Source organism: Podarcis pityusensis (genome assembly GCF_964106645.2).
Source record: "Podarcis pityusensis genome assembly, chromosome: 15".
NCBI lineage: Eukaryota > Metazoa > Chordata > Lepidosauria > Squamata > Lacertidae > Podarcis > Podarcis pityusensis.
In genome coordinates, this window is record NC_138040.1 from 657,323 (window position 1) to 779,218 (window position 121,896).

The window sequence follows — 121,896 nt, forward strand, 5'->3', positions numbered from 1 at the left end:
ACCTCTCCTCCTCAAAGATGCCCCTCGGATGCTGCTCTGCACTTGGCCAGGGCAGAGACACAACGGGGAACCTCCCCGGAGGACAGGCCTGCCCTGTGGTGCCAGCATCAAGAGCAGGCAGCCTAATGGCGCCCAATACTTAGAGGCAACCCTCTGCCTGTTGGTGGAAGACAGCCACCAGGACAGAACTGTGCATCACACAGGGGTACAGTGGGCAGCCTCCTCTGCCTCCGCATCTCCTCTTGCTGCTGCTGGAGTCCCAGCCTGCCCTGACTCACGAGGCAATCTAGTCGCTGGTCCCCATCGGGAGCAGCAGAGTTCAGCTTTCAGGGGGCTGGACTAGAGGACCTTGGGGGGTCCCTTCCAATCCCACAATTCTGTAAGTCTCTGAACTCCTAGGAAGGCGGCCCCAACCTGGCTGTGCTTGTGAACAGGACTATCCCAGACGTATCCAGCTCCCCTGGGAGGAGGGGAAACTGGGGAAGGTTGGCCACGGTGGCGGCAAAAAACCCTCCATCATTTTGGTTGGGGGGCTGGCCAGAAAAGCTCCCCCCCTCCCTGCCCCCCCTCTCCTCCCAGAGTGGGGGGGGGGGCGTTATTTATTTCCCTCTGTCTCCCTGCTGCGCCGTTCACAGCGCATTAAGCATTTCCATTACCTCTCATAATTAGGTGTGCGGGAGGCAGGGGCCGGCTAATTCGCTGTCCTTAAAGAAAATTAATGGGGTTGCCGCATCAGGCCCAGAGTCGTCTGTCTTCCCCCAAAGTGCCAAGTTCTCCCCCCCCCCACACACACTCTATCTCTCTCTGGCCCCACTTCTGGGGGGCAAAGTCCCACCCAGGCCTCCCACAAACAGGAGTTGATCCAGGACCAAAAGGTGCATGGCAGAAGCAGCCAGAACTTCTCAAAAACTTCCGTCAAGATTTCCAGAGGTCACACGGGGGTTCTGTGGGGTTCTGCAGGCCGAGAGGCACCACAGTCCTCTGGGCATGGGGCTTGCAAATATGCCCCCCTCCACCCCACTGATACCTGGCCCCTGGGACCTTCCCCGGCCCCCACCCATAGGACATTACCGCCACCAGCCAAGCTTTGTGAAGCGGCATTCCTGAAGCTCCCAACCCAAAGGGCAAGGGCAAGGCACTCTGCGTCTGCTCAGAGGGCCCCTTTTCTTTTGTCCCTTCAGCTCGGAGTTGAGTCAGGGCAGGAAACCTGAGCCCCCGATCCCATTACGGATGCTGCGGGAGGTTAACCCAGATCAATTCCCCCAGATGAACTATCCCACATGATTTCTGGGTCCTGCGAGAAACTCCATAGCATAAAAACGGAAGAACCCGCAAGACTGATCTCTTGAATTACGGCACGGAAACTGCGTGGAACTTGGCCATTGTCCAGAAAATAGCCTGTAACGTCCGAGTCACAAAAGGAAAAGAACCCGTGCGAGGTTTTTGGTCAGCAGACAACCGGCAAAACTCACTTGCCTACACAGTCATACCTTGGTTTTTGAACAGCTTAGTTCTCAAACGTTTTGGCTCCCAAACGCCGCAAACTCGGAAGTGACTGTTCCAGTTTGCAAACTATTTTTGGAAGCCGAACGTCCGATGGGGCTTCCGATTGGGTGCAGGGCTTCCTGAATCCAATCAGAACCCGCGCTTTGGTTTCCAAATGTTTTGGAAGTGGAACGGACTTTCGGAACGGATTCCATTCGACTTCCAAGGTACGACTGACCGGAAAAGGGACGGAGGAATAGGACCCTTTGAGGACCCAGATACGGCTAGGCTCACCTGCATAACGGAGACACAGCTCAAGGCTGACTTTTTGCATTTATGTGTGACTTTTTGCTGAGCATTATTGCAGTCTGTAAAACGTGGTCCGTGATACCGTTGATCTTGCCAAACCATAGATACATGCATCTTCCTCTGGCCCAGATGCAACGAAACATGTCTCTCCTGCATCGGCCTCTAGAGCCGCAGCAGGCACTGCAACCCTCCAGTGATTTTACTTCAGCCCCGCAGGCACCCATGTCCACTGTGTCCCAACACATCTATCTAGCCAAGAGCCCCGATCCCAAGCAGTGCCCACGCGAGGGGTCCTACTCACACGATGGCGTCCGTGGCCTGGGCCAGGCGGGGGGCTGTGCACCCCAGCAGCTCCCCGGGCGAGAGAGGCTTGCACTGCGGGGTGCAGATGGAGTAGTTGGCTTGGAGCACCTGCCGGGCAGCCTGTCAAGGGGGAGGGAGGAAGGAGGACACAGAAACACAGGGGCTGAGATTAATAACGGTTGTTCTCACCGGTGTCATTACATCTACACCCCAACTTAAGGAGTTTCAAAATATAAAATCAACACACCAAACCACCTATCAATGCAGAGATATTGTCAAAGAAAGAAACCTTAAATTATTATCTTGGCAGCTCAAATAGTTGCTTGTGACTCAACAGAAAACAGCCCAAAATCTGACACTGGGAGCTTGGTACCACCAGTTTTGGAACAGAGCAATAATGGAGGACATAATGGATTTTGACGAGGACTAGAGCTTCCTGGCACCTTTTATATGATCCTTTTGAAGGCGGCCCTCATTCCAAGGCTGCCAAATCTGGAACCAAACTGGATCATCAGATAAATGCTGGCATTCTTTACTTGGACTTACTCATTTTAACCCACCTGCAACTGTACACATGTTTTATTTTCCATTATTCCAATTTTGTCCGTTGCCCTAACTGTTCTCTCCGTTTTATATACATTATAAAAATCAAAAGAAAAGGGACTTGACCAGGAGCACACACACACCCCAAAGACGTGAAAAATCCTAAAATTACTTTGGAGAGCTCCAGTTCCCCAAAGCTGGATCCACGGCCATCTTCCTGACCGAGAAAGAGAGGTGCTCTGGAGGCTCAGCACCACCCTGGATGGGAGCTGGGCATACGACTGTCACGTTGTGTGACGAGGGCTCCCCCCCCAAAAAAATAAAACCCAAAACGTCACCCCTGGGAACCGGGCTGGGCCACGTGGGGTTTGGCAGAGCATCAATTAAAAGGGCAGGCGCTGCGTCTGCCTCCTTAACGCTCCAATGCTGCCATGTTCAGACGGCTCCGGCACCCGGCGCCCATCCATCTCTGCCCACCCAGGCGCTCTGCAGGCCCTGCTGGGACCCCTCCCCGCCTGCCACCCGCTTTGTGACGCTCGCTCGGGCTGTCTTGGGTGACAGTAACAGAGTGGCTGCCAAACAGGGATGTGGTGAGACAAGCGGCAGACAGGAGCTCAGACAGTCATCCCGGGATGTTAGAGAGCTCGCTGATCCAGCCAGTTAAAAAACGGGTTTCAGAGAAAGCAGGGAGGAGAATCATATGAATGTAGTTGGATGGGACCCCCCGTGGTCATCCAGTCCAGCCCCCTGCAATGAAGGAATCGCAGCTGAAGCATCCCTGGCAGGTGGCCGTCCAGCTTCTGGTTAAAAACCTCCAAGGGGGGTATTACGGAAATTACAGGGGGGGCCCCCCACATCTTTAAAGTTGTTCAATGTTACAAATATTATGCATAAATGTATCCTTTTGACTTGACAGCTCAGGGAAGTTACCTAGCTTTAACAATCATATAAAATCAACTCCTTTGCCAGTTCCCTCCATTTCAACACTATTTTGCCCTTTTTAAAAAGGGCTCTTTTCCCTTCCACCTCCCCAAGAGAGGACATGTATACACACCTCCTATGTGTATAGAAGGTGGGAAAGTTTTAAAAGTCTTTGTCACCCCATCCTCGGGGTTCAAATTTCCTCTTTGAACCTATTGCACAATAAACTTTGGTCTACAGCTATTGGCTCCGGTTGGCTGGACTCCTTCCTTTATTCCGCAGGGACCTGCGGGCTCTGCCCGACCAGCTGGGGGACTGAGCAGCCTCGCACCTAGTTTTTTCCGTAACACTGGGGAAAAGGCTTCCCTGGTGTGGCTCTTCAGGGTCTCCACAAAGCATAAGCGGCCCCTCTGTACCCTGAAATTCCAGCACCATGCAAGGCAGGTGAGACACAGAGCCATCTTCAAATATCGGAAGGGAGATGGAGCAAGGCTGGTTCCTGCCGCTCTATGAGGGAGGACCTGAGCCAATGGATTCAAATCACAAGAAAGGAGATTCCGACTCAACATCAGGAAGAACTTTCTGGCAGTCAGAGCCGCTCACGAGTGGGACGGTCTCCCTCGGGAGATGGTGGCCTCTGCTTCCTTGAAGGTTTTAAAGAAGAGATTGGATGGCCATCTGTCAGGGATGCTTTAGCAAAGATTCCTGCATTGCAGCGGGTTGGACTAGATGACTTTTGGGTACCATTCTATGATTCTACGATCTAGTCCAGGGATCAGGAAACTTTTTCTGCATTGGGCCGGTCCACTGTCCCTCAGACCTTGTGGGGGGGGGGGGAATGAAAGAATTCCTATGCCCTACAAATAACCCAGAGATGCATTTTAAATAAAAGCACACATTCTACTCATGTTAAAACACGCTGATTCCCGGACCGTCCGCGGGCCAGATTTAGAAGGCGATTGGGCCGGATCCAGCCCCCGGGCCTTAGTTTGCCTACCCATGATCTAGTCTGTCTTCCTTTCCTCAATGGGAAGCCCCCAAGCAGCAACCCTCTTGCCCTAGTGATTCCCAGTACAGTGGTACCTCAGGTTAAGTACTTAATTCGTTCCGGAGGTCCGTTCTTAAGCTGCAACTGTTCTTAACCTGAAGCACCACTTTAGCTAATGGGACCTCCTCCTGCTGCTGCGCCGCAGCCACATGATTTCTGTTCTCATCCTGAAGCAAAGTTCTTAACCTGAAGCACAATTTCTGGGTTAGCGGAGTCTGTAACCCAAGGTACCACTGTATCTGGTGTTTGGGGACATCCTCCCTCCCACAGCGCTGACACAGCCTAGCCCTGGTGGCTAGAAGCCACGGACATCCTCACTCTCCTCCATGAATAAAGAGCAGCCCACCTTTAAAGCCACCAGTGGCTCCTGCAGAGGAGAGTTCCACAGTTTAACAATACGCTGTCTGAAGAAGGATATGCACACAAGACTCCCAGTGCACACAATATTGTGATTTCTTTCCCTATTCTTACCTGCAGCGCCGAGACGAACTGGACGGTGCTGACGAGGGCCAGCGCGGCCCCCGCGGGGAAGTTGAAGCGCAGGGTCTCCACAAAGTGTGCCGTGTCAATCTTGATGTCCACAAAGACATAGAGCATCTTCACTCCCTGCGTGGAGTCGATGGGAACTGGAGGGAGAGGGTAGAGAAAATGACAGGGCATGTTTTTTTGGGGGGGGGGCACCAGGGAGAGAAGCACGCTGATCCTCCATCCAATAGATTTCAGGTCTCACCCCATTAAGATAAATGTTCTTACTCAGCAGCAAACCCCGCCAACCCAAGGTGGGGAGATCCCACACTGCCACAATCGCAACATGCTCAAACGCTGGATGAAGAAAGTGGGAAAGTGTGGCTTCCCTTCTGTCCCAGCAAAATGAAAAAGACAACAACCTCCATCAGGTTTCTAGCCCATGTAGAAGGAGCGTCTCCACCCCCATCATTCTGCCCGGATGCTGAGGTCCAGCGCCGAGGGCCTTCTGGCGGTTCCCTCATTGTGAGAAGCAAAGCTACAGGGAACCAGGCAGAGGGCCTTCTCGGTGGTGGCGCCCGCCCTGTGGAACTTCCTCCCACCAGATATCAAAGAGAACAACAACTACCTGACATTCAGAAGACATCTTAAGGCAGCCCTGTTCAGGGAAGTTTTTAATGTGTGACATTTTAGTGTATTTTTGGTCTCTATGGAAGCTGCCCAGAGTGGCTAGGGAAACCCAGCCAGATGAGCGGGGTACAAATAATAAATTATTATTATTATTATTATTATTATTATTATTATTATTATTATTATTACGTGGGGTGCAGGGAGAGCCAAGCAGAGCAGGAAAGTAGCTCTGGCTACCCAGCCACCGCTGCAAAGAGCACATCCACACAGACGCTGACTCTGGCCCCTTTGCAGGTCGAAACACAAAGCAGAAAAGCATAATAATAAAGAATGAATTGCTGGCTGCGATTCCTGTGTTGCAGGGGGCCGGACCCTTGGGATCCCTTCAATCTCTACAATTCTATGATTCCGTGAGTCCTTAATGCATTTAATGGATGCCAGGGAAACGCTGGCATAAAGACACCAGATTGCCAAGAGAAGGGACTCCCCACGACTCAAGGAACTGGGTGTTCCACACCTTCCAAGAAGAGACGGATTCTCCTCCCCAAACTGCGCACCGCACAAAGGGATTTCATTCCAGAAGGAGCACCTCCCATCGCACCTCTGCATGAGTGGCTGTTCTGCGACGGAAAGCCATTTCCACCCCTGTCCTTGCAGCGGGTGCGACTTCAGCATCCCTCCCAACATGACAGAATTGCCTGCCCTCTGAGGAGGCTGAGAAACCACCACCTCCTGAGGGAGTCCGCTCCACTGTCTCCACGTGCAAAATCCACTAGAACCTTTTTTTTGGGGGGGTTGTCCCTCCTGGCCCCCTGTCTTAGCCAAAGGAATGGAAGCTCACTCAAAAATTTAAGCACAGAGACGCAAGCCATGCCAAAGCTGCGCCTCCACCTGCCATGTATTCTTTATCTGCACTTCCTGCATTGCAGGGGGTTGGGCTAGATGACCTCTGGGGGGTCCCTTCCAACTCTGCAATTCGCCAAGGAGGCTTTTCCGAGCAGCGGTTTGGGTGCTTCGCTTTGGATGGCTTTTCAATCTCACTGGCAGAGAGAGAGAGAGGGAAGGAGAGATGGACGGCATGTGGCGTCAATTAAACCTCTCCTAAACAGAACTCGGAACTTGGCTGCCGCACGTCTGCCTGCCCGCAACACCCCTGCGGTGCTGGCGCTCTAGGGCCACTAGCTCAGGGAAGGGGGAGGGGCTGCATTGCCAGCCCCCCCAATCCCACTACCCTGCCTGCTAACTGTGAGAAGCCCCCAAGGGACTCAGGCTGCCCTTTAGGTGTACCACCTGGCAAGGGTGGGGTGTCCCTGCATAATGCAACCCCCCCCCCCACCAGCTTGCCCTGGTCCTCTTGGCGCACTGAAAATCGTGGGGGGGGGGAGGACAGAGAGGGAGGTGTGTGTGTGTGCAGAATACAGACTGCTCCTCCTTCTGCGAAGGCCGTCCCTGACCTGGAAAGGTGGCAGAGGGCTGCGATGGGGGGGGAGAGAAGCCAGGAAAAGCGGGAATAAAATAGGTAAGAGAGATTCCTCCCCACTTCCAATCCGCCTGTGCCAGGGGGGTCTTACAGCCTCCTCCTCATCCACCCGCTTCTCCCCACCCCTCCAATGATCTCCCACCCCCCACTCCATCACTGTGACCCCACACGCACACACCCAGCAACAGCCCTAGCAACATGCCAAAAAAAATCAGAGAGCTGGGCCAGAGGGAGGAGAGAGGATGAAGGCTCAGGGAAGCTCCACCCCCTCCCTCCGGGGCGATAATTCTGCAGATCCACCTTAAAAGCTAACATGGCCCCTTTTTTCCTTTTCTATCTCTCTCTCCCTCCCCCTTTCCTTTCCTTTCCCTGTTATTTTGAGCCGGATTCCATCCTGGGCGGACTTCAAAGTTAGCAGCATCTGGGACAGCAGCGCTGCAGTTGCCATAGCAACAGCATCCAGAGAACCGTTTCCGCCTAGGGAGATGCAAGGCAGCGGCAGCAGCCAGCCCTCTTTTCGGGTTTCCTGGCCTCCCCTCCCCCACCCAGCCAAGCCTTCCTCCTCTTCCTCCTCCAGTGCAGCAAAGCCCCCCGCCCAACCCCAAAATACTCTCCATGGGGCAAAGCGGGGCCACAGCCCGTCCCCAGAAGCTCCCGAAATCAAGGACGCTGTGAAACAAAAGGAAAAACAGGAGAGGAAAGGATGCAGACAGGGCAGAAATAATTCTGCCCCAGACTCCAGAGTTCCCTTTATGTTCAAAGGCTGCCTTTCCTCCAAGGAGCTCAAGGGGGCGCCCAAGGACCTCCTGCCCACCACTCCTGGGTTTGTCCTCACTGCAACCCTGCGAGGAAGGCCAGGCGGGAAGGAAGGAAGGAAAGAAGGAAGGAAGGAAGGAAGGAAGGGAGGGAGGGAGGAAGGGAGGGAGGGAGGGAGGGAGGGAGGGAGGGAGGGAGGAAGGAAGGGAGGGAGGGAGGGAGGGAGGGAGGAACCTACCCTGCAAACTACAGTCATGCCTCGGGTTACGAACATTGCAGGTTGCACATTTTCGGGTTGCGGACCACGCAAACCCGGAAGTACCGGAACAGGTTTCTTCCGGGTTTTGGCGCTCGCACATGCGCAGGAACACAAAATGTCACGCGCATGCGCAGAAACGCCAAATCGCGTCACGCACGTGCGCCGTGGGTTGTGAACGCTGCGGGCTGCAAACATGCCTCCCGCTCGGATCACGTTCGCAACCCAAGGTAAGACTGTACAAGGCCAAGTGGAGATGTGAACCCCCAGTTTCCCCAGTCTGCCACTCTTCAACTGCCACACCAAGACTAGACCTCTAATTCCCGGGCGGAGAGACTGGCCCAGGCCCGGCCCTTGCCTCCTTCGTACCCAGGCAGCTGTGGCCGTAGTGGACCAGGAAGTCGGCTCCCAGCGCCCGGGCGGTGAAGTCGTCCACGCAGCAGGCCCCGTAGGTCACATCGCCCATCACCACGGCCTCGGCCTCTGTGAACCTGCAAGAGAGGAGAGGAGGTGGCTGAGGAAAGAGGGAAGTGCTCTGCCCCACTTCCCAGCTTTGGGGCCCAGCCAGGTGCTACTGGGGAACAGCGGCAGGTGCACCGCTGGACCGGAGAAGACCCGGATGAATCAAGCCAGTCGCCATCTTCTAGCCTCAGTTTTCCCAGACGGGAAATGGGAACAGGCACATCTTAACACCACCAGAAGAGTCCATGGCCCATCCGGCCCAGTATTCTGACAGTGGCCAATCAGATGCCCCAAATGCAAAACACAAGCTCCTTCTCCTCCTGCGGTTTCGGCATTAATGGTTTCCGGCCACACAGGCAGAGCGTCGCCATCCTGGCTAGTCGCCCATCGATAGGCATCTCCTCCTTCATGAGTTTGCCCAATCCCCTTTCACAGCCATCCAGCTTGGCAGCCATCATTGTGTCTCCTGTGGGAGTGAGTTCCACAGGTTAACTCTGTGCTGCGTGAAGAAGCCTTTTGATCTATCCCGAATCTTCCAACGGTCAGCTTCGCCGGATGCCCACGAGTCCCAACTTCCTTTCTAGGGGCTTCTTGCAAGGGCAGCAAAGATCCGGATGTATTGTGACTCCTCCATTGCAGGGGGTCAGACTACATGACCTTTGGGGGTCCTGTCCAACTCGACGATTCTAGGATTTTTTAAGGAAGAGGCCACTGGAGCTGCAAGTTGGGAGGAGGAGAAGCTGGACCCGTGGCAGGATGATCAAAGGCACCTCCGCAGCCACCCCACACCACCCCTGTAGGGGAGGCAACCCCACCCTCTCCCTCCGCCAGCCTGGAAGACCCCTGGCAGGCTGCCCCCCTCCCTCCGCTGCCCCAGCAGCCAGGCCACTCCGGAGATGTCAACATGATTAAACTGGAGTGTGCTAATCCACCTCCTCAATTGGGGAAAGCTGTTTGCAATTCAGGGGATTAGGCGCTCATCAAAAAATGAGGCTGCGCTTCTCCGAGGCAGAAGATGCAGGAGGGAGAGAGAAGCAGGGGAGGCAGGCAGAACACCCACACCCACAGCCAGCCCCACAGCACCAGAAAGGGGGCAGCCCCACCCAGGACGGTAAAGCGCATCCTTGCAGGAACTGCGGCCTGCAGGAGATCTCGCTCCCCTGGACGGAGTAGGACAATCATACTGCTCACTGGCAGCAGGAGCCGACCAGTTGGAGGGGCTGACGCTGTGGGGCAGGAGGTTCCCCACCTCTGCACTCTCCTGCATGACGACTGGTCTTCCCATTCCACAGACGGGGAAAACCGAGGCTGAGGAAACGTGGCAACAAGGCAGCGGCAGAGATGGGGCGTGAAGTCGCAGGGAGAGTTTTAAGGGACTAAAATGGTCATTGGAGGCAATCCCACACTGCTTGTGGGAACACTGGGGGCCGAGGGGGACCGGCAGAGCTTTTAGTCGCTAAGGATTCCTAAACGGAACCTCCATGGCCAGAGCCAGTCTACCTTAGCATGCGGGAGAACAAGAGTGGGAGGAGGCTGCTGCTCTCAGGTCCTGCTTGCCATGGGTTCCCTTTGGGGTCATCTGGTCGGCCACAGAGGGGCTTCTTCACGCAGCACACGGATAACTTGTGGAACTCCCTCCCACCGGATGTCCACCCACCTAGATGGCTCGAAAAGCTAATTAGAAAAATCCATGGAGAAGGAGGAAGGAGGAGAGGGCTCCCAGGTCCTGCTGATGGCTTCCCACTGGGGCATCTGGCTGGCCAGGGTGGGATCTGGTGGGCCCCACCTTGGCCCAATCCAGCTGCGGCCAGCTGCTCTGCTGATGCCCCTCTCCCCCTTCACCCAGCACAAAATCTGTGATTATCTGGGCGCTGCAGGGGAAGGAAGCCAGCTGGATGCACCAAGGCTGCACACGAGGGCGCGGAGGCCCTGATCCTCCTGCCCCTGCAAGAACCTGGCTGCCACCCCCCTGCACCCGCCAGGGCAGGCAGCACCCGGCAGGCCAGGGACTCCCCCGTTGGCAGCGGCTGCAGCTGCCAGTGCTCCCGCCGCCCCTACGGAGCGGACGCCTCGCAGTTCAGCTCCACCGGTTCTTCTCCCGTCAAAATGTCACACGATAAACAGATCATTAACTCTGATTGGAGAAGGCCGCAGGGCACTATTCTGCTAACAGCCTCCCTCCTTCCTTTCTGCCTTCCTTCCCAGGGCGAAAGGCAGGCAGCGGCGGCAGCAAAGGGGGGGGGGCGGGAGAAGGGGCTGCGATGGGGGGGGGGGCAGAAGTGCCGCGTTTGGGGCTGTGGTGGGGATCCGATGAGGACTAGCCCCTGGGAGGCGTCAAATCCCCCCTGCTCAGCCTTCGTGAAGCTCACCTGGCCCCGCTCAGCCTGACCTACCTGGCAGGATTGTTGTGGAGACCAGGTTTGCTGGGAAGAACCCTGCCTGCCACGTTGGGGAAAACGGCGGGATATAAATGCAACTGATGATGATAATCAATTGCAGGGAGAGGTGTGTGATCTGCTGGGGGCGGGGCAAGGAGAGGTCTTTCAGCTCAGGCAGCAACTGGGGGGGTGTCATGTGTTGGGGGGGGCTGATAGACAAAGCGGGAGAGAGATTTGGCGGCTCGGCCATGCAGGTGCCAGACTCCACCTGCAAGAAGGCTGTGAATTTGGAAAGCCGAAAATAGCAGCCGCCTTCAAGACGCAGCAGCAGCAGCAGCAGCGCCCTGGCTGGGCCGCCTGGGAAGCCAAACTCTGCAGCCCCGCCTGAGATCCATGCAAATCCAGCAGGACGGCATTTGCATGCGCTTCTCCCTGCCCCTTTGTTTCCTCGTGAGGAGGGGGGGCGAAGGAAGGGAGAAGCACGGCTGCTGTGCCATCAGCCCCGGGGAGGTGGCCAAACCCGCCTCCGATCCCACAGCTTTGGCCAGCAGTTGCCCTTCTGCGACCGCCTAGAGGGCGAGTCCCTTGCTGCTTCTTGGAATCGCAGAATTCTGCAGTTGGAAGGGACCCCCAGGGCTCATCCAGTCCAGCTCAGGAAGCCTCCGAAGAGCTCAGTTCCTGCCAGAGAGTTGCTCACTGTGAAGACAGGAGACTCTTCTGATTATGAAACCTCCCAGTTCGGGGGCAGTCTATCTCAATTCCTGTTCTCCGAGGGGTATTTGGCCCCTGTGAGATCAAGACGGCTGGACTCAATGGGCCGCTGGCCTGATCCAGCACACGTCTTACGGAGGGACGGAGAGGTGAGAACGGCTCCCAGCCCCCCCCCATGCCAACTCCGTGGGCACCTTGGCATGCGAGATGCGCGTCTCGGCCTCCTTTGATCCTCCTTATCTCCCCGTCCTGGCTTGTTCTGCGAGTGGGGAGAGAGGGCTTTAAAGTTTCTGCCAGAGAGGCTCCTTTCATGCCCAAGATCTCTGCCAAGTCCGGAGACTTGCGCACGCTGCGCCGTTCCTGGCGAGTTGGCCTGGCGCACTCTGCTTAACTCTCGCCCGCCCTCCCCAGCAGACAAGCAGTCGGTTCCAAGGGCAACATACCCGGGAAAGAGACATCGAGTACCCGCCCCAAAGGAAGCACCACGTTCGAATCCTGTGTTGGATTTGGGCTGTGTCAGGTTGACGGGCTGGGAGGAATCGCCCCCCAGCCTCCGCCGGCACTCACTCAGCAAGGTGGGCGGCTCTGCCGAGCTGAGAAGATCTGAGTGGGCAGCACCCACCTCACCATGATCACCCCCCTCCTTCCACGCACCCACACGTCCTCCCCCCCTTTATGGCCTCCTGAATATTTCACTCAGAGTAATCTCTGGAAGAGAGGTTTCATATGAAAGGCAGGAGCGGCACAAGAGCCCAGGAGGGGATTTGGGGAGGGGGGGTGAGAGATACAGTAGAGAGAAAATGCGGCCGCCAGGATGCTCCCTCGCATGGCAATCACCGCAGGAAGCCAGGCGGATCCGAGGCCGGGTCTGGACGCTGCTTTGGCAGAACGGCTACGCCCGTCCGCTCCCAGCCCCACGGATGGACGTTCTCCCCACGCCACTCCCAGAAAGGCTTTTCAGGGCAGGCTTGCCTTGGAAAGCAGGCTGGAGGAGGGAGCTAAGAATGGCTACTAGCCGGGAAGATGGCTCTGCTCTGCCAGGGATGCTTTGGGGAGGGGAGGGGGCTCTGGTGCCCCTGCTTGTGGGCATCTGGTTGGCCACGGGGAGGGGGGACAGGAGGCTGGACTCGATGGGGCCCCATCTGGGGCCTGATCCTGCTGCCAGGTTCTTCCGATGGTCTCAAGAGGGAGGCGGGGAAGAGAACAGAGGTTTGTGTCTTGCCGGTTTGGATTTTCCCCTCATTTAAGAGCAGCAATGAGAGGCGTTTAAAAGGACCATTTGCAATCTCTGGGAAACAGAAAGGTTGGGTCAAGGGAAACATGCGGGCAAAACCTGGCAGGCGCCCTGTGGTTTCTGCATCCAGACCAACGGAAGCCACGCAGAGCAACCAGGTTGTCCCATCCAGATGTTCCAAACTGCAACTCCCATCAGCCCCCAGCGCTCCTGCAACCATGATGGAGGGAACTGCAGTCCAGAACGCCCAAGGGGCACCAGGGCAACAAAGGCTCCTTTGCAAGGCTGGCTGAGAGCAAGAGGCTTGGCCACCACAAGAAGGGGATCCTGGGGGTGGATGTGCCCGTCTCCCCTTCCTGGTCCCCGGCGCCTGGGTGGTAGAGTGCCTTTAAAGCTGGAGGTTCCACCAAGGGACTCGGCCGCAGATAAGGCCTCACTTCTAGGAGAAGGGAAAGAACAGCACCAGTGGCATTTGCAAGAGAGGAGCCCCCTGGTTGGGGCAATTTGGCCCTGCAATGTGGACCCCCAGCTCCCTCCTCCTCCTTTTCCCCCTCCTCCTCCTCCTCCTCTGCCTGCAGCACCAAGTATCAGAGGCAGCTGCTGCCAGGGAAAGTCATGCTTCAGGTTTCATTCAGATAAAAGGATCGCCATAATCAGCTGCCTTTGAAGTCGGAGACATGAAAGCGGCCCCATGCTGGGAGGGAGGCCAGCTCCCTTAAAGGGCCAGCAGCACACCAGCCGGGAACTGGCTACAGCTACGGCAGGAAAGGAAAAGGGACCTGCCCCCCTCCTTAAAACAAGACCAGCCACTGCATTGGGCCAAAGGGGGACCATCTAGTCTACCCTCCTGTCCTCACAGGGCCCCTAAGGGACCCCCCTGAGCAGGTCATGGAGGCAACAGCGACTCTCCCGCCCCCCAAACCCCAAAGAGCTGCTGCCAGCCAGTGCAGACAGCACTGAGCAAGATGGGACAATGACCACCTCAGCCTCCTCCATTCCTGGCCAAGCCAGCCCCTCGCTTCGAATAAGGAGGACTAGAGTACTGATAGGGTGGTCCAGTGGCAGAGCCCCAGCCTTGCAAGCCAAGCTCCTGAAGGTTCAACCCTGGAGAGCCGTGGCTGCCGGTCCGTGTGGACAATACTGCGCTAGATGGGCAAACGGCCTGACTCAGCAGAAGGCAGTTTTCACTACGTTCCTTTTTAACTGGACACTTTATTCAAGCCAGGTTTGCTCTGGGGGTAAGACAAGGTACCTGCGCCACGACAGAAAGTTACCACATCAGTCCCGAAAAGGGAGTCGCAGGCCACACCTTGTGGCACCTTGGAAGGGGGTGGCAGCCTGGCCACAGTCCCGCTCCCTGGTCTGGACGTGGGGGCCCCTCCAGACAACCCCCTCCAGCTCACAAGGCCACCCAATAAAGGAAGAAGGGCTGCATTTTCAAATGAAATTTTTAAAAAATTGGCTGCCCTGCAAATGAGTCTAGGATGCCCTGAGGCTCTGCAAACAGGTGCGGATCCTGTCAGCTCCCCGTTTGACCCTCAAACCAGCCAGGCCAGGCGCAGAAGTGGCCACCCGTAGGAAGGGACCTGACACCTGCAGTCGGGCCACTGGCTCATCTAGCTCAGTACGGCCTGCACTGGCTGGCAGGAGCTTTCCGGGGCCTTCCCCTAAAAAGGACGTTTCTAGTCCCTCGCGGCTCTGCAGAAAGGGCTGGTCTAAGCAGCAGCAGAGGAAGACGCTTTCTACTCAACTAGATTGAGGCTCAGTGCTGTCTGCACTGACTGGCAGCCCCGGCTCTCTGCGGTTTCAGCCCTCCTTACTCTGAGCAAGCCATTTATACCAGGATGCATTATTCTTGCCCCCTCCCACTCACGCCAAGCGCACCCTCTCAGGGCCCAGCCCACCCATTCGCCCTCCGCCCTGCTCTCAATCCCTGCCAGGGGCCAGTCCACGTTTGACCTCTTTTTCCCCTACTCACCTCTCAATGATGTCTGCCAGGGTGCAGGCGAACATGAGGAGGCCTTCGGGCATCTGCAGCGCCACTGAGAGAAAGAAGGAAGGGACACATGTCACAGAAAGCTCATTTCCTCCTCCCTCCTCCTCCATTTTCCTTTTGTGCTGCGTCTTCTCATATTGCAACCCCGAAGGGACAGCGGCTATCTTTTGCATGTGCGATTTCAAAGCAGTTCCGTGGGCCTTTTTCTGACAGAACAGCAGGATAAAAATATTCTCAAGCTGGGGGCCTTGGACCTCCACATTTCCAAATTCTCACCTCACACCCCTGCGCAGAAGACTGGAAGGGGGCTTCTGAGCAACCAGAGAGGAGGCAGTGCCCCTTCTCCCCCAGACCCATCACGGCACACCGGGGTGAGGTGGAACAACCTCTGGGCATGCCTTGAGCCCAACCCAGGAACACTCCCTTTGCAGGGTCCTTGCACGAAACATTATGGGATGGCTGCATCTGGAATGCCGGTGGCTGAAACTGGCCCAGCTGCTGCTAAGGTGGGAAGAGGACCCAGGAAGTCAAGGGGCTACTCCAGCTGGACAAGACCTTTCAACCCAAGGCAGTGTGGCCAAGTGGTTAGAGTACTGGGCTAGAACCCAGAAAAGACCAGGGTTCAAATACCCTCTTGGCCATGAAGCTCACTGCCTCTCAACCGGGTTGCTGTGAGGATGAAACGGGCAGAAGTACGTAGGCCACCTTGAGCTCCATGGGAGAAAAAGTTGGGATACAAATGCAATAGAATTAATAAACTTCATCTGGATTTTCCATTCATTCACAGGCAGCTGGATCAGGCCCAAGAGGGGCCATCTCGTCCGGCATCCTCTTCTCACAGTGGTCAAGCAGCTGGCCCAAAGGGAAGCCCACAAAGAAGACCTGAGCGGAGCCTCTGTTATTCAGAGGTAGACTGTCCCTGGGCATGGAGGTTCTGCCACCACAACAGACCTCTCCTCCTCCATGAATCTGCCCAATCCTCTTTCAAGTTGGTGGCCCTTGCTGCCTCCTGCGGGGGCGAGTTCCACAGATTAACCGTGCGCTGCGGGAAGAAGCCCTTCCTTTTGTCTGCCCTTAACCTCCCATCCCCGCTCCCCATATCTCCCAACGTGGGGTGCGCCTGGCTAGCTGCCCTCCAGAGGCCCCTCCCCACTCCGCCCCCCCCCAGCCGCGCAAGCAGAGGCCTGGCTCCGCCTGGGAAAGCTCCCAGGCCCCTCGGCAGCTGACGCTGCCTTGTCCGATCCCATTATCACCCTGACGCGGAGGCTGATCATCGAGCCGACGTGACTCTTGCTCGGGCAACAGCTGCAAGCAGCCGGCTCGTCTTGGCACGGATGGCACCAGTCAGCAGCCGCTGTGCCAGCCCCTCTCCCCGGGCAGCCACCGCACACACAAGCCAAGGTCTGCCACCCTGGTCCCCCCCCCCCTCAGAAACAGGGCTTCCCCACGAGGATGCAGGCTGCACAGCTGTGGGAATGTGAGAGCATCAAGAGCCTGGCTGCAGGATCAGGCCAGGGGGGTCCCATCCAGTCCGACCTTCCCCCTTCGCATACTGAATCCGGCTCCCAGCTCTCCTCTCCGTCTCCTTGTGTGCCCCTCCCAGAGCTCCTACGCCCAGAGTGGTTCAACAGGGAACCCTGGGATCCGTAGTTCTGAGCAAGGTCTCTGAACAACACGGCACCCTGAGCAAACTACAGCTCCCAGAACTCCCTGGGGGAAGCCGTGGCTGCCTTAAAAGCAACATCAGAATTTTCTGGTGTCCATGTGGCCTGGGGGGCGGAGTAGAAAGCCCCGGTTTCCTCCAAAGAATCCTGGGAGCTGTAGTTTGTCAAGGGTGCCGCGAGTTGTTAGGAGACGCCCCCAGAGAGCTGCAATTCCCGAGTTCCTTGTGAAGGGGGATGTGGGAATTGTAGCTCTGATAGGACAGAGGGGTCTTCCAACACCTCTCAGCACCCTGAACTAAACTACAGCTCCCAGAAGCCTCTGGGGGGAGCCACAAGTGTTTAAAGCAGCATCGTGGTGCTTTAACTGCCTGAGTTGGCTCCGCCCATCATTGACTCTGGCTCCGCCCACCCCAGGCTCCCTGCCTCCTGCTTCACCAGCCGCCATGGGCTCAGAGGGTGGGGGTCTCCTGGGCCCAAACCTCTCCAGCGGCCCAAATCAGACGGGAGCCCTGAGCTCAGCCAAGGAAGGAGAGCAGGAGACAACTGCAGGGGGTTGTTCTAGATGACCCTTGGGGGTCCCCTTCCAACTCCATAGTCTTGCCATCTCCCCCCCCCCCCCCGGCCAAGACACTCACCCCGCTTTGCCCCGGCCTGCCGGATCCGCCACACCGTCTTGTGGACCTCAAAGTTGTAGTTGCTGGGGAGGGATGCCATGGCTGCCTGGAGCTCAGGGTCTGAGAGGATCTCCTGGGGGATCTGGTGAGCCACCCGGCGGGGGCCTCGGCGGGCTGCAGGAGGAGGAGGGGAGAATCAGCAGCTGGGTCGGGATTGAGGAACCACCACGGCTTCTTTGCCTCCTCCCCTCAGGCTGGGTGGAAGTGAGGGAAAGGCACTCTGCACATGGTTAGAGGTCTCCTGCCCGCTTCATGCGTTCCAGGGTTGAGAGCAAGAGCCCAGGTGGGCAGCCAGAGGGCCAGAGCAGCTCTTCTCGATCAGGTCAAGGGGACATCAGGCAGGGCAGAGAGGCAGCAATCTCCTCAACCCCAGCCATTATTCGTGGGTTTTTATTTAGTTCATCTAAGAAAAATTGTACAGTGGTACTTCGGGTTAAATACGCTTGAGGTTACATACGCTTCAGGTTACAGACTCTGCTAACCCAGAAATAGTACCTCAGGTTAAGAACCTTGCTTCAGGATGAGAACAGAAATCGTGTGGCGGCGGCGCAGCAGCAGCGGGAGGCCCCATTAGCTAAAGTGGTGCTTCAGGTTAAGAACAGTTTCAGGTTAATAATAGACCTCTGGAACGAATAAAGTACATAGCCAGATGTACCACTGTATTCTGCTTGACTGTAATAAATCCTTTACACAGTTGTTCCTTCTATGCTGGTATTCAGAGGCTGACAGGCCCTGAAGCAGCACTAGAAACCCAAATATATACAGTGGTACCTTGGTTTACGAACTTAATCCGTTCTGGAAGTCCGTTCTTAAACTGAAACCGTTCTTAAACCGAGGCGCACTTTCCCTAATGAGGTCTCCCGTCACCGGTGCCCTTCCACCGTTTGGCTTCTGTTCTTAGACTGAGGTAAAGTTCGCAAACCAGGACACTATTTCCGGTTTTGCGGAGTTCGTATACCAAATAGTTCGTAAACAGGGCTGTTCTTAAACCAAGGTACCACTGTAATCTAGTCGCCAAAGGGAACCTTAAACCTAGGCTGCAGTCGCCACAATAGAATTTCTAGGCACCATTTTTTCCTTTTCTTTTTTGCGATGGAGTTTCTATGATTATCATTATCATCATTATTATTTTCATTTCTATACAGTTTAAAGAACAAATCTCAGAGGGGTTTATGACACATTAAAACATGAAATAAAACAAATCCAAGCTTCAAGGAAAATCTTCCAGATCCTTCTCTCAGTCGCCAACCGAAAAATCCAGAGATCTCCACGTGGGCACAACTGGACCTGCGCCAGCCTCAAAATGCGCCTGGCTCTGGGCTGATTTCTAGCACTGCCCTGAACCTGTAGGTTCCTTTAACCCACCAGGCCAGAGAGCCATTATATTCCATCACAAAAGAGAACTGTAAAGTTGTAAGGGACACCTGAGAGTCATATAGTCCCACCCCCTGCAATGCAGGAATCACAGCGAAAGAATCCTTGACAGGTGCCAATCCAACCTCTGTTGAAGAAGAAGAAGAAGAAGAAGAAGAAGAAGAAGAGGAGTTTGGATTTGATATCCCGCCTTTCACTCCCTTTAAGGAGTCTCAAAGCGGCTAACATTCTCCTTTCCCTTCCTCCGCCACAACAAACACTCTGTGAGGTGAGTGGGGCTGAGAGACTTCAGAGAAGTGAGACTAGCCCAAGGTCACCCAGCAGCTGCATGTGGAGGAGCGGAGACGCGAACCCGGTTCCCCAGATTACGAGACTACCGCTCTTAACCACTACACCACACTGGCCACAAAAAACCACACCACGCGAAAAACCTCCAAGGAAGGAGAACCCGCCACTTTCCACCTTCCAAGGTAAAGGTTAAGGGACCCCTGACCATTAGGTCCAGTCGTGGACGACTCTGGGGTTGTGGCGCTCATCTCGCTTTACTGGCCGAGGGAGCCGGCGTACAGCTTCTGGGTCATGTGGCCAGCATGATGAAGCCGCTTCTGGCGAACCAAAGCAGCGCACAGAAACACCGTTTACCTTCCCGCCAGAGCGGTCCCTATTTATCTACTTGCACTTTGACGTGCTTTCGAACTGCTAGGTTGGCAGGAGCAGGGACCAAGCAACGGGAGCTCACCCTGTTGCGGGGATTCAAACCACCGACCTTCTGATCGGCAAAACCTAGGCTCTGTGGTTTAACCCACAGCGCCACCCACGTCCCCTCCACCTTTCAAGGGAAGGGGCAAATTTAGTCAATAAGATCCAGGAGGGAGAAACTCTGGCAAGTTTAGGGGGAAATGAAAGATTAAGAGAAAGCACGGGTGGGGGGGCATCCTCACTTTCCCTCTCAAGGTGGGGGCTCCCCTAGGACAGGGAGCAGAGATCTTCCCTCCTGAACACACACACACACACACACCATGCCAGTATTTTGGGCAGATGAGGCAAGTGTGCCAGTTGGGGACGTAGGGTGAAATCTGAGTCACCTTTTAGCAGGGTGCTTGGCACCCTCCCACGGTGGCAGGGTGTGTGTAGATGGAGCTGCCCAGAAAGGGCTGGTGGGCATTGATTGCTTCAGCTGAATGCCAACGTCAGAAAGGGCGATCTGCTATTCTTCTATTCTTCCCCCCCAAAAGACGCCCCCTCTTTTTAATACAAACGCCATCCTGTGAATCCGCAAAGCGACAAGAGTTCTCAGAGAACACAACTTGGCAAAGAGTTATTTGGGATGGGGGGGTGGAGAGGTGACAGAAAGTAGTTTGAGGGGGGCTATTTATGCTCCTGCGTGAATGTGCCTCCCTGCTCCCCCCAAAAACAACCCCAATAGGCGGTGGCTACTGTAGGAAGGAGCAGAGCGAAAATGAATCACCGGAGGTCTTGCCTACTCACCAGGGAGAGGCAAGAGAACCAGAAGAGGAGCACACATTGCGGGGGCCGAGGCAGAAGGGCGTGGTTCTCCGGAAGAGCAGCTGCTTGGCATGCAGAAGGTTCAATCCCCAATAGCATCTCAAGGCTCTTGGAGAGTCACTGCCAATCAACATACGATGCTGAACTCGAGGGGCCAATGGCCTGACTCAGGAGAAGGCAGCTTCTGACCTTCCTTTTTTCAATCAGAACAATGAGGACTGGAACCTTGCTTTATTTTTAGGGGACTAGCTGCAGCTCACTGCGGATGTGTGTGCTTTGCATGCAGAAGGTCCCAGGCTCAGTCCACAACAACAGGGTGTAAGAAGAGCCCTGGTGGATCAGGCCCAAGGGGGCCCACCTAGTCCAGCCTCCTGTCTCCCAGCGGCCAATGGGAAACCTGCAAGCAGGACTTGAGCGCCAGAGCCCTTCTCCTTCCAGTGGTTTCCAGCAACTGGGATTCAAAAGCATTGCATCTGGGAGCAGGATGCCGCAAGGAGATTTCGAGGGCCTCACCCTGCAAGGCAATTGGAGACCAGCAATGCTTTTAATTTGAGAAGCAGGAAGTAGCATGCACAAGGGTAATCTCCCTCTCTCTTTTTCTTGTCTCTCACAGCAAGCCTGCAAGGAAGGTCAGCCTGAGAGAACCCTCAGGAAGCACCACAGCCAAGCTGGTTCCTCTCAGCTGTGAGAGTCCAGCCTTCTAGAGCAGTGATGGCCAAACTTGGCCCCTCCAGCTCTTTTGGGACTACAATTCCCATCACTCCTGACCACTGGTCCTGTTAGCTAGGGATGATGGGAGCTGTAGTTCCAAAACAGCTAGAGGGCCAAGTTTGGCCATCCCTGCTCTAAAGTGTTCCTTCCAGCTTTACAATTTAAATTAGATGAAATCTGCAGCGAGGCTGAGACGGATCTCAGCACCCTGCTGGATCAGGTCAGAGGCCTATCAAAGTCAGCATCCACCTCCTCCCCACAGCGGCCGATCACAAAGGTCTCACGGGGAGGGGTGCCCACGGCCCTGTCCCTCTTCCTTCCGCTCAACAGCTGATATTCAGGGGTAGACAACCTCGGGCCAAGGGGGGTCTACAGGTTTCTCCTCCCCCACGGCAGAACCCGAATCCCTCCTGCAAGGACCACGCAGGGAAAAAAGCCCCACATATTGCCACCTCCAGATTTTTGTGAAGGGGGAGGCAGATAGAACATAACAGCAACAGAAAATAAGAACAATAAATAACGGCAGAGCCCCCTCTCCACGCCTCCTGCGCGTGCCCGCTCCGGAGCGACTCCGAATTCACCTGGCGCCGGAACCGGAGTGGGACCTTTCGCCTCCCTCGCTCCTCCTGGATCCGCCATGGCTGCAAAACCCACGTGGAGCCCAGAAAGGCAGCGCCAGTGGAGCGCCGGTCGCGCGAGCCAGGCAGGAGCGAGCCGCCCCCGAGCGCATCGATGGGCAGCGAAGAAAGGCAGCGCCCAGCCCGAAGCCCAGTTTGCGGGGCTGCAGGGAGCCCTTTCGTGTGGGTGCCGGGGCTCAGCCGGCCCCAGCACCTGTTTCCCGTGGCTCCTCATTATTACTATTAGCATTTATGACATCGTAGATCAGAAGGCAGCGAGAAAAGGCGACGAGGGTGCCCTTGAGCGCGTGCAGAGTGCACAGAAACAGCAGGCGCAGAGTCTTCACGCTTCGCGGGTGAGCGGAGCTGCGAAATCAGAGGGCGAAATTTCGAAATAGGCCGTCTTAAGCTCCGGAACCTTTTTCAGGAAATCGAGGGTGTTTTGCCACAAAAATACCATTCGCTGGCCTCAGTTGCAAAGAGTCATGGGAGACGACCCCGCCACACTTCTGCCGGCCCCTGTCAAGGCTGTGTGTGCCACTGATGTGAAAGGCACTCTGTACATGCCCCAAAGCACTGCCTCCACTTTTCAGGGCCAGTACTATATGCATCAGTATAGAATGCCACAGGGCTGGCCTGAAACCAAATGCCTCCCTGCTCCATTTAACTGCATTTGTAGCCCATTTCACGACTTTGATGCACGATTCGAAATGCATGATTTATTTCCCTGTCCCGTAAGATGATAAATTTGCACGCACAGACCTGCAAATCTGTATTTATCCATGCCATATACGAGCTGTGTGCATTTCATCTGGGGGTAAACAGGTAGCTGGACAGATCAGTGCAGTGTTTTGGGGGTGCTGGACCTTGGGGGTGTTACCGGAAAATCCGAGGGCTCCCTTGGACAAATGAAGACACCGACCAAGGCAAGACAGAGCAAAACAGCAGCCAGTAGGCTTGGTCTTTATTGAAGAAAGACTGTCGCGACAGGGCTCCCACCGCCCACGAGGTGAAGCAAGATGGAAGCCCCGAACAATGGGAGACCCCAACTTTTATTAACCACTAATCCCCTTGACTACACCCCCAGAATTACGTCATATATACATCATGATTTTATTAAAGAACAGGAGGAGTCGAGGAGGAGCTACCCAGGTAATCCGAGTATCCTGACACCCGGCAGGGACCACCTCTCCCCCTCCCCATATGAGTCATTTCCATAAACAAAGGAATGAGCGAAGTTTTCCTGCCCCCTGAGGGGAATCCGGTCAGGGTCCTTTGTCGGAGTCTGTATTGAATACACTACCGTATGCAGTTTATTGTGTTCCTGATAGCATTTCGTCTGAGCCCTTCCCGATGGTTATCAAGGTTGCCCCGCCATCCGGAGAAGGGCCGTTGTGTACGTGACTGCGCGGTTCAAGGCTTATGGCCGATCAGTCCCAGCTTACCCCCCTTTGATAGTCCTTGTAGTATGCAGTGAAATAAAAGTGGTCCGGTGAAAATCCATGGTACGGCTGATTTTTGGTGAATTTGTAAGGAATATAGTCACTGAAGTTCAAAGTACTTTCCTCTTTCGGAAACAACTTGCAACATTTTGATTAGATCAGTCATGGTCCATTGAACTCGGAAACAATGAATTGGGAGCTGTCAAAAGGTGAGGGAACAGACGCTCGCAGCCTGCAGTACCAGCGTGGCCGCCACAAGGGGCGCTGTTCGATAATGCTGATTGGTTGAGGCGGCCGCTGTTTAGCCTAGAGTTCGGTCGCCCGGTCTACTCTCAATAAAGATAGGGCGGCGCGGAGTGCTAAATAGAATGTTGTCAATGCAGCGCTTCCTTATTTACGGAAGGCTTTTAAGAGATGGCCCTCTAAAGAGACATCTCTAGGGTCAGGGAGGGGAGATGCGTGTGTGTGTGAATGTGGTGCTTGTGTGATACAAGTGTTAATGGAAGGGGGGGGGTAGTTTCCGGCGACAGTTCCCCCCTTCGGAGATAAGATTGCGAAGGCAGGGGAGCCGCGCAATCCTTTTCTCCGCACAAATCAATAAAAGTTTGACATGCCATACCTAGAATCCAGATTCTGGAAGTCCTTTAAGGGCCCCATTTCGATGGGGTTCGTCCGGGTTCCTGATGCCGGTGGTCTGTAGGTGATAGTCGATCGCGAGCGAGGGGTTGGAAGGCAAGAGTCGCAAGCTTGACAGCACATCGGGAAGCAGTGGATCGCGCAGCAGAAAACAGCAATACAGATTGTCAGAGTAATGAGGACCAAAAGTCCGTTCCCTAGGAGTTGTTTTATCCAGCCAGACCCAGGTAGCCAGCTCCACAACTGGATATCGGAGAGTCCTTCATGTTGGATGTCTTTAAGTCCGTCCGTTAGTTTATGGATGTTGTTAAGATGCCCGGTAATATTAAGGGTTTGATCAGATACGTGAGTGCAGCATTCAGTCCCGACAAGGGCACAAACGCCTCCAGTCGAGGCGAGAACGTAGTCCAAAGCAAGGCGGTTCTGTATCGAAGTCTGCCTGACTTCCGTTAACTCTGTCAGGATAGCTTGGGTAGCCGCATTGGACTCTTCCATGAAATTTAACAGGATGTCCGTTAACTTAAGGATATCGACGTGGTTGGAGCCGGCCCCATATGCGGGAAAGAGAGCCCGACCATAAGTTTCACTATTGGCTGCTACGTCGGAGAGTTGTGACAAGTCTTTTGCCCTCTTATTGCGCCTCCTTCCGGAGGGTAGATCTTGGGTGACCCGGACTCCAGGCAAGATTAGACCGAGATAACAGGTGCCGCGGGAGTGGGGGCTGGCCCATACATAGCCGCGGTGGCCGCAAACCCAGAACAACCCCTGTAGGCACGAGTCTATACGCCCGGTGAGGAAGGTACGGAAGAAACACTGGGAGACCGGGGAGGGGCTCCAGGAGTCGGGTAAGGTCATAACGCGTTTCCATGCGGACATCAAGCTGGGTTGGATAGAGGGGTTACCTTGGTGCCACAGGGTGATCCTCCCGTTTAGAGTAACGTCAATGGTGTACTTACAGGTGCTCTCGCCGATGACCTTGTCGTTCCCGCTGAATTTCCGGCAAAGGTCGCCTGTTGTGGGTCCGGTTAGGTAGATGTACTGGTGTGTCAGATTCACCGCAGTCAGGTTCCAGGATTGCACATTAGCAGAGAGATGTTGTTGTAGGGTGAGAGGCACTCCAAGAAATGGTATGCCACTGTAGAGGTGTGAGGGGGCATTGGCGCAGATCCAGCACTCTTTGGTTGCTGTCTGTTTTGCAATTTGAGAGATCAGTTTTACGTAGGTGTTGGAATGCCAAGTGGACAGAAAGTCATTATTTTGAGGGTTTTCGGATATTGACAGTTCCCCCCTTTGTCGAGGTGCAGTACCGGGGGGGTGAAGGGGGTCTTGACGGAGTAGGTAGGTGAGGTTTGTGGTGAGGCCCCCGCACCTTTGGGGTCCGGTAGTGTCCCATTCTGCCGGAGGCATAACGGAGTAATGCCAGCCCTCGAGGTACGCTTTCCCGTCCCAAGTGGAGGCGAGTCCGATGTCCCAGACGCAGCAGTACCTCCGGAGGCAAACTCCTTGTAGGATGGTTTGGCGGGGAGCGGAGTCTACTCGTTGGCAGTAGAATCCATGAATTAGGTGGTCTGTGGGGTGATTCCGGTCAGTATAAACTGAGTCACCACCCCCGTTGTCTATAAGTGTCCAGTTCAGAGTTTGTTCGAGTGTGCCATCAGAAAAGAGTACGTAAGATCCATTGAGGCAGTGGGCTCTGTACCAAGGGCCATCTGTGGTGAGGGTGAGTCTGCCAAGTGGAGTGTAGGAGGGCGAGCGAATAAAAAGTTCCCAGTTTTGGTGAGTAGCGAGGGTCGGTAGTATGGAATGTCGAAGGAGAACGCGGGTTTCGGGTAGGCAGAAGTCAAAATCTCCTAGGCGGTCTGGTGTCCCTCTTTTCACCATATCAACAATTCCAAAGTCGAGATATTTGTATTCAGTTTGTAATCCAGGGCATGAGATGTGAGTGGTTATGGTGTGTTGAGAAAGGGCAGATGTGATAGAGAGGATGAGGAAGGTGGTTAAAGTTGTTGTCATTGTGAATAGCGGTGTGAAGTGGAGCTGTCAAACAGTGGAGCTGTCAAACGTGGAGCTGTCAAACTGCCGAGCTGTCAGACCGTGGAGCTGTCAAACGTGGAGCTGTCAAACTGCCGAGCTGTCAAACTGTGGAGCTGTCAAACTGCGTGTGTTTTACGGAGTTTGAGACGAATTGGGGGTTGCTCGTCCTGATTGGCTGACGGGATGATTTCGGAGGTCCAAGTGGTTGACGAATGTGGTCGGTCCGGTCCGGTCTGTTGGGCCCGATTCGTGCCCCGATCTGGTCCGGTCTGTTGGGCTCGGTTCGTGCCCCGGTCTGGTCCGGTCTGTTGGGCTCGATTCGTGCCCCGGTCTGGTCCGGTCTGTTGGGCTCGATTCGTGCCCCGGTCTGGTCCGGTCTGTTGGTCGTCCTCTGTATCGGTGTCGCTGTCTGGCGGTCGGTCTGGGGTGCAGTATGGTGGGTCGTCAGAGGGAGGCTCGGGTGGCGAAGCGGGTTTGCAGCGGGTGTGATGTAACCAGGCTGTCTTCTCTGCTACCTTAACGGAAGTTGGAGTGGTTAAAAGTACTTGGTAAGGGCCCTCCCAAGTGGGCTGTAGGGGTACCTTATGGTAAGTTTTTGCTAGTATCCAATCGCCTGGTTGGTATGGGTGGATGTTTTGATCTAGAGGAATGTTTTGACCTGAGGCTGCGTATCTGTGAAGATCAATGAGTTGTTTTTGGAGTTGTATTACGTATCTAGTTAACTCTGACTCGCCCACCTCTAGTTCTGATGTTGGAAACTGGGTGTTATATACTGGGGAAGGCCGTCCGAATAGTAGTTCGTAGGGAGATAGTTTGAGATTTCCGCGGGGGCATGCTCTTAAATTATGGAGGACTAATGGAAGGGCATTTACCCATTTGATGCCGGATTCTTTGCAAAGTTTTCCCAGCTGAGATTTAAGCTGCTGGTTCATTCTTTCGACTTGTCCGGAGGAAGGAGGATGGTATGGGGTATGTAATTTCCATTTGATTCCGAGGGCAGTAGCAATTTGTTGGATTATATCTGATGTGAAATGTGAACCCCTGTCGCTGTCTATGTGCCGGGGAACCCCAAAACGAGGTATGATTTCTTGTATCAGAATTTTTGCAACAATGTGCGCAGTTGCTCTGCGAGTAGGGAAACATTCTACCCACCCAGTCAACTGGTCTATGATTACTAAAGCATGTTTGTAGGCTTGGCACGGGGGTAGGTCTATGAAATCTATTTGAAGGCTTTCGAATGGGACAAAAGCCCATGGTCTGGCCCCTGGCGGGCATCTGGCGGTATGTTTTGGGTTAAAACTCTGGCAAGTATGACAATTCTTTACGGCTGCCTTAGCGGCAAGTGTAAGACCTGGGGCATACCAGCAGCGTTGCATCGTGTCAATAAGTTTCTCCCTTCCCCAGTGGGTACGTTGATGGAGAACTCTCAAATGTTTAGGTACCCATAGTTTGGGCATTATGAGTCTTTTATCTGGATAATACCAAATGCCATTTTCCAAGTGGGCCCCTTGTTCTTCCCATACTTTAACTTCTTCTGGGGTTGCAGTTTGGTACATCTCAGTAAAATTTATATCGGATAGAACTTGTGGTCCCTGGAACTCATTGTCTGTGGAGAGGGGCTCGAGGGCTGCTTCTTGTGCTGCGCTGTCAGCACTTCGGTTCCCAGTTGAGACCGGGTCCCTGCCTTTCGTATGTGCCTTGCATTGTACTACTGCAATAGCCTCAGGGAGATGGATGGAGTTCATAAGGCGCTGTACTAGGGATGCGTGTGCGATTTGGGTACCTGCAGCAGTCAGAAACCCTCTCTGTAACCAGATTTGTCCGGTGGCATGCACCAACCCGAAACAATACTTAGAATCTGTGTAGATAGTGATCCTCTTGCCAGCCCCTAGTTCGCAAGCTCTGATCAAAGCGATAAGTTCAGCCGCTTGTGCGCTGTATTTTGGATTGACAGGTCGTGCTTCTAGAATGTCACTATGAGTAACTACGGCGTACCCACTTTTCCGTTGCCCTCCCACAACTTTGGAGCTCCCATCAGTGTATAAGATGAGGTCAGGGTTCGTTAAAGGGAGGTAATCGAGGTCTTCTCTGGGTTTTTCGAGGTGACGAACTATTTGAGAGCAGTCATGATGCGGTGTGCCATCGTCGGGGAGGGGCAGAAGGGTCGCGGGATTCAGGGAGTTTACTCTCTTGATGGTGACGTTGGACGGACTGAGGAGAATGGCTTCGTATTTATTTAGGCGTTGTATCGTGAATCGTTGGCACCCTTGTAAGCTAAGTAAGGTAGCTACAGCGTGGGGAACGTTCACAGTTAAGTCGTGTCCCAGGACTGTTTCTTGCGCCTTTTCTAAAAGTTGGGCTGCCGCTGCTACAGCTCTCAAGCATCCCACGTTTCCCAGTACTGTAGTGTCAAGTTGAAGGCTGTAATAAGCCACAGGCCTGTTCCTCCCCTGGAACGGTTGGGTAAGGACACCCGAAGCTACTCCCTTGTTCTCATGTACATACAAAGAGAAGGGTAGTCTATAGTCAGGGAGTCCGAGGGCGGGCGAGGATCTTAGTTCTCTTTTAATAGATTCAAAGGCTTCGAGTGCCTCAGCGGACCATTGTAGTTGGTCTGGGGAGTTATCATGTGTCATTGCTGTAAGGGGGCGGGCGAATTCTCCATAGCGGGGGATCCACGCCCGGCAGAATCCGCTCATCCCTATGAATCCTCGGAGCTGCCTTTTTGTTTTAGGTAAGGGTAGTTTTGTTATTGCCTCAATCCGATCCGTAGTTAAAGCGCGGGTGCCCTCTCCCAGTATGTGACCAAGGTACTTGACCTCCTTTTTGCAATATTGTATCTTTTTTGGGGATACCTTATGTCCCTTGTGTGCTAGTATGTTTAGGAGAGTTATGGTGTCATTTTTGCAGGATTCTAGGTCACGCCCACAGAGTAGGATGTCGTCTACGTAGAGCCTCAGAGCAGAGCCTCCTGGCAGGGTCACATCTGCTAAATCTTGATGTAGTATGGACGAAAAAATCGCTGGGGATTCTACATACCCTTGGGGTAACCGGGTCCACGTTAGTTGCCCTGTTTGCCAAGTGAAGGCGAAGAGGAATTGGCTTTCGGGATGTACGGGGATGCTGAAGAAAGCAGAGCATAGATCTATGACAGAGTACACCACAGTTCCCTCCGGAATGGTGCTGAGGAGATGGTGGGGGTTGGCAACGACGGCATGTCTCGGAATAACAAAAGAGTTGATGAGTCGAAGATCCTGTACCAAGCGCCATTTAACTGGATTGGTATTAGGCTTCTTGACGGGAAGTAGGGGGGTATTGCAAGGGGAGGCACATGGGACTAGAACTCCCATTCTCAAGAATTCGTCGATCATCGGGGTGAGTCCTTCAATCGCCTCTGGGGGAAGCGGGTATTGTTTAGTGCAAGGGAAGGGCAAATCGTGCCTGTAGTTTACTTTCACCGGGGTTGCAGATTTTAAAAGTCCTACCGAGGTGGATTCGGTTCCCCATAAGGAAGGGGAGACATTGTGTATGAGTTCGGGTGGAAGATCAATGTTGGTATCTTGGGCTTCCTGTAGAACTCCTTGGAAATTAAAGATGGACTCATTTGGCATGTGTAAATAAATACCTTCCTGACCACATTGTATGGTGGCATTTAATTTGCAGAGCAGATCCCTCCCCAATAGGTTGACGGGGCTAGAAGTTAGCAGGAAAGTGTGTTTTACGGATAGAGGTCCAACGGAGACGTTGGCGGGTTTAGAAAGAGGACAACTCCGAGGAATTCCGTCCAGTCCCATTACAGTTCTGGTCTCTTCCCCGGGGGCTAAATGGCTGTTCGTGAGGGTGGAGTATGTGGCTCCGGTATCCAAAAGGCAATTATAGGATTGCCCATCAATTTGCATAGTGCAGATGGGATCGGAAGAAGACAGTTGTAAAACCGGGCAGAGGAAAGAAAAGGAGGCGGGATCTGCTTCTGATTGTCAATGCGGTTGGTATTCGTCCATTACCATTTCATGGGCTGTATTAATGGTGCGGGTGGCTGTTTTAAAGGGATTCTGAGGATCTGGAGTGGGGTTCCTGGGTCTTGGTTGTGGAGGGGGAGGACCCGCACGATATTGCGTCTGGGTCATGGGTTGAGGGTGTCCATATGGGAAGTTCGATTCCCTGGGTTTCGGGTGTAGGGGTTCCTGATAATCTGGTCTGTAAGTTTTAAAGTCTCTATAGTCAGGCCTAGGAATTTCTGGTAGGACGGGGCAAAATCTTCTTATGTGTCCTACTTCCTCGCAATTGTAACAAACGCGCCGGTCTCGAGAGTCGGGTCCCTTTGGTTTGCTTTTGTCTTTGTAAGGGGGAGCCGCTCCTGCATAAGCTAACACTCGCGGAGAGTCGGGTTTCTGATCTTTCTTCCTCCGCTCGTCTCTGGAATTAAAGACTGACTTGGCGATGGAAAGAATTTCGGTTATAGTCTTTCCGTCGTAACCCAGGTGTGAGTTTAGGGCTTTCCTTATATCTGCAGTTGCTTGGTCCTTGAAGAAGCCTTTAACTATGACTTCATGTTGAGGACTCTCCGGGTCTATCCCGCCCCAGGTTTTGATAGCAGAGACTAAGCGGGTGTAATAGTCGGACGGGTGTTCTTCAGGCCCTTGGAGGACAGCTTGGACTTTTGTCCAGTTTACAGTTCGCTGACCAGCAGCTTTGATTCCATCTAAGATGGCCTTTTTGAAAATTTTTAAGCCCCATATGCCGTTGTCTGTGTTATAGTCCCAGTCAGGGTCATTAAGTATCGTCTGTGCGGTCAGTGGGGTCATCGAGGCGGGACGATTTGGTTGGTAGCCTTCTCGGGTTAGAGCCTCCCCCGCCTTTGCTAGTATTTCTCTCTTTTCTGCCTCGTTAAAGAGGGCCCCAAGTAACATATGCACATCTGCCCATGTAGGGTTATGAGTAGAGAAAATGGTGGCCACCTGGCGGTGGCATTTGTCAGGGTCGTCCCTTAAAGAGGGCATCTTATCAGACCAATTCATCAAATCCGAAGTAAGGAAGGGCTGATGAGTAAAAACCATGCGAGGTGGGTCTCCTGCCCTGACTGGGGGTATGGGTAGTGCTCGCAGAGGGAAAGCGCCTTCTATTTCCCCGTTCTGTAGATTATCTCTGTTCCTAGTTCTGCTGGAGACGGGTCCCTCTCTTTCTCCGTTTAAAAGTTGCCCGTTAAGTAAGGGTCCGAGGTCCAAGTCTACTTGGTTTTCCCCTAAGATGGGTGTGCTTAAGGATGGGTCGGGCAGTGAGGCATTCGGTATGTTTTGAGGAGGGGCAGCAGCGGGTGGGTTTATGACGCTTCCTGTCGGTCCCGCACCCCCTTCACCAGATCCTGTTCTGTTCCCCGTCCCGGGTTCTGGCAGTCGGGGAGCCCGTGGTTCGGGGTAATAGAAGGGAACGAGAGTCCTATCCAATTGTTCTTCTTGGGCTCTAATTTCGTCATATGGAGGGGGTCTGGTTGGTTTTAAAACAGCCATCTGACGGGCAACTTGGGACTGCTGCCGGTGAAATAGTTCGCGGGCTTCAACGAAAATATTTAGATAGTATAGTTGTCGGGGCTTCTCGTCGGCTAAATGGGACTTAAGTGCTTGCATTCTTATGAGGTTAAAGGAACCATGAGGCGGCCATTGGGAAGGTGGTTCCAGGTGGTGGGTAAGAGCGACCCACGAGATGTTACAGAGGTCCCTCAGTTTGGATTTTGAGAGTCCCCTTCTCCCTCTCAACTCCTTCCAATTGAGGAGGACAAATTGCAGAGGGGTATCGGAGTCCTCTTCAGAGCGGCAAGGCTTCCTCGAAGCCTTGTCGCCAGGAGGAGTCCAGTCAGAGTATTGAGAAGCGTGGGCTCCCATTACTCTATTCTACAAGAACGGGGTTTTGCGGACGATGTGCACTACAGACAAGAGGACGGACAGACGAGGGGAAAACACAAAGACAAGGGGAGAAGATAAAAAAATAGTGTTCTTTCAGTAATTTAGGTACCTCAGTTTATTCCTACTGAACTTAATCCTGCCTGCTATCGAACCGTAACTAACCTATCATCAATAATTCTCAAACATCAACCTTGAACTCACGGGTCTCTCTCTCTACCCGATGCACAAACAAAATCCTCAAATTCTACTGCAGTACTGCCTCTACAACTGGTCCTAGTGTGGGGCCCCAATCCGTGAGCCACCCCTTCTACCCTCCACGACAGCCTCCTGCCTAGCCTTTGAGACTAAGTTCGGAACCCCTACTGGACGCTTGCGCAATGCAGTGCCAGATCAAGGTCCGAGAAATTGAGAGTTTGAAAAGGAAACAAACGACCTTGCGTTCTCACGTACCCGGGTCATCCCTAACAAAGGTCGCCGGGCAGGAGGGGCGGCTTCGTTTGCATAATTAGACGAGAAAGAGAGAGAGAGAGAGATGTTTGGACGGACGCCTCTGGACGACTCCGATAGAGGAACGTCAGAGAAAAAGACAATAAAGGGCCACGCTTCCCCGGACTCAATTCCAAGACGGGAAACGGGGGAGAAAAGGACAGATAGGTTAAGGCGTACCCGGACGACTCCGAGGGGTGACGCCGGAAAACAGCAAAAGTACCACAATTTCCCCGGACACACTCCGCGTAAGAAATTGAGGGGAGAGACAGAGAAAGGTGTTGACGTTCCTAGACGACTCCGAGGGGTAACGTCAGACAGTAAAGCTCCGCGATTTCCCTGGCCACTTTCCGAAAGGGGAGAATCGGGGTAGAAAAGGACAGAATTTTTTGAACGTACCCGGACGACTCCGAGGGGTAACGTCAGAAATGAAAGAAGGAAAGTCTGGCTGTCGTGGGGACACTGCTTCTCCAACCCCCCCTCCCAATGTGTTTTACTTCAAACCATACTCACGTTCGAAGATGTCCCCCGCAGATCCCGGGATCCTTTTCTTTTAGCCGGCTTTACCTCGCCTTTGCTCTCCCTGGTCGGGCTTCCGGTGACGGTTGATTACCGCCCGCAAAGAAGAGGCAAGGAGAGGAAGAAGGATTCCTGGGCTAAGGTTGCCCAGCGGCGCCCGATCCCCTCTATCTCCCCCCTCACCTTCGCAGGAGAACCAAGTGTCCCTTCGTGGTCGCCAATACTGTTACCGGAAAATCCGAGGGCTCCCTTGGACAAATGAAGACACCGACCAAGGCAAGACAGAGCAAAACAGCAGCCAGTAGGCTTGGTCTTTATTGAAGAAAGACTGTCGCGACAGGGCTCCCACCGCCCACGAGGTGAAGCAAGATGGAAGCCCCGAACAATGGGAGACCCCAACTTTTATTAACCACTAATCCCCTTGACTACACCCCCAGAATTACGTCATATATACATCATGATTTTATTAAAGAACAGGAGGAGTCGAGGAGGAGCTACCCAGGTAATCCGAGTATCCTGACACCCGGCAGGGACCACCTCTCCCCCTCCCCATATGAGTCATTTCCATAAACAAAGGAATGAGCGAAGTTTTCCTGCCCCCTGAGGGGAATCCGGTCAGGGTCCTTTGTCGGAGTCTGTATTGAATACACTACCGTATGCAGTTTATTGTGTTCCTGATAGCATTTCGTCTGAGCCCTTCCCGATGGTTATCAAGGTTGCCCCGCCATCCGGAGAAGGGCCGTTGTGTACGTGACTGCGCGGTTCAAGGCTTATGGCCGATCAGTCCCAGCTTACCCCCCTTTGATAGTCCTTGTAGTATGCAGTGAAATAAAAGTGGTCTGGTGAAAATCCATGGTACGGCTGATTTTTGGTGAATTTGTAAGGAATATAGTCACTGAAGTTCAAAGTACTTTCCTCTTTCGGAAACAACTTGCAACATTTTGATTAGATCAGTCATGGTCCATTGAACTCGGAAACAATGAATTGGGAGCTGTCAAAAGGTGAGGGAACAGACGCTCGCAGCCTGCAGTACCAGCGTGGCCGCCACAAGGGGCGCTGTTCGATAATGCTGATTGGTTGAGGCGGCCGCTGTTTAGCCTAGAGTTCGGTCGCCCGGTCTACTCTCAATAAAGATAGGGCGGCGCGGAGTGCTAAATAGAATGTTGTCAATGCAGCGCTTCCTTATTTACGGAAGGCTTTTAAGAGATGGCCCTCTAAAGAGACATCTCTAGGGTCAGGGAGGGGAGATGCGTGTGTGTGTGAATGTGGTGCTTGTGTGATACAAGTGTTAATGGAAGGGGGGGGGTAGTTTCCGGCGACAGGGGCCCCTCTGAAAAATTGCCACCCAGAGAGCAGCCAGTGGCAAAGTGGGCCCCCATCAGCCCCTGGACCAGCGTAGGCATGCTGGCAGGCCCCCAAGGCTGACACGGCTCCCTCTCACTTCCATCCTTTCCTCCATGGAGTCAGAGGACAGCCTCCAGTAGCTTCCTGTAGTCTCCATGAATTTTTCTGTCCCTGTTTTAAAGCCGCCTAGGTGGTTGGAGCCACTTCCTGTGGAAGTGAGTTCCATAGATTCACTATGCACTACATGAAGAAGTCCTTTCTTTTATCTGCCCTGAACATGGAAGTCTATTTATTTCACCTGAGAAAACCAATCCAAGCCCACCACCCCTTCATCAGTCCTCTGAGCCCAGGACAAACCTAAGAACAGAAGACATCAGAAGAGCCAGGGGCGGGATCAGGCCAAAGGGGGCCCATGTGGTCCAGCATCCTGTTCTTAGATGCCCCAAAGAGAAGCCCGCAAGCAGGAAACGAGCACAACATCAACTCTCCAGTTGTTCCTCATTGTCCGCTATGCAGAGGTAGACTGTCCCTGAGCATGGAGGTTCTGCTATCGCAGTAGACTTCCATATAAAAAGAGCCTGTTGGATCAGGCTCAAGGGGGCTCATCTAGTCCAGCCTCCTGTTCCCACTGTGGCCACCCAGATGCCCCGAAGGAAGGCCCGCGAGCGAGTCCTGAGTGCGACAGCAACTCTCCCCTCCTGCGATTTCCAGCAGCTGGCTTTCAGAGACTTGGTGCCTCTGAAACAGCCCTCCTTCCTCACCTCACAAAGAGCCTTGTCTGTCCTGAAAAACTGAAGGATTCACGGGTGCCCTTGAGGATCTTGGTTGGAGATGCATCCTGCCTTGCTACTTGACAGACCGGGCTCCCCCCACGCTGGACCTCCAGGATCTCCCCACTCTCTGATGCTCACAAAGAACCACACAGGTGAGCAGCAAAACTGCCAGGTGTCGCATGACGGGTGCAAAGAGTGGCACTGGTTTCAGGCATGCTAGAGAGCTAGAGCTGCTGCCTCTCAGGCTAACCTGCCTCACAGGGTGGTTGTGGGAATTAAATGAGGACTAGGCACCTGGGAGAGACCTGGGTTCAAATCCTCCACTCACCGCGTGTGACCTTGGGCCCGTCACTGCCACTCAGCCTCGCCTGCCTCACAAGGCTGGTGTGGGGATTCCGCGAGGAAGCAGAGAACTTTGTATGCCGCCTTGAGCTCCTTGGAGAAAAAGACGGGCTAGAAATGCAATAAGAAATGAGACTCCCTTTTTCTGCATAGGTCAGGCAGAGCTTGGAAGATTCCGGGAACACCTTGGAGGAACGGACAGCAAGAGGAAACCTCCCCAACTGTGAAGGTGGGAAGGTCCCATTGGGGGGGGTATAACAACAACAACAATAATAATAAATAATAACAATAATATTACAGTCATATCTCGGGTTACAGACACTTCAGGTTGCGTTTTTTTCAGGTTACAGACCTGCCGAAACCCGGAAGTACCGGAATGGGTTACTTCTGGGTTTCGGCGGTCGCAAATGCGCAGAAGTGCTAAATCACACTTTGCGCATGCCCAGAAGCACCGGATCGCAACCCGTGCATGTGCCGACGTGCCGCGAACGTGCAGCCTGCGTGGATCACGTTCGCAACCCAAGTGTCCACTGCAATAATAATAATAATTTATTATTAATACCCCGCCCATCTGGCTGAGTTTCCCCAGGCACTCTGGGCAGCTTCCAACAAAAGATTACAAATAAATATTGCATGTTCCAAAAATGGCAGGTGGTGTGACAGTGAGAGGCTGCTGTGCTGGGCCTTCCAACCCCACAAACCCCAAAGGTGTGGGTCATAGCAGGGATGGGGGAAGAGATTGGGTTGAAACCCTTCCTTGGCTGCCTTTCTAGTCCCTGAGATTCCCTCTTGCTGTCCGTTCCTCCAGGGGGTTCCCAGCACCTTCCGAGCTTCGCCTGACCTTTGCAGAAAAAGGGAGTCGCATCTTATTTCTTTCTCCACACCGCTCTGGATTTGGCAAACCTCTGACCTGCCTCCTCTCTGCCTTTTTAAAACAAGAACGAAATTAATCCGGATCTCTTTGAAACCTTTCCTTTAAAAAGGGCCCGCAAGTTGATCAGAGATTATTTATTTTCTCAACCCCCTTGGGAAACCAGAGAGAGAGGAGGGGGGTGGCCGGTCCTGCCCCGTGGGGTTCCCTCCGGAGAGCCAGGATTGGCCCAGCGCCTGCTGCTGCCGTGCACCACAGAGCCAGGCGGTTCTCCCTGGGGGGCTTTTGCCATGGCTCCCCACTGCCCTGCCCTGCCTGCTCCTGCCTGCGAAGGCACACCAGCCCTTGAAAGCACGGAAAATATCCTGGGAGCTGTACTTTGCCCATCACGCGACTACGATTCCTGGAACCTTTTAACAAGCTACAGTTCCCAGGATTCTTTGGGGGAAAGGATGTGCTCTGAAGGTCCTAGGTTCAAATTCTCCCCTCAACCTTAAAGCTCACTGGGTTGGACTGGCCACTGCCTCTCAACATGACCTACCGTGCAGGGTCGTTGTCATGGGGATTAAAGGAATAGGGATGGGAAAACGTGTTGGCCACTTTGAGCTCCTTGTAGGGGGGGGGAAGGTGGGGCATTAAATGCAGTACAGTCATACCTCAGGTTGAATACGCTTCAGGTGGAGCGCTTTCAGGTTGCGCTCTGCAGTGACCCGGTAGTAATGGAGCGCGTTACTCGCGCATGCGCAGACGGTCAAAATGACGTCATGAGTGGAAGCGGCGAATTGCGACACGCACAGATGTGCAGTCGCGGGTTGCGTTCACTTCAGGATGGGAACAGGGCTCTGGAACGGATCCTGTTCGCATCCTGAGGTACCACTGTACAGTGGTACCTCGGGTTAAGAACTTACGGTAATTCGTTCTGGAGGTCCGTTCTTAACCTGAAACTGTTCTTAACCTGAAGCACCACTTTAGCTAATGGGGCCTCCTGCTGCTGCCGGAGCACAATTTCTGTTCTCATCCTGAAGCAAAGTTCTTAACTGGAGGTACAATTTCTGGGTTAGCGGAGTCTGTAACCTGAAGCGTCTGTAACCTGAAGCATATGTAACCCGAGGTACCACTGTACATAAATAAATAGCCCAGCACCTGGTTCTCAAAGTGCCCAACATGATGCCCCAGTAGGAAGGCCATAAAAGCAGGCCCAGGGACAGGGAAAAGGGTTGGAGGTGGGGAGGAGGAAGACCCTGAACCAATGGATTCAGATGGCTAGAAAGAATATTTTGACTAAACGCCAGGAAGAACTTTCTGAGGGTCAGAGCTGTTCGACTGTGGAAAGGTCTCCCTCGTAAGAAGGTGGACTCTCCTTCCTTGGAGGTTTCTAAGCAGAGCCTGGATGCTTCGGCTGGGATTCCTGGATTTTCAGGGGGTTGGACTAGATGACCCTCGGGGTCCCTTCTGACTCTAGGATTCTATGCAGAGGACACCTGCTGCTCCAGGAGTCAGTCTAGGGCCGCTGCAGGCTCCCGCACATGCCGACCCTCAACCTCCGAGCTCCTCTTCCCTCCTTCCTCCTCCTCTGGGCCCAAGGACCAAGCCCCATCGCACGTTCCTCCCCAGCATCACAGAGCCTCCGATTCCACCGCCACGTTCGGATTCCTGTTCTCTGACATTTTATTACACGCTAATTAAATTAGACCCTCTTTCCCCCACACGCAGGCTGAGCGACAGATGCTCAGCCCCCTCCGCGCATGGCTTCTTACTCAGCGCCTGAGTAATCCTCTCGCCTCCCTCCCGCTGGTCAGATGCGGCCACAAGTGGGCTACCGCCCCACCCTGGAAGAGGGAGGGTCCCACCAAGTGTAGCGGGTCTCTCTCTCTCTCCCCACCTCGGAGAAAGGTCTCTCAATTCCAGGAGAGCAGGAATAATAATAATAATAATAATAATAATAATAAATTTTTATTTATACCCCGCCCTTCCCGGTTTAGAAAACCGGGCTCAGGGTGGCTAACAACAAATTTAAAACACTTAATTGATGCAACAAAAACCAGCATAAAACATGGGTAACAATAAATTCAGAATTCAAAAATCAATTTAGGGGGGAAATCCATCCAATAAACATTAGATGATCACCAGGGCTAGCTGGCTAAATTAGTCCTATTTGGGCCAGCGAGGAGACCAGGGAAGAATTAGCTGTGGGATCCCAGAGAGGGTAATCTTCATAAAAAGGGGAGAGGGAGGGAAGGAAGGGGAATAAAAGATCAGGCCTGCTCTGGTGCTTTTGCCTACGTTGCCAACTTCCCTGGGGAAGAGTGTCACTAGGCTCACAGCACATAAAGGAGAGCCCCGCAGCAGCTGGGTCAGGTCCAAGGAGTGGAGGGTCACCTGGTCCAGCCTCCTGTCCTCGTGGTGTCCAAATGCCCCAAAGAACCTAGGAATCGAGATAGACTGCCTCTGGAACTGGAGGTTCCATAAGAAGATCAGAAGAGCCTGGCTGCTGGAAGGCCCAAAGAAGGCCCATCGCAATCCAGCATCCTGCTCTCACAGTGACCATCTGGATGCCCCAATCTGGAAACAAGCAGGACTCGAGCACCACAACAGCAACAACAACACTCTCTTCACTTGGGATTCCCAGCGTATAGTCTCTGGAGGTGGAAGGTAGCCATTTTGGCTAGTGGCCACTGAGAGCCTCCTCCTCCTTGCTTGGCATGGGGGTCCCTGAGGAGGCTTCCAGAGCCTCCCAGATAGATACGTAGCCAATGATATCCTGAGCTTGACTCAACCCCGGGAAGGCTTCAGCACAAAGTGTTGGTGCTGACCTTAAAAGCCCTAAATGGCCTTGGTCCAGTATACCTGAAGGAGTGTCTCCACCCCCATCATTCAGCCCGGACACTGAGATCCAGCGCCGAGGGCCTTTTGGGGGTTCCCTCATTGCGAGAAGTGAGGTTACAGGGAACCAGACACAGGGCCTTCTCGGTGGTGGCACCCACCCTGTGGAACTCCCTCCCATCAGATGTCAAGGAAATAAGTAGCTGTCTTCTTTTTAAAAGACATCTGAAGGCAGCCCTGTTTAGGGAAGTTTTTAATATTTAATGCTGTATTGTTTTTAACACTTGATTGGGAGCCGCCCAGAGTGGCTGGGGAAACTCAACCAGATGGGCGGGGTATAAATTAATAATAATAATAATAATAATAATAATAATAGTAATAATTCCTACATTGCAGGGGGTTGGACTAGATGACCCCTGGGGTCATTCCCATGATTCTGTGAGAACAGCTTCCTCTCCTACGTGGGTCTCCAGGCCTGAGGCAGCCTGTTCCGCAGGGCTGAACTGGCAGAGGGGGTTGGCAGCCAGTTCTCTGTGCCAGTCAATTCCTTGTCCTGGCTGAGAGGAGAGATCTTCCCCTAGAAAGCAGCCTGGTCTGCGGAGGGGCCCTGATTCAGGAGTGTCACCAGCATGGTCTACAATGTGTAAGGCCATTTAAGATGATGAATATTGTTGCAATGGGTAAGCAGTTGGCCTCATTACCACCACCTTTCTGCCCTTAACATGATGCTATGTGTGCATTTCAAAGGATACCCTGCTTTCCCACAAACCGCACTGAAGGTGACCTTCAGCCAGTCAATGGCTCTCAGCCGAGCCTACCTCGCAGGGTTGTTGTGGGGAGCAAATGGAGAAGGAGAAGAAGAACGTACAGCGTGCCCCACTTAGAGCTTCTTGGAGAAAAAGGTGGGATATGAACGCAATAAACAAATAAAAATCTGTCCTTTTAGAATGAAGCAAGATTCTAGTCCTCAAGTTCTGGCTGATTTAAATGGGGCCTTATATCATCCACCTCAGAATCGCCCGTGACTCATTGCAGCAACTCTCTGGGGAGTCGGATGAGGAACGCTCCCAGCGATACCTGCCTTGCAGGGGGCTGGACTGAATGATCCTCAGGGTCCCTTCTTCCAGCTCTACCATGCTTTGATTCTACCTGGGGATGCTGTTGGGCATTCAGCCTGGTGCCTTCTGCATGCCAAGCAGGGGCTCTGCCCTGCAGCTACGACGGCCCTTTCCTCCAGAGTCAGCATCCGAGGCAGAAAAGACCTCCTTCCTCCGAGGAGGGGGAAACAGAAAACAAAACAGTGTGTGCCTCTGACTGCAATCTGCTTGGCCCAGACCCCAAAGAAGAACAGAAGGGAGGATTCGTCATGTCCCCACTGTAGCGGAGAGGAGCTGAGACGCCACCAGCAAGCGCCATCCCTCTCCCCAATTCACCCCTGTTGTTCTTGTGCAACACCCTCCGCACGGTAAACAGGGGGACGGAGAGCTCCTTGCGGGCAGAGACCTGCCCTTTTCTCCCCTTGTGCTAGTCTGTAAATAGCACAGCACATCGATGCGCCTGGCACTCCTAAGAAGAACCTGCTGGATCAGGCCAGTGGCCCACCTAATAATAATAATAATAATAATAATACTAAATTTTATTTATTCCCCACCCTCCCCAGCCAAGACTGGGCTCAGGGCGGCTAAGTACAACATTAAAATGCAGCCTCATTTCAGTAGAAACTCAAATCAAAAACTTTTTAGGGATGAAAACATAAAATCTTCACCAAGGCCAACTATCCAGACTGCTCCTACGTGGGCCAGAAAAAAGCCAGGGAAGTCCCCAATTAGGAGTTCCATCACAGAAGGGGAAAGGAAAAAGGAAAGAGCGGGAGGGGATCAAGTTGATTCCAAGCCAAAGGCCAGGCGGAACATCTCTGTCTTGCAGGCCCTGCAGAAAGAGGTCAGATCCTGCAGGGCCCTGGTCTCATGAGACAGAGCGTTCCACCAGGCCGGAGCCAGTGTTGAAAAGGCCCTGGCTCTGGTTGAGGCTAATCTGTCTTCCTTAGGGCCCGGGACCTCTAGGGTGTTGCTATTTATGGACCTTAACGTCCTCCACAGGGTAGTCCCATAAGTACGGGCAGCCTCTTGTTCTCCCAGTGGCTGACCAGGTACCTCCTTGGGAAGCCCCAAAGCAGAATCCAAGCACAAGAGCAACTCTCCCCTCCGGCAGTTTCCAGCAACTGGTACTGCCTCCAACTGCAGAAACAGAGCAGAGCCATTGTGGCTGGTAGCCATCGACAGCTCCTCCCTTCCTCCATGGATTTCTCCGAGTTGGTGGCCATCCCTCGCTCCTGTGGGAGGGAGTTCCACAGTTTAACTCCGTGCTGCATTAAGAGAGAGTTTTTTATTTGCCTGTCCCAACCTTCAGCTTCTTTGGACGTCCTTGAGTTCTCATGTTATGAGAGTGGGAGAAAAACTTTTCCCTATCCACTTTCTCAGTGTTGTTCATAATTATAATGCACATCGCTGAAAAAGTGGATAGAGGAAAAACTTCCGTCCTGTCACTTCTTTACAACAGGGCTGGCAGATCCACAGCCTGCAGGTCCTAAATGGCCCCCCAGATGAACTGAGTGCGGCCTGCACAAATCCCCCCGGACGCCTGTCACACATTTGGAGTGGGGGGTGTTAATTGGTTGCTTTTTTTCCTGCAAAGGTTTTTGTAAAATCACAGACAGCACCAAGGGAAGAGAACACAGATCTCTGCCTGCAAGGAGGAAGCAATCCATTTTTGAGTGAAAGGCCAGCAGAAGAATAGGATAGAGGGCAGGGAAACAGTGGGTCACTCTTAGCAGCAAATGTGCAGCAGCACCAAGGGAAATTGGGAATTGTAGTTGTGGGAGGGGTAAACTACAGTTTCCAGGATATGTCCTCAGCCCGGGACCCTTTAAATTGCAGTGGGGCATTAAGGTTATTTTTTGACGGGGTGGGGAGGTTGTGCCCCACAGCTTTGCAGAAGAGGTGGGTGATTTGAGGAGGGGGGTTAAGGGAGAGAAAATCCAGAGATAAGAGCCAGTGGTGGCATAGTGGTTAGAGTCCTGGACTTGGGCCTGGGAGTCCTGGGTTCAGATCCTCCCTTGTCCATGAATCTCCCTAGGTGTGCCCTTGGGGTCCAGCCACTGCCTTCCTCGGCCTGACCTCCCTCACAGGGTCGTTGTGGGGATTAGATGGTAATGGGGAGAGAGTCATGTAGGGCCCTTGGAGGGAAAAGATGGGATAGAAATGCAAGAAGAAAGAAAGAAATTAAGCCCGCATTTCAGGGGGTTGGTGTCCCTCTCAGCTCTACAGTCCCATGAAATTGGGGCGGCGTCAAACCAGGCTCCTCCAGCCCAGGCGCTAATCAGCTGCGCTGGGAAAGCGGGAGGCTCCTCCTGCCTCTTTCGCGCCAAGCCAGCAAACAAACAATCTGCAACCCCCCCCCCCCCACCGCGAGGCTCCGAGGGCTCAGTACCTAAATCCGCGTGTAAACACCGGGAGCCACTCCAGTCTCTGCCCGCCCCCCGCCCCGCGGCGAGGTGAGCCATCGGCACCAGCGCGGCTCACGCTCCGCGCGCTGGAAAGAGCCCTAGATGGATGGGGTCCGGAGAGGCGGGCAGGATGGAGCCCCTCAAGCCCCACCCCACCCCGTCTCTGGGCAGTGCAAGAGCCTCTGGGCCAGCGGGAAGAGGGACGATAGTCAAACGCAGGCCCAGCTTGCCGAGCCAGGGATCCTGGATCGGGATGGAGAAAAAGGAAGTCGTTCTTCACGCAGTGGATCTGTGGAACTCGCTTCCGCAGGAGGCGGCGATGGGCAGCGACTTAGATGGCTTGGCTTTAAAAGGGGGATTGGACAAGTTCATGGAGGAAAAGGCTCTCGATGGCTCCTAGGCCCCATGGCTCTGTTCTCCCTCCACGCTCGGAGGCAGGAATGCTTTTCTGCCTCTCAGTCATAGGCGGGAGGGCTGTGTTCAGATCCTGCTTGCGGGCTTCCCATGGGGGCATCTGGTTGGCCACCGAGAGAACAGGAGGCTGGACTGGACGGGCCACTGGCCTGATCCAGCAGACGCTTCTTAGGTTTTGGTGACTGCAGAAGGCCTATGAGACGCCTTCCGGAAGAGCATAAGCAAGGCCTGAACATCGCAGCCCAGCAAAGGCAGACTGCCTTGGGCCCTGGAGGCTCCACGCAGCCTCGGATCTCGGCCCTATCCATGGAAGACCATCTCGGTCGTCCCCCTCTGCACCCCTTCCATCTTCCCTAAATTGTGGTGCCCAAAACTGGATCCGGGACTCCAGGTGCGGGGGTTGGCCAAGGCAAAAGAGAGCAGTACAATGAACATCCCGTGATTTGGAGCAGCAGAAAACAAGCTCGACCCATCTTCCAACGAAGCGCCCTTCAAATATTTGTAGATGGCTCCCATCAGCTGTGAATTGCATTCCCTGGTCCCCCGCCCCGAAGACGTTCCAGCGACGATTTCAGAAATGTGACCCTGCTGCTCATTTGCTTGAAAGCACAACCGGCGTGCGTGCGTTTAAAGTGTCAAAATTGTCCACACCTCCTTAATTTAGCGCGTAGACTCGGAGCGAAGAGACTTAATCACTCCGTGTGCGCGCGTGCGACCGGGTGGAGGAGTCCGGGTGTGATTCAGTTACGTGCAAAACAGGAGGAGGGGGAATCTGGCCCGGTCAGACGTTCCGAGGCGATGACTCCAAGCGACGAAAGGAGATGCGTGAAGAAGAGGCTTGAGAGGTGGGCAGAGCAGAGGAGGGAGCGGCTGTTCCAGGGAGCAGATGGTAACTGGGTGCCCAGGCAGCGAAAGAGAGAGAGAACAAGGCGCTTTCTGGGACGCGATTGGCGGCAGAAGAGTCCGGGAGGGGTGACCCCTCCTAGAGACCGCCCCGCCCCAGCCAGTTCAGTATTCAGACTCGAATATGAGCCAAATATTTATTGACTTGCGCACTGAAGAGCACCAGCCATCCATTAACTCGCCAGGCCCTCCACCTACCAGCCACCTATAGCTCAAGATGGAGCTCCAACATCCAAAGGCAGTCTATCTCCAAATGCCAGGATTCATCCGTTCGTTCCACTCAAATCCCACCTTTTTCTTGCAAGGCACTCTAGATGGTGTGCGCCCAGTTCTTCCTCCTCTCCTCTTGATCCCCACAACAACCCTGGGAGGGAGGTCACTAAGCCCACCCCCAGTGAGCTTCAGGGCTGTGTAGGGATTCGAACTGGGGTCTCTCCCATGTCTTAGGCAGCCACTCTAACCACTACCTCACGCTGCCTGCCATTTCCATACCCAGTTTGTCCCTGGTGCTGCTATTGGCAGGAGGACTTGAATGTGCTCCTGGGGTTTGATCAAGGGATTATGTTATTTTATTGCATTTACAGCCCATCTCTCCTCGCCGCATCCCCGCTCCAATGAGTTCAGTATCATATACTGTACATGGTTCTCCCCTTCCTCAGTCAGGCAACACAACAACCCCGTGAGGGAGGTCAGGCTGAGAAGCAATGGCTAGCCCAAGGCCACAGCCAGCAAGTTTTATGGCCGAGTGGGGGGGATTTGAAATCTGGTCTCTCCCAGGTCCTGTGCCAGGACACTAACCACTATGCCACGCTGCCTCCCAGACTGAAGCCCCAGAGCCTGAAAGTGCTTGCTGCCTCCTCCCGCAGCCCCGGACCTGACAAATAAGTGTAAGCGTCCCCAATGCAAACAGAACAGATCGGCGAGGTGTAGACGGGTGTCCTGGCCAAGAGGTCAGGGGACTGGGAATTCTGAATCTTGACCCTTGAGAACATAAGGAGGCGAATCAGGCCAAAGGACCCCCACAGCGTAGCATCGTGACCTCACCGTGGCCAACCAGGTGCCCAAATGGGGAGCCCGCAAGCAGGAGCTGGGCGCAGCAGCAGCAGCAGCGACGCTCCCCGTTCGCGATTCCCAGAGACCGGGATGGAAAGGCATTTACTGCCTCCGACAGGGGAGGGAGAATACAGCCATCGCGGCTAGTAGTCGCTGCCGAGAGCCTTCTCCTCCTCCATTTGCCTAACCCTCTGGTGAAGCTGTCTTCGTTGGTCGTCTCCTGCGGGGAGGAGTTCCACAGTCTGAGACCACAACTCTCCTGCCTAGCAGGGTTGTCGGAAAGATTCCTGAGCTGGCCTGCTGCACGAGCCCCTTTCCTGGCTGGACCAGGCGGCACTCTCGATCTGCTCCAGCCACGGGGCTTCTCCTGTATCAACGTACAAAGAGGTGCAAAATGCGCCCCGCCCGGTCAAGGGGCGCCCTGACCCTTAACTTCTTCTGCCCCCTCTCCAAAATGGAGAGCCGGGGCGGGGCAGAGCCTGGCCTGCGGCGTGGGGTCACTCTGGGGTGCCACAGGGCACCTTCCTCTCCCCGCCGCGGTGCGCAAAGCGCTCCCAGCCTCCCCCTGGCAAAGAGAAGGGGCGAGAAGCGAGGGGGTCGCCCTAGCTGGCGGGTCTTGGGACAAAGGAGCCTCCACGTGGCGGCGGCGGCGGAGGGCGTGGCGGCGGCGAGGGAGGGTCCGCGCAACTCCAGCTGGTTGCCATGGAGATAAGGAGGGAGAGGGGCTCGCCGTCGCGTTGCCATGGCGGCCGCGGCTGTCTGTCAACTGGCCGCGCCTGCTCCTCCCCCTCCCCTGTCCGGGCTCACAACCCCCTTCCCCCAACCCGTCCGTGGCAGGGAAAAAGTGGGCCGGGGTCCCCTCTCCGCCGCTGAGAGGGACTCAGGGGACCCCGCATCGCGTTCCTCCTCCTCCCTAGCCCCGTCGGGGTCTTTGTCCCACTAGGGAAAGGCGAGCGCGCCGCGCCTGGGCTCTTTCTGCCGGCCGTCCAGGCGCGCCCCGGTGGCTCTCCGGGTCTTGCCCTCCCCGCAGGGCGCAGAATTAAGCATGGGAGAGATTATATCGGGTGGGGGGCGCTCCCCGTTTCCCGGCCAGGCCCCCTTTTCCGAAGCGAAGTCTCTCTCCCTCCCTGCGTGCGGGCTCCGCCTGTCCCTCCGTGGGGAGCTGTCGGGAGGGGCGCCGCCGCCAAGACTTTCATAAATTTTCGATGCGAAGCGGGAGGGAGGGAGAGCGGGGGGGAGGGAGGGAGGGAGGAGGCGGGGAAGGAGGCGGAGGGGGACCTGGCCCTGCCCATCCCGAGCCCAGCCCAGCCCTGCCCAGCCGTCGCTGCTGCGGGGAAGAGAGGCGAGGCGAGCAGGGGCGCAGCAGCGCGACGCCCTTTGGAGGCGCAAACCCGAGCGGGTGGAGAGGGGGCTCTGCGCGTTAAAGAGGGAGGCAGGAGGAGGAGGAGGAGGAGGAGGAGGCAGCCCGGCCAGCCCGGAGGGGGCGGCTCCCCCCCCTAAAAGCGCCGAGCCGAGCGGAGCCGAGCCGGCAGCGAGCAGCCAGGCGCGCAACGGAGAAGGAGAGTCGTCCGACCGCTTCGCCTGCCTTCTCTGCCTGCCTGCCTGCCGGCCGGGAAAACGCTGCCGCCGGCCGCGCGATGCGGCTGCCTGGAGCTCCCGCGAGCCCCGCTCGGATTATCTGCCGCCGTCGCAGTCGCCGCCTGCTGTGAGCGCCGCTCCGGGATCCGCCGCCGCGGCGCCTCCAAGATGCTCCGCAAAGGTGAGTCCGCAGAGCCCGCGAAGGAAGCGAGGGACGCAGGCGGCCGTCGCCAAACTTTGCCGCGCTGTCCGGGGGCTGCCGGACCCAGCCGGGGAGCGCAGGCCAGCAAACTTTCCTGGCCCCTCCGGGGGGAAGTGGGGGCGTCGGGGCTCCTTCCCGCGGGTCCCCGGAGTCGCGCCCGGACGAGAGCAGCGAGCCGCACGCTCGGCTCGGCTTCTCGGGGTACCTGGGGGGGGGGGGCGGAATGTGGCAAAGAGTAAAGAGGGGCAAGGCGGCGGGGAGGGCAGAGCAGTCTCTCCAAAGGGCTGTGGCAGGTGGTCCCCGTCGAACTGGGGAGGGTCAGGTGGTGTCCGGCCTGGAAGGTCCGGAGTGCGGGGCTGAGTCGCCACTTGGGCTTGGGCGGCGCTGCAGGGAAGGAGTCGACGGGGCGGGGTGGGGGGGGCAAGAGGATCGGAGCGCCCAACGGGGTGGGGAGAGGCCGGTCCCTCCCGGCTTCCTCGGATGTAAGGACGGTTTCTTTTGCTTCGTGATCCGCAGTCGCATTCTGGTTCGCGCGTCCCGCTGCCGCCTTCATCGGGGGTCCCTCGACGGGTCGGGGCTGCTGGGACCTGGCTAGCTCTCCGCGCGCGTTGTCAAGTCAAAGTATGGGGGGGCGTGGGGTCTCCCCCTTACCAAATGCGCCCAACTTTGCCGGCCCAATCTTGGGATGTCGCTCTGAGACCGACTTGTGTGCGTGCGCGCGCGCGCGCCCTAGGGTGATAGGGGTCTCAGGGGCGGGCTTGATCCGTGGGGCTGAGCGCGGATCTTTTCTCGGGACCCGAAGTGGGGCAGGGCGGAGGGGAGCGAGTACTGTAGCTGGTGCGCTCGGCTCTAATCTTTATGCGGCGGCGGTGGGGTCACAGTCGTGGCGGGGTCTCTAAAATCGGCTCAGGAGGTGGGATGGGGAGGCAGATCCCGCGCCTGGGCTCAGGCGCCTGGTCTTGTCACGGCAGCATCTGGCAAAGCGGTGCCACAGAGGCCCCTCGCAAGGAAGAAGGGAGGAAGGATGAGGCCTCGCCCTCCCTCCTTCCCACTCTCCCTTCCCACCCCCACCCCCGCTTTCTGCCCCAGTTTCCGAAGCTTAATCCGTGCCAAAGCAACTGCCCTCCTTCCTGACCGCGAGTCAGGGCCCAGCACCTATTTTTTAAAGGAGCACAGCTTCCTGAGCATGCACAGAGCGCCCTGAAGCCCGCTAGCCAGAATCAGCAGTCCCCTTAATAAAGGGGGGAGGGAGACTTTGATGTGGGGGTCAAGAGGTCAGTTTAGGACCACCTCTCCCCCATTCGGAAGTTGGCCACTGGGGGCTGGGGGCGGGGCGAGGAAGCTTTTTGGGTCCCGCGAAGGCGCGCGGGGGGCGAGGCGACTTGGCTAAGTGGCCCCGCTATGAATTCTTGCGAGTCTCGAAGCTGTCTTTCATTTGGATCTATCTGTACGTCAGCCACGCGGAGGAAATGCAGAAAAGAGCCAGCCCGGCCCGCGCTTCTCTGCCGAGCAAATATCGCCGCCCTGAATAATTCAGCAGCCGGGCCCGCTTCAGGCCACGCCCCCCACTCCCACCCCCACCCCCCAGAGGAGAAAGACCCCGGCCCCCTCTTGGCACCGGCGGCGGCCTCGCTGGTTCTGGGCCCCGGAAGGAGCAGGTCTGCTTTGGAGGGAGAGCAGCTCAGCCCCGGACCCCTCCAGGTCTCCAGCAACTGCCTCCAGGCACATATTTGCATCTCATTTGCATATAGTCGAAACAAAATAAAAAAATTCCTTCCAGTAGCACCTTAGAGACCAACTAAGTTTGTTATTGGTATGAGCTTTCGTGTGCATGCACACTTCTTCAGATACACAAAAGCTCATACCAATAACTAACTTAGATGGTTTCTAAGGTGCTACTGGAAGGAATTTTTATTATTTTTTATTTTGTTTCAACTACCAACACAGACCAACACAGCTACCTACCTGTAACCATTGCATATAGTCATCTTTTCATATTTAGGCGGCCATTCAGAGGGACAGTCAGGACAGAAGCAAAGTTGAGGTTGTTGTGAGTGGAGGTATGTGTGTACCTGGGGATATAAACACAGCCACATATATTCTCTCATATACACAGAGATTTAACATTATCTAAATATATCTCACATACATATAAAACCAACTTTGTTTCATGCAACCCACTTAGGTGTGTTTTTTAAAATCGATTAACATGCCACTTAATCTTGCCAAATATTTGTTTTATTTATTTATTTCATAAACTGCTTGTGAGGGTTGTTTTTTTTTAAAAAAAAACTATCAAGGGCTATATATGTTTTATTAAATCAATCAATACTATATCTCGTTAAGAGACCTGCAAGAAGACAACCCGCAAAGCAGTTATCTAATGGAATAATGTAAGGAAGAAGGTTCAGGAGATCCTAAGGCTGGGGCCAACGACTTGAGGCTAGCCCTCCCCACTTAACACCCCTGAATGGCAGGATCTGTAAGTAGATCTGGAGAAGCCTCTGCGGATCCCAAGGGCCTGAACCAGGTGGGGAGAGCAGCTGGGCTTCCCTTTGGGGCCTCTGGTGGGCCACTGTGAGGACAGGAGGCAGGACTAGGGGTGCATTTTTTAGCCTGGTCCAGCACGGCCGGTAGAGCTGTTTTTCTGATGCATGCCCTGGTCCCAGCACAAAGGGCAGAACATGGACCCCTTGGCCACAAACACCCCTTTCCTGGGTCCTGACCTTCTGTTGGATGAGGCTACTGGAAAGCATTCACATCACGCAAACTGTTTAGAGAGATAATTTCCCCCCAGTAAGTGGTATACAGTGGTACCTCTGGTTACATACTTAATTTGTTCTGGAGGTCTGTTCTTAACCTGAAGCACCACTTTAGCTAATGGGGCCTCCTCCTGCTGCTGCGCCGCTACAGCACGATTTCTGTTCTCATCCTGAAGCAAAGTTCTTAACCCGAGGTACTATTTCTGGGTTAGCGGAGTCTGTAACCTGAAGCGTATGTAACCTGAAGCGTATGTGACCTGAGGTACCACTGTATAAATTTTGCCAGGTAAATAAATCTGGCCAGGACTGGGGTTGAACTGTGGAACTCCCTGCCACAGGAAGCAGTGTCAGCATGGCCACCAACTTAGAAGATGAGCAAGGCTAATGATAAGGATATCAGTGGCTATGCTCCTGACAACCAGTTGCTAGAAAGCACAGGAGCGGAGAGGGATCTCTTGCTCAGATCCCACTTGCTGGTTGGCCACTGGGAGGGGAGGACGCAGGACTAGATGGCCCACTGGCCTGATCCGGCAGGTTCTTCCTGTGTTCTTAAGGCCCCCTCCCCTCACTAACCGAGTCAACCATTTGCACATCTGAGGTTGTTTTGCACATTTTGCTTATTTTTCACGGTTCTCTAAGTTGCTTTGAGGTTTTGTGGGGGAAGAGACATGATGATGAGAACTCCCGGCAACCAGCAGAGCCACAGAGGGATGATGGGAATTGTAGTCCAGCCGGAGCTGGATTCTGGCCAAGGCTGCTTCGTTGGGTGAAGGGGCAGACCCCAGTCCTGGGAATGGCAGGCAGCCTGGTTCAAAGGGGCCAAACCCCCAAGGTAGCACTGCTGAGGGTCACCTGAAGCAGCTTCCTCCAGCAGGACTGGCTCTCCTGCCTCTGTGAAAGGGCTGCAGCCACAGAGTTAAGACTGGGGTCCCCACTTCTGTGCTTGAGGAGGAGGGTGGGGCAATTCTGGAGGTTGTTCCTGGGGGACCCACCACACCCCAAAGCTTTTTAAAACCTATTCTAAGTCTCTTTAGAATCCAGTGCCTGAGCTTGTCTCAGGACACATATTATAGGACCTGGGGTGGGGGCAGGCAGGGACCTTTTCAATCCAGGGGCCACATTCCATCCCAGGCAACCTTATGAGGGCCACTTCTGACATTGGACTAGATGACCCATTGCGTCCTTTCCAGCTTTAAAATTCTATGATTTGATGGTGGGCGGAGCCAAAAACAAAAGTGGGCAGGGCAAGGAATGTGAATGGTTAGCTGGTGTCTACGCTTTCAAAGCCTCTCTCTCTCCACCCTCCATCGAGGCAGCCCAGAGGCATGGGCAGAGTTCAAGGACACATCTGCAGCCTTGCACAAGCACTCAAGGATGGTGTGAGGCAGAGCCAGGGAGGGGCGTGGCCTGGGAAAGCCCCAAGGAAGGCGGAGGGGGCTCCTAGTCTGAGGGCCCCCCTCCCCTTGTAGGATCACAGGAGTGTCTTGCAGTTCCTTGGCCTGACCTGCCAAGGCAGGATCACCCTCAGCCCATAGCAGCTGCTCCTCTCACCCAACATGCCAGTCAGAGTACGGAGCAAACGGCTCTGGATGGCTCAGGCTAGTGAGCCAAATCACGTGTAGCTATGGGAGGTGGCGCAGGTGTGTTTTTGTGGGTTCTTAGCCACTCTGAAAGGCCTTCTCAGATCCCTTCCAGGTTCCCTTGCATGAGATGTCAGGATGCTGAGATGCTGCCTAGAAGGGTCTGTGTGTGGTCCAGGCAGATAGAGAGGGAGACTTCCAGATTCCTGCCCCTCTCCCTTTGACCTCTGTGCTGACCTGTCCTTTGAAGGCCAAGGGATGTGTGCTGGCTGCATCCCTTCCCCTTCCGCCTCTTCCCTCACACTTTTGAGGTCCTCTTGGAGAGCAGAGCTTCTTTGCCCCTCCAGCTGGTTAGTGACCCAGGGCGATAGACTCCTGCCCAGTGCACTTCCCTCAATAAACACCAGCTTCCTAACTCTCTCAGACTTCAGAGGTGTTCTCCAAAGACCCATTTCACCAAAGGTGACTTCTGCTGTTGCATACGCGCTCCGGAGGCCAACTGGAGATTCCTTTGGTGTCCCCAGTTCCCAGAGCATCAGGGAGGTCCAGTTCTTACACCAGGGATAGTCAGTGGGCTGGGCTGTGGGGAGCAGCCCTCCCCACCCCAGCAACCCCACCCATTCTTTTAACATAAAGGTGCACTTGACATTTTGAAGACTGTGCCACTTGCAAAGGAAATTTCAAAAGATGAATAAGGAAACGGGGGAACCTACACCTCGCCCCCCCCCCCCATCCTAAGAACAGGCCAACCGGATCAGATCAAGGGATGGAGGCAATTCAGGAGGGTTGCTGCTTTGGTTTAAGGCTTCTCCAGGTCGGGGGGGGGCATAAATAAAAGTTTAAGGCATGGGGATAGGAGAGGTCACAAATGACAGTCTCTCCAAAAGAGTGGAATTAGTGAGGAGATGAAAGGAGCCCCAGACTCCTAGCAGTAGAAAAATGGCAAGAAATGAGATCCTGGTGGAACATTAGGAGGACATTTCTAAGCCATTTCATGGGGGGAATGGATGATCTTTGGAAGGTGGCAGACTCAGGTGGTCACCTGTCAGGGATTTTTTTAGCCATGGCTCCTGCATTGCCCCTTCCAACTCTACAATTCGATGATTCGATGGAAGAGGAAGCTCAACATATCCTACCAAAGAGATGAGACCTTCCCAACGCAGGAAAAGAAAACACGTGTCCAGAGATGTCACAGATGAATGGTGAGGCATCTTGGGGCTTTGGCAGAGGAGACGGAGCCCAAATATTTAAATAAATAAACCGGCGAATGGATTGAGGAGAAGCAGAAATGGTGCCAGAAGGCCCTGACCAGAGCAAGAAGAGGCTTTCCTCCAGCCAAGTTGGGGCAGAGAGCCAGCGGTAGATAATTGGGACCACAATAGAGGCTTATAAAATGATGCAAGGCCTAGAGAAAGGGGACAGAGAAGTGTTTTTCTACCTTTCTACGAACATGTGAACTTGTGGATATCTAATGTTGGGAGATTCAGGAGAGACCAAAAAAAAAAAAGCCCTTCTTCATGCAGCGCAGAGTTAAACTCTGGAACTCCCTGCCACTGGAGGCAGTGACGGCCCCCAACTTGGAGGGCTTCAGAAAGAGGATTAGACAAATTCATGGAGGAGGAGAGGGCTATGGTGGGCTACTGGCCAGGATGAGCTATTGCTCTGCCTCCACAGTCAGAGGCAGTGATGCTTCTGAAATACCACTTTCTGTGAATCTCAGATAGGAGAGCACTGCTCTTGTGATCAGGCCTTTCTTGCAAGCAGCCCATTTGCGGGGGACAGAATCTGGTTGGCTACTGTGAAAACAGGATGCTGGACTAGAAGTTCCCTCCGCTCCTTGGTCCCTTCTGCTGATCTTGCTCTCCCTCTCTCTTCCGCACCTCCCTTTAACCCCCGATGCGAAACTGGAGTCCCAGGCTTGTTGCCCCACCAGGTCCCTCGCTCACTTTGAGGGCTGCAAAGACAAGGAAGGCCCTTAAATTATTTATTTGTGGCATTTCCGTGTTTCCCCAAAGCCAGATTACATCAGAAGTTGAAATGCAAAGTAACGCACACACAGGATAAAAAAGAAACAGCGACAGAGAGACTAAACCAGGCTGCGCTGAGTGAGTCGGAAATGAGAGTTGGGAGTTTGAGTATACATACTGGCCCACTAGCCACCTCACGCCCAGTTGGGGAAGGTTCCGTCCGCCATCTTGATTCGAAATGGTGTCCCAATTTAATCAAAACCCAGGTGAAAACCTGCTTTGCGATCTTGCATTGCAGGTTGTTGGGCTAGACCAGGGGTCAGCCAACTTTTTCAGCAGGGGGCCGGTCCACTGTCCCTCAGACCTTGTGGGGGGCCGGACTATATTTTTGGGGGGGGAGGGAATGAATGAATTCCTATGCCCCACAAATACCCCAGAGATGCATCTTAAATAAAAGCACAATTCTACTCATGTAAAAACACACTGATTCCCGGACTGTCTGCGAGCCAGACTGAGAAGGCAAATGGGCCGCATCCTGCCCCCGGGCCTTAGTTTGCCTACCTGTGGGCTAGACGACCTCAGTCGGTGGAGCAGGAGACTCTCAATCTCGGGGTTGTGGGTTTGGGCAAAAGACTCCTGCATTGCAAGGCGTTGGACTAGATGACCCTCGTGCTCCCTTCCGACTTGACAGTTCTATGACTCTGTGTTCAGGAAACATTTGGCTCTGAGGTCTCACAGGGTGCCCAAGTGCACAGCAGGCAGAAAAACCTGAGCCTTCCAAAATATACAGCAGGGGGGAAGAAGGGGGCTGGGTGAAACCAGAGGTGTCTGTGATGTGATAGAAATAAAGTGTGCTGGGTGTGTGTGTTAATCCTGGCCAACTCATCCCTGTTGCTGCTGCTGCTCCCTGTCTCCTCATTTCACCTCTCATCCCTCTGTTTTGACCAGCGGGAGAAGCCTCTTTCCCCACATCCCGCCTTTCAGGTGAGACCCACTTGGTGGGAAGAAGGAAACACGGAGTTTTCCTCTTATTTAGCACAGCACCCACCACATGGAGCTCCCTGCTCTGTAGGAGTCGTCTCTCACCCTTCCCTTAATGGTCTTGCCTTATCTTGCCAATATTTGGGGTGGGAGGGCCATAGCTCAGTGGTACAGAGCACCTGCTTTGCAGGCAGAAGGTCCCAGGTTCAATCCCTGACAGCATCTCCAGGTGACAGGAGCGAGCCAGCATTCAATCACACTGAGCAAGCTGGAGTTAACTCTTTATTAGCAAGACAGTGTCTGCACAGGAGTGTCCATCCTATGAGCACAGCAATTCTTCACTAGGTCTTGCCCCCCAGGAAGCAGTTGCAGAGACTGAAGGCCCCGCCTCCCCACAGCTAAATTCCCTCCTGCAAGCAATCTGAGACTGTGCCTGCTTGCAGCCGACCTCTCCTCCGCCCTTTTCATGGCTCTCCTGGTTCTGGGAGACCAAGTGGGAGGCGAGTGTGTCGCAGCAGGACACCTGTGACTCTTCCCCAGCCAGACTCATCTCTGCCTCTTGGCTTCCTTCCTCTCCTGCTTCAGCTTCTGCCTCTGATTCTGGACTGCTGTCTGCCACAGACTCTCCCAGCTCACTAAGTCCTGTTCTGCTTCAGCTTCCAACACCTCCTTCTCCCAGCCCTCTCCCTCTGACCGCTCATTGTTGTCCCATCCTCAAACCCCAGTCTCTGAACCTTGTTCCCTTGGGGTTTCCCCAGCCGGTTCCTCCCACCAATCCTTTGCATCCAACCAGTCCATGACCCCAGATAGGGCTGGGAGACAGTCCCTGCCTGAAACCCTGCAGAGCCATTGCTGCTGGCCGGTGTGGATGACACTGAGCTTGAAAGGCCCTTGGCAGATGTCAGCCTCTGGTCAGCCAAAGGGAGGGCTCTAGATGAACTCATGGTTTGGCTTGGAATTAAGGCTGCTTTCTTTTCTTCCTCTGTGTAAACATCCCAGTATGATTGACGGTGCCTTGCAGGCTCCTTGCTTGTGGGGAGAAAATAAACACCTGAATCTGTTGATTGACCTCGGTCTGCCTCTGGGGGGAATCACAGCGCTGCCTGGGAGCTGACAAGACCCCCTGGGAAGAGCAGCTTTTGGGGAGAGCTGGGTTGATCTGAGAGCTCTTTTTAAGAACATCAGAAGAGAGCCCGGCTGGATCAGGCCAGTGGCCCAACTGGACCAGCACCCTCTTTTCATAGTGGCCAACCAGATGCCTCAGAAGCTGCTGCTTTCACCTTGTCTGGAGGCATCTAAGCAGAGCTCTTAGGTTCCTTCTGCAATGCCCAGTCAGGCGGCTGCCAGGGACTCCTAGCGGGTGCTGCAAACAGAAAGGGCCCTAATGGGGCAGGAAAGTGAGGTTCAAGTGTGCAGGTGTGGATCACAGCCCCAGGACACCCCACCGTATCTTTATTGGGCTCGAACCAAACACCCAGTACTTTGGGAATGAGGCCTTGTCCTCCTTGCCAGCCCCACTGGGATGTCGCCACCTCCTTCAAACGGGACAGCAGATGGAAATAACCCCAGACCCAGAGGAGAGCTAGTTAGCGGCTGCCTCTAATCCAGATTAAGGGGCTTGCAAATCGAGAGCAAGTCCTCTGATCAGGAGATGCCTGCAAAACGTGTAATCCCGTTCACATGGCGAATTAATCCAGATTAACTCCCCCCCCCAACCCTGGTGTGGAGAAGGGCCACTTCTCTCAGCCCTGGCTGGTGATAGCCTAGTTTGACAGCCTTGGGGGCTCATGGGGTGAGGGGGCTTTGTCAGTGTTTGCTGTCCTGCGAGTGTGTTGAGGGGTTATTATTGTTGGTGCCCCCTTGCCGTGAGGGACTGTGCCACCCCAGTGTGGGGAGGAAGCAAGGCAGGCCGGGGAGCTCCTGGAGCGACAGACTCTGACCCGGCAGAGCCGTGTGGGGAGAGGAAGGTCGCTTCAAGGTCAAGGCATATGGCAAGGTGGTTGGGCGGGAGTGGGGTGGGGGCTCAGGAACCCCAGCAGAGACGTTGTGTCCCCCCCTCTATCGCTTTGCTAAAAGGGTTCACTTGGCAGCTGGGCAAGAGAATCGAATTAAGTTATTTGCACTTAGTTGCTCTTCTAATGCAGGGAAGGGAGCCTGCAGGGAGAGTCAGAGGGAGGGGCAGGAGGGGGTGGGCACGGAGCTGGCCTGGGCTTGAGGCCCCCCCCCCAAAAAAAGGCCTTCTCTTTCTGCTCTCCAGGAACTGTGAAACTGCTTCTGCAAGGTAGGCAACAGCAACTGGGCTCTGCAGAAATAAATGTCAGCTCTAGCATTTGACCAGAGCCGCAGGGTGCAGATCCAGGGTGTGTGACTGTGGTTTTGCCCGTGCTGCTATGCATGCCCCTGAGCCCCCAGGCCATGTCCCACCACTGGGGGCCATCAAATTGTACAATAGGAAGGGACTGCCAAGGGACATCTAGTCTACCCCTAGCAACGCTGTGTGTTCAGAGCTGTGTACGTGTGTCACCCACTCCTCTAAGCCAGTGGGCTCCCTAATCTCCATTATTTATGTGTTGCCCTTGTAGCCCTTTGCTTTCTCAAGGGAGCATGCCTTGCTCTTCCCTCATTTAAGCGCCACAACAACCCTGCGAGGTGGGTGAGGCTGAGAGGCAGTGCCTGTTTTCCAAGGTCATCCAAGGAGATTTGACTCCTGGTCTCTCCCAGGCCTTCGCTACTTGGGTGCAGGCAGCCAGAGACCAACTGGCAGCTTCTCAACACCCCAAGGCAGCCACTCTTCCTGGGAGACAAGGACAGGGCAGAGAGAGAGAGAGAGAGGGAGCGGCGGCAGCAGCAGATGGGTTCTTCTGGGACTGTCTAGGACAGCCTTTCTCAACCTTGGGTCCCCAGATGCTGTTGAACTACAACTCCCATCACCACTAGCTAGCAAGGCCAGAGTTCAGGGATGATGGGAGTTCTAGTCCAACAACATCTGGGGAGCCACAGGTTCAGAACCGCTGGTCTAGGACTTGGAAGCCTGTCCTGGGAGACTTCCCTCCTGAACAACAACAACAACAGGAAATCAAAAGCTCTCTGCACATGCTCTCTTTTTCTGACGCCACACATCACCTGGGACCAGGGCTTGGTATTGAAGGTAGAGATTCTGAGGCCCAGGTAACTGGTCTGAGAGGGGTCCCTGGAGGGATTCCCGTTGTGAGGAAAGGTTGGGGAGAAAGGCAGGAGATAGGGGCAGTCAGGCCACCCCCTGACCCTAGATGGGGGCACAGTGGTGCTTGTGGGAGACAGTTCATTCAGTTTATTTTTTAACTGCGAACCATCCCGATTCATGCTTTCAAAAAAACGCAAACTGAAACTCGCCCGCCCTTCAGAAATCTGCACTTCTCTGAATTTTGCAACGCAGTTCTCCCTACATAAATGCATGCACTGGGTTTAAGTGTGCAGATAAATGAGTATATCAGTGAAAGTAACATGCCAAAAGGGGCAGAGTGTTAGAGAAAATTGCTCTGCAGAAATGTGTTTGTGAGGAGGAATTTGACTAAGATGCTGAGGAATTTTCAGGGAGCTTTTTTTAATAAAAAAAATTGTATTGCAGATCGCTGCGGAAATGTAAGAGAGCTGAATTTAAGATTAGGAGTGAGATTAGCGTGAGAAATTGAAATGGAGCCCTCCCTCCCTTGGCATTTGGCTTGGGGGTGGGGAAGCCTCTTCTTCCTGTCTTCTGGATAATGGATAGCCTTGTCATTGCAGCCCCTTCCTCTTAGCCTTTGCTAAGACCATCCTCTCTCTTCTCTGGCCCAGAGAGTTCAGGAAATAGCCCTGATGATCTGCTTCGGAGGGGCCAGCGGCTGGGGTGCTCCACTGCCCTCTTTTATCCTCACAACAATCCTGCGAGGTGGGCTAGGCTAGGCTGAGAGGCTGTGACTGATGCAAAGTCAGCCAGGGAGCTTAGGAGCATAGGAAGCTGCCCTATACTGAGTCGGGCCACCGAGTCTGGCTTAGTATTGCCTACACTGACTGGCAGAAGCACCCCGGGACTCTGGGGAAAAGGTCTCCCTCAGCCCTTCTCTGGGTGATGTCGCTGGAGGTTGAACTCAGGACCTTCTCCATTCCAAGCAGGGCTCCCCCACAGAGCTGGAGCTTTCCCCTTAGAAATATAGACTATAAGAGCACGATCTCTCCCTCGGGAAGTGGCAGACTGTCGTTTTTAAGCAGAGGTTGGATGGCAATCTGTCTTGGATGCTTTCGCTGAGATTCCTGCATTGCAGTGGGTTGGACTAGATGGCCTTTGGGTATCCCTTCCGGCTCTACATTTCTTTGATTCTATGATAAGGCTGATAACCCTGTTGGATCACCTAGTCCAGCCTCCACTTCTCACATATTCCCCAAAGGGAAACCCCAAGCAGAGCCTGAGGGAAGCAGCAGCTCTCCCCACCTGTGATTCTCAGCAGCCAGCATTCAGAGGCAGTGGCTGAGAGGGCATTTGAACCCAGGTCTTCCAAGTCCTAGTCCAACACCCTAACCACTGCGCCACGTTGCCTCCCGGTGGTCTTACCACAGCCTCCCGTCTGGCGATTCTGCTCTTTCCTTCAATCAGCTCCAAGGGCTCCTTTTCCGTCTCCACTGCCAGCGTAGCGATTGTAGTAGTACTAAACGGGGGCGTTTCTCTGATGCTGGATTTGACTGATGGCCTTGTGTTGGGTCCTTATTCCCCGTTTTGTTTGGCAAATTTATTGTTTCTATTTTTAGTGGATCTTATCATGGATGCGTGGCGTTGCTCTCTGGGCAAGGTGCTTTGAATAATTCACTGCCCCAACCCCTTGAAAGGTGACTAATGAGCAAATCACCCATTGCACATCTTGGGGCCCAGGAACTGTAGAGTTGTAAGGGCTTCCAAGGGTCCTCTAGTCCACCCCCCCCCCCGCAGTGCAGGAATCTGTGCCCCACCCATTTCCCCCACCCATAGCGGAGAGGGACTTTTGCCAGCCTCTTCCTCTCCAATGCAGAGGAGCACATTTGAGTTTCAGCTCCAGAACGCAGCAAGCAGGCTATGGGAGTCCAAGTCTTTTTACAGGGACGTGTTTCGGGGGGGTCTTTCACCCCATTTTTAACATTTCAGGCTGTTTCTCAATTTGCAGTTGCTCCATGTCAGAGTAGACACTCCTATGCTAAATGGATCAATGGCTTCCTGACTCAACAGAGGTTTGGTTGGTTAGAGAATCATTGGATTGGAAGGGACCCCAGGGGTCATCTATTCCAACCCCCGGCAATGCAGGGATAATTTCAATGCAACCTTCTAGGGGCCACATGCCAGCAGTGGGCAGGGCCAGAGGAAACAGTGGGCAAGCAACAGATGCGAATTTTGCCTTTGTACAGTAGCTTGGTTTTGAGTCGCTCTCCTCCATCCAGGCCAAGCAAAGAGGCACTATTAAAAGCCGGACTCAAAGAGGTTGTGAAGAAGGGCTGTGGTCCAAGGAAGAATCCCAAGGGCCAGGCAGAGAGGCATCTGGGAATTTGGGGGCTGGTGATCCCTGCGGTGGACTTGGCCTCCGATGGAACACTTTCCTCCAAGCCAGTAAAAAAGCAGAGACTCTCTTTGTGAACTGTCCTCACTCGGAGTGTACCAGAAAAGTTGGGCGCAAGAGCTGGTTTAGGATGCCAGGCTTTTCTGTAATCCCATCCAGACCCCCAGCACAGCTGCCCCCAAACAACCCCACCCAGAGGGGTCTGTGCAAACAGAGGAGGGAGGGATCAACCTCCTTCTCTTCCTCGTCTTGGCAATCCGGTTCAGCTCTCCTCCTTTTTCTGTTTGTGATTTCCAACCCCCCCCCAAAAGCCCGCATGAAAATCCATATGCAAATCTCTGTGTGCATTTCCCTTCCCATACAGCAAACCTCGTACGACACATTTTTGCACTTCCTTTCCTTTGAGTGCACCCCGTTCCCCTAACAGATGCTTTTTTGGGTGTGCAAGTTTTGGGGTGGAGACCAGACACATGGCAGAACTCAGGGAAATGTTGGGTTTGGAAGGACAACCACCATGTCCCAGCCTTGGCTCAAGAAGTGCAGCTGAGGTCACTGTTTAATGGAAATGGAACACACTTCTCTCCTGTCCAGAGGGGCTGGGTTATCTTTGGGGGGGGGGGGAGAGCACTGGCCAGCTGGGAAAATGATGTCACGACAACAGTGACAGAGGCCTGGAGCCAGGCAACGGGGGAGCCTGGTGAAGCCCATGGAAGGAGCTGGACCACAGCAGAGAGAGGGCAGGAAAAGCAGGGGTGGGAGAGATAAAGGCTTGAGGGAGAAGGGGGTGCCCTTGGAGATGAACTGCAGAGGCTCCCTGATGAACACAGGAAAGCTTCAGTGCACATCTTTGGGAAAGGATTTTCCAAAGGACTGTGTTACTATCCTGGATGCCCCCCCCCTCCATGTCCCAAATTCAAGCAAGCTTCCCTTTGGACTTTGGAGGGGCTCTCTGGGAGGGCAGGCACTGTTGGGGCGTGCGTGTGAGCATGCTTTGCCAAGGACCCAAAGATTGGACAGATTCATGGAGGAGAGGGCTATTGATGGCTCCTAAGCCACGATGGCTCCGCTCTGTCCTCCACTGTTGGAAGCAGCAATGCTTTGGAACACCAGTCGCTGGAAGCTGCAGGGAGGGAGAGGGCTGTTGCGTGTTCAAATCCTGATTGTGGGCTTCCCAGAAGAGGCATCTGGTTGACCAAGAGCCCCACTCCTTTGTACACCTCCCTCCCGTCCATCTTGCCTGGGACTGGCAGTGCCGATCCAGCTGGACCAAAGGCTTAGCGTTGTCTCGAGGTGGCGCCTAAGCAACACCCCCCCCCCAAGCTGCACTCTGCTGGTCCCTCAACGTCTGGGGTGGGAGACAGCCTTGTCTGCTGGAATTTTGCTAAAGGAAGGCAGGGCTGAGATTATATTGCTCATTTCCAAGCGTTGAGAGACTCTGGGGTTCCAGCGCTTCCACAGGTTCCAGTTTCCTGGAAACGAGGGACAGCGGAGATTGTGGTGTCTTTAGCGTATAGAATCATAGAAATGTAGAATTGGAAGGGACCACAAGGATAATCTAGTCCAACCCCCTGCAATGCAGGAATCTTTCGCCCAACATGAGATTCGAACGCATGTCCCTGAGCATGTCCCTCATGCTCTACCAATCGAGCGATTGGTTTTATTAGATATGGTTTTATTGACATGTCTGTACAACCTAAGGCTAAGATGGAGGGACTCACAGCCGTAACACCCCCCCCCATCTGCTTCTCCCATCATCACAGCCTTGGGATCAAGCATGGCTCTATCCCTCTGGCTTCTGCCTGCGTCTTTCTCCCAGTTCAGCTCACTCTAGCTGAGAGAATAGCTCACTACCTGGCTGTTGTCCTCCTAAATCACATCCACGTTTCCGAGTGTTGGTGCTGACCTGGAAAGCCCTAAACGGCCTTGGTCCTGTGTACCTGAAGGAGCATCTCCACCCCCATCATTCTGCCCGGACACTGAGGTCTAGCGCTGAGGGCCTTCTGGCAGTTCCCTCAATGCGAGAAGTGAGGTTACAGGGAACCAGGCAGAGGTCCTTCTCAGTGGTGGCGCCCGCCCTGTGGAACACCCTCCCACCAGATGCCAAGGCAATAAACAACTGTTTTACTTTTAGAAGACATCTGAAGGCAGCTTTAGGGAAGTTTTTAATGTCTGATGCTGTATTGTTTTTAATATTCGGCTGGAAGCCGCCCAGAGTGGCTGGGGAAACCCAGCCAGATGGGCGGGGTATAAATAATAAATTATTATTATATTATTATCCAGGTGAGGTGGGATGGAGCGCCCACCCATTAGCCTGCCATTAGGGAGCTTACCCCTTCAGCCACACAGCCCTTGCCTAGACAAAAGGTGGCCCCAAGGATGGAAATCCGCCTGGCTAGTTGAAGAATGGGGTCCTCTGTTAGATCTTAACCCTAGCTGAGTAGAAGGCTCCAGGAATTAGAGGGGACTCGGGAATCAGGCAGACGGAGGCACCCCGCCAAAAAAACCCTCACAACAATATAAATAAATGAGCTTTGGATACAAGTGTGCTGCAAATACTTGAAAGGTGCACATCCCCCCCCCCCCCGACACACTCCCTGCCTGCCTTCCTGGACCCCCTGTGCTCGCCTGCCTGTTTGGGTTGCTGGGCAGGCTTTGATGCCTGTTAATGAGACTCTCCCCTTAAACGGGCTTCACTCTGGTGTGAATTTAATGCTGATCCAATTTGCTGACAGCAGCAAAAGCCACGGGGGCAGAAAATGCACAGGAGGAGGAGAGAAGGGGGGCTAGTTCAATCTGCAAAGGTGCCCCCAAGGATAAAGGTCCGGGGGCAAGGGGCGGAGAGGTCAGCTCCTGGCCACAGGGTGGGGGGCTCTGCAACTGGGTGTGTCCATCTTCACGTGGCCTAGAGCTGGCTGGGGAGCAGGGAACAGAAGGATGGACAGACATCTAGTGCCATTCCTGGGGAAGATGCAGAGTGCCTTGGACCAAGCCAGACCTTTGGGTGCATCTGGCTCTGTGTTGTCTACACTAGCTGGCAGCAGCAAAAGAAGCTGGCATGGTGATGCAAAGTCAGTTCCATCTAACTCAGCGTTGCCTACACTGACTGGCAGCCTTGGCTCACTGGCGGTTCGGACAGAGGAGTCTTTCCCAACCCTAGCTTTCTTTCCCAAACAATAAACTAAGGTCCCAGGTCTCATGGTTATGGAATAAAGGGCTGATTTCAGTAGGAAAGGAGGAAGCTGATGAACCCAGTGTTAGAAATGTAGATACAGTATATCAGCGAGGCGCCAAATGACTCCTTAAACCGGGGTTACAGTTGCCAAAATGGAATGCCTTGTTGCCATTTTGGGGGCAGACAGCTCGAAAGTTGTATGTTTCAGTGTGACTTTTGGGTTCCTGAAATTCATTCTGATTGTGCAGATAAAATACCATGGATAGAATCCTACAGGTTGTGCTGCGAGAGTGCGAAAACAGTCCAGATCCAAGGATCTCCAGGCAGGCACCTCCAGAGGGTGGAGACTTCAGGTGTCATCCTGGCGCCCAGGCATCTTCACTGGGTCACAAAAGTGGCTGATAGCCAGGGCCAAAATGCTCCTGATTTGAACCCGGGACCTTCTGCATGCAAAGACTCAATGACCTTTGAGGTCCCTTTGTAACTCCGTGGTTTTGAACTTAGGGTGAGAGGTGTGCGCGCTGGGGATTGTGAGCTTACCTTGTTGGCATTGAGGTTTTGCAGAGAACAGTCACAGACTGTGGGTCTCTGGCCCCTCGTGAGCCTCCCTTTGGGGGCACCTGGCCACTGCGAGGAAGGGCTGCTGGACTAGAGGGACCCCTTTTGGCCTGATCCTGCAGCCGCCAGGCTCTACTGATGTTCTTATCTTCAGCACCACACCTGATGCCTTTTATTTATTTATCCATCTCACACCCTTCCTCATCCTGCTTCTGCCCCTTCGGCCTGATCCAGCCGCCATGAGGCTCTGATGTTTGCATTTCACGGCTATTTCCACACGCCTCCCATGCCCAGGTGTGCGCATATACCTGCCAAACATCACCTACGTGGCTGTGATGACAAGGGGACTGGGCTCCATATACAAAAGCTCATGATGACACAACGAATCTGTTGGCCTCTAAGGGGCCACAAGACTCCTCTCTGCTGCTTTTTCTGCAACAGACCAAGAGAGCTGCGAACCCCGCTGGAAACTGGGGCGTGTCTTGCCTTTTGCTCTCCTTGATGCACTGCAGTCCCTCTGTCTCCCACTGGTTTGGAGTGGAGGGCAGGGGTGAAACTGGGCTTTATTTCACCCGAGTCAAAGACCCAGTTTGCCGCACTCCCAGTGCACACACACACAGGCTGGGAGCCTAAATGGCGCCCCTCTGGAGGCTTCACCCGGGGGAAAAAAAAACAGATAGCCCCCTTCTGCCAGCTACAGGATTGGTGGAGGGTCTGGAGGAAGTGGGAGACTCAGCAAGTCCAGGGCTGTATCCAGCCCCGTCCTTTAGCTTAGGTGCCCAGCCGACTGGGATTTCAGCATCCAATTTTAAAAGCCACACACACAGACACAGAGGGAGGTGCAGGCCCTCCACTGCCAGGGCTTGTGCCTTATGTGCCGCTCTCTTATTTTTTAATAATTGAGAGTAATAAATATGTATTCCTCCTTCCTTCTTCCTCCCACCCTCCGCAGCTTGTCAGCTCCCAGCGCCTCTCCTCTGATCAGGCCGCATCTTTCCTTGAGTGCAAAAAAAAGTGGGGGGGGGGGAGAAAGGGGGGAAAATCCTTTAAGCAAAAAAGGATTAAAGCTGGGAAAGTAGGGCTCTTATTGCCAGCGACTGAGGCCTCTTCTGGAAGGAGCCACCCTCCGAGGTTGGGAAAGGAGGCTGCCAGGGGCGGGGAGGCGAGGTTTCTTGGCCAAGGCCACTGATGGAGATGGGGGCGGGGGGGGCAGGAATCAGAGAGAGGCCCAGCCATGAAGCCCACTTCTTGTACAGTGGTACCTCAGGTTAAGAACTTAATTCATTCTGGAGGTTCGTTCTTAACCTGAAACCGTTCTTAACCTGAGATACCACTTTAGCTAATGGGGCCTCCTGCTGCCGTCGTGCGATTTCTGTTCTCATCCTGAAGCAAAGTTCTTAACCCGAGGTACTATTTCTGGGTTAGCGGAGTCTGTAACCTGAAGCGTCTGTAACCCGAGGTACCACTGTACTTGTGTGTCTCTGTGTTGCAGGGGCAGTGCAATGAAGAGGACAGGCTCTCTCCCTGCTTTCTAACCCAGCTTGTGAGAAGAGGGACCAGAAATGCAGCCTTGGTCAACCTGGTGCCCTTCAGATGCTTTGCCCTATGGCTCCCAACAGCCCCAGAGATGCCAGAGGGCGTCAGGTTGCTAAAGGCTGCGGCAGACCCTTCTGTATCGCCTTGGCGGTTGGCTTAGCAAGGCTTGGCGTAATCCCAAGGGCCAGGTCATGACTCCATTGGGAGGGGGGAAGCAGCCCCCTCCCCTGGGCGCTGGGTGCTCACATCACCCATTGGCTGAACCTGCAAAAGGGACCGAGGCCTCTGGGGCACTCTGGATCCTGCCCGACTCCCTCAGCCCTGCAGGGGACAGCACGGCCAATGGTCCGGTGATGGCAATAATGGGAGCCCAGGAAGTTCTGGAGGAGTTGCAGTCTTGAGGGGGTGGGTGCCACCTTCCTGGACACCGTGGTTTTGCAAATCTCCAGGGAGGCTGTGGAAAAGACGCCCTGTCCAAAACCCTGGAGAGCCATGGCTGCCAAGTCCGTGTGGACGAAACTGAGCCTGGCTCCTTCTTAAGGCAGCTTCCTGGCTCTGGGGGCACCCCTTTGGGGCGCTGTGTGGGGACAGGATTCTGAACGAGGTGGCTTGATCCAGCAAAGCCAGGCTCTGCTTTGTTTCTTATGATTCCTAAACAGAACCTCCACGGGCAGACGGAGTCTACCTGGGAACGATGAACAGAAACAGGGGAAGGCTGTGCTCTCAGATCCTGCTGGTGGGGTTTCCTTTGGGGCACCTGGGCAGTCCCTGGGGCAAGAGGATGCTGGGATAGACAGGTAGGGCACCTTCCTGCCCCTGCGCCTCTGGAAACCCTACAAATGTGGCTGGTGACAGCCCCTGCTTGCAGTCTGGTGTTTTCTTTTGGAGGTACCTCCCTGTCCAGCGCCTGTTGCTGTTTTAATCCAGCTGGCTTCCATCCTTTATTTGGGCGGTGGGGGGGGGGGAGTTTAGGGTTGCTTTTAGCTTTAAATGTTTTATGGCTGTCTCCATCGCTGCTCTTGTCTTTGAGCTCCGCGTTTATCGCAGAGTGCTTCCAGGGCCATTTGGCAGAGAGCGCGGCTTATAAATAAATCCCCCAGTAGCCAATTCTGAATGGGGATAGAGTGTACCCACTGGTGCCTCCACGGAGAGGGAGGGGGGACAGGCAACAGAGCCCACTGGGGGCCATTTAGTCCAGAGAAAAGGGAGCAAGAGAGACAGCAGGGTGGAAGTTTGCAAAATGAAGCCTGGTGTGAAGAAAGTGGCCGCAGAAAAGTTTTTCTCCCTCTCTCATCACTCTGGCCCTCGTGGGCATCCAATGAAGCTGAATGTTGGGAGATTCAGGACAGATAGGGCCATAGAACTGTAGAGCTAGAAGGGACCCCCAGGGGTCATCTATCCCAACCCGCTCCAATGCAGGAATCTTTACTAAAGCATCCCTGACAGATGGCCACCCAATCTCTGCTTAAAAACTTCAAATGAAAGAGAGTTCACCACCTTTGGAGGGGGTCCAATGCCCTGCCAAACAGCTATTACCATGAGAAAATTCTTTCTAATGTTTAGTCAGAATCTCCTTTCTTACACATAAAGTAGACAGAAGAACGGACTTCTTCACGCAGCCCAGAGTTGAACTATGGAACTTACTGCTGCAGGATGCTATAGCTGGAGTGGCTTTATTTTATTTTATTTTATACATTTTTATTGATTCTTTAACATATCAGTTCCAACAGTCATATAACATATCTTCTCTGCTTATACAATATTTTAGACTTCCGTCAACACCTCTGATGATTTTCCCTTCTTTATCACTTGGCTGGAGTGGCTTTAAAAGAGGCCTGGGCAAATTCAGGGAGGAGGGGAGGGCATTGAAGGCTACCAGCCACATTGGCCATGTGCTGCCTCCCCAGTCAGAGGCAGTATGCTGGGGACCATGAGTGGGGAGAGGGCTGCTGTTGTGGCCCTGTGGGGGGCTGCTTAGGGGCTTCCCTTGGGGCATCCGCTGTCCCCTGTGAGACCTGGCAGCTGGGCTGACCCAGCAAGCTCCTCTTCTGACAAGACAGAGACGCTGGCCTGTCCATCTGCAGCAGACTCCCCGGGGAGCCCTGGGAAGAGGGTGCTCAGCGCTCCTTCCTCTCCTGCACGAAGCGCTTTTTGAGTTCTGCTTAGGCTGCATTCCGCCTGGCTGCTGCCTCTGCCGCTCCTCCTCCCGCTGCCCTTTACACCAAGGGAGGCTTGCACGAGAACAGAGACGATCTGCGCGCTCTCTCCCTCTCTTGCTGCAGTTGCTCCTTTCCCACCTGCGCAGATGGATCCGCCTAGACAGATCAGCACTCCTGGGTGACGCTGCCGCTTCCAGGCCTGGCTGGGCCTGGCACCCTCCGCCTGCCTGATGAATGAGCCCACGAGGAGCCCTTGCCATCCCGCTGGAGGGCGGGCTCAGCGTCTCCCCGGGGAGGCCAACTCAGCCCGGGTATCAAGTCAAGCAAGTGTGCTGCGGAGAAAGGGGGGGCGTGCGATGGGCTATTTTTAGCCCCTCCACCGTATTCCCAGGCCAGCTGCACTCTAAATAGATCCAGCCACATCCATGGAGCTTCTTCGGCCCCCTCCCCAAATCCTCCGCACGGCAAGGCTGAGGAGGGGGCTCCTTTCCCTCTGGAATCATTGGCCCGGGGTTTCACGCATGCATTTCTTTCCTGAACGTCTTAACAGCTTTATATCCCTGCCGCCTTTCACCCTTGTGAGCCTGATGAATCGCACTCTTATTAGCGCATGGGAAACATATGCCACGAGACATTTGTTAGGCTTCCAGGTGCCACAAGGCGCTCTCTGCTGCTTCCTTGTGACTCAGGGGCAGTGCTGAGCCCGGGAAGCAGACAGATCCGGAGGTGAGCAGGGGATGATGGCCATGATAGTCCTGTGCAATTGACACACACACACACACACACACACACACACAGCTGTCACCCAGAAGTGGGCAGGGATGATATCTAATGGGCTTTAAGTTACCGGAAGGGAGATTGACATTTAAGATTGCAAGAAGCAGCGAGAGCAGGACAGATAGATGCAAGGACTTATTCGTGCAGCACAGAGTGGAACTATGGAACTCCCTGCTGCAGGAAGCCGGGATGGCCACCCTCTGGGATAGTTCTCTAAAAGAGACAAACTCCTGGAGGAAGAGAGGACCACCGATGGCTCTGGTCTGCCTCCACAGGAATGCTTCTCAGTTGCTGGAAACCACAGGAGAGGAGGGCTGTTGTGCTGGGTTCCCCGCAGGTGTTTGGTTGGCCGTTGGGAGAACAGGAGGCTGCTCTAGATGGGCCCCCTTTGGCCTGATCCTGCAGGCTCTTCTTCAGTTCTGACACTTTTCCATCATAGGACCAAGGAGGGAGGGAGGCAGGCTTCCGCATGCCAGTCGCCGGGACTCTGAAGTGGGAAGAGTGGATGTTGTCCTCAGGTTCTGCTTGTGGGCATCTGGCCAGCCACTACGAGGGCAGGTGCTGGGCACCCTCTGGCCTCATCCAGCCTGCTCTGAGGACCTTCTGGTGTTCTTTAGTTTGGCCAGGATTGCACGGCGGCCACCACATACATTTTCTTTAATGCCACTTTATGTTTTATGATAATGGCGGTCTGGAATGACTCATAATAAATGCAACTGAGACCATCTCCATTCAGCGCCCAGAAAAGCCCCCCTTTCCCACACTGGTCTGCCTTGCTGCTCAGTTGCTTCCTGTGCTGCTCCAGCCTGGATGAGGCAGCCTCTGATTTGCAGGGAAAGGGCCACTGGAGCTCAGCAGCAGAGCACCTGCTTGGCATGTAGAAGGAGATCCTTGGCAACATCTCCAGGCCCAGCTTGGAAGGACCCCTTGCCTGAGACCCTGGAGAGCTGCTGCCAGTCAGTGTAGACAAGACTGAGCTAGATGGGATAAGGCAGCTGGGGGGGGGTTAAATGGGTCTAGGTAATGAGAATGCTGTGTGCCTACAGCTCATGTCAAGAGGAAACTGCAGGAGCAGGGAGCTTTCTTGCTGTCCCACTTGGGGGCTTCCCATAATGGGCCCCTGGTTGGCCCCGTGAGGACAGGAGACTGTGCTCAATCGGACTGCAGGGCTCTTCTAATGGAGGTCTGTTGCAAAAGCAGAACCTCCATGTCCAGGGACAGTCTACCTTTGAATGCCAAATAGGGGTAACTGGAGAGTTGCCGTTGCATTCGGTCCATGCTTTTCAGCTTCCCATTTTAGGGATCTTGTCGGACAATATGAGTACAGGATGGTGGCTTTGATGAGCCATGGGTCTGATCCAGCAAGTGCCTTTGATGTTGGCTGTTAAGGGTCCTCCCATGTCCTTCATCACCCCACCCAAGAAATACAAAAGCAAAAGGCTGGAGGGAGAAGCCCACCCTGAGCCCCAGGACCTGGGCTCTCCTGGAAATGGGGTTGCGGTTGGGGTGGCAGATTGGGTGAGGGGGCCCAGGCTTGCGGAGGGAGGCTGTGCCAGAACTGCCCCCCCCTGGCAGGCTGGTCAGTGCAGGAGGGTCTCCTCCTCTTCCTCCTGGTGTCTCTTCCTGGCCCACCTGCCTGAGCAGGCGCAGCCCCTCCTTGCCAGCACTCGGCTCTCTCCGAGATCGATAGAGCCAAGAAGCAGCACGAGAAAACAAGGTGAATATTTCATAGGATCCAGGGAGGCTCCCCTCCCCCTCCGGCCGCCTGTCTCCCTCCACGGCCAGCTGCTCACGGCTCCAGCAGCAGCTCCTCTGCGGCACGGAGGCAGGAGGGATCTGCTGGCCAGGGTGGGGTCAGCCCTGCCAGCTGGGCCTCGGCAAGAGCACCCTGGGGTCCCACAAGCATTGTCACCCCGTGACTGTTGGGCTTCTCCACCACCAGCACCTCACGTCTCTCTGTGTCCCCTAACCCTAACCTGGATGGCTTTAAAAAAGGGTTGGACAAATTCATGGAGGAGGAGAGGGCTATTGAGGGCTGGTAGCCACAATGGCATACCCTCCAACATTTCTCCGATGAAATTAGGGACGTCCTAATGGCTCTGTGGGTTAAACCACTGAGCCTAGGACTTGCCAATCAGAAGGTCGGCGGTTCGAATCCCCGCAACGGGGTGAGCTCCCGGTGCTTGGTCCCTGCTCCTGCCAACTTAGCAGTTCGAAAGCACATCAAAGTGCAAGTAGATAAATAGGTACCACTCTGGTGGGAAGGTAAACGGCATTTCCGTGCACTGCTCTGGTTCACCAGAAGTGGCTTAGTCATGCTGGCCACATGACCCGGAAGCTGTACGCCGGCTCCCTCGGCCAGTAAAGCGAGATGAGCGCCACAACCCCAGAGTCGTCTGTGACTGGACCTAATGGTCAGGGGTACCTTTACCTTTACCTTTAATCCATGATGATGATGATGATACAGTAGTAATAGTAATAATAATAATAATAATAATAGTGTTATTTATACCCCGCCCATCTGACTGGGTTGCCACAGCTAGTATATAAAAACACAATAAAACATTAAACATTTTTTTAAAAAACTCCCCTCTACAGGGCTGCCTTCAGATGTCTCCTAAAGGTTGCCTAGTTCCTTATCTCCTTGGCTCAGGGGACACATAACTCTGTACGCTCCAACATTTCTCTGATGAAAGTAGGAGCAGGAGCTTTCTCTCTTTCACAGTGAGCACTAGATTGAGAGGAACCGATGGGTGGGAGAGGATGGGGCAGCCCCACACCACCCACCCAACGCCCACTGAACACCCACAACTTCCCCCAAAGACTCCTGGCAGCTTATCTCAGTGTGCCAGGACCTCCAGCTCTGTGAGTGAGGAAATTGCAGGGCTTCAGAATGGATGGGGCAGACCTGCCCTAGATCTTGTGGGGCTGGAGGACGTGGCAGAGAAGGGGGACTCTTTCCTCTCCCCATGCACCCGTCCCTTGAGGTTTGGGAGGATGGAAGATGCAGGTTGAGAGGTGGCTGATCCCTGGAAATCTGCAGCCCCGTGGAAGTTTTTGCAGCTGCATTGTGTGTTGGGGGGGGAGGGGCACACGACTGTTGACATGTTTTTTTGAAACAATTTCAGATCCGATATCTTTGCCAGATTGAGTTTGTAACCAGCTTTATTGTTTAAGCCCTGCTGGGATTTCATCAAAGGCGTCTGCTGTTTACCCAAAGACATTTCATTGGAGAAAACAGCAAACAGGCCTGACGCTCCATCTGATTTCACGTTTATTCCACCCCCCCTTTTTTTCCTGGGGAATTCGGGAGCCGGTGAAATGGCGGGGGTGTGATAAGGCAAGAGAGCAATGTGGCGAAACCCCCCACCCACCCGACGTGGCTCCGTGGGGACTTCCAGGCTGTGCCAGTGCGCAATAGCCTTGTCTTTGAAAGTATTTTTTGTTGTTCTGTTTACTGCCTTTGTATCCCACCTTTTCCTCCAAGGGGCTCAAAGTGGCATGCGTGGTTCTCCCCCTCCTTGTTTAATCCCCACCCCAGCCCTGCGAGGTAGGCGAGGCTGAGAAAGGCAGCAACTGGCCCAACCAAGGTCACACTCCGTGTGGATTCGAACCCAGGTCTCTCCCAAATCCTAGCCTGACACTCCAACCACTGCGCCACACTGTCCCTGGCCCAGGTGCAAAGGAGGGAAACAGAGAGTGGGGTCTTCCCCCTTCCTTGCCCTTCTTGTGCCAGGGTTGTGCCTGAGGTGGGCTTCCTTTTGCTGAAAGATCCTTTTTTTGTCCGGGAGGCAAGGTGGGCCCAGGGTGGGCCTGATCCATCATGACATGCTGCCAGTTCACCCTCAAAATGGTCCAGCTGTCATCGGAAAAGCCAAATGGAGCAGCCGTCCCCCATCCCAGCGCCCTCCCGATATCTGGGACTACAACTCCCAACAGCGCCAGCATCACTCGGCAGCACTGGCTGGGACTGATGGGAATTGTAGTCCCCAAACAAAGGGAAGGTCTGAGGCTCACAGGAAAAGCAGCAGCAGAAGGAGCGCAGGGAGCAGGATTCGCCTCGTCCGAATTAACCCATTGGTCACTGTAAGAGCAAGAGGCTGGACTGGATGGGCTCCCTTTGGCCCGGTCTGGAAGCAAGGCTGATTCAAGCCTTCATAAGAAAATCAGGGGAGGTTTTCTGGACCCCACTAGGCCAGCATTCCTCAGGGGTCAAGCAGGTGTCCCCAAATGGAAGCCCAAGCAGGGAGTGAGAGGGACGGTCTTTTTCCGCTGCGGCTCCCTAGCAGTCTAAGGTAGGCTGGTTCTGTCCATGGAAGCTCTGCTTAGACCAAAGGAGGGACCGCCCAATGTCCATCCAGCTGCCCCCAATGGCAAGCAGGGCCCAGCCACTTGTGATTCTCCCAGAGGCGTTCACTGCCTCTGACAAGTGGAGACCCAACTCATTCTCTGGGTTGGGTTTTGCTTGTGCAAAGGTGGAAGTAATATCTAATAAAGCGAATTGCTCTCGCACCTTTGCTGCCTCTGCACCGGAAGGGGAGCTTTGCAGTTTGGGGCGATGACTCACGAGCCAGCCCCCTACCTCCCCCCATCCCAACCCCTGCTTGTCTCGGGGGCACCTGACGGCATTGCCCCGCAAATCCTCTCCGCCACACACCTCCTGGGCGAACGCGGCTGGCTTGTCTCCTCCATCTATCACACCTGCGCTGTGACAATGTAATTTTTATCTCTGGTTGTTTATTTCTCAGATGGAACTACTTGTAAATTCCGGGAAGAATATATCTCTCTGCGTGTGACACAACCAGCACAAGCCGATTAATCTGGCCTTTTAGGAGTGGAACGGGGAGACAGGGCAGAGGTGCCCCCCGCCTGTGCAATTGAGGGGGGAGTGGTGGCACCAGGAGGGGGGGCTGCCTGGCAGAAGCAGGACCAATTGCACCCCCACCCCAGTTTTCAGCATAAATGCGCTTGAATGTGTGACAGAGCAGCCAGGAACCCTGACAGAGAAAAGTCTGCTTTTTACCCAGTGAAGCCACAGTCCCATCTAGGTCACTATAGACTGCACTGATGGGCAGCAGGGGGTGTCTCTGCCCGGCCCTACCTGGAGGTGGCATTGGGCCTTCTGCATGCCAAGCAGGTGCTCTGCTGCTGAACTAGAGTCCTTCCTCTAAAGCGTCTCTGGTCTTTGTGGTTCTGAATCAAGGGCTGGTTTTAAATAGGGACATTGGAAGCTGCCTTCTGCTGTCTCAGACCCTTGGTCCATCTTGCTCAGTGCTGTCTACACTGACTGGCAGCAGCTCTCCAGGGCTTCCGGCAGGGAGTTTCTCCCAGCCCCACCTGGAGAGGTCATTAGAGATTGAACCCGGGGCCACCTTCTTGCAAGGCGGACGCTCTGCCACTAAAGTACGGTTCTCCCCATCGCTTTGGGAGCTCAGCTGCCGGCCTCATTCACCGCCCCACCCCGAAAAACACCCTTTTGGCCCAGCCCCAAATCACCCCCCTTCTCAAAGCACCTTTTTGCACCCCAGGGGCCGTGAGAGCATCCAGAGCCCTTGTGAGAAAGGCGCCTTAGAATAAAGAGCTGTGAGGTCGGGGGCTGAGATCCTCTTGCCCTGAAGGCAGCTTCTCTATGAGGGTGTTGGGTGGACATTTTCAAGGTCATGACCAGGCGAGAGTCTTTGCAGGAGCCAGCCCCAACTAGGCCTTGGTAACCCGAGGGCTGTTCCTCTGATCCAGGACTCTGCACATGCTCTTTAGTGCTTTGGCTATTTCATGGAATCCTAGAAGGGGTCCCAAGAGCCATCTAGCCCAACCCCCTACAATGCAGGAATCTTTTACCCAACATGGGATTCGAACCCATGACCCTGAGAAGAAGAGAGTCATGCTCTGCTGACTGAGCTATCCAATTGCCCTTGAATGATCACAGCTACCCTGTGACACTTGATGTCAGAGAACAGGGGGTTTAAACTTCTCTCACCCCGACCCCAATCGTAGTCCACCATTGTCCTTCCGCTAGACTGCTTCTCTCTCTTTCTCTGTCTCTTTCTCTGTCTCTTTCTCTCCCCCTCTTTCTTCTTCCTTCCTTCCTTTCTCTCTCTCTCTCTCTCTCTCTGCTAAACAATAATCCCCCCACATTCTGAGGCAGGGAAGAAGAGCCAAATTCTGTGACCTGATTAAGCAGATTTGCCCAGGCAGGCAAGCAGGGTCTGTCTAATTCCTACTGGCGCGGGGAGGTTGGCGGGGGGAGAGAGAGAAGAAGCAGTGAGTCAGAGCCCTGGGACCCTCTGGCAGGACTGGCGTGGCATTCTGCCTGTCACACACAAACACGCCGCCCTGCCTGGGATGTTCCACCATGCAAAACACCAGCGCCAACTGGGGGTCCCTTGCTGGGGGACACCCCACCCAACAAGAGCCTCTTCAGCCCTCTCCTATTTGGTCTCCCTCCTTCCACCCTGCCAGTCTCCATGGGCCTACGCTGTTAGCCAGGGCACTGACGGAGAACCTCCAAGTCCAGGGGCAGGCTACCTCGGAATGCCAGCTGTGGAGGGACAGGCGTCAGGAGTGGGGCTGTGCCTTTGTGTCCTGCTTGGAGACGCAATGCTAGTCTCAATCCGGCCCGTGGACGGTCCGGGAATCAGCGTGTTATTACATGAGTAGATTGTGCTCTTTAAAATGCATCTCTGGGTTATTTGTGGGGCATAGGAATTTGTTCATATTTTTTTTCCAAAACAGAGTCCAGCCCCCCACAAGGTCTGAGGGACAGTGGACTGGCCCCCTGCTGAAAAAGTTTGCTGATCCCTGGTTTAGGGCATGTAGGAATCTTCCCCTTTGCCCCTCCCTCTGCCCCTGAGTTCCCCTTTCTTTCCTCCCTTGCTAGGTGGTCAGTCTTGCTGCTCCCCCTGGACCCAAGGAAGGGGTCAGGCCCCTTGGTAGGAGGCTCCCCCCACCTCCCCTCAAGCATTACCTTGAGTGTAAATGTTGGATTCAAATGTCAGGAAAGGAGATTCCGACTAAACATTGGAAAGAACACCCAGACAAGCCAGGGCTGTTCGACAGCAGACTGGCTGGGAAGGTGGCAGGCTCTCCTTCCTTGGAGACTTTAAAGCAGAGAGATTATTTGGCTGTGATTCTTCCATTGCAAGGGGTTGGACTAGATGGCCTTTGGTAGTCCCTTCCAACTCTACAATTTATACGATTCTGTGAATGTGAAGAAGGCTTCTGTGTGACCCGAAAGCTGGCACTCCCTTTAGCAGTTTGCCCCCTGTGGCTTTTCTGTGTTCAGGGGGTCAGATGTGGCCCCTTTGCATCCCCCCCTGCCCCCGTATTCAGAGCAGTGCAGTGGCAGGTGGTGGCGCAGGCCCCTTTGGACCCCCGCTGAGCTTCTGTGCTGAGCTGTGGCTGCTGCCGCTGCATCTTTGGGAGGTTTATGCAAATGCGGATTTGGGCCTCCCTCTTCCTGCTCTGGCCTGCGCCATGGCCCAGATACGGAAAGTGCTGAGCCGACACTTGCGCTGGGGGGGGGGCAGTGTGGCCGCCACTCCAGCCAGCCATCTGCAAGGCTCTCTCGGGCTGGGGGAGGGCGGGGAGGAGGAGGAGGAAGGTGGGGGGGTGCAAGAGAGGCCGCTACGCACCCAACAACTTGAGGGATAGTGGCAGGTGGCAGGCCCCCCCCACCCAAAAACCCCTGTCCTGCCAAGTGCATCTTCCTTACGGAGACACCTTTTTCTCCTCCCCCAAGCCTGCTTATTCACAGACAGCACCAAATGTCCACACGTACATGCACACACACTTTCTGCAGGGTGCCACTGGCACCCGGTGCGTCATGATCCGAAGAGGAGCTGGGTGGGGAGAGAGAAGCCGCCCGGCATCTCTGAGATGTGCTAATGGCTTGCAGGAGGGAGGCAAGGAGGCCTTCTCCTGCCAAGTTTCCTACAGTGAAGGGCACAGAGCATATGCTTGGCATGCAGAAGGCCCCAGGTCCAATCCCCAGCGGCAGCTCCAGGCAGGGCTGGTAAAACGACTCTGCCTGAAATCCCAGAGAGCCTCTGCTGCTGGTCAGTGCAGACACTACTGAGCTAGATGGGTGAGTAGTCTGCAACAGGATGGGGTTAGGACATGGGTAGGCAAACTAAGGCCCGGGGGGCCAGATCCGGCCCAATAGCCTTCTAAATCTGGCCCCCGGACGGTCTGGGAATCAGCGTGTTTTTACATAAGGAGAATGTGTCCTTTTATTTAAAATGCATTTCTGGGTTATTTGTGTGGCATAGGAGATCGTTCATATTCTTTTTCAAAATATAATCTGGCCGCCCACAAGGTCTGAGGGACAGTGGACCGGCCCCCTGCTGAAAACATTTGCAGACCCCTGGCGTTGGATTAGTGGCAGAGCTTCTGCCCTGCATGCCGAAGGTGCCTGGCTCAATCGCCCACGGCATTTCCAGGGAGGTCTGGTAGGGAGCCCTGCCTGAAACCATAGCTGCCAGTCAGTGCCGACACTCCTGAGCAAAATGGACCAATGATTGTGCTCCTGTGGTCAAGGTCTCCTACCTGGGAGGCAGTTGGCGGAGGAGAGAAGGGAGGAGCAGCGGGATCCTGAAGGCACCCGTTTATGCATCTCTGGATGAGGCCCTTCTCTGCCTCCCCTGGTTGCTCCATGTCAGCGGATGGGCCCAGCCATGTGGGGTGTCTGGGGCTCAGGGCCATCATGCTGGGTTTGTATGCCTGAGAATGCAGGAGGCAGAGACTGGCTGGCAACACTGCTCCCTATACACACCCCTCCATCCTTCCACCTCTCCATCCCTCCCTCCATCCATTCCTCCATCTATCCATCCCTCCAGGCCTCCTAAAAGCCTTGCTATAGTTGCCAGAAGAGGTGGGGGAGCTGCAGAGAGAGAGGAGGTGACCCTCTTGAGAGAAGGGGCAGAACATTCCTCTGGAAGATAACTTGGTGTTCTTCCAAACCCTTTTATTGTCTCAAACTTCCCCAGCACAGTTAAACTCCTCTGGCTGCAGCCTGTCTTCTTCTTGGGGGGGGAGATCGCTCTGGTCCCAGGGCAGGGAAGGGAGGGGCCCCCTCCGCTGAGGCACACCCTCAAGTGTTGCTGCTGCCTCATTTGAGCTGCACGCATGATTCATTGGCAGATCGCTCTCTCTATCCACTTAGGATCACAGGGCAGTTTGCAATACAATCAATGAAGCAATAAAAAAAGAATACTAGCCATAAAACCATTAACAGCAAAGCGTTCGATAAAAACCAGGCGCTCGCTCTTCCTCGGGTCAGGGCAGCAAGGCTTAATTTTGCAAAGCTTATCGTCCGATTGTCGTGCGCTCGGTTTGGGCTCCTGGAGCCAGGGATGGGGCCAGAAAGGTGTTCCGTGCGCATCTGGTGCAAACAGGAAAAACAGGCGCTTCCCAAAAGAGGAAGCAAAGGGCATCCAAGGAGCCTTCGAAATTCACAGCTCCGAATTTTGCAATGCACTCCTCCCACGGAAGCAGGCGCGCAGAAAGTTGGATATTAGTGGAAAATAACGGGCCACAATTCAAACCTGCTAGCTGGCAACAATCCATATATTAGGCAAGATGGCATACAAAAATGTGTATATCTGGAGAAATGTGTGCAAATGTTCAAGAAGGACACAAATGTACATGGAAAGGGAGCAAATTGGTGAGAACAGGATTCTGGACCCGGCGGAACTGACCCAGCTTCAGGGACTCTTCTGGCTGTAGCCCCCCTGCCCTGAGCTGCCCCACATATGGTGTGCGTCTGTGTGACCCTGGCCAGCCCCTTTTCCTTTTTCACATGAGGGGGGGATATTCCAGCCTGGTGCACAAAAAACGAGCCTCCCTCCCTTAATGGCCATTTCAGGCATCCGCTGTTTCTCAACCCAGTTCCCGGGCAGTGAGTCATCCTCCCTGGTCGCTGTGCTCAATGAGTTCCACCCTGGAATTGGGTCCCTGTGGCTGGCGGGGCTGCCCTCTGCCTCCTGCCCCGCAGAAAGGCAGGTCTGCCAGCGCAGTCACAAGTCACTCAACCCAAACTCAATGCTTTGCAGGGGGCAAAATACTTCTCCTCCTGCTGCTTTTTGTGTCTGTTGCTAATTCATGGGGAGATAATAAGAAGGCTCTGGGTGTGTATGTGTGTGTTTTTGCGTGAGGAAAAAGGGCTGGATCAGACAATGCCTGCACGGGGCTGCAGAATGCCTGGCCCGGAATTGGATCCTCCTTGATTGTCTCTCCTCTTCCCTCCTCAAATGGAAGCTGAGTCTATCATCTCTGGCCAAATGAGAGGCTGCCTCTCTCTCTCTCTCTCTCTCTCTCTCTCTCTCTCTCTCTCTCTCTCTCCTCCACACCAGGGAGGAAGAGGCAGCGAGGAGAGGGAGGGAAAATCACAGGTTATTTTTCCACACTTTGGAAAAAACGAGGCATTCTGAGCGAGGCCAGGCTGAATAGGGCTAGGAAATTGCCTCGCAGGCCTGCTCTCTGCAGGGACGGCCTCTTTCGCGGCCCACAAGTATTTGGAAACCTAATTGTGCGTTTGCGCCGGCCACTGTTTTCGTTTCCCCCCGCGCAGGTCTCAGAGGTGGGCTTTGAAGATTGCTGTCGCTCCGTAATGGCTTTCCTTTATCTTGAGCAAACTCCACACACCTGCGAGGCGGAGCTCCTCGAGAGAAATGGGGCCAGAAATTGGCTCTCAGTTTAATAAACCTGCAAACGGGGAGAGAGGCAGAGCGGGTTGAGTGGCAGGTGCAGGGGGGGGAAATAGGAGGGGGTGCTGACGCTGCCATTGGCTTGCGATTGATCAGCTTCCCAGGAATGGCTCCCCCCCCCCCCCGACTTCCAAAAATCCTGCCCAGGATGGGATTTATGGACCAAGTCTTTTGGGCTCGGCCCCAGGCCCTTCCCTAGCTTTGCAGCTGTGAGAACACTGGTCCATCTAGCTCAGTATCGGCTACACTGACTGGCAGCAGCCCTCCAGGGTCTCAGGCAGAGATGCTGTGAGCGAATGAACCTGGGATCTCCCACCTGGCAAGCAGGGGCCCTGCCACGGAGTCAGGCTCCCACCGAGCTGGGCGTCCTTCTAGCTCAGGACTGCCTGCACTGACCAGAAGCAATGGCTCTCTGGGTCTCAAACAGAAAGTCCTCACCAGCTGTCCCTGGAGAAGTCATTGGGGATGGAACTGGCGACCTTCTGCATGCCAAGCAGAAGTCCTGGACCACTAAGCTCTCCAGAATACATGGGGTTTGGCCATCCTGCTGTGAAGTCCTGTGCTCCTGCCTGGACAGCACCACCAGGTGCACCTTGCTATTGGGGGGCGCTGCCCCCAGCTTCCTCTTCTGCATGCCAGAGGCCGACTGGCTGACCTTGGGCAGAATTGCTGCATGGGAGCTGCATGGGACTAGCAAGGGCCATGTAGTCCAACCCCCGCAATGCATCTTGGCCGTGCTCTGCCAGCAGCCTGGCACAAGCGCCCAGCTCTCCAGACAGCCACCTATCCCCCCTTGCCAGGCCAGATGCCTTCCCCCACTTCACAGAATCATGGAATTGTTGAGTTGGAATGGAACCACAAGAGTCATCTAGTCCAACCCACCGCAATGAAGGAATCACAGCTCCAGAATCTCGCCCACCCAACACCTCCGATGAGACGGTGCAAGGCAGGAGCTGCAGTTGGGGGCTGCTGCCAGATGGACCTTATGAGCCCACCTACTCCAAGGGGGCCAGGTGGGGAGGGAGGTCTCAGCCCGGCTTGGACTGGCAGCCCTCTCCTCGGCCTCTTCCCCGAAGGAGCCCAGAGCCTCTTTGCTGCTCCTTGCCGGCTTCCGGCTGCGGCACTTAATGCCGCCACGCTCGGCTGCCTCAGGCCGCCTCTCTGGTGTCAAGAGGCTTCTCTGCTTCTCCATCCCCCCAGCAAAACCCCGTGGCTCCTTGATGAACCACTGCTGCAAGGGGGGGGGCATGCAAAATCCCTTTACAGTGAGGCCGAGCGAGCCGAGAGGAGAGGCCGGGGCTCGGGGCTGCTCTGCGCTGGCCGTGCGCAGAAGGAGACAGGGCGAGGTTTTGCCTCTTCTCCTCCCTCCAGCCGGGACTCAGAAAAGCTGCTATTTTTTCCCTATGGCTCTGAGCTCTCAATGCATTCAGACGGCATCCCGTTGGCAGAGGAGGGGAAAACGCTCTGGTTCTGGGGAGCCTGTGCTGTGACGGGGCTGGCTGGCCCCGATTCGCAGGGATGCTCACCATGCAGGAAGAGTAAGGGTCCGTCCGGTCAGCTGTTCCAAGCATCGGAGGTTCCAGTTGTAAACAGTGGAACTCCCCGCAGCAGGAGGCTGTGAGGGCCATCAGCTTGGACGGCTTTAAAAGAGGATTGGAGAAATTCATGAAGGAGGAGAGGGTTTTCATTTTCTTTTTTTTAATACATTTTTATTGGGGTTTTTTTTTAACATATCATATCCAACAATCATATAACATAACCTCTTATCTTATACAATATTTTAGACTTCCGTGAACACCTCTGATGATTCTTCATTCTTTATCACTTATTCTGCATTTCTTAATTTCTCTATTACTCTTAATTATCATTAACTAATAATTCTCCTCCTAGTCTTTATTGCAATATTTCAAATAGTCCTCCTTACAAAACTTCTTGCAATCCTACTAGCGTAATCTGTTCATTACAATTACTTTTCAAATAGTTCATATATTTACTCCAGTCTTCTAAGAATCTCTGGTCCCGCAGGTTTCAAACCCTTCCTGTTAATTTATCTAATTCTGCATAGTCCATCAATTTCATCTGCCATTCTTCTTTTGTTGGTAATTCTTCTTGCTTCCATTTTTCTGCCAGCGGAGGAGAGGGTTTTCAATGGCAACTAGTAGTGTTGGCTCAGAGGCAGCCGTGCTTCTGAATACCAGTTGCTGGAAACCACTGGTAAGGGAAAGAGAGCTCTTGCACTCGGATCCTGCTTGCAGGTTTCCCAGGAGGGGCATCTGGCTGGCCACTGAGAGACCAGGCTGCTGGACTAGAGGGGCCACTTGCTGGTTTCCCCATCAGAACCATGGCCCGCCTTATGCCCCCAAGGAAAACCCACCCCCAGGATCTGAGCACAAGAACAACTCTCCTGTTGTTCCCATAACATCATGCTCATGCAGAGGTACACTGTCCCCGCGCAGCAGACCGTTGCCATAAGAAGAGCCTGGTGGCTGGACCAGGCAACGTCCAGCCTCCTGTCCTCACAGTGGCCACCCAGATGCCCCCAAGGTGTGTATAGCTCAGTGGGTGGAGCATGAAGGTCTTACTTTCAGGGGTTTGAGCCCCACATGGGACAGAAGATTCCTGCATTGCAGGGGATAGGACCAGGTGATCCTTGTGGTCCCTTGCAAGGGTATAATTCTGCGCGAGGGACAAGAGCCCCCTCGGAAGCATCTCTGGCGGCAGAGCCGAGCCACCGCCAGGCCTCTCCCCCTCCGTGAATCTGCTGCTTCCCTCCAGCTCCACCTGCCGAACAATGGGCCCCTCGGCGCTCCTCCTTTGTGCTGCCTCTTCATCTCACCCTCTCCCACCAGAACCCTTTTCACCAGAACCCGCTCACGGCTGCCGGCATTGTGGGCGCTTTTATATATAGCCCCAACGCGCCGCATCCTCGTCGTCAAGCGTCCTCCAAGTGCCTCGTTGAAGTTTTCCGCGCCGCTCATCACCATGGCATCCAAACACCCGGCAGGGCTGAACAAGGGCCCGGATCCCATTTCGGAGGCACTCGGCCCCTCACTCCACCCACCCCCTCTCCCTCAGTCCCAGCCTCTCATTGTCACCCAAGCAGCTTCTTCTGGGGGTTCCTGCCTATGCCTGGGTACTTTGCAGGCTCTTCAGAGACAGCGCACACACCCCCGGCCCCAATCTATGCTCCCCTTTCAGCTTCTGTCAGCTCTGCCTCCCTTCTTCCCTCCTTCCCTCACTCTTTCTCATCTCAGGAAGGATTTCCTCCTCCTGCCAGGCAGCCGAGCCCCGTGCCAAACAGCTCTTGCTGTTAAGCCAATTTCCCTAATGGCTCAGGTAGAATCTACTACCTCTCTTGTGTAGTAGTTTAAATTCAGGGCGGGCAACTCCCCGTCTTCCTTCCCTGAGCTGCTTTTAAATATTTGGAAACTGAGCTGCCTTTAAATATTTGGAAAACACGCGGGTGGGGTGTAGTTTGAGATTCCTGAGATTTCCTTTCCTGGAGATGTGTGCCTGCTCACTCAGCTGGCCATGGAGAAACAGGCCTGCCGTGAGATGCCTGGGGAGGGGGGCTGCCAGGGGCAGCGGCTTTGGGTGGTCCCTGCAGTGGTGACCTGGTTCACAACACCCACGTTTCTCTGGGCCAGGAAGGGATCCATTGGCAGGAAGGGAAATCCCTCCACCCCCAGGAAACGCCCCACTTTAGGGCTGTCCCTACCATCAGACAGCGTCAAGCAGTTACCTCGGGTGTCAGATGCCAGGAGGCCCCAGCCTAGGTAGCTTTAAAAGAGGATGGGACAAATTAATGGAGGAGAAGAGGGCTAGCAATGGCTCCTAGCCAGGATGGCTCTGCCCTGCCTCCGCTGATGGAGGCAGCGATGCTTCTGAATGCAGTGGTAAAGGGAAAGGAACCCCTGACCATCAGGTCCAGTCGTGGGCAACTCTGGGGTTGCGGCGCTCATCTCGCTTTATTGGCCGAGGGAGCCAGCGTACAGCTTCCGGGTCATGTGGCCAGCACATGTGAACCAGAGCAGCGCAGGGAAATGTCGTTTACCTTCCCGCCGGAGTGGTACCTATTTATCTACTTGCACTTTGATGTGCTTTCGAACTGCTAGGTTGGCAGGAGCAGGGACCGACCACCGGGAGCTCACTCCATTGCAGGGATTCGAACCGCCAACCTTCTGATCAGCAAGCGCCACCCACGTCCAGAATACAGTGGTACCTCGGGTTAAGAACTTAATTTGTTCTGGAGGTCCATTCTTAACCTGAAACTGTTCTTAACCTGAGGTACAACTTTAGCTAATGGGGCCTCCTGCTGCCGTCGTGTGATTTCTGTTCTCATCCTAAAGCAAAGTTCTTAACCCGAGATACTATTTCTGGGTTAGCGGAGTCTGTAACCTGAAGCATCTGTAACCTGAGGGACCACTGTACCAGCTTCTGGAATCCAAAAGAAAGGAGAGCTCAGATCATGCATGCAGATTTCAAGAGAGGCATCTGGCTGGCCACTGGAAGAACTGGGTGGGCCACTGGCGTCATCCGGCAGACTTGCCTTACGTTCTATGGGGAGGCCTCACGGAATGAGCGGTGGAGGAAGTCGCTTGGGTGCCCAGGGGCGGGGCAAGCTGTCCATAGGGGCGGGGCACACCGCCCTGCCTGCCTCCCTCCCTCCCACTCAGCCACCCTGCAGCTGGGGGGGGGAGGCAGCGGGCGGACCATTTGGGCAGCGCGGAGCCTGCATGCACCCAAGCCACCATCTCTCCCAGGAGAGACGCATAACTCGGGTGCGCTGCAGGCATCAGTGGTGAGTGCCGCCCGGCATTTTGTCACCACCCTCAGTGGTGACACCCGGGGCGGCCCACACCCACCGCTCCCCCCCTTCCTCCGCCCCTGGCTACATAACAAGAATGCGACAGGAAGGGACCACAGGGGGCCTGTCTAGTCCAGCCTCTTGGTCTCACAGTGACCGAAAAGTTGCCCGTGGCAAACCCACAAGCAGGATCCGAGCACAATAGCATACCCTCCAATATTTCTCTGATGAAAATAGGCACGTCCCATTCCATAATGATATTTTTACCATTTATACCCCACACATCTTACTGCGTTTCCCCAGCCACTCTGGGCAGCTTCCAACGCATATAAAAACATAATAAAACATTAAATATTAAAAAAACTTCCCTATACAGGATTGCCTTCAGGCAGCTTGGGGGTCAGGTAACTCCACACCCTCCAACATTTCTCCAGTGAAAACAGGAACATCCTAGGGAAAAGCGGGGCATTGTGGGATCAAATCAGAAATTGGGACAGCTTCTCTAAATCAGGGATGTCCCTGGAAAATGGGGACACTGGGAGGATCTGCAATAGCCCTCTTTTAAAGCCTTCTACGTTGATGGCCATCCCTGCCTCCTGTGGGAGGGAGTTCCACAGTCCAACTGTGCATTGCGTCCTTCTGTGGGAGAGCGGCGCTGGGTCTGCTGCACCCCCAGGACTGTGTCTGCTCTGCCCCACGGCCAGAATTGGCCCACAGGCGATACACTCCCCATGCTGCCTGGGCGGTTGGAAGCGAGCCTCCAGGCTACAAAGGGGCTCCCCCCCCCACGCACACGAAGGAGTGGGGCGTTCATCACTCCCCTTTCCAGGGGGACAGAGATGGCTGCTCCAGCCCCGCTCCCCCCGCTCCCCAGGGCGGCTGGTAATGGAGCGTCCCTCGGGCGCTTGACTCCATTAAGTGTGAATCAGACAGCCTGGACAGGGCAAATTGATCTGCTGCGCAGCCGCCCCTCCAGATTGAGAGCGGCTCTTATCCGTGCTGCCGGGGCCTCCGTGATTGGATTAGGGGCTCCTAATGGGCCAGGGCCCTGGTGCTGTCGCTGGGCTGGCAGTGGAGCTGTCAGGACAGGCGGAGGGTGCAGACTCCTGCCTGTAATCGAATCAGCGGCTGGCAGGGCCTCTCACCTGGCTGGGCACTGGGCCGTGCGGGTGGCTGGACAACAGGCAGGCAGGCAGAGAGGATGCCATGCCAAGCAGGGCTAAACCAGCAGGGCTTGGTGTGGCCACGGGGAAGCTGCCCTCTGCTCCTGGGCTCCAGCTCTCAGAGACTCCAGGCCTGGCAAGTCAGCTAGCCTGGCTCACCTGCCAGTCCCTCCTCAAGGTCATTGAGTTCTGCAAGGAAGGGGCTTTTGGTCCTGGGCTACATTAGAGGCTAATGGGGGGCCTTCTAGACCAGCATCCTGTTCTCACAGGGACCAACCAGATGCCCATTGTGCAAAAGAGCAACTCTCCTCTCCTGGAGTTTCCAGGCAGAGCAATAGGCGTCCTGGCTGGTAGACATCCGTCGCCCTCTCCCATTCTGTTTCCAAAGGGCCAGCAGGGAAGGCAGGCAAAAGCCCTTCTTTGCTCTGAGATTGTGGAGAGCTGCTGCCAGTCAGAGAAGGGAGCGCTCATAGAATTGTAGGGTTGGGAGGGTCCCCCAACAGCCATCTGGTCCAGCCCCCTGCAATGCTGATCTAGGCAGACTCTGCGCAGGCCGCCCTGAGGTCCGTGATGCGTAGCTCCGTTGGTGCGAGCGTGGTGCTGTTAACGCCAAGGTTGCAGGTTCGATCCTCGTAAGGGACAGCTGCATATTCCTGCATTGCAGGGGGTTGTACTAGATGACCCTCAGGGTCCCTTCCAGCTCTACAGGTCTACGATTCCATGGCATTTGTGTGCCCGCTGCTTCGAACGCATCCCCAACAGGTGTCTGTTCATCCGAAGGAGCAGCAGGCCGCCTCGCCCTCCCCCAGAGCCCAGCTTCTTTCTTTTTCTCTCATTTAGGAAAGATCTCCTCATGTTTAATTGAAGCCTCCCTCCCTGTGGCTCCAGGATTTCGTGTCCAGGCCGCACGACACAGGCCAACACGCCTCAGCTGCTTCTGAGATCCTTCCCCATCTCTCCAGGCGTCAGCGAACATCTCCGTCGCTCCTCGCCTGACAAACGCGGTTCCTTGAAGCCTCTCCGCAGACGATTTGTCTCACTCAGCTTCACAGGCGCCCGTCTCTTTCCCCCGCTTGCTGCCAGGAGCCGGGAGGAAGCCCCGACTTCCACAGGCAGGCTTGGCCCCCCCCCCACTCTTTAAAATATATATTTTACAAATCACCGTCATTATTCCACCTGTTCCAAGGAGCTCAGGAGTACGCGGTTCTCTCGCCCTTCCTGCTTTATCCCCACAACAGCCCTGCAAAGCAGTTCAGGTCGAGAGAAGGTGACTGTGACTGGCCCAAGGTCATAGAAGGGTAGGATTAGAAGGGACCCCTGCGGGTCATCTAGTCTAACCCCCTGCAATGCAGGAATTGTAACCCACAGCCTTGGCCTTTTCTGCTGCAGCCTCACCTGTCTGGCTCATTATTATTTATTACATTTATATACCGCGCTTCGTCTGAGGACCACAGGGCAGTTTACTGTATCCTGCAAACACTGTCCAACTGGGTGCTTGCCAGAAACCCTTGGTCCTCCCCAGAGGAGCTAGGGGCCTGGCACACTGCAGCCTCCATTTCTGAGCCCGCTTCCGTAATATTTTAGAGAGGAGGGCTTGTCTGCAGCTCCATCCGGCCTCTTTTTCCGACTTGCACTCTGGCACGTGCTGGCTCTCCTTTCCCCACCCCCACCCCGGCCGCCCCCTCCTCCTCCCTGTTCTCTCCCAGTGCTGAACTGCCTTTTCAGGCGGGCCTGCCATCTCTGTGGCAGCCGCTTGCTTTGATCTCATGGTCTTCCCATCCAGCATATTAAAAGTTGCAATTAGCAGCATGTTCACGGATGAGCTTGCTCTGGCGGGAGGGAGAGGCTCCCCAGGAAAGCTGAAAGGTTATTCCAATAAGTGGCTACCCTTGCCGAGAGGAAGAACTTGCCAGGGGAGATGGGATGTAGGGGGATGTCTCCCATGTCCAAGGGGTGGGCCGGCTGGCCAGAAGGGTGCCAGCCCCAGGAGGAGGAGGAGGAAGCTGTAATCCTTTTCTCTTGGGCATGGTGGGACCCTCTTGCAAGCAGACACACCAAGTATTGCATAGCATCTTCTTGGTCACTGTGAGACAGGATGCTGGGCAAGATGGACCACTGGCCTGATCCAGCAGGCTCTTACCTTGTGACTCAGTGGGCCAAGTGGAGGATAAGTTTGAGCAGAGACCCACAGGGGGCCCCATCCTTCACCCCACCCCTCCAGGAAATGATGTAGCTCAGGGGCAAAGAGACCTGCTTGGCATTCAGAAGGTCCCAGGTTCCATCCCTGCTGGCTTCTCCAGGCAGGGCTGGGAATGCAAACTCTCCAAATGTCTCTATTTTCCAGGGACATCCCTGATTTAGAGAAGCCGTCCCAGTTTCTGATTTGATCCCAGAATGTCCCGCTTTTCCCTAGGATGTCTCTATTTTCACTGGAGAAATGTTGGAGGGTATGGAGTTATCCGCCCCCTCAGCCGTCTGAAGGCAATCCTGTATAGGGAAGTTTTTTTAATGTTTAATGTTTTATTATGTTTTTATATATGTTGGAAGCTGCCCAGAGTGGCTGGGGAAACGCAGTAAGATGTGTGGGGTATAAATAGTAAAATTTTCATTATGGAATGGGACGTCCCTATTTTCACCGGAGAAATGTTGGAGGGTATGGGAATGTTGCCCATCTGACACCTTGAACATCTGTTGCTGCCAGACAGTGCTGACAATACTAAGCTAGATGGACCAACCGTCTGGTTTGATATAGGACAGTTTTCTCTGCTCCTAGGAAACAGAATTCCTGGGTCCGACACAAACTTTCCGGCTTCCGAAATTTCACCATGCACTACCTCCCTGCATCCCAGTCATATGGACTAGCTGCTTTACAAACTCTGGCTGAACAGCAAAGCCCATGTGATAAGCTTGCAGAAATGCCAGCGAGTGGCAGAGAGGGCCTTCTTGGGGGTGGCTGCTCCCAGCTTTTAGCACTCCCTCTCTAGATAGACCCGACTGGCTTCCTCCTTGCTGTCCTTCCTCCGGCAGATGAAAAGTGCTGATTCCAGAAAGGGTTTTGGGGAACTGGCTGTTTGTTTGTTTGTTTGTTTGTTTGTTTGTTTGTTTGTTTTTAAAAGGAAAGGTCTCTGAATAGTGTGCTCTTCTGCCTTTTGCATTTTATCTGCAGTTTCATAGACCTGTTTTTACACCAAATTGATGCTTTTATAGTTTCAATTGAACGTACAGAAGTTTTGAGTTTTCTGTGCATTACCTGTTTTTAATTTTTGTGAGCTGCCTTGCATCCCCAGTTCTGGAGGAAAGGTGGGGTATAGATTATGGAATTGTAGAACTGTAGTGTAAGAAGGGACCCGAAAGGGCCATTTAGTCCAACCCCCTGCAGTGCAGCAATTATAATAAACGATAATGAAAGGAGGGTGGGCTTGGGACGGGGATGTCCTGCAGCAGCAACAGCAGCAGCAAGTGCTGCCCACTGGGCTTGCTGGCCAGCCTCCGCCTCCTGGCTGCCGTGGCTCTGGAGCGCCAGCCCTGCGAGCCCTCCTGGGTTCACGCCAGGCTTGTCACAAAGCGCCGGCTCTTCTGACGGTGTCTGGGCCTGATAAAAGGCCCTTGAAAGGGGCCGCGCAAAGCCCAGCCACGCTTCAGAAGGGGAGACGTGGCCACAGATGCTGCCGGCAGGATAAATGCTATCAGGAGCCATCAGATGGCGAGTCGGCCCCCCTCCCCGCCCCCCACTTCCAAGGTTCAGCGCTGGCTGGCCCCTCCTCTGTCCCTGACAAGGCCTTTCAAAGGCTCCCGCAGCCACAGCACCTCTGGAGATGGAGGGGCACATGTCTCCTCCCTCCGCTTTTAATTAGCTGCGCCTGCCCTTTCTCTCTCTGCCAGGGCCAAACTTCCCTCCCTCCCTGCCCAGCTCGCTTTCCATCACTTCTTAATTTCCTGGAAACTTTTGCTAGATGGACTTGAAGCAGCAGCTGGGCAGCTGCCCAAGGAGAGCCAAGAGCCACAGGTTGGACCAGCCCCACAAGCAGAGGCTGGTCACTATGTGGGGGGCTGCTGTGTCCCCACCCCAAATAACAGGTTTAGGGCTGCCCTGTTTGCTTAGTTTTTACCACCCTGCACAGAGGGGCTGTTTGATATCCTGGGTCCCTTAAGTAGCACAGAGGTAAACTGTGGAACTCCCTCCCACTGGAGGCCACCCACCTGGATGGCTTTAAAAGAGGATTGGACAAATTCATGGAGAAGGAGGAGGAGGGGGCTACCAAGGGCTACTAGCCAGGATGAGCTATTGCTCTGCCTCCACAGTCAGAGGCAGGAAATTATTCTGAATCCCAGTTCCTGGAAACTCGGGGAGGGAAGGGGAGAGGGCTGGACTAGATGGGTCTCTGGCCTGATCCAGCAGCCTGTGCTTAAGTTCTCAGGGTATAGAGAGGGTTGCAGCATTGGCAAAAGATTCCTGGTTCATCCCCACCACTCCTACCCATGCTTTCTTCAAGTAGGGCTAAGGAAAATATCCTATCTGAAAAGGTCCGGAGAGGCGCTGCCAGCCAGGGTTGACTGTACTGAGCTACATGGGCCAATGGCCAGACTCCGTATGGCAGTTTCCAAGGTTCCCATTTAGAATCATAGAATTTTAAAGTTGGAAGGGACTCCCAAGGGTCATCCAGTCCAACCCCCTGCAATGCAGCAATCTCAACAAAAGCATCCATGACAGAGGGCCATCCAACCTCTGCTCAAAAACCTCCAGGGAAGGAGAGTCCACTATGTCTTGTGGGAAGCTGTTCCACTATCAAACAGCTCTTACTGTTGAGTCAGAATCTCTTTTCTTGGAGCTTGAAGCCATGGATTCGAGTGATACATTCCATAGCAGGAGAAAACAGGCTTGCTTCATCTTCACTGTGACAGCCCTTGAGATATTTGGCTATCCTATCTCCTTTCAGTCTCCTCTTTTCCAGGCTAAACATCCCCAGCTTCTTCAACCGTTCATCATCAGGCTTGGCTTCTAGACCCTTGACCATTTAAGCCAGCCCTTTGTGCAGAAGCAGGAGGACTGGAATCTTAACTTTATTTTTAAGGGAAGAGCCGTGGCTCAGTGGCACAGAGCACCTGCTTGGCATGCAGAAGGTGCCAGGTCCAATCCCTGACAGCATCTCTGGCTAGAGCTGGGGGAGATTTCCCTGTCTGAAATCCCAGAGAGTCATTGCTGCCCGTCAGTGTAGACAACAGGGGTGGGTGAGACCCCGCTGCCTGAAACCCTAGGTGGGCCAGCGCTCTAAGGCAGGCTCCTATGTTCCTGTTCAATTTAGCTTTTAGTCAAATGCATGAGGACTAGCCCCTTGCTTTGTTTTTAGGGAGAGGTTTTAGCTCACTGGCAGAGCCTTTGCTTTGCATGCAGGGGCTCCCTGTTTCAGTCCCTAATAACATCTCCAGGTAACGTTGGGGGAAAGACCGAAACCTTGCAGAGGCGTTGCTGCCAGTCAGTGTGGACAATACAGAGTTAGTGGTCTGACTCTGTATAAAGCAGCTTCTTATGCTCTGCACCAGCGGCAGCTGCTGCTGCTTCTGCTGTTGTTGTTGTTCCTAGAGAAGCCTCTTGAGGAGAGAAGGAAGGAGGAGGGAAGGAAATTTCTGCCCACAAATTGCTGCACTCCTAGGTGCCCAGAAGGCAACAGAGATCCTTTGAGACAGGAGATCCCCTGAGGCCAAGAGGCAGGTCTGAGCATCTTGCTCCTCCAAAGGGAGAGGTGCCTCCTGCCCCCCCCCCCCCACTTGCAAGACCCGTCTGGAAAAAAGCAGGAAGGGGAAGAGGCTCAGCCTATTTGAGTCCAGGCAAGGAGTCCTGGGCTGGAGTGTCCCCAGTGGCTCGGCTTGGAGGCTTCCAGCATGCAGGGAGATCCACCAGCTCTTCAGCAGGGAGTCATTCCCGTTATCCGACTGTTCCTGCAGTTCCGCCTGCATCAGAATGGCCACTGGCTGCAGCGGGATCAGGCCAAATAGGACACATACACCCCAGCCCAGCCTCCGGTTCTCACAGTGGCCAAATGCCCCAAAGAATCTGGACCAGAGGTTTTTCTGGCTTGGAGCTGATGGGAGTTGTAGTCTGAAACACGGCTGTGCTCCCAAGGGCTGATGGGAGTTGTAGTCTGAAACACGGCTGTGCTCCCAAGGGCTGATGGGAGTTGTAGTCTAAAAATATGGCTGCTGGCTGGAGTAGAAGGGATTTGTAGTCCAAAAGATCAGGAAGGCACCAGTTTGGCAAAGGCTACCGCATGCCACGTACCATCAGCCACCAAATCGTCTTGCATCAGGAACCAGTCCCAAGTTTCTCGGGGTACGACTAAAGTGAGTTGCATTTCTGGCACTGGGTGAGAGTACAAGATCTGAGGCCTGTTTGTTCATTTATTGTTATTTTTATTTATCTCGAAAGATTTACCTCCCACATCTCTATTCAGAAAGCCTCCAAGGCAGTGTGCACATTTAATAAGAATGTAAAATGATTTTTTTCTTTACAAAAATGTAATCCATAATACAGTTTCTTTAAAAATGACATACATAGCAAGTAAACAGAATAAGAAATGGAGCCCCCCCCCCCATTCTTGCCTGCTCAGAAGTCATCCCTGCTGGGTGTTTGGGGAGGTTTTGTTACTCCTGGGTAGATGCACCAGAAGTCAAGCAGTCAAATGCTGGGTTATTTTCAAAGCCTTAAGATTTTTTAAAAATAAAAAGCCATTGCTCAGAGCCCAAGAGCCATTCAGTTTCACTCCAGGGGCTCTTCCTGGTGGAGAGTATTCCCCAAACGGGGCTACACCCAAAAAGGCCCTGCCCTGCTCACCGCCAGCCGAGTATTTCTGCAGAGCAGAGAGATGACAGAGGAGACAAAGCCTCGATTGAGGGAGTTGGGGATGTTTAGCCTGGAGAAGAGGAGATTAAAGGTGACCACATCAAGTCTCCTCTCAGTATAGTGGTACCTTGGTTTTCGAACAGAATGCATTCTGGGAGGCTGTTTGAAAACCAAAGCGCGACTTCCTATTGGCCGCAGGAGCATCCTGCAGCCAATTGGAAGCCGCGCTGGACGTTTGGCTTCCGAAAAAGTTCAAAAACCAGAACACTCCCTTCCGGGTTTCGATCGCTTTGGAGCCGATTTGTTCAGGTGCCAAGGTGTTCGGCTTCCAAGGTACGACTGTACCTCAAGGTCTCTCACATGGAAGAGGGAGCATGCTTGTTTTCCACTGCTCCAGTGGGGAGGACCTGAACCAAAGGATTTAATCTTCAAGAAACTAAACATTAGGAAGAACTTTCTGATGGTTTGACAGCAGAACGGACTCCCTCGGGATGTGCTGGTCTCCTTTTCCTTAGAGGTTTTTAAGCAGAGGTTGGGTAGCCACCTGTCAGGGGTATTTTAGCCATGATTCCTGCATTGCAGGGGGCTGGGCTGGATTTCCCCTTCCCTTCCCTAAAAGAAACCAAGATTCCAGTCCTCTTGGTTCTGAATGGAGGCCAATTTGCAGCGGGTCTTGCCCTGACAGCCGGCCCATCTGGCTCAGTACCGTCCACACTAAAGGAGAAGGGGCTCTGCAGGGTTTCGGAAGGGAGCCTTTCTCTCCGCGTCCCTGGGGGCATTCTGCATGCCAAGCATGTGCTCCACCCACTGAGCTGCAGACCCTTTCGAAAGAGCAGAGATGGGGAGAGGAGGCAAGAGGTGGGGCTGGGCAGGGCTTTTTTCTGTCAGATGTAGCAGGAGAGCAGAGCCCTCGGAGGCAGATGCTCTCCACCAAGGCAGACCGCTGCCCCCTGCTATGAAGGCCCACATCCTCTCGGCTGCAGCCTCTGCCGGGGTGGGAGCAGGAGCGAGCGGATGAAGCTGCCGGAAGAGCCATTACTCTCCTTCCGTGCACATTCCCCAATGGCCGCTTTGGATCGGTGCTAATTTGTTTTTGAGGAGCAGGCATCTGCTGGCTCTCATAAGAGCGCCTGGCCTTGTGGGGGCTGGGTTCCCAGGCAGCTTGAGGGGGCAAAGGAGGCTACTGGCTGACTCTGCCCCACCTGCCCCCAGCCAGCCGTCAGGAAAGATGTGATGGGGGAGCCTCTGCTCCCAACCCCCCCCCCCAGCCCCGCATAGATGCCTGTAAGATGCTTCCTCTTGCTGGCAGCGCTGGGGGCGGCTGGCTCCTTGAATTAGCTCCCTTTCAATGTCAGAGGCGGTTAAGGCCCTGGGTGTTTCTGCCTGCCCATGCCAGTGGCAGCCTGTTGCTGGCCCTTCCGAGAGAGTGACAGCAGCTCAGCAGGGAAGGACGCCTGCTTTGCATGCAGAAGGTCCCAGATTCAACCCCCAATGGCATCTCCAGCAAGGGCTGGAGGAGACAATTTTGTGCCTGGAAATCTGGAGGGCTGCTGCCAGTCAGTGTGGACAGTACTAGGTGGGCCAAGGTTTTGGCAAGGTAGAACTTCTCGGTGTGTGCATTTTTATCAAAGGCTGCAGGCAACCCTACTGTCTGCGCACAAGCCATAGGTCTAAAGCACATGGTTTCTCCAAAGAACCCCGAGAACCACAGTTTGTTATGGGGGCTGCTGCTCTGAGAGGGGTAAATGATAGGGGCATGGACATCCTGTGAAGCTGACATCCCTGTTCAGGGAAGTTTTTAATGTGTGACATTTTAATGTATTTTTAATCTTTGTTGGAAGCCTCCCAGAGTGGCTGGAGAAAGCCAGCCAGATGGGCGGGGTACAAATAATAAATTTATTAGTAGTAGTAGTAGTAGTAGTAGTAGTAGTAGTACTGGAAGATTCAGGAGAGATAAAAGGAAGGACGTATTAATGCAGCACAGTGTTAAACTATGGAACTCCCTCCCACAGGAGGCAGGGATGGCCACTAAAGTGGATGGCTTTGAAAGAGGCTTAGATGAATTTATGGAGGGGGGGGGCTATTGATAACTCTGCTCTGCCTCCACAGTTGGGTCTGAATCCCAGTTGCTGGAAACCACATGAGGGCAGAGATGCTCTTGTGCTCAGATCTTGCTTGGAGGTTTCCCACTGGGGCACCTGGTTTCATAGAGTTGGAAGGGACCTTGAGGGTCATCCAGTCCAACCCCCTGCAGTGCAGGAAAATGCAGCTGTCCCTTATGGGGATTAAACCCGCAACCTTGGCGTTGTCAGCATCCCGCTCTAACCAACTGCTCTATCAGCCGCTGTGAGACTAGGATGCTGGACCAGATGGGCCCCTGGCCTCATCCCGCAGGCTCGCCTTATATTCTTATGAAGCTGCATGCTTGCCTTAAATGCACCACAGTCCTTCCACGTGCAGAGCAGGACTGGGCTACCTGTCCGCCGACCTTTCCGACAGTCGCAAAGGTCCCAGGCCGGCCGACAGGAGGCCAGGGTGGGCCAGGAGCTGCGGGAATGGAGTCGAGGCTCCTCCTCTGACTCGCCCGGTGTCCCCTTCCTGGCGCCCCGATGTCCCCGAGCGGAGCAAGGAGGGAGATGGTCTCCTGCGGAAGCGCCTTTCCTTGGTAACTTCATCCTTGAGATTGAAAGCATGCGGTTGGCGGGGGGGGGGGGGGCTGGTGGCGAGGAAAGAAAGCCCTGGGAAGAAATCGCCCCAGCCAACTGACCCGCCCTCCCATTCCCCCCCCCCCCCCAGGAAGGCCAAGCCCGGAGTGGAGGCTAATCCGTCCACCGGCGTTCATTTGTCTGGGTCCAAGGAAGGGCCCCGAGGGGAGGTCCTGGGCCAGGCGAGAGGAAGCTTGAGTTTCAGCCTGCGCTATTGATTTTCCCCATTATTACAGTATGGGATTTATGGCTGGCTTTAAAACTGCAATAAGTGGCAAGCTGGGGCGGGCGGGGGCGGGAGGAGCCTCAGGACGACCTTGGGAAGACGGCGCCCTCTCCCTGTCCTTCTCCCCGCACCAACTCTCCTTCCTCCCAGCGGGGTGGGACGCAGGATGAGGCCCCCGCCCGCTCCAGATCCGTCGCCACTGGCAAGGGGGAGCTTTGGCATTCGGCAAGAGAGAGGGTCCCGTTCTTCACGCACCCAGAGTCCTGAGGCAGCCCGGAGCGCATCTGTGGGGCGTCTGTGGCTGCCAACCAGAATGGCCCCGTTCTCCATCGGTGGAGGCAGTAAGGTCCTGCTTGCCGGTTTTTCGTTTTGGGCATCTGGCTGGCCACTGGAAGAGCAGGATCCTGAGCTAGATGGGCCACTGGCCTGATCCTGCAGGCTCTTCTGAGGGTCTTATGTCTGTCTCCTGGTCTTGCTCAAAGCACTGCCTGCCTGGAGCTGAGCTGCTGTGGCATGTTGTTGTTTAGTTGTTTAGTCCTGTCCGACTCTTCGTGACCCCATAGACCAGAGCACACCAGGCACTCCTGTCTTCCACTGCCTCCTTCGAGAACACTGTCCAACCATCTCGTCCTCTGTCGTCCCCTTCTCCTTGTGCCCTCCATCTTTCCCAACATCAGGGTCTTTTCCAGGGAGTCTTCTCTTCTCATGAGGTGGCCAAAGTATTGGAGCCTCAGCTTCACGATCTGTCCTTCCAGTGAGCACTCAGGGCTGATTTCCTTCAGAATGTCAGAATGGAGAGGTTTGATCTTCTTGCAGTCCATGGGACTCTCCAGAGTCTCCTCCAGCACCAGAATTCAAAAGCATCCATTCTTCGGCGATCAACCTTCTTTATGGTCCAGCTCTCACTTCCATACATCACTACCGGGAAAACCAGAGCTTTAACTATACGGACCTTTGTCGGCAAGGTGATGTCTCTGCTTTTTAAGATGCTGACATATGTGGCATAGCGGCTTATTATTATTTAATTATTATTTATACCCCGCCCATCTGGCTGAGTTTCCCCAGCTTATAGACCTCAAGCCAGGAAGGGTCCCACGTTCAAACCTTGCCGCCCAACACCGAATCACAAAACAGCCACATGCCCAGCCTCAGCACCCCCTGTCTGTGCTATTGAAGGCGGGGGGGGGGGGGCTAATCCTGGCAGCCTAAGAATTGCTTTCCACCTTGACTGCCTTCCTCTGAAGCAACACACCCTCCGGAAAGTGCAGCGCCCATAACTGGGCAGGGATGTTGCAGGTGTGCAGACTGGCGCTTAGGTGCCTCAAGATTCGGGGGCATGTATCAATCTCTTCTTAATATAATTATTTATTTAATAAAACATACACACTGCTTGATTATTAAAAAACAAAAACAAAAACAACCTCAAAGCTATTTACCAAAAAGATTTTAAAAAACAAAATTACCAGTAAAAAGAATTAACCACAATAATTTAAGACCTTTGAAAAGTTTACCATAGACAAAAGAACAGATCAAAACTCGCATCAGCTTTCCGGACAGGCTTGTCTAAACAAAAGTTGTTTTTTAAGGAGGAGCCAAAAAGAGTGCAGAAAGGCACCTTATTATTCACTTCATGTTTATGCCACTTTATATTTTTAAGGGAAAAAATCTCAAAGCGGTTTACAACGCATTAAAACATCCAAGTATACATTCAAGGCAACATAATTAACAGGAAACTAAAATATCATCTTAAAGATTTCAAAATAAAATGTTGCAAAGGAGGTCAACTACAGAATGCACATTTAACACAGCTAAGTTAACAAAAAAAATTCAAATGAAAACATTACCAAAGGAAGTCAAGTATAAAATGTGCATTTAAAGCAGCATACTTAGCAAGAGAATGAAATATTCTCAATCAGCAGGAAGTTCCATAGCGTAGGGGCTGCCACACTAATTGATCAAGTTCTTACAAGAGGCGTCTTGTGGCTTCTGCCAGTCAAAGTGGCCAAATGGTCACGTGTGGGACAAAGTGATCCTGCAAGCAAGCTGGTCCCAAGTTGTTAAGAGCTTTGTATACTAATAGGAACTCCTTGGACTTGACCTGGTAGCGAATCCGCAACCAGTGAGGATCTCTGAGCACAGGTGCTGATAAGGCTTCATCCTGTCTGCTCTCGTGCTGCACATCCACACCAACGGCAGCCCCCGGATCAACCTCTGACTTTTGTGCGTCCAGAATGTGGCCTCCGGTACAGAAGTTAAGGGTCACCTCCATGGCTGCTCCCTCCCTTGTCTCTGGCATGGCGCTCCTGGAATGGGGTGAAAGGGGCTCCCCGCCCCTCCGACCCATTTTCCATACTGGGGAAGGTGGGGAGGGGGAAAAGGTGGTCCCTGCCCTCACAGGCAAACCCAGAACAGCCTTTCTCCTGGAAAGGGAATCCCTGGATTCCAAGGCTATTCAGACTCAGTTGGGCAAAAGGGGGGTTCCTCCCCACCCCCATTAAATAGTCCTGATGTTTCCCCCGGGACAAACAAGGCAAGTAGGTTGGTGGCCCCAGAGCCCACCCCTTCTGCCTTTAAGGTCATAATTGCCATTAAAGCCACAGCTTGCCTAACCAAATTATGCAAAGACAAAATTATCTCCCGTGATTTTTATGTTCCAGAAACTGCCGGGGCGATTACTGGGGGATTGGAAGCAGCTGTCACTCTATCAGAAACTATAATTCCAAACAGCTGGGATCTGTCAGTTATTTATGACGCCGCTTTGCGAGGCGAGAGGGAAGGAGGGAGGAGGGCGCATAGGCTCCACATCTTCAGGCCACACGGAGACCCCGGACTCTGGCAGGCGGATTCCAGGCAGCGGGGGGGGGGGGGGTCCTCCTTCCCCAATCAGGCAGCAGGAGCAGCTTGGGGCCAATGCAGAGATACCCCTACTAGGATCCCCCAAACAGAAGGCTGGCAGCATTAGGGAAACAGGTGAGTAAGAAGCACGCAGAATGCAGACAGAGGAGAGTTTCTCTCCTCTCGTAACACTAGAACAACGGGGCATCCAATGAAACTGCATGTGGGAAGATTCAGGAGAGACCAAAGGAAGGACTTGTTCACACGGGGCAGTGTTCATCTGTGGAACTCACACCTGCAGGAAGTAGTGATAGCCGCCAACCTAGATGGCTTTAAAAGAGGTTGGGGCAAATTTGTGGAGGAGGATAGCACTATCTGTGGCTGCTACCCATGAGGGCTCTGCTCTGCCGCCACCACAGGAGGAGAGAATAATAATAATAATAATAATAATAATAATAATAATAAATTTATTATTTATACCCCGCCCGTCTGGCTGGGTTTCCCCAGCCACTCTGGGCGGCTTCCAACAAAAGATTAAAAATACATTAAAACATCGGTCATTAAAAACTTCCCTAAACAGGGCTGCTTTCAGATGTCTTCTAAACATCAGATACCGTATTTTTTGCTCTTTAAGACTCAGTTTTTCCCTCCTAAAAAGGGCAAATGTGTGTGCGTCTTATGGAGCGAATGCAGGCTGCGCAGCTATCCCAGAAGCCAGAACAGCAAGAGGGATTGCTGCTTTCACTGCACAGCGATCCCTCTTGCTGTTCTGGCTTCTGAGATTCAGAATATTTTTTCCCTTGTTTTCCTCCTCCAAAAACTAGGTGCGTCTTGTGGTCTGATGCGTCTTATAGAGTGAAAAATACGGTAGTTGTTTACTTCTTTGATATCTGAGGGGAGGGTGTTCCACAGGGCGGGCGCCACCACCAAGAAGGCCCTCTGCCTGGTTCCCTGTAACCTTGCTTCTCGCAGGGAGGGAACCGCCAGAAGGCCCTCAGAGCTGGACCTCAGCATCCGGGATGGATGATGGGGGTGGAGACGCTCCTTCTGGCCTTCAGGCCGAGACCGTTTAGGGCCTTAAAGATCAGCACCAACACTTTGAAATGTGCTCAGAAACGTACTGGGAGCCAATGTAGGTCTTTCAAGACTGGTGTTATGTGGTCTCGGCGGCCGCTCCCAGTCCCCAGTCTAGCTGTCGCATTCTGGATTAGTTGTAGTTTCTGGGTCACCTTCAAAGGTAGCCCCACGCAGAGCGCGTTGCAGTAGTCCAAGTGGGGGATAACCAGTGCATGCACCACTCCGGCGAGACAGTCTGCGGACAGGGAGGGTCTTGTGCTCACGTCTTGCTTGCAGGTTTCCCAAAATGTGCACCTGGTTGGCCGCTGTGAGAGCAGCCGGCTGGGCTGGATGAGCCCCTTTGGCCTGATCCAGCAGGCTCTTCTTCGGTTCTCCCCAGACCACCCATCCATCAGCTGAAATCTGTACAGATTTCACCTTGAGAGAACGTAAGAATTGTCCCGCATCTCGATCAGAGCCAAGTGGCCGGTCTGGTCCAGGCTCCTGCTCCCACGGGTGCCCCAAAGGGAAGCCCACAAGCTGGCAGGGCCTGAGCGCAACACTCTCCCCTTCTGCGGATCCCAGCAACGGGTATTCAGAGGCCTCCAGCCGACCTCCTCTTTGCCGCCGCCGGAGAGAGATTCCCTCCTGGGACTAAGGGGAGGTAGAAGGCTTCTTTCGTGGAAACGTGGGCTGCCAGCAGCTCTTAGAACCACTTGTACGAAAAACAGGATGTGTGTGTGAGTTTGTGGTGATATATTCACAGAGAGACTGACTAATCAGGGACATTTATTTATTTATTTATTTATTTATTTATTTATTCATTCATTTATTTTTGATTGATTGATTGATTGTTTGATTGATTGCATCTGCATCCCACCTTTCCCCCCAAGGAGCTCCAGGCGGTGTGCTTGGCTCTCCCCTTTCCCACAACAACCCTGTGAGGTAGGTTAGGCTGAGAGAGGCAGGGGCTGGCCCAATCTCACAACCTAGGAGCTCCATGGCCGAGTGGGGATTAATTGACGGGAAGGGTTTCCCCAAAGCCAATTAAACCTGATTGATTAATTGAGTCGACACCGCAGGCCCACTTACTCTGACTCCTCCCGCTAAGGAAAACGAGGGTGCCGATGGGGAGAGAGCGATGCTGAGCTTATGTCCCACCCAGGCAGGTCTGGGGAAGACCCCAGCCGTAGACCCTGCAGAGAGGTGGGGCAGGGGGGAAGCATTGCTGCCAGCCACTGCTGACAACACTGAGCTCAATGATGCCTACTAAGGCAGCTTTTGGAGTCTGTCCTGGGGCAGAGAGGCCCACCTGGCTGACTGGAGGCTGCACTAGCCCCCCAGCTGCCCCATAGGCGCCTTTGCCACTCTCTCTCAACCCCCCTGTTGTGCTGGAGCTCTGCCCAGCCCAAAGTGGCCAGGAGAGGCAAACTCTCTGCTGAGCTGTAAACAAGGCAGAGGCGGTTGCTGCTGCTGCTGCTGCTGCCTGGCCTCTGCAGGGACAGCCCCATGGAGACCATCCCTAGAGCTGGGCCAGGTGCTTTTGAGGAGGGAGGGAGAAGCTGCATCTCCAAGGCCTGTGCCCAGCATCTCGCACGGGGAGAGCATAATCAGAAGAGGCTGTTGGATCAGGCCAAAGGGCCTCTGTCCAGTCCAGCCTCCTGTTCTCACAGTAGCCTCAACAGGAAGTCCACAAGCAGGACTTGAGGACAACAGTATTCTCCCGTTACCTGCCATCTGGAGGTAGACTGTTCCTGGGCATGGAGGTTCTGCTATCACAATAGACGTGCTGCATCAGCCCAGTGGCTTGTCTAGTCCAGCGTCCTGTCCTCACAGTGGCCAACCAGGTGCCCACTGTGGTTTCCAGCAACTCAACTGGTATTCAGAACCAGTGGCTGCCCCTGTGAGGGGAAGGTAGCACCAGCCCTGTGATGCGGACCAGGCACCCCTATCTGCCACCAAGGTGGGCTTTCCTCCTCCTCCTCAGGTGGCTCATGAACTGCCCTGGCTTGCTGCGGCTGGTTAAGGAGAAGGAGACCCCATTCCCTGCGCATGCATGCACAGATATGCACCCTACATCTGGGACGGCTGCTTTGGCCCATCTGCAGATCTCCCAGATGTGCCTTCCCAGGGCCCTGAAAAGGAACCTTATGCTTCTGCAATTGTTCCTCCCGGCCAGGCTGACACCCCAGGAAGGAGGGAGAGTGAGGGAAGGAAGGGGGTCCTCCCCCCCCCCCCACTGAGCACGTCCCTCTAGTAGAGTCTCCTAACGAGGGAGAGTCCTAACGAGGGAGGCGGCGCTCCTGGCTGTCCATAGCCGGAGATAAATTATTTCAAGCATCCATTAAGCAATGCCTAATTAGTGCCCAATTAGAAGAGTCACGTGGGGTGCAATTCGGACAGGCTTGGGAGGCAGACCTGAGTGAGGAGGGGAAGCCGGGGGGGGGGAAGAGGGAGAGCAGGGTGCTGGGGGGAGGCACTGCTCTCTGGGGGCAGGAAAAAAGGAGAGAGGATTTGTGCCTGGGGAGGAGGGGCAGCGGCAACACTGGCTCAAACCCCACAGAACCCAGAGACTGGCAGGGCAGCGTGGCATTTCTAGAATCTGCAGCCCTGTGCATGTGTTCCTGGGAGGGAGGAGAGGCGGAGAAGAATCCAGCCCCTGCTTGGCATGCAGAAGGCCCCAGTGCCAATCCCCCCAGGCGCCTCCCGTTTAAAAGGGTCAGGAGGCAGGTGAAAAGGCTCTCCTCCTCTGCCTAAGATTCTGGAGAACTGATGGGGAGACAAAGACAGCTCTCTGCATCTTAAGGGCCCCAGCCCAGTAGCCGAGAACACGTGCTTCACATGCAGAAGGTGCCAGGCCCAAACCCCAGCAGCTTCCTGTTTCCCTCCTGAAAGCAGCCCCTTCATTCAGAACCACAAGTCCCAAACCCTAGTTTTAAGGAAAGAGCCCTAAACCAGTGCCAGAACAGCTGCTTGGCATGCAGAATGTGTCCCAGGCCACGAGGGCAGCCTCCACTGGCAGGTGGTAGGCAAGGCCTCTTCCTCTTTACTGGAGCCCCTGCCAGCCAGAGGAGACAACACTGGCCTAGCTGAACAAGCAGTTTGACGTGCTATGAGGCGGGCAAGGACCACTGCTCAGTTCCAAGAGCAGCTGCTTGGCATGCAGAAGGTCCCCTGGTTCAATTGCTGGCATCTCCAGGTCGGGCTGGGGAAGATGCTGCCAGTCAGCGCAGGCATTCCTGAGCCAGAGGGACTGTTGAGACAGTTTCGCTGGTTCAAGACCAATTTCACCCTGTGTCTCAGTCTCCTCCTCTGCAGTTGCTTGTCTTAGGTGCCAGAGATTCTGCAGGGACAGAGGCTGCTGCTCATTGCCAGGATACCTGGTCCCCCAGAGTCCTCCTCCGATGGCCAACTCTCAATTATCACCAAGCGCAGAGAAACAAGTAACGAAGGAGGAGTTGGCGTCTCAAAGATCTCAGCTTGCTTACCTGCTTTTAAAAAAAAACATTTCAAGGTGGCAATCTTCTAGCCCTCATGGTGGCAGGGAAAACAAAAGTACAGGGAAGGCAGGAGAAGGAGAAGGAGGCTTGTTTCTGGCCACAGAAGAATAAATTATGTAAAATGATAAGCACATCAATGCGCATCGCGGCGGCCTACTTTGCATAACTTGCTCTGGATTTTCGGCTTCTCCTTGGCAGGGAATGTGGGTTTTTTAAAAGCGCGGCTTCGCTGTCTGTGCAGCCCTGGGCTGGGGGGGGAGGCAGAGGCGGAGGGAACCGTGCAGGGATCCTGGGTGCAGAAGGAAGACACACACACACCCAGCCGGAGGAGAGGAAGAGGCCTGTGTCTTCGGAGGGGGGGGCAGGCGAGGCGGTGTGTGCGCCTGACTTGCCTCCCAAGATTGCGTTTCAGATCCACGCAGAGCAGGCCTGAAGGGCTGGGAGGAGGCGCTCTCACACCACCGAGTGCATCGCTTTCTGTGCCTGCTTGCACCAGAGCCGGGAATGCCTGATGTGGAAGGACAAGCTCCCTGCCTGCCTCTGCTCTCTGGGCTCCAGGCGGAACTGGGGTGGTGGAAAAGGAGGGCCTGCCCTCCTCCCTGGGAGGGAAACTGAGGCCTGGGACGGGCACTAGCTCCCTGGAGAACAGGAAGAAGCTGGCATGCTTTGCAAGGGTGCTGTTGGCCACTGCAAGCATGTATCTTCCTGAAAGACTGTGCGGTGTAGTGGTTAGTGTCAGATGAGGGCCTGCCTCTCAGCCTGACCTACCTCTCAGGGTTGTTGCGGGATTGAATGAGGAGGGGGAGAACCCCTCTTGTGCTTTCGGTAAGAAGAGGCTGCTGGGTTAGCCCCATGGCCCATCGGGTCCAGGCTCCTGTTCTCACAGTGGCCAACCAGATGTCCATTATGAGAAACCCCCAATCAGGATTCGAACTCTCCCCTCCTGTGGCCACGGGCATTCAGAAGGGCCGCTGCCTCTGACTTCTGCAGGCAGGGTGGAGCCATCAGGGCTAGGAACCATCAGTCGCCCTGCTCTCCCTCACGAATGCGTCCAATATCCTTTGAAAGGGTTGATTACAAGCTACAAGAATTGGTTGACATGGTGCAGTTAACAAATACCCTGAAAGGCAATTCAAAACAAAAAATTATGGGAAAGTGGGATAGATATAAAACATATGTTCAAAAATACAGTAAAGGTTTGCTATCTATGCTATCATTTGATTGACGTTGGAGTGAAACTGAGTTGAGAAATAAGACTAAGAGCACATATTGATATAGGAATGTATTAGATAATATGTAAAGAAATATGCAATAATAAGAGTACATTCCTTTGTAAAAAAGGAATATACAACAGGAAAGGCAGGAAGTCTAGTGTGTTGGTATGTATATGATTTGGGGCGGATTTGTTTTCGTTTTTTCTCTTTGTTCTTTCTTTTTTGTTTCATTTTCTTTCTAGGTATATAAAATTTGTATATAATTTTTGTATACATGTTGGAAATTACAGCATATTATAGTAAGTCCTGTAATGTAATATGACAACGTTTACCGATGTAACGTAATAATGTTAACAAATAAATAAAATGCAAATTCAAAAAGATTAAAAAAAAAAAAAGACATTTGGGTCGGTGGGCATCACTGCCTGCTGTGGGATGGAGTTCCACAGTTTAACTCTGTGCTGATAGTTATGGAAAAGCCCAGGGCATCCCACCCCCCCACCCCCCACCCCTCTCTCTCTCTCTCTCTCACACACACACACACACACACACACACACACACACACAGAGACTTTTCAGCCTCTCAGGGACTCCCCTCAGGAGCAGCCCCAGAAAGTTTTCTGGGAGGCTTCACCTGGCTGTCTTAAGTATATATATATATATATATATATATATATATATATATATACACGCGCGCACCACAAAATTTAAAAAGCCCAACTGGCAATTAGGAGTGCACTGGAGCATCTTGAGCAGTCGGATGCTATGGCAACCCTGGTGCCACTTGGCAAAGGGCAGGGCATTAATATTTCAGAGCATAAATAATGAATGGCGGCAGGAGGGGGGCTGCTCTGGCCTTGATCCCATTTCTCCGGCAATATTCGGGAATGCAATGCCCAAGAGGCCACTTGGAAAGAGGAGCTGTGGCTCGTGGGCACCCGTGGCAGGAGCCGGGGGAGCCTGCCAGGCTGCTGGGGGGCTGGGCAGGCTGGCCACGGGGCAGGGGGTGCCACAGAAGGGGAGGGGGCTGGGCACGAAGCCAGGCTGGCAGGGGTGCTTCTTGCGGGGTGCCAGCCCTGCCACTCAGCCCAAACATGTAAATTAACACCAGAACTTCCCTCCAGGATCAGGCCCGTGGCCCATCTAGTCCAGCATCCTGTTCTCACAGAGGCCAAGCAAATACCCGAAAGCAGGATTTGAGCCTGAGAGCAAGTCTTGGCCCTGCTGGGGTTTCCAGGAACTGGAACGCAGAAGCACAGTTGCCTCTGACCATGGAGAAAGACCATAGCTATCCTGGCCAGGAGCCCTCCACAAAGACCTCTCCTCCTCCATGGATTTGTCTGATCCTCTTTTAAAGCCATCTCTATTGGTGACCATCCCTGCCTACTGTGGGAGGGAGTTCCACAGTTACACTGTGTGAAGGAGGACTTCCTTCCACGTGTCCTGAGTCTTCAGCTTCACTGCATGTCTACAACTTCCAGTGGTATGAATGAACCCCCCCAAACTGCCATTTACCCATCGCAGATCTACAACTCCCAGCACCCATAACAAACTGCAGTTCCCAGGATTGCGGGGGGGGGGGGCGGGAGCCATGTGCTTTCAGTTGTATTGTTTCCATGCAGACAGAAGAGTTTTGCAGGGCTGCAGGCTTAGTCAAGCAAACACATACAGAGAAAGGCCTGCCTTGCCAAAACCTTGGCCCACTTAGTATTGCCCACACTGACTGGCAGCAGCTTTCCAGATTTTCAGGCACAAGTTTGCCTCTCCCAGCACACACACACACACACCCCCCGGAGATGCTGTTAGGGGGTTGAATCTGGGACCTTCTGCATGCCAAGCAGGGGCTCTGGCCCTTTTGTAGCTCAGTGGGGCACAGCCCATGGCCAGAGCTGACCATAGAGGTTGTCCTTCTCTGCCTGGATATGCGCTGCAAGCAGGTTGGGCCTTGGAAGATGGTGGACTCTCCTTCCTTGGTGGTTGGATGGCCCTCTGTCATGGATGCTGAGATTCCTGCATTGCAGGGGTTGGGCTAGATGACCCTTAGGTTCCCTCCCGACTGCAGTTCTGTGTCTCTGATTGCAGAGTCCACCCTGCTGATGTCTCTCCTCCTCTCTCTCCTCTTGCAGGGAGCTGCCTGAAGCTCTCCCTGCTGCTTCTGCTGGCTCTGGAGCTCCCCTCTTCGGGCGGCTGCCCCACGGACTGCGTCTGCTACCCGTCCCCCATGACCGTCAGCTGCCAGTCCCACAACTTCCTCGCCATCCCGGAGGGCATCCCAGAGGACAGCGAGAGGGTCTTCCTGCAGAACAACCAGATCTCCCTGCTGCTGCGCGGCCACTTCAGCCCCTCGCTGGTCACCCTCTGGCTCTACTCCAACAACGTCACCTTCGTGGACCCAAACGCCTTCCGCGGCTTCTCCCACCTGGAGGAGCTGGACCTGGGCGACAACCCCAGCCTGCAGGAGCTGTCAGCCAAGACCTTCCAGGGCCTCAGCCGCCTGCACGCCCTGCACCTCTACAAGTGCGGCCTCAGCTCCCTGCCCAGCGGCATCTTCTCCGGCCTCCACAACCTGCAGTACCTCTACCTGCAGGACAACCGGCTGGGCTACCTGCACGATGACCTCTTCGTCGACCTCGTCAACCTCAGCCACCTCTTCCTGCACGGCAACCAGCTCTGGAGCCTCCACCAGAACACCTTTCGGGGGCTGGTCAACCTGGACCGGCTGCTCCTCCACCAGAACCAGCTGCAGAGCATCCACCGGGGAGCCTTCCACGACCTGCGGCGACTCACCTTGCTCTTCCTCTTCAACAACAGCCTCTCCGAACTGCCGGGCGAGGCCCTGGCCCACCTGGAGGCCTTGGAGTACCTGCGCCTCAACAGCAACCCCTGGCACTGCGGCTGCCGGGCCCAGTCGCTCTGGGAGTGGCTGCGCCGCTTCCGGGGCTCCAGCTCCAGCGCCGTCTGCGAGTTCCCGGAGAAGCTGCGCGGCCTGGACTTGAAGGAGCTGACGGCGGACAGCTTCCGGGGCTGCGCGGCCTCCGAGTCGCTGCACCACCAGGTGAATGGGGTGCGCTTCCCGCCGTCGGCCGACAGGGCGCCCCCCGGAGACCACCCGCCGCTCCACTCCTCCACGGAGAAGGGCAAAGGGCGGCCAGGGGAGCAGCGCCCGGGGCAGCAGCAGCGCCCCGGCTACCGGAAGCCCGGCAAGAACTGCACCAAGAGCCGTAATCGCACCACCAAGCCGGCCGGGCCCTGGAAGGAGAGCGAGGGGGCGGACTACGAGCACAAGTCCCCCGGCCTGGGCCTGCTGCCCAAGCCGAAGGGGAAGTGCCATCGGACATCTCTGCAGCCCCCCAGCGGGGTCCAGCAGGCAGCAGCAGGGGGCGGGGTGCGCGGGGCTGGGGCCAGGGCTGCGGGGGCCCTGCAGGCTGCCCTGCTGGCGGGGGTGCTGGCCTTGGCGGTGATCGTCCGCTGACCACGGAGAAGCCACGCTGAGCCGCCACTGGTCTCCGGAGCCCCAGCGCTGTGACTCCTCCTCCTCCCCCTTTTTTCTGCCTGGGGGTTTGGCAGCAGCAAGGTAGGCCCCTTCCCGGGCCTTCTCCAGTGTCCCCCGCCCATGGCCGGCAAGGGGGGATTGTAGGCGCGGACCGTGCAGGGCGGGCGAGCAGGCAGGCAGGCACTTCCTTCGCGCCCGCAGGATGGAATTACAAGCAATATCCCACACGCTTGCCACCAATGGCCCCGACAGAGCACCCACGGGAAGGAACTCCCCACCCCCGCCCCACCCTCCTCTCCTGAACCCAGGGCCCGGGAGCGAATCCTCAGTTAGCAACTACTGGACAACTGCTTTGCTCCCTGAGAAATCCTGCTGAATTGAGAGAAAGAGGGAGGCGCATATACCCCACCCTGCCAGGATTACAAAAAAAGGAGTTGCCGCCGCCGCCGCCCCTGTCAGGACCGCACCAACTAAGCCGATGTGATCCCTGCATTGCAATGGGTCAGACTAGATGACCCTTGGTATCCCTTCCAACTCTGCAGTTCTGTGATTCTGGGACAGAGGGCTAGCCTGGGCCATGGGGCACCCCACCCCACACTGCCTGCGAGGCCCCCTTTCCGCTCCCCTTCTGCTCCAGGCCAAAGCAGGCAGGGAGCTTTTTGGAGGACAGATATCCAAGTTGCTGGGTGGCTCAGGATCCTTCCCCTCCTGGGCAGGGCTGGGCAGCCACCAACAAGACCAAAGGAAAGGCCAGCCAGCAACCAAGAGGTGGGAACTCTGAACAAACTTTCCAAGCAAAGGTGCAATTCTCTTCCCCGCCCTTTTCTTTTTTGTAATGTCTGTGTTCACATATAAAATTAAAAAAACCCCAATGCACAAGTTTTCCCTCGGCCTTCAAGCTCCCTCAAGATTCATGTCCCATGATGATGCTTATAAACTGAATTGAGGAGACTGCGCACAGGAGAGAAGGAACTAGGACCGATCCCACCCCGACCTGTGGAACTGAGGACTATGGCTAGGTCTGCAGGCAGGAGGGCTTTGGGTGGGCAGCTGGGAGAGACACCTCCCCGGAGTGGACAAGGCTTGGGGGGAGAGGGATGGGGGGAGAGTTGGGGTGAGGGCAAGGGGGGGCCCACCAGGGACCAATTTACGTAGAAACGTAGCACACCAGGAATTGTAGTTTTGTGGATCTGTATGCAATATGAAAGGGAGAGAGAGAGAGAGAGAGAGAGAGAGAGAGAGAGAGAGAGAGAGAGATGGAAGCCAGGAACATCCCCAATGCTTGCAAGTGAAGTGCTCCAATTGCCAGGGAGGGAGGGGGTCTAGTTTTGGGTGGGTGTGTCCAGAATCAGTCAGTATAGCCCACACCCCAGGAGGTGGGGAGAGGGAGAGGAGGAGAAGGAGGAGGAGGACTGTGGCATGTCCTCAACAGTGTTAGCCCCAGGTGCAAGGGTCTTGCTGGCATCCTTGGGGAGGACCCTCCTGGCAGCTCTTAGGGAAGGGGCCGGGATCTGGGGCAGGGAGGCAAGGCAGAGAACAAACACCACGTTTGGGACCATTTGCCCATGGCTTTTTTTAAAGAGTAAAATGAAAACAGCCATTTTTTTAGGGGATAAGGCAGGGTCAGGGGATGGCCAAGCAGTGCTTGAGCGACAGAGAGGTCGGAGTGGGGGTGGGGGTCCTGCCTCTTAACCCTTTTGGCTGCCACCCTCTCTCTTCCTCCCTCCCTCCCGGCTCCTGTTCTTAGCAGCCTAGCAGGCAGGGCACCCAGGCCTTGTTGGGAAGGGTGCCCAGGGAGGGGGGTGGGAGCTGGTGGGAGCTGATTTGTGCCCCTTCCCCTTTCCAGCTGCGATCCCACCGTGCACGGGGCCCACAAGGGTCCCCCTACCCGAGCCCCCGGCCAGGATCGTGGCCACGTTCTGTTGTTCCAAGTTGGGCCACTACCGGGGAGGCCCTGCCCTGGCTGTGCAGGGAGGGGGAAATAAAGGAAACCGTCTGAAAACCAGCTGCTGTGGCCTCTTTCTCTCACTCTTTCCTTCCCCAGGAGTTGCGCATGCTCTCTAGCATGTACATCATGAGCTGTGTCAGGCAAGGATGCGCCGCATCACCAGCCCCACCTCCCCAGCAAGGAGGAGATGTTCCCACAAGGGCCAGGCTTCTCAGGAGAGGTGGCTGAGCCCCCTGGAAGAACCTGTTTAGGGTTTCTCAAAGTCCAGGAACATAGGAATGCGCCTCGTGAGAGTCAGACCATTGGTCCTGCTTGCTCACTGCTGTCAGTGGGAGAGAGCTTCTGCCCCCTGCAGGGTTTGATCCGTGGGTTAGCGGCCAGGGAGTGGGGGCAGGGGACACCAGGGCAGTGAGAGGGCACATAACGAAAATTCAAGCAGAAAGGCAGCCACATAGCCTTACGTGCAGCCTCATCAGCACCCAAACAGCCACAGAAGACAATGCAATGGGGGCGAGGGAGGTTTGTCGTTAAATTAAGCTGGAAGGCACCCAAAGGCCTCCCCCTCCCTGCAGAAGGTCCCCCCCCCCCACTGACCAGGGCTCCCATGTACGGAAAGATACATTTGGACACAGGAAGCTGCCTCAGGCACAGGCCGTTGATCCACTTAGGCCAGTGCTGCCTGCACTGACTGGCAACAGCTCTCTGAGGCTGTTTCAGGCAGGGAGTCTGCCAGCCCCACCTGGGAGGTCGAAGATGGGGCTGTCTCCATGCAACAGTCCCAACTCTGCCGCTGAGCCCAGGCCCAAGCTGCCTTGGACGAGCGAAACCATTGGTCCAGCTAGCTCAGGACTGACTGGCTGCAGCTCCCCAATGTTTCAGAGAACAAGGCTCTCCCTAGAGATGCTGTTTGGGGATTGCGCCTGGGAACTTCTGTGTTCAACCACGGAGCTTTCACCTTAGACAATTTAGGATTAGATAGAGAACACACCCATGTCAGGGGCTATGAATGGTGTCAGTTAACCGGAGCCCCTATGTGCAAGGCCGATCTGCCAGGTATTGAGGACAAGGGGCGGGCAAGTGCCTCTGCCCGCTGTTGAAAGCAGAATGGGATGGTGGGTTTCACAGCCCCCACTGGACGGGGGGGGGGGGGCGACATGCCACGGGTAGGAGGAGCCAGAAGGAAAGTGGGCAGTGCAGTAGATGCAAACTCCACCCTCCATGCTGGCAAGCGAAAGGCAGGGTCAGAGTTTGGGGATCCTCTCCTCCCAGGTAGGCAAACGCTCAAGGAGGGTGTGCAGCAGGGCGAGTGAGGGGGTGTGGCCTGGGAAGAGTTACGAGGGCCAACTAAGAGAGTGCTGGAGGGCCACATGCAGCCGCAGTGCCTGAAATGCCCCTCTTTTGGACCAGGTGGGCCTTCGTGGACCTCAGATCCAGTTCTAACATTATCGTGGCCTAACTGGGAACTGTGGGGGGGGTATTTGCCCTCTAACAGACTAAACCCCTCTGGGGTCAGCCCTGCTGAGGCCCTTCTTCTCCACCTGCAACCTCCAGCCCCCTCCCCAACACCATTGGCTCTTCCTTCTGTGGAGCATCACCTGTTGCCTCCGGTGTGAAGAAGGGAGAGTCTTGTGGCTCCTTAAGAGATTGAGAGGCAACAGCAAGAGAGAGAAGAGGATTCTCCTCTTCACACGAGGGTCCAAAACATCATAAGGTAAGGAGAGCCTGCTGGATCAGGCCAGTGGCCCATTAGTCCAGCATCCCTTTCTCACAGCGGCCAACCAGATCCCCGTGGAAAACTAGCAAGCAGGATTCGAACCCAGGAGCCATTTCCCTCACGGTTCGTTTCCAGCAACTGGCCTTCAGAAGCATGGCTGCCTCCTGTGGGAGGGAGTTCCATAGGTTAACTCCGCGCAGCTTGAGGAAGCCCTTCCTTTCAGGTGACCTGAATCTGAGGGCGAATACTGCTCTGCCCAGTCTCCATAGCTAAGGGAGGCGTCCGAAGAGACGGCCCTTCCGCATCTACCGGCTCGGCCACTCTTCCATGCTCCCCGCCCTCGGTTTTCAACCTGTTTACCTAAAAGCCTTTGATTCCCTGCCGATGCCGCCCCTCTCCCCACCCCAGACAATGTGCAAGGGGGTCTTCTGTGGGTGCACCGAGGTGCGGCCCCGAGCCGCCCCTCCTGCCCTCTTTTCCGGCGTCTCGGAGGCTCCCCTCCGCCTGACTTCCAGGCGAACCCTCGGCAGCTTCCCCTCTACAGAAAGCGGAGTCGGGAGTCGCTTTCTAGGCCAGGCCGGGGCGGGGGGGGGGGACTGCTCGCGAAGCCGCCTTAGCTGCGGAGAGGAAGCCTCGCGCAGGCCGGGCCCCTCCCTAGGAAGCCCCCAAAGCAGCGCCCAGCCGAGCGAGGGCGCCGCCCGTCCCAAGCCCCCTGTGGACACGTCTTTCCCCAAAGGCTCTGCAGCCGGCGAGGCGGGCTGCCCTGGAGGGGCCACGGGGAGGGGCGCGGATCGCGGCTGCGAGAGAGGATCGTGAGGAGGGGGCGCAGGCTGCCGGGCCCCTCCTGGGGGGAGAGAGGGAGAGGCACGCCGGCCGCTCTTCCCGCCCGGCCCCGCGGTGGGAAGCGGCTCTGATGCGGAGCCAAGCCGAGCGAGGCTCTCCCGGCTGCGCCGACGCCCCAGCACATTTCTAACACCCTCCCAACGCCCAAGAACCCTTAGGAAATCCCCTCAGTCCAAATCATGAGGGTTTGCATGGCAGCAGAGACGGGGAGGTCCCGGGAGCCCCCCCCCCCCACATCTGCCCATCGAGGCTCCTCGTTGACGGCTGTGCCTCGTGGGAACGGGGAGACCCGTGTTGCGTCTCCTCCTCACGACAACTCCGCGAGGTGGGCCCGTCTCAAGGCCATCCTTCAAGAGGGGCTTCCTCCCGGTGTGGCCGGCCTCGGCCTCCCGCCCCCCGGAGCCACCGGCCCCGCTGGGCGACTGACGGGAGCCGGACGGCCTCCGTCTTGTTCTGGATAGTTCCGTCGGTTGGTACCTAGTGCTGGGAACACAGAGGTCGCAGGTTCGTGCCCCGTAAAGGACAGCTCCATATTCCTGCACTGCAGGTGGTTGGACTAGATGGTCCTCAGGGTCCCTTCCAGCTCTACAATTCTATGATCTCCGGTTTCGTAGAATATGCTTGGGACAGTGTGACGGTCGCCTTTTTCTTGGGGACTTGCGGGTTGCGGCTGCGGCTGCCCCAGCCAAAAAAGCATCTTATCGCGTCCCCTACCCCACCCCGCCGCCCAGATATGATGCTGCCAAAGAGAGAGAGGCCGGACCCCCCACCCGCCCCACAATGGCGCTTGGAGAGGGACCCGCGCCGCAGGAGGGGCCGGAGGGGCAGGCTGGCCGGGCAAGCGCCCCCGCGCCGTCCCAAGAGCGCTCCTTGGCCCGCAAACGCCCCCTTGGGAGAACAGTGCGCGCCGCGATTCGGTACACACGCGCGCTGCTGCCAAGGCGGGGAGTGAGCGAGTGACCTACTTTCCCGGCTGCTGGGCAGGGCAGGATTCATTCCGGCGGCCGAGAGAGAGAAGGAGCAGCAGCAGCAGCCGGGAAGGGCCTGGGCGGGCCGGCAAGGAGCCCCCTCGGGCGGAGCGCACCGGCCTTTGCCCTCGAAGGTTACCTGGCGCCGGACTAGCCAAGGCGCTTCCTTCGGACACCCGCCCCCCTCACTTTACACAGAGCTAGGCGGGTCTTTCCTGATGACCCCCCCCCCCCTCCATTCAGCCTCTCCTCCACATTCCTCCGCAGGCAGCACTACGTGTCCGACGGCACACAGCGCGCGCGCGCGGACACACCCGCCGCCGGCCCGCGGAGGAGCTTCTGCTCGCCCCCTGGCGGGCGGGGCAGGGACCCGGCGGGGGGGGGGCGCTCCCGAGGCGCCGTCGCCCGGAGACGCGCCGGCTCTGTCCCCGGCAGGTGCCTCGCGCGGCGCTCCTTGGCAACCCGCCCGAGCCCCGAGGGAGGCCGAGCGCTGCCAGCCGGCAGAGGAACAGCCCTCACCCGCCAGGTGGAGAAGCGGCCCGGCCAGGATCGGCCCCCTCCGCGCTCCTTCTGACATTTAGCCGCCGGAACGGGGGATGACGGAGCCTCTTGCCGGGAGCGGCAGTAATGAAGCATTTTTTAAAAGGGGGGGGGGGTAAGTCCCGCTGCGCAACTAGGCAGGTCTATCAAGGCACGGCGTGGCAAACTAGCCCCCCCCCGCAAGAAATAAGAAACTGCGCAAAGACCAAGAGGGCCGTGGAGATTCGGCCGCCATCAGGGCAGTTTCAAAAGTCAATACAGCAACTTTGGGGGGCTGCAGCCCCGCAGGCGCGCGCACACACCCTGCCCCATGGATGAATATAAATAGCCGGGCGTTGCCGCTTCTTCCCCCGACCCTGCAGGTAGCCGGCCCGAGGGTGCTTGAGCCTAGCTGGGCGGTCAGCTGTAGATGCTACTGGAGAGCTGGGCACCTCAAGCAGACGCACGTGGCCAAGGCTGGGCGCGCCAGGCGAGTGGACGGAGGCGCCGCTCCCCTTACTCTCCAATACCCATGTACTTGGAAGGCTAAGCGCGCGCCTTCACAGCGCGCAACGCCCTCCCCAAATAATATTGGGAACTGTAGTTCGTCTCGGGTGCTGCTGGGAACCGTAGCCTTGCAGCCGGAAGGGTCAAGAGCGCCCAAGGCCGGCCGTCTCCCAGGCAGGTGGCCCACGCAAGGCCGAAAGGCTTAGCGGGGCGAGAGGAGACCCACCACCCCTTCGCCCCTCCACGCCAGGCCGGCTGCGCTCCGGCAAGGCGTCGGCCTCCCTTCGTCCCCGCGGCCTCTCCGCGTCGCGGAGTCACTCGCCCTTGACGTCCGTATAAATAACTCAAGTCCCCGGGAACAAGGTCGCCGCGACCGGCGCCGGAGCGACGGGAAGGCGGCTGCGAGGCTCGCCTTTCCCCAACCTGGCCCTTCGAGGCGCGGCCAGGAGGAGCAGGAGACTCCTTTGCGCATCCGGCGAGGCAGGCGTTGCGCGGCGCCTCCAGTTGTGGCCCCGGGTGGGCTCTGAGAAGAAGGCGCCTGGCTCAAAAGGGGGGAATGCAGCGCAATGAAAGGGCGGGGGCGCGCTTTCCTTCAGCACACGCCGGCTTAAACTCCGCCGTCGCCCCCCTTAAAGCAGAGCCCATCTTCCTGCAAAGAAAGCGCGCTTTGCGCTAGGAGAGTCTCGGGCCTGTATAAGCCGCGCGTCGCCCTGCTGGCCTCCCAGGTGAGAAATGCTCGTCCAGCAAGGCCGAGAGGCCTGCAGGTGCCCCCGTCCGGCCCGGCCTACATCCTTGGAGCTTGCAAGCGGGACAGGGGCTGCTCCGCGCTCAGGGAAGCCTGGAATAAGTCTTATATTCTCTCTTGTCTCCGCCCGTTCTTTCCTCGCCCTGGACCCCCGTCCCCCCACTGGGAGATGAACGCTCCCTCTCTCGCCCTTCTCGCCACTAGTAATGACCAGGCTGGTCGTTTTATTCTTGATTTATTGCATTGATGACCGCCCCCAACTTTTCCTCCAGGGCGCTAAGGGTTAAGTAGATAGTTCTCTCCTCCTCGTCATTTAATCCACACAACAACCCTGCGATGTAGACTTAGGCTGAGAAAGACGGTGATTGGCCCAGGGTGATTGGCCGAGAGCGGGATTCGAACTCAGGTCGTAGCCCGACATTCCCGCCGCTGGGCCACGGCACTGGCTCTCCAAGGGACTCCCGGGGACACGGACAGGGCTAGCCCGCTGGCGCTGCGCCTCCTTATTGCGCAAACCCTTTCGCCCGCTAATGGGGAAATCTCTCTCCTGCAAAACCCTCTTTTCCTCCGCCAAGACATCCCAGCCCATTTGCTTACTGCGATATATATATTTTGCGATATCCCTATTAAAATGACAAACAGCCTCAGAGGGGCGGGGGGAGAAGGGGGGCAAAAACTCCAAACGAGGCCGTGAGATTAAATGCATTGTGATCCGTGACGTAACGACGGGAAGATTTAGATTTTTGTGTTTAAATTTTAAAAAGCCCTTTTGTCCTTCGGGCTGGGCCCCTCCGGCGTCGCCCCGCATTAAGGGGCTGCGGCGCGAGGGGCGATGCGTGGAGGAGACAGCTGACTTCAGAAGAAATAAAATCCCCATTAAACTTTTGTTGCGCGATTACATCAAAAGCAGCTCGTTCGTTTTAATCGGAGCGGAGGCAAGAGCTGTTCTCGACTCGGGGTCCTCGTGCCTCCGGGGCTCCCTCTGTGCGCCAAAGCAGAGAGAGTTTGCATAATGAGCCATTTCCATGCGATCAGGATCGCGCTGCGAGATAAGGCTCCCACTCAGGGGTCTTTCTTTCTCTATATATAAAATAAGAGAGGGAGGGAGGGAGGGGCGCATCTTTGGGGAGTGGTTTCTTGTCCTCGCAACGCCACCTGCTGGACACCGGGGGGAAGACCAAGCTGGGGGGCGGCCGATTGGATCACAAAAAAAGCAAGGGGAGAATCATAGACTCTTGGAGTTGGAAGGGACCCCCAAGGGACATCCAGCTCAACCCGCTGCAAAGATGGCTGCCCAACCTCTGTCTGGAAACAGATGCAGCTGGAAGGTACACAGGTGTCTTCCAGCATTCAAAGCAATTTTAAAAAAAGTTTTCCCCTCCCTTAATAGGTTAGAAGTTAGACATAAGTTAATATCAGCCTGTGGGCTGGGTGTTTAGAAGTGTGTGTTCTCTGTTATTTTAAAAAAGGAACATATTCCTTTATTAAACCATGGCTGAAAGCAGACTTCTGGTACTGAAGGCAGGAAGACCGGGCCTAGTCCATGCTTGTTTCATTTGGGGCAAGGACGATAAGTCACCTCCCACCACCATGACAGTTTTACACAATATACAAAAGACGAAGAAAAGCAACAACCTTAAAAGATTATAGAACTGCACATTTGACAAGACTGTCAATGATTCCTGGCCAGAGTGGCTCTGCTCTGTCTCGCCAGCTGGAGGCAGCAATGCTCCTGGAGACCACCAGGAGGGGAGAGGGCTCTTGTGCCCGGATCCTGCTTCCCTTTGGGGCATCTGGCTGGCCACTGTGAGGGCAGGAGGCTAGGTGGGCCATTGACTTGATTCAGCAGGCTTTCTTCCATTCTTACTGCCACCTTCTATGCTGGACCACCTTTGTAAGAGGCATCCAGTCCCCACTGCCCCTTTCCAGAAATGTGTTGCTGACGTCTGCTCCCCAGTAGCCCAGGGAGGCCGTGTTGACGCAAGAGAAGGGCCACCCAAGCACCACAGTGAGGAAAGGGGTGTGTGCATGGCCCCCTGCTTTCCTTGCCCCAAGGACTAGCATTTCCAGCTACCTTTGCCGGATAACACAATGACCTTTTCCCCCTGGAGATGACACTTTATAAAACTCCTTCAGGAAACCAGCCAGCAAAGACGGTTCCCAAAAAAACCCGCAATTAAACAGCGAGGCGCTTTGTGACAGATGCTTGCGATTCTCCACGCTCTGAGCCGAACATGTGAACACGCGTAAATCCAGAGAAGGCCCAGCTTCAAAAGCAGGCAAGAGACCAGACCTGGAAATCCAGCCAATTTAGTTTTAGAAGCGATTAAGTCCAGCTGCAGACGGAGAACGGCTGGTAGAGGAGACAGAGGTCATGATTCGGAGAAAGTCCTGTATCTGTTGTGCAGGACAGAAATAGGACTTCTGCATGTAGACCAAAAAAAGGGGGGGTCTTTTAATAAATGCAGAGTAATATATTTATCCTGAAGAGTCTTCAGAACCCTTCAATGAAGAACTTTTTCCTGAGACACTGACATGATCAAGGCATTAGGTGCGAATCCCTTGGAGACGCAAGGAAGGACCTTTTCTACAAACACTACGCAGTTAAACCATGGAGTCCCCTCCTGAGAGCAAACAAACTGGGTGGCTTTAAAAGGAGGGTGAGGGTATCCATGGCTACCAGCCACGATGGCTCTGCTCTGCCTCTGTGGTTAGAGGCAGCGATGAGAGATGCTCTTGTGCTCGGATCCTGCTCTCTGGGGTTCCCCATTTGGACACCTGGTTGGCCACAGTGAGAGGAGGAGGAGGAGGCTGGGCTAGATGGCCCACTGGCCTCATCCAGCAGGGCTCACTCTGATGTTCTTATGGCTATGTTCAGGTTACAAGAGACTCCAATTAAACATCCGGGAGAACTTTCTGACAGTAAGAGCTGTTTGGAAGTGGAGCGGTCTCCCTCTGAAGGTGGGGGGCTCTCCTTCCTGGGAGGTTTTCAAGCAGAGGTTGGGTGGCCATCTGTCGGTGATGCTTTAGCTGAGATTCCTGCATTGCTGGCACAAATGTGGAAACAAGAAGAATGACCGACGAAAGAAGAATGGAGGATGAAACTGATAGACTATGCAGAGCTAGATAAACTAACAGGAAGGATTCCAAACCTGCAGGACCAGAGACTGGAGTAAATATATGAACTATTTGAAAAGTAATTGTAATGAACAGATCACGCTAGTAGGGTTGCAAGAAGATTTGTAAGGAGGATTATTTGAAATATTGCAAAAAAGACTATGAAGAAAATTATTAGTTAATGACAATTAAGAGGAATAGAAAAATTAGGAAATGCAGAATAAGTGATAAAAATGGAAAATCACCAGAGGAGTTAACGGAAGTAAAAAATATTGTATAAGAAATTACCGGTATGTTATATGAATGTTGGAAATGATATGTTAAAAAAACTAATAAAAATATTTTTTAAAAAGAGAGAGATTCCTGCATTGCAGGGGGTTGAACTAGAGCACCCTCAGGGTCCCTTCCAAGGCTACAGTTCTATGATTCTATGTGCCACCTCCACTGTCGGAGGTTGCAAGGGCCCCTGGACACAAGCGCAGGAGAGGGCCACCCCACACCTGAGAGGCTGCTTGAGGACTTCCCACAGGCCTCTGGCTGGCTTCTGTGAGAGCCGGACAAGATGGGCCTTTCGTCTGATCCAGCAGCCAGGCTCTTTTTACGTTCTTACTGCAGGTCAGTAGCAGAGCACACGGTTTGCCTGCAGAAAGTCCCAGGCTCAATCCCCAGTCTGTCCAGGCAGGTGGATCGCAACAGCCGCAGCCACCAGCAGGCCAAGAGTCAGCAATGATGGGAGTTGGAGTCCGACGGCAGCTGGAGGAGCACAAGCTCTTCCCCTTCTGTGTCTCTGTGTGCCTCCCTCTGCCCAGGCTCCAAAGCAACAGGACGGATGAAAGTACATCTTCGCACAGTGGAGGAACTGTGGAACTCCATTCCGCAGGAGGCAGTGAGGGCCACAACCTGGATGGCTTTAAAAGAGAATTGGACAGATTCACAGAGGAGGCTACCAATGGCTCCTAGCCACAATGGCTCCCAGGAAGCCCCAGGAGGGGAGAGGGCTCTGGGGCTCAGGTCCTGTTTGTGGGTTTCCCATTGGGGTATCTGGGTGGCCACCGTGAAAATAGGATGCTGGGTGGATCCAGCAGGCTCTTCTCATGTTCAGCGCATGCCCACGGCATGGCGAACGGAATTAGCAGGACAGCCAGTCTCCAGGCTCTGATCTCCCAGCCAAAATTATCTGCACTCTCCAGGCCAGACTGAAGCACGAAGCGCCTGGCAGAAAGGGGGGCGTCCCCCAAGCCCACTCTCACGCAAAGCTGCACGAAAGCTGTTTATAGAGTCCTTGGTGGATCGTGAGATATTTAAAATATGCACATGGTAATTCAGAACTAATTACCCTGAGCACATTTGGAACATTTATGCCCTCATTGCTGGAACCTGCCTATTGGCTGCACCTTCCTGCTTACTCTCGAGTGTGTCTATAAACTGCTCCGGTGCATTTAGCTTCCAGGCTGGATCTGACAAGCGCAGCCTCCCCAGAAGAGCTGTTGGGCTGCTGGGAAGACGCTGGTCCTTGCTCTCTCCTCTCCCCTCACCCTCCCAATCCACTTTCCGAGGAGTCAAGGCAGCGCATATTTCAATCAGGTTCCTCAGAGCAGCCGTAACACACACACACACACACACACACACACACACACACACACCCCACTTCAAGATGCAGGGCTTTTGCATTGCCTCTTGAGCTGTTCAACTGGCACACTTTTCATGGCAGAAGGTATAACCCAAAAAGGCGCTAAGAGAACACAAACGGTGTGTGAGAGTTACTAGCTGGTTGAGAGCAATTGGGAAGTGGGGGGATAGGAATCTCAAAAAGTGGCAAGATGCTTCATACATCTGTCTGGGGAAGTTTGCGGGCACAACCTCAGATGCTTCACTGCAAAGCCAAATCCTGGATCCAGGGTTGTTCACCGTGGATTCCACGTGGCTGTTCCTGCAGTCCACTGGCAAGGGAGGTTCATCAGATCTTTTGTGCCTTTACACACTTCATTCACTCAGCATCCAGAATTTCAGCATCTTCACCAGGACCCAGCATAGAGCAAGTTCCTTGACCTGGGCCTAGAGAGACCAGGGTTCAGACGCCTGCTCAGATAGGACACTCATCTTGAGCCAGGCTCTCTCCCTTTCTCTCTCTCTCTGCCTAGCCAGCCTCACAGGGCTTCTTGGGAAGACCCAAGTGGGACAGTTGTCAACGCAGAGTCACTGAGCTTCCTGTCCCTCTCCCACAATACCAGAACCACCGTAGGTACCATCGAAAGAAGCTGAATGGAGGGAGATTTAGGACAGACCAAAGAAATTCTTCACACAGTTGATAGATAAACAGGAAAGTGGCTGCCACAAGATGTAGTGATGGCCAACAGCTTGAATGGTTTGAAAGGGGATTAGGCAAACTTGTGGAGGAGGTTGTCAGCCCCGTGGCTCACTCTTGAAACTTCTTCAAATTATTGTTAAGAAAGCAACTAATGAGACATTTTGAAAAGCGTTAAGTGGATGGAGGCAAACCAGGTGAGTGTAGATTACTCTCTTTCTGAGATGTGTGACCACAGCAGCCTCCTTGTTCCACCTCCTACCCTTCTATATAAATAGGACGCCTTCTGCCAACGCCTAAGGAGTGCTCTCCCATCTCCTCACTGATGAGGCTTCATCCCCGAAGCCTGCGAAATGAAACAGCCGAAGAGAGCAGCAAACTGGCATTACCTCTCCCAATTATAATTGCGAACTTCCCCAACTGATCCGAACGGATTAATCTTAGCTACGAGGATCCGGAATGCAACAGCCGGAGATTTCTCCTTTATGAGTCAATGGGAGGATCAATTAGCATCCGAGTTATAAATACACTCCAAGGCAGTGATGGGAGTCAGCTCAGCCTCCCATTAACTCTGGAGCCGAAGATGGGGGGCTGCAGCATTTAAAGCTGAGCAGCAGACCTGCAGCATCCTCCCCCCGCTTCTGGTTAGATATTGGAGAGCAAAGAAGACATTTGTCATCTCCCTCCCACGGAAGCTGTCCTGCGAGAGCCATATGGCGGGAGAGGAAGGAGATGGTCGCTGCCCAAGCTGGGAGCCCACGAGGACCCTTGCAATGAACCAACGCCCCTGCACACTCTGCCCATCTGCAGTTTTCTTTCCGGGGGGAGGAGAAGGAAGCACCAAGACCTCTCCTCCCTGCCCTGAAAAAAACCACAGACCCACAAAGCTGCTAATTCCAACGCCGGAAGGGCTTTGGGGGTAATGAAGGCACTAAATTAAGGCTTCGGTGAGCCAGACATAGCACAGGGCCTAACTGGTAGCAAGAGGCCTCTTAGGCGGAGAGAATCTTTCTCCAAGCACCGGCTTATGAGCTGGAGTTTGGCAGGGAGCTGGGCAAGAAGGATGGGGAGAGAGGGGAAAAGCCAATTTCACCTGGTAATCAGTGCCGCTATCGCTATTCCATCCGGACCAGGCCTGCAGGCACCATGGGCTGAGTTTTCCGCTCTCCATTAAGAGAGAGGAGCTAATGGCTTTCCCTGGGAAGAGACGGGCAAGGTGGGCAGGGCAGAGCGCAGGTGGGGGAGCTGCTGCTTTGTCTTCCTCCAGGAAGGGGGGAGCAGCACCAAGCCCTGGGCAACTCAAGCAAGGCCAACAGGCCTCTGTTCAGGAGATGGCTTGTGCCCGCCGGGGTTGGTGGGTAGTGTTAAGTTGTGGGCGAACATATCAGGCGACACAGCAATTCTTCAGACAGCTCTTCTTTATTCTGAGGCCGGAACAGAACTGAACTGAAGGGCTCAGTCAGCCTGCTTATATAGAGCTCCAGTACCTTGTTACTGTAACAACTTTCTAAAACTATCCAATCACTGAACGTCACTTTCAATCCTTCATTTGCATAACTATCTACAGTATCCCCCTGCTGGCCCAGGGTGAGAACTTCAGTACATAACAGGTAGCAAGGCGGGCAGCCCAGACTGTAGGCAGAGTCAGAGAGAATGACAGGCAGAGCCAAGTGAGTCTCATTTCCTCCTCCCTTGTGTTGCACAAGAAGCAACACTGAGACTAAGGAAGAGGAGGAAGCTGGCAGCCCCAGAGACTGGCAGGCAGCAAGGAGAGAAGGTGGAGGTTGGCAGGCAGAAGTTGGTAGGGCAGTGCCTTCCCTTCACCCTACTGTATCAGCCTTCAGATGTTGTTAGGCTACAACTCCCATTTACAAATTCATAGAGGAGAGGGCTGAGATTGTTCTCTGAAGCCCTTCTTCATGTGACTCCTCCACAAGATGTCTGGAGATTGGCAACCTGAGAACGGGGCCTTTTTTTGCAGTGGCTCCCCATTTAGGGAATGCTCTCCCCAGGGAGGTTCAGCTGGCACCTTCAGTATACACCTTTAGGCTCCAGGAGAAAACATTCCTCTCCAACCAGGCCTTTGGCTGATTAACATCCAATACCCTTTTAAATGTGTTGTGGGTAGCTATTGGTTTGTTTTTGTTCTTGCTTTTATTATGTGCTTTTTTAATCTTGTTTTGTGGGATCAACAGCTGAAGGGTGGTACACAAATTTAATAAAGAATGGTGGTGGTTATGATGGCTCGGCTCTGCCTCTTGGTCAGAGGCAACAGTGCTTCTGAAAACCTGTTGATGGAAGCCACAGGGAGCTTTGCTCTGGTGTTTGGGTCCCGTTTGTCAGCTCCCCATCATGGAATTCTGGTTGGCCACTGTGAGAACAGGATGCCAGCCTAGATGGTGTTAGGATTTTTATCCACCTAAGCTGCTCAGCAAGTATCACTATGTTGTTTATATCATGTGAGTGTCTGAGAGCATGAGACAGGAAGTCTCAGGACTGTTGGACTATTGCTGGAGAGTTTAGTTTCACTTCTGTGTGTGATGTTTTTCTGTACTGCTGCTGAGAGAGCACAGACATGCTGATGGATTCTTTGTACATAGACTGTAAATAAAGCAGTTTAGAGCTACTGATTGTCTCTTTCTTCTGCTATGAGATGCCAGAAGACGAGCGTGCTCCTCTCAGGAGGGAGGGGTCTCTTATTGCCGGTCTCTCTGGACTGAGGAAGAATTACAGCCAGAGAGTGACCACCAGAGAGACGCCCCGGTGTCTTGGGAAGGTGGTGGCCTTCCCAGGCATTTTTCCAATAGATGGTCCATTGGCCGATCCATCAGGCTCTTCTTAGGTTCACCCACCCCTATCAGCCATGCTAGATGGGGCTGGTGAGAGTCTAATGCTGTCTGGAGGGAGAGCCACAACCTCCCTTCCTCATCTCACACACCTCTAGGAACAGCAGAGAGGCCTGCTCTGGTTGCCTGAGCACTGACCATTTTCAACAGCCACCCTCATGAGAATTTGCACTTTGCAGGATGGGAGCATCGCTTCGAGGGCAGGAAGCCAACTCAGCCGCTTGTGCCCTGGGGAGGCGGGAGCTGCTTCTTGCCCCTCCGAGAGAGGCTCAAAAGGGCTTCAGCTCCGGAAAGAAGTTTGCCAAGGAGACCTTTGCACTCCGCAAGCCATTTTCCTGCGTGGCGCTCTTCCAGGCAGAGGAGGGGAAGCAGATTGCGACAGAGCAGTGACTCAGTTGTGGGGCAGCCCCTCAGCCCTTCGGCATGAAGCGCACATTTGCTGGGCTGGCAAAAGGGCCGCTGAGAGT

The 121,896-nt window shown here is 54.6% G+C and overlaps 2 protein-coding genes across 3 annotated transcripts in view; one reads left to right on the forward strand and one right to left on the reverse strand.

Moving 5' to 3' along the window:
• DPH1 (diphthamide biosynthesis 1) overlaps positions 1 to 21,585 on the reverse strand; it is a 38,088-nt gene extending 16,503 nt beyond the window's left edge. Inside the window, exons 1-6 of one of the 2 annotated variants that reach the window (XM_080982288.1) lie at positions 21,488 to 21,585; positions 17,277 to 17,429; positions 14,960 to 15,023; positions 8,566 to 8,687; positions 5,081 to 5,235; positions 2,096 to 2,217 (exon numbers count right to left, since the gene is read on the reverse strand). In XM_080982288.1, the coding sequence (XP_080838414.1) occupies positions 2,096 to 2,217; positions 5,081 to 5,235; positions 8,566 to 8,687; positions 14,960 to 15,023; positions 17,277 to 17,429; positions 21,488 to 21,545 (674 nt within the window). In that variant the 5' untranslated portion in view covers positions 21,546 to 21,585. Of the gene's footprint in view, positions 1 to 2,095; positions 2,218 to 5,080; positions 5,236 to 8,565; positions 8,688 to 14,959; positions 15,024 to 17,276; positions 17,430 to 21,436 lie in introns of both variants that reach the window. The other variant, XM_080982287.1, reaches the window with a different exon arrangement.
• Positions 21,586 to 45,852: 24,267 nt separating this feature from the next.
• Positions 45,853 to 107,922, forward strand: RTN4RL1 (reticulon 4 receptor like 1). Its single transcript, XM_080983983.1, has 2 exons — positions 45,853 to 46,327; positions 104,551 to 107,922. The coding sequence occupies exons 1-2, from the start codon at positions 46,315 to 46,317 to the stop codon at positions 105,894 to 105,896; spliced, it is 1,359 nt and encodes a 452-aa protein (XP_080840109.1). The 5' UTR covers positions 45,853 to 46,314; the 3' UTR covers positions 105,897 to 107,922.
• Positions 107,923 to 121,896: the final 13,974 nt, after the last annotated feature.